The sequence below is a fragment of the Cyprinus carpio genome, chromosome B7 (genome assembly GCF_018340385.1).
Source record: "Cyprinus carpio isolate SPL01 chromosome B7, ASM1834038v1, whole genome shotgun sequence".
NCBI lineage: Eukaryota > Metazoa > Chordata > Actinopteri > Cypriniformes > Cyprinidae > Cyprinus > Cyprinus carpio.
The window spans coordinates 18,054,299-18,158,117 of NC_056603.1; the positions used below are offsets into that span (position 1 = coordinate 18,054,299).

General features: G+C 37.7%; 5 protein-coding genes across 10 annotated transcripts; 4 read left to right on the top strand and 1 right to left on the bottom strand.

Annotated features, from left to right (window-relative positions):
- Positions 1-309: 309 nt before the first annotated feature.
- Positions 310-14,170, top strand: LOC109093112 (protein GOLM2-like). Of its 2 annotated transcripts, XM_042727660.1 has the most exons (10): positions 310-1,708; positions 8,013-8,067; positions 8,336-8,438; positions 8,583-8,673; positions 8,769-8,910; positions 9,004-9,087; positions 9,225-9,539; positions 10,121-10,249; positions 11,531-11,698; positions 13,545-14,170. In XM_042727660.1, the coding sequence occupies exons 1-10, from the start codon at positions 1,382-1,384 to the stop codon at positions 13,619-13,621; spliced, it is 1,491 nt and encodes a 496-aa protein (XP_042583594.1). In that variant the 5' UTR covers positions 310-1,381; the 3' UTR covers positions 13,622-14,170. The 2 variants fall into 2 exon arrangements, with proteins under 2 accessions (XP_042583594.1, XP_018962394.1); XM_019106849.2 differs by lacking the exon at positions 11,531-11,698 and having other exon boundaries at positions 316-1,708.
- Positions 14,171-16,238: 2,068 nt separating this feature from the next.
- LOC109093113 (CTD small phosphatase-like protein 2-B) lies at positions 16,239-41,733 on the top strand. The gene is made up of 13 exons (XM_042727661.1): positions 16,239-16,424; positions 23,709-23,863; positions 26,978-27,107; positions 27,528-27,668; positions 29,417-29,641; positions 30,069-30,162; positions 30,842-30,953; positions 31,040-31,126; positions 31,317-31,379; positions 36,070-36,149; positions 36,522-36,648; positions 37,061-37,156; positions 38,627-41,733. The coding sequence occupies exons 2-13, from the start codon at positions 23,732-23,734 to the stop codon at positions 38,690-38,692; spliced, it is 1,353 nt and encodes a 450-aa protein (XP_042583595.1). The 5' UTR covers positions 16,239-16,424; positions 23,709-23,731; the 3' UTR covers positions 38,693-41,733.
- Positions 41,734-41,872: 139 nt separating this feature from the next.
- Positions 41,873-59,961, top strand: strc1 (stereocilin 1). Of its 4 annotated transcripts, XM_042727656.1 has the most exons (28): positions 41,873-43,004; positions 43,317-44,045; positions 44,164-44,188; positions 44,398-46,477; positions 46,900-46,962; positions 47,140-47,250; positions 47,365-47,519; positions 47,996-48,182; positions 48,808-48,923; positions 49,058-49,187; positions 49,591-49,773; positions 50,965-51,003; positions 52,686-52,862; positions 53,245-53,385; positions 55,225-55,286; positions 55,412-55,547; positions 55,794-55,882; positions 55,970-56,105; positions 56,283-56,479; positions 56,584-56,674; positions 56,756-56,918; positions 57,083-57,258; positions 57,475-57,630; positions 58,145-58,287; positions 58,390-58,538; positions 58,782-58,879; positions 59,174-59,324; positions 59,479-59,961. In XM_042727656.1, the coding sequence occupies exons 1-28, from the start codon at positions 42,956-42,958 to the stop codon at positions 59,562-59,564; spliced, it is 6,018 nt and encodes a 2,005-aa protein (XP_042583590.1). In that variant the 5' UTR covers positions 41,873-42,955; the 3' UTR covers positions 59,565-59,961. The 4 variants fall into 4 exon arrangements, with proteins under 4 accessions (XP_042583590.1, XP_042583592.1, XP_042583591.1 ...); XM_042727658.1 differs by lacking the exon at positions 41,873-43,004 and having other exon boundaries at positions 43,930-44,045; positions 44,493-46,477; XM_042727657.1 differs by lacking the exon at positions 41,873-43,004 and having other exon boundaries at positions 43,946-44,058.
- A 1,789-nt stretch (positions 59,962-61,750) lies between these two features.
- LOC109093116 (eukaryotic translation initiation factor 3 subunit J-B-like) lies at positions 61,751-70,982 on the top strand. The gene is made up of 8 exons (XM_019106852.2): positions 61,751-61,911; positions 62,000-62,091; positions 68,370-68,424; positions 68,593-68,684; positions 68,797-68,911; positions 69,004-69,204; positions 69,378-69,451; positions 69,652-70,982. Exons 1-8 carry the CDS (start codon positions 61,890-61,892, stop codon positions 69,784-69,786), a joined length of 786 nt encoding a protein of 261 aa, XP_018962397.2. The 5' UTR covers positions 61,751-61,889; the 3' UTR covers positions 69,787-70,982.
- On the bottom strand, positions 70,218-78,097 carry LOC109092645 (cartilage intermediate layer protein, nucleotide pyrophosphohydrolase). 2 transcript variants are annotated; one of them, XM_042727663.1, is made up of 9 exons: positions 77,870-78,097; positions 76,791-76,951; positions 76,219-76,281; positions 75,840-76,109; positions 75,413-75,577; positions 74,932-75,246; positions 74,267-74,375; positions 73,798-73,955; positions 70,218-73,674 (listed from the first exon to the last, which is right to left on the bottom strand). In XM_042727663.1, exons 2-9 carry the CDS (start codon positions 76,855-76,857, stop codon positions 71,315-71,317), a joined length of 3,507 nt encoding a protein of 1,168 aa, XP_042583597.1. In that variant the 5' UTR covers positions 76,858-76,951; positions 77,870-78,097; the 3' UTR covers positions 70,218-71,314. The 2 variants fall into 2 exon arrangements, with proteins under 2 accessions (XP_042583597.1, XP_042583596.1); XM_042727662.1 differs by having other exon boundaries at positions 75,413-75,589.
- Positions 78,098-103,819: the final 25,722 nt, after the last annotated feature.

Here is a 103,819-nt window from a genome sequence, read left to right on the forward strand (position 1 = left end):
CTGTGGCTCTTACACTTTATAGCCTCAACTAGCTGATATATTATCAACCTCAGGCATTAAATTAATATATATATATATATATATATATATATATATATATATATATATATATATATATATATATATATATATATATATATAAGAAAAAAGACATAATGAGCAACATCCCGGAATAGGTAGGGCAAATGCAACGTTCTTGGCAAATGAGAACGTTAATTCTTGTGCCGTATACCCCACCTTATCTTATTATTTGAGCGTCCAATTAAAATTGAGCGACAGAAGCAGTTACGCCCACAGCCAAGCAAATACGTCTGAAGTGTCCGGTTGTATTCACGGATTGGTTGTTGTAGCTGTCAATCACGTTCCTCTGTACACCTTACACGCTGGACGACATTTTTCTGGCTTTTATCGAGACGTCCAACCTGGCAGTTAGATATATGACAAGATAAGGGCACGATTTCGAAATATGATCTTTTGCTGACGCGTTTACTTAAGCGCGTACCTACAAATACACTGTGTCTGCGCACGCATCCTTCAGGACCGAGAACAGAAGAGGAAGGCTGGAGCTGAGTTACAGTATAAGCGAACTCTAAAGCTAGCGGTGTTTGAATAGTCTAACTTAGCCTGCATGGAACTGCGTTCAGAGAAGCGTTAAACGCATTGTTTCGGTTCGTCTATACTGTGCTGTTTTATATCAGGTGCAGGATACTGTAAAGCTGGCCTTGCTGGCGGTGTCAGATGTAACGCTAACGGTCTAATAGCCTATTAGTGCATTGTTGCTAATAGTAATATATTTGTTTACATGCTCAATTTCGAGTTGGCTTTGTGTGTTAAGAAGAAATCGGTGTCGCGTTGTTGAACTGAAGATTACCCGCGGCTGTTGCTCCACGCATGCTACTTTAGCGAGGTTATAGCTAACATAGCCTACAGCCGAGCCGTGCATTCAGAAGTGTATTTATCACACGAACATGACGGCAGAGATGACCGTAACCGAATAAAAATGCGTTATTAAGTGCTGTAGGATCAGGCGGAGGACGGAAAGCTCATGGCTGTGCGTCGTTAGCTCGCTTCAGCTCTCACAGGCCACGTCGCCCGTGTGTGTTGATGTGTTTGATCTACTGACAGTGGCGTTGCATGAATGCAAACAAGGAAAAGCTTGAAGTTGCCAACTGTGCGGAAGGGATCCGGAGGAACCGTCGAAGTAGTTGTGTCACCAACTTCAGGACACTTCAAGGTTGCTGTAAGCCGATTTGGGGAGAACAGAAATCTTTCAAGATAGATAACTTAGCAGAGCAGTGGCATCATCAGTAGTTTCTTGTTGTTACGTGCGGCGCTCACACAAAGCCAGAGCTCGTAATCTGTGCGCCTCTTCGATTACGCGATGATCGGCTTCGGCGCGAATCGACGTGGGGGTCGCCTCCCGTCCTTCATCCTGATTTTTTTATTGGTGATTATCGTCATTCTGTCGTTTAACTACTGGAGCGTGTCCACTAAGCACGGGCGGCTGCTGGACGATCTGGCCGAGATGCAGACGCAGGTGAAGCGCACGGACGCGGCGCGCTCGCGCCTGGAGAAGAGAAACTCCGAGCTGATGATGCAGGTGGACACTCACCGGAAACAGATCGACCAGAAGGACGGAGACTACAGCGTGCTGGAGAGCAAACTGCAGGCCAGGGATGCGCTGGTCAAAGCCTGCACCGATGAGAAGGTGGGTGAGGGAGAAGGAACACGAGGGTTTCCTTTATAAACACATACACATCACTACTGTGCTGAAGTGAAGTGAACACGCATAATAGATTTACCTTCTGTCTGTGTTTCCAGCCACTGTCATGCCTTACATCCTTGCAAGTGGTTGTTTTCCTTGGGTTCTTCTGACAGAACTGATCAGGGGTTTTCAAAACGTTACAGGCCTCTCAGCCAACATGGTACCTTCAGTATGAAAGGCTAGATTTTCTTAGTAACACTTAAATTACTTAAATTGACAACTTTCATTATCATCACATTTTATCATAGTGAAAGACCCATTTGTCATCCAGACCAATAAACTGGCTGGTATTTGGCCATTTTAAAGGTTTTTGGCATCTTTTTCAAGTCCAGTTAACCAATGGATAATGCCCTTTTTTCACATATTTTTGTGAATTGAATAAATATTGCATAAACATATTTGTTCAGGAAATGCACAGAGTGTTGACCATTAGTTGAGAATGTCATTATGCTGAGCTGACCATTGGCCACTGTTATATAATTCTTCGCAGAGTTGCAGATCTTATGCAAATATGTGAGAATTTTATATGTTTATCTTCAATATGGAAAGATGGTTAGAATAATGACTCCAGGTGGCATTATATAAAACAATGACTAACCATGGCTGCAGTTTCCAATATTATTCTAAGCCTATGTTGATCGTAGAACCAATTGTCTTCAATGGAGCTACGATCAATTTAGGATTACGGTGCTTTTGGGAAACACAGCCCAAGGCAGTCTCTCTATTATGATCAGTGCACATCCTGTATATCTGTTTGTTTAGCCCTTTGGTCATTTGGAGAAGGTTTAATTATTATTGGTGTTGCTAAGTTAATGCAAACAAAGTTGTGTAGGCGATTGTCTCGTCTAATAATGCCTTGTTTCAGGAAACATTCAGTTTTTACAGAAATATAGTATATATGTTTCATTGACCAGTTTTTTTTTTTCTTTTTTTTTTCTTTCATACAGAGTGCATTCAAAAGCGGATTACATACTTTCTCTAAAGAAGCAGGCAGTTTGCTGTTATTAACTGTTCCCTTTGTGCCTGTTCCACTAGTTGTGCCTGCAGATAAGGCAGTTTTCCTTTTGTGTGACATGTTCAGTCAGCAGGTTGCGTGACAGACGGCAGCACTGACTTTTGCTGTGCTGCTTTACTTTCAGTGAAACCGGAATATATACAGGCTTCCCATGAAAATTCTGTCCACAAAATATATATAACATGTGAAAATATGTGTTCACCTTTAAGTTGTTTGTGTTAAGATGCTCTTTTTAAGTAAAGAATGAGTGTCTTGATATACTGTATATCCCCGCACCAGTACCACATCAGTACACTAAAAATGTGAACTGACAGGACAGAGATCATCCTGCCATGCTGCTCTTTATGGATTCAAGCCGTGGGCTTCCCTGTGATTGTGTGACACAGCAGAGATCTCATGGTCAGGGCCCATCTGTGTGCCCAGGGCTGTGAAAGCCCCCCCCATGCTCCTTCATGTCTCCAGGTCTTCCTACACTGCCCTCTGTCTCTCACTTTATTCTTGATATTATATCAACATAATTGTTGGGAGTGTGTTGTTACTAAGGCTAGAAAGCAGTCATTATTGCTTATTTTGTTAATAACAGTTAGGAGGAATATGTATTTGAAAGTAATTTAAATGGCATTCATTCTATTTATTGTTCTATAGCACTCCTGTTTCTTCTCCATTGTCATTTTCAACCTGTGGTTTACAGTAATTGGATCAATTGCCTTGGTTATTGTGAGAAGAGGGTGATGTGGAAGATGTCACTTTTGCAGAAGCTCGATTTAGAGACTCATTTCTGTCTAGGTTTTGTCTACCTGGAAAGGGGACTGGGGTATATGAGCATTGATATTCCATGTGCATTTGGATGCCCTGTACTTTTATAGATTGATGCTGTGCTGCAGCAAATGTTTGGTCAAATTGCTCGCTCAGGCCCCTTTACAGATTATTACCCTTTCACATTCATTGCCTATAGCAGTACTTGTAAAATGTGTTCTTGTTTTAGGAGGCACCCTGAAGCTTTGCAACCCTGTATAGTCTGAATTAACTGAAAATGTTGATTTATAGCATGCGTCCCGATGTATTTTGCTATATGTTAGCTATTTTTCTTTAGGTTTTTTTTTTTAAAGTTCCCAGTCACACTTTAGTTTAGGGAACAATTCTCACTAATAACCTCAAACTAATTATATATATTTCATATGCGCGCTGTTCTGATGCGGTTTTCCAGTGTGTACACCTGAAGCGCACGCACACTAAAAGCCTGTCAAATTGCGCCTAATTACTGAACTAAGTTATGTATCGGATCTGATTGTGCTAATACTGTCAAAAACACAAGGTTTACCTATTGCTAAACACAGTTGCTTATGTCTAAAGTGAAAGTAAACAGTTGAGAGAAAAACAGATGCATGCCTGTATATTAGATGTGTGCTGCTCTTAAAGGGACCGTACTAAACATGCAGCCGACTGTCATTAAAGGGATAGTTCACCCAACAGTAATAATTCTTTAATTATTTACTCGCATGTTGTCCTTAACCTGTATTAATTTCTTTCTTGTGCTAAACACAAAATAAGATATTTTGAGGAACCAAACAGTAGCTGGTCCCCATTGAATTTAATATAATATTCAACAGAAAAAGAAACTCATTCAGGTTTAAAACAACCTGAGAGTGAGTAAATTATGGTATAAAAAGAAAACAGTGACGGAATTGACAGACAGATGACAGAATTTTCATTTATGGGTGAACTATTCTTTTAATGTTAATAAAACAACAAAACTCAAATAGAAAAATCACTCACTGCTCTTGACTGAAGAACTTTAATACAGTTGCTTTCATTAGAACCAATGTGCAATTGATGTATATAGCGTTTCACTTTTTATATTTGTTAATTCAATACTGCTAAATAAACCTACTGTACCTGAAAAATAAAGCACTGTTTGTGTTCGTATAGTTTTAACAGTAATATGTATATTTGTTCTGATTTTTTTAATAACAAAGATAAAAATCTTTGTCATTATTTTATCTTTGCTCATTTTGGACTAAATATCTGCCATTCTTTTTTTTATTTTATACTTTGTTACCTTTAAACGCTTTGTTTTTAAAAAAGGGAAATTAGTTTGGCTGTACTACTCAGACAACTTGCAAAATAGTAAAATCAACATGACAAAGAATCAAGATAAAACTGTGAATTGTGATATTTCTAAAAAAAACTTGATATGATATTTTTGCCATATCGCCCACCAGGGCTGCATGATAAAACGAAATTAAATCAAAATTAGACAGCAGCTGCGATTGTCATGCATATTGTTCAGTGAAGCACAGTTTTGTGATCAGTAGTAAATCTTCAGAGGGAGAGAGAAAGATTCAAAATTTATGTTCATTAGAAACATACACAATTTACAAGTAAGTGAATTGTCTTGATAAAGCTTCTAGATCTTCAGTACCTGTCAGTAGCAGTACTACACATTTTGATGGACTGAAGTTACATTGCTCCTTAACTGATCAGGGCAACACTTATGCTTACATCACAAATTTTATGCCTTTTCATGGTGTCATTTTCTATCTTGTCCATGTGTCATGGGTTTAGGAACAGGATCTGGTCCCTATTGGGAATGCCATCCTGTTTCCTGTCCTGTAAACCAAAGGTGGAGACCATATGCACACATAGACACACCTATTCACTCATCCTTTCCTGTTCACTTTTGCTTTGTGGTCTGTCCAAGGAGAAAGTTAACTATTTGCATTGCCATTATTCTCAATGGCAGTTGCTCAGATGATGTGTGCAAACTTAAGAGCACGCAGCCTGTATAGCTGGGCCATTGAAGCAGAAGGCAGCATGTCAAGGGCTCTCCAGATAAACTGAGCACTGGTGAAATATAATATAGTAATTCATATGTAGTTTGGGAATAAAACTGGTCTGAAATATTGACTGTAGTGAATGGTTGTCAATGAAGAAACATGGGTTTCTTTCTGGACAGTACCAACCCTATTATGAAAGATTATCGCCTTTGGATCTTCAGGTTGTTTATGGTGGGAAAAAAAGATCAGCCATATTCTTTTTGAATTATTAATCATTCTAATAAATGTTTTATGATATAGGAAATAGAATGCAGCGGTGAAGCATAGGTCCCTTTGCATATAATTGATATCTCAGTAATGAATTTGTTTCTGAAGCTTGTGGGCTACTGGAGCTGACTTGCAAATCTTAGCAGAACTGAACCAACCCAGTTTTGAGGTTACAGATATTTCTGTTCTCATACATTTTGTTGTCAGCTTGCAACTGTGTAATTAACTATTGTGGCACCATTTATTTATAAAATATTGTTAAATTATTGATTTATACTCTTTATTAAAATATCGTAATACAATATTACCATAGTATGATATTTTTTTACCTATGGATAAAAATAGATGTAAAAATAAGATGGTTATAGAAAATGTACAACCTGATGGGTCAAAGTGATGGAATGATGAATATTTGTATTGCAACCAGCAACCAATGGTAATTGGATGGTATGCTGATCAATTTGTCAGTGTGGTTAAGTGTTGACTTTAAAAAGGAGAGTAAATGCGAAGTAAACATGAAATCAAAAAATTGGCCCTGTCTCTCCCTTCCAAGTACTTGGCTCCATCTTGGTATGTAACAGCCACTTCATATTGACTTTAGTTTTATTTAAGGTCCTAATTGTTATGGATGAAGATCAGTTCTTCAAGTCTATGGATTTGTAAGTGGTTGTTGCCCTGAGCCAAATGTTGTAAAAGAGTGGAAGTGGTTTGAGTGATGCAGTGAGCTTCTGTTACTCCCTCACCTGCTGATGAGAAGGGTGCTGAGCTCGGCTGTTTTCTCCACAGAGTGACATTAATGTTTTGATTACTGACCCTTCTCCTGTGTGTGATTCCTCCGTTAATTCCTCCATCTTTAAATCTGTTGGAATCAGCAGTAGAAGTGTGGTACTAGTGTATGGGTCAGTGTAAGGTCGGGCTTTTAGCTTCCAGTTGGTAGATGGCAGTCCAGCAGCTGTCACTGAGATGAACGGGAATGCAAACAGTTTTCTCCAGGTATTATATACCTCTTTGGCTCCATTGTGCCTGAGAGTAACTGCAAGCCTCTGCTTCCTCTTAGTGACGTGACATACAGCCAGGTATGGTGACCCATACTCAGAATTTGTGCTCTGCATTTAACCCATCCAAAGTGCACACACACAGCAGTGAACACACACACACACACACACCATGAACACACACCCGGAGCAGTGGGCAGCCATTTATGCTGCGGCGCCCGGGGAGCAGTTGGGGGTTCGGTGCCTTGCTCAAGGGCACTTCAGTCGTGGTATTGCTGGCCCGAGACTCAAAAAGGTGTCAAAAGAGTAATAGATGGAGGCTTGGGTTTGGAAAACAAACACACTGGAGGATCTATTTAAGCTGGCTCACTCACTTTCTTTTTTTTTTTTTTACAAATTGATATTGATTAGATGAAGCATCAGTACAAATCTACAGGATGAGCATGCTTAGACACTGAGCTGACCCAGTGTTAGCAGTGTTAGTGGGTTCTGCATACACACTGTGCAGTAGACTGCTACTTTGCTGTATTTCCTTCTGCTGTTCTGCCGGTAGCAGTAGCTCAAGGCTTATTGGGCCCCTGTAATCACACATTGCTCAGTCCTTATGTTCGCTGCCCTTGCAGCTTAATTTGCCTTTCTGACTTTCATCTTGTCTAGTGCTTTGAGCCAGGGCTCTGCTCTCAGCAAACTCAAGCTCTGACTGTGTCCACGTCCCCCTCAGTGAATTTGTCATCTTGATCACACTTCCCTCTGAGCTTCCCCCTCTCAATCCTATCGCAAAATCACAGCCGCCTCTCTTACAGCAGTAAAGCTCTGGAGATTGAATTCTCTTACTGCGGATCATTGAAAAGGAATTGGACAACAATACTTTTTTTTACTTACAAAAGAGCCGATGCTGAAGGGTGTGTGGTACTGTAGGCAGCTTCACACAGTTTGTCATGGGTCCAAAATGTCCAGGGGATGGTTTGATTTATAAATACAGGAACTAATAATAAAAAAAATGTATAAAAAAGTAATTAGTAAAGAAGGAAGAAAAAGAAAGTTTGGTGTTCTCTCTCTCTGTTTTCAACATTGATATTATAATAACATTATAGAAGACTGGAGTATTATATACAAATATAATATAATACAAATATAATGTTTTTATAATATTGCATTCCTGTTTTCACTTTTTTTTTCTTCATGCTTTCCAGAATAAGCTGCAAAATGATGTCAGCGCCCAGATGTCAGAGATTCACAGACTGAAAGGTAAGAAGTGCTCACTAGAGGGTGCTACTTCCCAGTTTTGCCTCTGTGTTAGTGCAATAGGGTTGTGGTGGGGTATGCAAGTGATGTACACCACTATTTTTGTACATTTTCTCATACAGTCTTGCTTATTTCTATTCCACACTGATGTAAACAAATCATGGTATCCAGTTGGCTGATATTTTTCATATTGTGGTGTTTTAGACTGCTGATATAATTGAGCATGTAGTGATGTTTGTTTAAATGTGTGTATGTGTGTACACATTTACAGAGCAGGTAAAGGAGTTGAGACAGGAGGTCATTCGACAGGAAGACCAACTGAGGGAAGTGCGGAAAAACAGCACCAATTTGGAAAAGAAGCTAGAATATGAAAGGTGAGTACAAACACTGGTGGACCCCCACCCAGAAAAAGGGGTCTTGTTTTTTATGCCCTTCCATTCCTACATATGGGATTTGTTAAAATGTTAGACTAGTTGATCATGAAAATATAAATCTATAATATAATATGTGCATTGCAGCTTGCAGTGTGGCCGACAAATAGCTGAGCTGAAGGCAGAATATGAAGAAAGCAAGAAAAGAGTAGAAGAAGAGGCAGCAAAACTCAGACTGGTGGGATATGAATGACTTGTATACAGTCAGTTTAAACTACAACTTTGCTCCACTAACCCTCTGTATTTTACATAAAACAAAAAACTAAATTGCAGAGTTTATTAGAGAATCGAAAAGTGGACACAGGAGGTCGGCAGGTGGAGGTGGATCTTGATCATTCCATCAAAAGAAAAGAGGAGGACACTGCAGAGCGCCACACAGTGCCTGCACGGCGAAATGATGGCCCACTTCTTAAAGGTAGAAGGAAAAGCCTCAATGAGCAGATGCATAAACATTTTGTTTGAAAATAAATCTCATTATTTTGCTTTTTTTCCTATCTCATACACTTAGATGATATGGGTAAACCTGGTAGCGATGCTGGAATGCCTGGCATTGAGGACAGTGAAGTAGGCAAGATAGAAGATGCACAGTTTGGTGAGTATCACAAAGTAAAAGATTTAAATGAACTACAGAATAGTCATCTCGCTGATGAGTGACAGAGAAAAAACTCTGAAGCCTGCTGAAAAGAAAAAAAGTTACTTCATTCAGATTCACATTTCATGTTTCTCCAGCCCTAAAGAAGCCAGCCATCACGCCGCAGAAGCACATGGAGCCCGCAGAAGCTGCGGCATTGCTGAAGGAGGAGAGGGGAGGGTTCGGAGCTGGAGCTGGAGCTGGCGCCAGACCAGGGGATGATTTGGCCCGCGGGGAACCGCTGGACCGACCAGACATGCCCCATGATGAAAACCTGCATTTTGGGAACAACGACATACCTTTACAGCAACAGCTTCCAAAGCCGGTGGTGGACAAACCCATGCTGTTAGACAAAGATAATAAGGCAGCCATAAAGGCAGATGAGTTTGGGGAGCAGCACAGACAGCTGGGAGGTGAGAGGTCATGTTTTATCTGTGCTTATATTGCTTATACTAACACCTTTCAATTGTTGGTTGTCTTCAAAATGTAATGCAGGACTCGGACATATACTCACACACATAGCTACTATGAAGGCAGAAAGAACTCCATTATTGCATGACACAACAAGGCAGAGCTGTATGAAAATGACCCATATTTATTTATTTTTTTTGCATTAATTTTCTCCATTTCTGGATGGTATTACCAAAAGCTTTTTCTAAAACTGTTTACTCACCTTCAGACAATGGAAATATAGTTATGTTCATGTCATTTGTTTACTCAGAAAGCCATGTAGTAGCGCTTCTGTTCTTTCATTATAACGTAATTCTTTCATTATTGTCTCTTTTTCTCTTTGCTGGTGAGAAACTGTCTTGTTTTCATTTTTCTTGTTTTCTACGTGACCCTGTCATTAATAGAAGTTTACATTTTTAGTTTTACCGTTTTTTTGTTTTTTTCCAAATGGGAATAATGGAGATTTAGAATCACACCATTAAGTGACATCCCTCTACATATAATATTTTAATATCCAGTGCTGTGTCTGTCCTTGTTTCACTAGCTGAGGGTTTAAAGGCAGAGGGAGTTGGACTTCCTCCTCCTCCTAAACCAGCTCAGGTCCTTCCCAAACACATTGACCAGCACAATGGCAGAGATCCTGCGCCTGCTGACCTTCCACGTCACCGTCAGAGTGAGTATTACATTGTACAAAGGTGGGAATAGGTGCAGTTTCTAAGGATAGCAAGACAAAGCTTCAGCTATCCACTTGTTAAGTCGTGACATCAAATACTGTTTCTGGGTCCAAGCCTCTACTCCGTTTCAAATGAGAATACTATCTCAATCCAATTTATGAGCACCATTCATTTATGGTGCACCTTTAAGCAAAATTTTCTCCTTTTTTAAATTTTTTTTATTACAGTGGTACACTACAGTCTCCAGACTCGCAGTGTACCAGACACCAGTATTTTAACGACTCAGAAAAGATGAATCACTGTCTGGCCAGTTGAGATTTTGATATGGAGATAAAGGGTAAAATCAGGATTTTTGGTTGTACTACAGCACAGCATTAGTGGACCCAGAAGCTGTGACGTGACTTTACACTTAACCGAATACTGATATTCAAATATTCTCTTATATGGGGATTTCCATAAAGGTTCCGTAAAGTTCATGTCTATAGGCTTGCTCATCTTAAAAGAATAGCTCACACATAAATTGTCATTCAAAACCTTATTTTATGCTCTATGTGGAACACAAAATGAGATGTTTAGCAGAATGTTCAAGCTGCTTTTGAATTACCAATCACACAAGTGGATGGTTATTCTCACTCTCAAGTTTTTGTTTCCACTTAAAGAAAAATAAATATGGTTTAAAAGTGACATGAGGCAGAGCAAATGATTTTCATTTTTGGGTGAACCATTCTTTTAAGACTCTCTCTGGGATTTGATGCAACAGAAGCTGGCTCCATTCAAGGCAGTCTTAAATCAGTTCCTCTGAGGTGGCAGATGAATGTGTGTGTGTATATGAAGCACAGGCAGAGCATATGTGTGTGAAATACAGATTGTAAAGCTGAATTCTAGATTGGGTTCTCTGCTGATTACTGCACTGCCTGACTTTAATCCGTCTGCTAAACTCCTCCACGCCACAATGTACCCCATCCCACCCAGCCCCCCTTTCTTTTGTGTGAACTCCTCTACCACCAGCTCCATTCCTCAGTTGTCCTCAGGTGATTTTATTTCCTTTGGGCCTAAATTATGGCATAAGCAATTACTTTCCATGTAGTCTCACTGTCCTTTCTTAGCTCTTTATTCTAGTGAATGTGCTTCTGATCTGTTTGCCTTTCTGTGCTTTCTTTTACTATACCCATAATGTCCTTCCCATAATTCCCCATCTTTTACTACTTTGAAATTTTGCTCCGTCTTTTTTTTTTCTCTCTCTCTCTCTTTCCTGATGGGGCCCTTCTCTGCCTCTGCAGGCCGTTTCTTTGATGAAAATGAGTCCCCTGTAGATCCGCAACACGGCAATAAGCTGGCGGACTATAACGGGGATGATGGCAACGTGGGTGAGTATGAGGCGGACAAGCAGGCCGAGCTGGCCTACAATGAGGAAGAGGATGGTGATGGTGGGGAGGAAGATGTCCAAGGTGAGCCAGGGGGATTGTGACTGCTTTGCTATTCCGTCTCCTCTCCCCGTCCCTTGTGCTGTTGCTGTGCTGTTAAATGAAACTGCTGGTTCAGTCATCATGGGCTCGCAGCATACTGAAGTACTGTCAGCCCGTTAGGCCTAATGCTTGAAAGGCTTGTTGAAGGTTCAATCAAGGAGGAAGCCCTCACCTCAGTGTGCTGAGAGCGTGTGTGAATGAGTGAGAAAATTATGAATGTGAGCTCTTTAACCTTATTGGGCCATGTGGTTATGAGACTGAACCTTCTCTCCCAGCATGCCTTATTCCAGTCATTCTCTTTACTAATCAGCGTGCTTGTGTGTAGGGCTGGGCGATATATCTAACGATATGATCATGCGCATCTAGTCAGTAAATCTGGTTCCTTGATTACCGCTAAATCGCCATCACCTGCTTTCAAATGGAGCGGCATTTAATAGACAGAGCCGTAGTTCACTGACAAGCTACGCAATATCGCGTTGATTATCGAAGGCGATTCATCTGGGATAATTAACGCGATATTGCGTAGCTTGTCAGTGATCTACGGCTCTGTCTATTAAATGCCGCTCCATTTGAAAGCAGGTGATGGCGATTTAGCGGTAATCAAGGAACCAGATTTACTGACTAGATGCGCATAATCATATTGTTAGATATATCGCCCAGCCCTACTTGTGTGTAGAGTTACTGTGTTTTCGGTGCATGTGACACCTGTGCCATCAACGCCACAACACCTGTGTTAGATCTTTTTCACTAGGGTTTTGATATTTTAAACGAGTTGTTTTGAAGTCACTGCTGTTTAGCCTTGTAGCCATTTTTTGCATCTGTATCACTTAACACTTGTGACAGTTGTAAACTCTATGTCTCTTAGGCCATGTTCACAATGCAAAGTCTAAAGAGTGACAACTGCATGTAAGTGCAAGAATGAATCCTGTACTTTGCTGTTCCGTGTGTGCACACCATGGGTAATATTAGGGCTGCATGATATTTCCAAATAACTACAGTAGTATATTTGCAATAACTCAAACAATTTGGTAATTTTAAGTTTTCTGGTTGATTATAATTATATATCACCATGTTGAGAGTTGGTAGTATTTACATTTGGATTGTTTTAATATTAAATTACATTCTAAGATTTGACATTACTTTTTATTCAGTGTTGCAGTAAAACACTGCTGCTCACTTTCAGAAGTTGTTGTGAAACGTGTGTTGGTTATATTATTTTTATTTTTATTTTTTTATATAAGTTAAATTGATTTTACACATCTTAAGACCATTAACGTGTACTGCACATCGCATTAAGTTAGCACATATATTGCATGTTTTCAATATTGTGCAGCCCTAGATGATATAGTAATAACCATAGAAACATTTTGGCAGCTGTAAACAAAAAAACATAGATAGTGACAGTTTTACTTGCCATTTTTGACAAATTACCATCTGAAAATTGTTAGTAAACAAAAAGGACAGGCTGTGACAACGACATTTATATAAAATATGCATACTGTGTATGGAATCAACTCTTTTTAGAAACTACAAACACTGCCTCTTCTAGCTGAGTAATTCCTGAATTCTGTATACATACAGAATTATAATTTATGTTAGGCTGTAAAATCGATTAATTTAAACCCAATGATTTTACAGCCCTAACTTGCGTGATTCAGACAATGTGGTTGTCACTCCCAAAACTTTGCAGTGTGTATGTGGCCTTAGTAGCTTACTTGTGTATAGGCATATTTTTCTTCAACCATGAAAGTTACGCTAGTTAGTTTGTCAGCCATTGTTGTCATTATTATCACTGAATTGTAATTATCCCTGTTGTTGTATCTTTCAGACGATGAAGATCGGGAGGCTCCAGGTGAAAGGGCTGTGGATTATGGAAAGCGACATCAAGCCATTGACGTCCTGTAGTTCAACCTCTCAAAAATCCTGTACATTGAGCTTTGGATGCTTCTGACAGTAAAGTAGCCAAGTCAGGACAAGAAACTTTGGATTTCACCTGCAATTTTGGTATCATGATTGGAGACATTCAAACTATTTGATTGTCTTCAGAGAGGAAGGAGTTTCAGCGGTTACGGCTGTGAAATCAGTGACTGCGGATGAATTTAAATAAACTTAAATACGACAGTGATTTCATGATCTGCCGCAAATGTTTGCTTGCACATGACCTAATTGGAGAGTATTGTTTTCATGTTTTTTTTATTTTTTTTTGCCCCCATCTATAACAGATCTATCAGAATTGGGATTTGGAACTAATATATTGTACAAATGTTTTTTTTTTTTTTTTTTTTTTTTTTGCATAATAAAATATCTTCTCCAGGGACTGGAGGACACTACTGTGAATAGATAATACGGAAGTAATATTTCTCTGTTAGATTAACATAGTGGAACATATTGATACTACTGGTGAAAAGGACCTACATCACCAGGTTTCCTTTTTTTTTTTTTTTTTTAGAATTGCTGAAAAGCATAATCTCCCTTTATCTTTTTGGACAACTGTTGATAAATTAAAGTGTAAACTATGGGAAGATGCAATTAAGTTGCTGTTCAACTTTTTAACCTCTCTCTGGCACATGATGACACCAATTGGCCAGAGGGTTTTTTTGTTTGTTTGTTTTTTAACTACTATTTCTAATTTTGAAGGAGCACTCAGAAGTGCACATGGAGTCTTGTAGTGACATTGTTGCATGCAAAAGGCAGCATTTGTAATTCAGCCAGTAGATCATCAAGAAAATGGAAAAAAGCAATACTCTGTGCCACAGACTAAACTCATCACAGCTGTTGGCCTGCTTCCTTTCTTACTGGTAGCTGTGCAGTACATATAAGGAGGAATCTGTGTGTCAATTAATGCTGTAAAATTGCTAAACTCTCAAAAGGACATAATGATCATAGACCTAACTGTTGGTAGGGTTGGCATACTGAATGTACTCTTATAGCTTGTGATTGTTTTTGAGATCTGTCACATGGATGTTTGGGCTCTCATACACAGCTGTGCAGTGCAATCCAAATATAACAATTAACAAAATACTCTATTTCAAATAAACCGGGCTTGTTTTGGAAAAAGTAAAAATCCTATCACTGTGACTGAAAGGCACAATATGTAAGATTTTTTTTTTAGTATTAGTAAAATATCCAAAAACCACTAGAACAGTGTTCTATTTTGCTGACTTGTGTACTTACCTTGTCCCAAATGTTTCGAAGAATGTTTAAATCCAGAGAAATAGCTATTTTAAATAGTGACTCGTCCCTGGTCATTGCGTGGCCTGCCAATGAGGTCTAACACCCTCGATTTCCGGTTTTGTTTTGTAGAAAAAAAAATGGAAACACCAAAGACGCTTTAATACGTTTTGCGTTTTATCATGCAGGTGACGACCACACAGAGTAGCATTATAACATGTATCTAGTATGATAAGACAGTGCTGCTATACCCCACATACGCACGGCCGGAAAGACCGGCATAATAAAAGCTCCTCTGCTGAGCTGTGTGTCACGCTCATCTCTCGGCGTCTTCGTTTTACTTTGACGGCTTTCAGCCTCACCCTGCTTCATGCTACGACGTTAATAAATCTTTATTACATTAGCTCATCTATGAACATGATTTCTGTCCCATCGGATTGCATCGGCTGTGGGGATGAAAACTACAACTCCCATGATTTCACACTCAGTCACGACGTCATCAAACTACACCTTTGTTTCTTTGTTTGTTTTGAATATGCGCCCTCTAGCGGCGAAATCTTACATATTGTGCCTTGAAGTATAGAAAGTAGTAGCATCAAGAAGAGCACCCAGAAATATTCATTCATTTGTCCCAGGCTGCTTTACAAACATTAATGATTACATTACGGTAACAATAAAATATTTTTTTTTTCTGTATAAAGTATTACTGTCTGTTTGCATCAAGTACGTTTACGTGATTTGTACCTATTCACCTTAGATTGACCATATTTCAAAATATTTTGTTCTGAGACATATGTATAAGGAATGCCTTTGTATCATGTGATGGCATGTTATGTGGAATGGAATTGAAATTCGCTTCATTCAGGAATATACAGGCATCCCACCGAAGTGCTTAGTAACGGTATTGCCATGACAACCAGAACGTGCCTTTCCTTCTCATCTCATCCCCAGTGCGCTCGTTCTATTTTTACTGGCTGCTTGTTGTCGATGTGCTATGCATAAATAAATCCGATGCTTATGCTAGCACACAGTACTTAGTAGTTAGTCTGCTACTTTTGTTCTACTATCAAACGCTAACATATCGGAGCCACATTCCTGATTGATACTGACATCTCTGTTAGTTTACCTGACAGGCTTCCTGGTAAATGCCGACACTAACTCCGTTTTGAAAAGGAATTACTCTCCGCTCTGCGTTTTTGCTAAAGCACGTTTTATGTGATTCTCGCTATTGTAAAGTGTTTTTATTTTTTAATGGGTACTGTAAGCTAAACCTGTCGCACTGCGAAGCCTCAGTATTGTTTTGATACTCGGAACAACAGAAAGGGGGTGTGGTATGCGCACCGCAGTACGCATGCGCGCTCTTCTTCATCCGGGTACTTGCCGTTGACTGTGTGGGTACGGAGGCGGGAAATGGCGTCCAGAGGTGCGGGGAGGACAGAGGTGAACCTCGTCTGAAGAGGCACGCAAAAAAACAGCAAGTGTCAGCAGCCCTGAAAACGACCGTGATTCTGCGACTCGATCCCCGGTGATTCGTCCAGTAAGTTATTACCCCGTCTCTACTGCTTGTGGGGCTGGGGTCCCCCCAAAACCCCCGTCTGTTCGCTCCGGTCGGTAATGTTTCGCTGTGGTTCGCTCCCGTAGCACCTATACCCGCGGCTAGGCAGCTGCCGTTTTCGCGAGTCGTTCCCGCGCTTTCTCTGTCAGTAGAACGCTGCCGGTTGTTTTGAGTTGAATACGAGGCTGCCTTCTTCTAGTAACAGCGGGTCACGAGAGACAGGTTTCCTACGAAGAGAAGGCTCGCATGCGTCCTACACTGAAGATAGACATGCACAGATGTGTTCAGAGCGTTTGCTGCATGTAAAAATACATCTCCCACCTCACAGGCTTTGGAGTCGTGTAATCAATGTGTGAACAGTTATTCTTAATGTCTGGCTAAACAGGGAAATCGTGAGAAAGTTGCTCGTCTTCCGTACAGAATCTCTTTAGTCTGTGTTTCCCGCCCACCACCACCACACTGTGTTCAGGTTTCAGTGGTTGAACTTCATAATTTCTGAAGTGTCTGATGAGGTTAATCAGTTATGCTGTGGCAACACTTAATGTGTTTTCTTTCCTTTCTTCTTTTTCTAAGGTCTGACTGTAGTTATTTGACTGTAGGGCAGCGGTCCTCAACCATTGCTATTCCATTGTCAAGGCAATATTTCAAGGGCCCTCACAGAGGCTGTTTTTTTTTTTTTTTTTTTTTTTTTTTTTTTTTGTCTGATAAAATTTCAACAAAGACACTTGTTTTCAAACTTCTTAATTATGCGAAACTACCACTGTCAAGATAATAAATAACTACACATTAGAAATCTTTTGATCTGTTGTTCCTTTTTTTTTGTGTGGTTAAAAACTAAATACACTTTTTTTTATATTCTGTTGAATTAAGATGTAGATTTTGTTACCGCAAATATTTTTCATAACTCAAATTTTCTACACAACTAGCCTATAACTTTCTAAAGATACTAGAAAATACAACAATTTAGGATCTGCTGATAGTGTTTGAGAAAATTAATGCTAAATTTAGTTACACCCTGCCAACAATTGCGAGAGCTCGGTATGTTACATTTCTTATAGTTCTTCGTAATAAAGTCCTAGTTAAAAATGCTAAATTTCTGGCAAACCACGCAGAAGTTCAACTAAGATGTTTAGACACCATTGGTCAAACGTTTTATTATTCAGATTTGCAGGTCAGAGAGAGTTCACGATTTATAACAGTGGTTCTCAACTCCAGTCCTTCGGGACCCACTGCTCTGCACATTTTGTTTGTCTCCCTTATTTATCGCACCTGATTCAGATCATCAGCTCATTAGGAGAGAGATCCATGAACTGAACTGAGTGTGTCAGATTCAGAAACATTCAAAATGTGCAGAGCAGTGGGTCCCGAGGCCTGGAGTTGAGAACCACTGATTTATAAGTTACACAGCGCAGCGTTTTTGTCAACTAAAACTACTTGAAATTGTTTTCATTAATTGGAATAGGGCTTGCAAAATATGAATATTACACGAAAGACTAAAATTAAAACTGAGTGCAATAAATGTTTCAGATATATTTAAAAAAAAAAATAAATTACAAAAATACATGAAATGATTAAAACTAAAATAAAATATTTTAAAATAACTTATTTTTATAAGTACTATAACGGTGCATAAATAATACTAAAATAACTGCATTGCAAAACAAAACAACTTCAAACATGCTTTTAATATAACATTTTAAAAAATAAATAAATAAATAAACATTTTGTTGACCCATTGGAAGTTTTCTGATGCCCGCTAATGAACCACTGATCATTTGTCCCATTTGTCTGGCTATTATGGGACAGGTTACCAACAAAGTGTAATGGTGTTTTCTGTGAAGCCTTTTTGTGGTGTTCTTTGACATGTTATGCTAAATAACGAATCCATGTTCATCAGTTATACTTTCAGGTTTACAGTGTACTTAAAGTGTAAAGTTCTAGATTCCTCCGAGAGATAATAGTCATTTTAATATATGTCATAGTCAAACTGAGCAGACACACACACACAAAAAATAAAGCCTTAGGGAGATCAGTTCTTGGAAATATGTCAGCAATCTTGGATTTGCTGTCGGTCTGTCAGGGCATGTTTTTGTTTCAAACCAGCTTTGTGTATATTTTATTAATTTATGAATTTATGTATTTTTTGCTGTCAACGTATTGACTTTCAGAAACCTGCTGTGATAGAAGAGGTCAGAGGGGTCACAGTAGCAATGGTTGCAAATTAATCTTAATTTAATTTTGATGGATTAAATGTATGTTTTATTTCCTGCTGTTTAGGGTGCTTAATGTCTGCTGATGTTATTTAAACCAGAAATTTGGCTTCATTGATTCTTACTGTGCTGTTGAAAACTTGAATATCACTGTGCCTCTGTTTTTCTAGAAGAAAGGCTTCAGCTCAGTGTTGTGAGGTAGCTGTCTTGGCATGATGTCTGTTTGAGGCAGTGGATGAGTCACCATTTGTGGTGTTTAAGGAAAAAGCTAAGATGTATTATCATCTGTACCCTTACCCCCTTACTTTTCGCCATTCCTCTCCTATCCTGTCTCTTCAACGTGATCTCATGATAATTCATATGTATTTTATGTAAAATGTGGTTCTATAAAACGTACATTTACTTAACGTTTTTACAGGCACTAAAACGTACAATACTGACATATTTTCATCATCTAAACATACAAATACTTATGTATTTTTAGCATTTAAACGTACAAAACTGACGTATTGATGAGTCCTAGGGCTGGACCAGAATATTCGATTATTCGAATATTCGTTCGGAGGGTTGGCATTCGATTTTCAATTTTGAGCCTCAAATATTCTTCTTCTTTTTTTCGAACACCTGGCATCCCCTGCGAAGCCGTTCTCATTTGCGCTTGCATATGAATTGCCCATGAGTGAACTTTATGATTCAGTTCATCTGGAAGAGAAGACAAAAATGCCAAAGACCTCTGGGAGCAGATTAAATGGTGTGAGGACAAGACAAAGGCAGTGTGCCAAATATGCGATTTGAAACTGGCCTACCACAAAAGCACATCAAGTTAAAAAAATTAACTGAGTTTTGTAAGTAGTACGCCTATGGTATATTGTTGGTGTAAAAAAAATATATTTGCCATGTTAATCAGTAATTCTACACATGATAAAAACATGCACGTAAATTGCTTGGAAAATACTTGCAAATACGGAAGTCATTAAAAAAAAGTACAGTAGCCCAGCCTAATAATAATTTGCCTATATTAAAAGTATTGCTCTTAACAGACCTGTGTGTTTTGTATCACTAGTGCAGTGTCTGTTCTCGGAGCATATAAGCCCTGTCCACGTGAGGCGTGCCGCTTCTGGCTCGCGCTGTTCTGTAGTTTATTAAGAGTTTATTAATTCTGAACGTGTCACCTGTCCATATTGCACCAAAATGCGACACTGCACTCCCTTGGGTCCGCAGCAACACACCCGCCACGCGTGAAGTCGATTGGATGAACGGTTATCAACATAATAAAAATGCAGACAGACCGACACACAGAGATTCCTGCCTTTTTCACACAGTGTCTACACCGTACGCGACAGTTGTCGTGTCGCGATGTGCCGCAACAGCTAAAGCTTGTTTACACTGGACAACACAAAGCAACCATTGAAAATAATTTGAAATTTGTGTCAATACGTAATAGAACACAGCAGCAGTTTACTGTCGGGAATTTGTCGCATCCAGTGTAGACAGCATAATAGGTTCTATTGTATTTTGTCGCGGTGAGGGTTCCGGTGTAGACACGGTGTTGAGAGAAGAATATGTTAATCCTCTTCCTTCGAAGCTTCGAATATTCGGTGTTGATTGCTACCAAAGCTTTGAAGCTCAAAAAATGGTATTCAGACCAGCCCTATTGAAGACACCTAAAAATTAATCCTTTTGAATACTGAAATCGAAGCATTAATTTTATTGTTGTTGTTTTTAGTTGTCATATCAATAACCTTGTTTTCAATTGCATTAATAAATTGTTACTCTTTAAATTGTTACTCCTTTTTCTGCTGCAAGCTTGTTTCCTAGAATAGGCCTACATAATGTTAAACAAGACTTCACTTTAAACCTTTAAAATAAATAACATTTCTGCAATCGTTTAACCTTTAATTGTTATTTAATATTTACTTTGTTTCCCATGGACCACAAAAGATGTTTTCTCTGACATGGGCTGCGTTCCACTCCACTTTTAGACACGTACTCGCGAACCTCCCTAAGCACTTCCCTCCGGGGGAATCCCTGCTGCCATTTTGAAGTGTGTTCCGCTTCGCGAAGTGGACAAGGGAAGTTTATATGGACAGAACCTCGACCCCTCGATTTTGACCCAGGGAGTGAGTCTGCTTTAGGGCTGGGCGATATATCTAACGATATGATCATGCGCATCTAGTCAGTAAATCTGGTTCCTTGATTACCGCTAAATCGCCATCACCTGCTTTCAAATGGAGCGGCATTTAATAGACAGAGCCGTAGTTCACTGACAAGCTACGCAATATCGCGTTCATTATCCCAGATGAATCGCCTCGATAATCAACGCGATATTGCGTACCTTGTCAGTGAACTACGGCTCTGTCTATTAAATGCCGCTCCATTTGAAAGCAGGTGATGGCGATTTAGCGGTAATCAAGGAAACAGATTTACTGATTAGATGCGCATGATCATATCGTTAGATATATCGCCCAGCCCTAGTCTGCTTCATATGCACACTTCAGGCTGCTCCATAGACCGCAATGCAACACGATCGTGACGTCATCGCGTTTCATTTATCCCCACCCAAACAAGTCTATAATATAATAATAAAAGTTTGTTTATTTTTTTTTTTTTTTTTTACTTTTATAGCAGCCGAGGCATACCTATATACATATAGAATGCTGCACCAAACAAATTCGTAAGGGGAAAAATGTAAACAATAAACCAACTGAATAGCTCATTCTAAGTGATAAAGGGCTTAGGACATTCCAGTTCAGCCCATTTGCGAGGGTTCCGCCAGTAGTGGGCACTCATGCAACGTAATCAATGACGTACATCCAAGTAAACGAGACGGAGGGAAGTTTGCGAGTGAAGGGCATAAAAAAAACGCAGCAATGCTGTGACTGACAGTAGAACTATAAAATACACCAAAAACTTCAGAATCCACACGACTGCGAGGAACAGACCCAAATCCAAGCCTTTACTTGGCGATCTTCATCTCCATCCCAAGCAGCGAGTCCAGTGACCGTAAACAGCAAAGCGCAAGCTGACTGACGCACTCTTTACAAATGCAAATGTTGCCACTTCAAATGACAGATTTTACGGCAGGACAATCGAATGCTCATTTGCTGTCGCCTGTATTCGTCACTGATTGTGACATGCCGTGTTTCTTGTGAGGTGTGTATGAATGATTCGCGCGTGCCTTCAAGAGTTCACGGAGTGGATCGGGAAAATAATCTGGATAAAATTCTGATTAAATTAAATACTTAAATTCTGCTCTGCACCTCACACAAACCTACTGTATTCCGCCAGAGAGGACAGCAACGCATCGTCATTTGTATTACTTGCTTTTGACATTTTCGCTATAAATAAATGATTGTAATTGCATTTATCTATCTGTCATGTTTTTCTTTATACTGTACAGAAATAGTTATGTTTAGGTTTAGAGGTAGGAGTGGGATTAGCGACTGTAAAAATATTTTTAATGCTATATATATTTGCTATAAAATGGATAGGTTTGGAGGTAGGTTAAGGGGTATAAAAATCTAAATCGCTTATTGATAAAATCATAAAAAAAAAGATATAAAAGATACGTAAATATTAAAAAAAAAAATTTAGCTAAAAATACGTAGCGATTTGTACGTTTTAAACGTTGAAATGCGTCTAAATTGTATGTTTTAGCCTCAATAAAAACGTACAAAAATGTACGATTTGTGCTTGTAAATGTTACGTATTTATACCTTCGTATAAACAATGAGACCAGGCTGGTCTCTTGCATGCTTCATGCTTGCAGTATGATTTGTCGTTGTCCTCGCTGCTTCTCCCTGTCTCCTGCACACTGCAGCCGTCACAGGAGGAGCTTCGTTTCTCTCCTAAAATGTAAAACTCATTTTCTGTAGACAGTTACTTCTTATGTTCAGTGCAGTTTGGGTTCTCTGTGTATTTGTGTATCAGTGGATCCTGTGTGTAATTACAAAGGCATCTGGGAGAACATAGGAAATCTACTCCAGTGTTAGATCTACAAAGATTTTTCCAGCTCCCTAGAAATCCCTTGATACCCTGGAAAAGTGTTTCTTCCTTTTATTGTGAATTCTTTCTAAATCATTGTAGTTAGATTTCTTCATGGCTAGTGTTGAGAAGGTACAGTCAGAGCTGGCGTAACTCATGACGGGTCACCATTTGTGGTCTATCGTTACATAAGTATGCTTTGAGGAGGGGTGACACACGACAAAGTGCTGTAGTTAATTTCAGGAGATACCCCCCCCCCCCAATTTAAAGGGTTGCTTTTAAAGAAGAGAAGGACACTTCCTCGACATCAGGAAAACATTAGCTGTTTTTCCCCCTGTCCTTCAGTTCCCTCTTTTTTCCCCCTTTTTCTTTTTTTTTTTCTTCTTTTTTTGTGTTTAGCAAGAAACTGCTTCTTGCTGTTGATCTGTGATCACCTTTCTTTCTCTTTGCTTGAGTTACAGATAAATAAGACTGAAAAAGACAAGTTTTGCCAAAAATGAACTGACCTTGTGTCAGTACACGACTGTTTCTGTGACTTTTTTTATTTACTAATGTCCATGAAAGTCCCTGAATGTCAACAGGTTTCAGTGTAGTTTTGGACACCACTGACTTTCATTAAAAGGACAAAAATAGTTACACTTCAAAGTATGTTCTTTTGTGTACAGCAGATAAAAGAAAGTCCATCAAAAAGTGTGTCCATTTAGGGTTCTTCTATATGTGTGAAATAACGCACTTGTAGTTGAGAATGCTTTGCTGTGGAGGTGCTTCAACTGAATGATGAACCATGTTGGAGGATATGTTGCCTGAATACATCCAGATGTCTGTGGCTAGAGCTCTTTGCTGAAGTGCTGCACTTTTAAAAACTGAGTTAAGCACCATAATTCATTTAAAATCATTAAAAAGTGTGATTCATTTACCTGTGTGTGAGAACCAGCGAGTGGAGTTGGATTTCTCAAGGTCGTTGCTAAATGGAGTGTTTTCCTCCTGTGTTACTCTTTTTCTCTGTGCAGTTTTGTTGTCTTTCTATACCTTATGTATGAGCTTCTCTGTATTGTTTTCTTTCTCTCCTCAGTCTTACATGTGACTCTTAACAAAATGAAGCTGAGAATGCGCAAGGCTTCTCAGCAGCCATACCTCGCCCGCAGGCCCAGCACGGCCCGGACCAAGCGGAAGCACTCTGGCCTTCTGTCCAGCATCAAGAAGTTCATCCATGGAAGTTCCATAAAGGTGAGCCTCTCACAGCCTCTCTCTTTATTTTACTATGAGTTCATTGAGCATGGCAGATCCAGACCATTACAGCTGTTTTTTTTTTTTTTGGTTTTGATTATCAGAGCCCAGAATGTTCTAGAATAGAATGCAAGCAAGACCTGGTATCACATTCCCCCAGAAATGCATGGTGAAATGCCGTTGCTTGTCTGAGGAGCTCAGTTCTGTTCTAATTTTAGCTGTGGTTCCACAGCACTTGCATAATGACAGTAGGTAGGGTTGGCTTTAACAGGCATGCTGACTGCTGCAGGAGAATCAGGACTTCACATATTATGTCCATTAAAGGTATTAAGTTCTCTTGTTTGGGTTCTAGATCACATCGATTTGACTCAGGGCAGTGATTCTCAACATTTTTGACTCTAAAGGCCGAAATACACTACACAACTTTTGCCCAGATTTTTGCCCAAAATTGACAGTTTCGACAGGTTGACGCTAGTTGCTATAAGGCAGAGCCAGTCTGCAAATTTAAGTTTATAGATTTCCTAGAAAATCGCATGGTATATGATGGCACGTTTTTTTTTTTTTGTTAGTTTGTTTTTATCTTTAGACTAAGGTTGGGTATTGAATTCTATAAATTCTGAATCTGCTTATCGATTATCGTGTTTGTGGTCCTTAACAATCTGTTAAATTAAAGTGTTGTCATGTTGGTGGTGACACCTCTCTTGCAACATCATGTTTATCTTACACCAAATATTATACTTAGCTTTTTCGGCTCCTGATCTATGCTACTGATCACAAGTGTAGCCAAACTTTGGAGTGCTTAGATAAGCGAGCAAGGTCCGAATGGATTTTCAATTCCCAACCCTACTTTAGACCATGATTCCATACAGTCAGGGGACATCAAACATTATTGATATTATGATATTATTGATATTATCTCCTAGCAACAAGGCACGTTTCCACATAAGTTTGTTGTGTTCAAACGACTTGAAAGTCTGGTAGCCTAGTGTGTGATCATCAGTCATTTAGTGTATTATGATCATTTTTTTTCCTCGTTTTTTAATTTTTTTTTTTTTTATAATTGTTTTGCAGTATTTCCCACAGACTTAGACTGTCTCCCAATGTGCATACTATTCATCATAAATTCTATGTGATATTAGTCATTTTCAATACTATTTAGGGCAGATAGGCTGGATAGTATGCACATTGGGACACAGGGTTACACTCTATTTGTGGCGGCATATATATGCAAATTCATTCTCTGCCAGCAGGAGGCCCTTAGAGCGGGAGCAATAGAGGTTTCCCCAGTAACGGCTGTACACAAAGCAGGGCCTCGCTCACAAATGCTGCTTTATCAGACATTACATGCAAGATTAAATGAAAATGACATCCAAAATTTTCTGAAGACAGTCGGATTCCTTCAGAAATACAGTGATATAAAAATAACCGCACCGGGTTTCAATTTTGAAACGTGCAGTGCTCATGTTTATTTAACTTAAGTCAAAGCCTTTTGAAAAATCTATTTGTGGTGGTCAGTTTTGATATTGTGGTGGGCCGCCACAAATAAATCAATGTATGGGAAACACTGTTATGGATTATTTTAATTGCTCTTTTTATTTTGAATTATATTATGTCAGTGGTTCTCAGCCCTTTTTATTCAAAGGCCCCCCACTGTCCAACACAATATTTGAAATTCCCTTTTATTTTTCTCGTATTTCTGCTGTAATTATGAAAATGTTGCTATGTTGAATAGGCTGGCAGCAGATCAGTTTACCGGTGTTCATTCAGCTCTTCAGCTTCAGCACACGCAGCTTGAACAGAAATTCACAACATTAATAACTATAATTGGGAATGTCATAAACATAATATTTATAAAGAGAATATTACCATAATAAAAAAGTTGTGAATTATTTGGGTTTATTTGCCGTGTTTCAGCACGTTGTTACAGGAAGAGCCAAGAGCGTGTCCACGACACATCTGACTATTTGGGTTGAAGCGTGGATGCATTGCAGTATGGCATACATTAATTGTAAATGCTAAATACTCTTAATAATGACAATATTTAATAATTTTGACAATATCTCAGGCTATAGTCCTTACATGATTGTCCTATTTAAACACACTCCATCGTATTATCCTCAGGCCCCCCGATCCGCTACGCCACTGTCCATGGAACGATTTTATTGTATTTTTATTTATTTTTTTACACATAAGTAATGTTGTCCAGTCACTTGTTTCCATTATTTAAGCATTGTTTTATTTATTTGTAAGGCTTATGTTTGATTTATGTTGAAGTGTTTAATGCCTTTTAATGCTGATACTTTTTTGGTAATCAGGCTCTCAAAAATTATGTAAAAATGTGGATTTAGATTTATCGGCCAACATATCGGTTATCGGCTTATTTTCATATCGGTGCATCCCTACTTTTTATGTAGCCTATATAGTTTTATTCTGTTTTCTCCGTTCACAGAAATGCTGCAGGTGCGTGGTGTGTCCTTGTGTTAATCCGTGTTCTACACTGGTTTCAAACAAAAAGCTGCATGTTACCTGCCATTCATTTTCACTTAAATGTAGGCCTAATGCTTGGCGGTTCATGACAATGCTTTGCCATTGCGACTTACCTTTGATGAATTTACAGCTGAGAGCGGGCATTTTACTCGTTGGATGCGTCAGCATCACGTTTGCATATGGCCGTACTATGCCGTCTGCCAAACTATATTTTGTACAGATTTTATTTTGTTTTGGCAAGTATTTAATTATTTTGCCCAGAAAAAAAACATTTGGAATATGTAACAGACATGGAACTCGTTTTCTCCATGCAGTTAATTAATAAACCATTGGTATCAGCCCTTTTCATGCTATTTCCGATATGCTGATGGCTTTAAAATAATCAAAAACTGGCCGATCCATCGGTGCATCCCTAGGTATTATATTACATTAATTAACAAATCATGACTCCAGAAGTTTTAAGAACTGTACGTTCTTCAATATAATTTCATGTTGATTTGTTTGTTGTTGTTGTTGTTGTTGTTTTTTAATATATTGAGTTATATATATTAATTATAGGTTTTCATCTATCTCTAAACTTAAACATGTTAAAACAGGTGTGTATAAAACTCACTGTTTGTGTTTCAGGTGGAGCCAGACAACCCAGCAAAGAGGAATTGTCTGAGCTGCGAGCTAATCACCTCCACCCCACAGAGGAAAAATGACTTGCCGAGTAAAAGCATCTACAGGGCCCGCAGAAGAAGCTTTGTCAATGGAGGTCAGTCCCTTGTGTGCTCTAGTTAAACAATGAAAACTGATACTATAGTCTGCACTGGAACTGTCGCTGTAAGGAAATGTCATTGGTACTAATACCAGTGAAATGTCATGATTTGACGTTGCCATTACAACAGCAAGAACTAATATGCTAGTGAACACACTTTCATAGGTTCTCTATTAATAGAAATACTAACAAATTAAATCAAAACAATGGCATGTAGCCTTCATGAGAAACAAATTGCTACTGTAATCAAAAGTACAAATAAAGTCTCTGGTATCAGTATCAAGGGGTCAACTGAATTAAGGCAACATCTATAGAGTAATAAACCTACATGGAGTTGGGGATTTAAATGGTCTCTTCTAAATTTATAATTTGATGATTATGCTAAATTTGTTTTTCATTTCATACTTTGTCCTATAGAAACCACAAACCATGACACGAGTAAGCCTAACGGGAAGTTGGAGGACTCTGAGGAGGTTGTGAGCAGTCCACCCCGCACCACCCTGCTTGGAACTATCTTCTCTCCTGTCTTCAATTTCTTCTCACCAACAAATAAAAATGGTGAGATGAAAAACACTCAACTGATCACTAAAGATGTGAATGATCATTTTAAATTATTTCAGTTGACACATTACACAGCATTAACACTTATACTCCAACATTATTTTAGAATATTGTTCTGGTGTACCTGTGGTGTTCAGTAAAAAAATAAACTTTTTTTTAAATAAACTTTAATGATGAAGCATTCTTCATTCATCATTCTTGATAATGATTTCCTTTTTACTTTAAGAAGAATAGTCTTTGTAAAATAAACATCCAGCATTAGAGACTATGTAGTTTCATATACACTGCTGTTCAAAAGTTTGGGGTCAGTAATGTTCTTGAAAGTAGTCTCTTATGCTCACCAATGCTGCATTTACTTGATCAAAAATTATTTTTATTTATTAACCCCTAACATTTGAATGGTAGTGTAGCCAGATTTGTGGAATGTGGGTAGCTTCGGTCTTGTACTCGTATTTTATATTTTTTGTATATTATATTGTCTTTCTAACATATTTGTTTATATTTCACATATTACCTCTAAAGATGACACGTGACAAGTCATAAGAACATTAAAAGTGCAGTTCATGAGAGGAAGTTTTATATAAAATGTAAATATTGAAATTTGAAGGAAAGAAAAGAGGGAGAGAGAGAAGGATTCCAGCTGAAACGGGATAGCAGGGTTGCCATTTTGAATATTGTGCGAACTTAACCACTAGTTACTAGGCAACTATACATCCTATCAGTGCCAAAATTAGCCATTTTTCAAATATCGGCATCGGCCGATAAGTCTTTCTGCTTGGCCGATGTGTTTGAGGCTGGACTTTTATTTTGGCGGCACTGAGAGCGGCAGAGACTGAGCATACAGTGCTCACATTCTCCCTCTTTGTTTACTGTCATTGTTAACAGTTCTGTCTAATACGGATAGAAGTCTGTCTAATAATCAGATAGAGTGGTTAAACAAAAGAATTAATGTATACAAAATGTATTATAACGATTGCTTTTATATTATTAGTGATAAGAAGGCAAACATTATAATACTTTCTCGTTTGCCGTCAGCATTAAGCAAATACGCATTTACATCATTTAAACAAATCTTTGAATGACTAATGAACATTTAATTTCAAAAACCTTGCAAACTTAGTTGAATCCAGCTGTGAGATCTTGTGAAGTGTGCATTTTTATCCAGCATGATCGTGTGTTCTCTGTGTGACGGTCGGTCCGTGTGAATTGAATGCTTTAAACTTTAAACCTGGGATTTCAAATTATGCTGCACTTTATGCATTTGTCCACTGTCATATTCATGTCATTTTCTCTGTGTGCTGTATGTAAAATGAGTGTTACCCTGGCTTTATTTGAAAAATATGATTCCCAATGCACACAAACTTCCTAGAATACTGAGTGCTTTGTTGGTTACAGTGTTTACTTCCCTTTTAATTATATTGTTATTAAATATTTATTTATTTGTGAAAAAATACTTCTAAAGTATAAGTATGTTTATTTTACACAATTATTTTTTAATCCATTGTCAAATGATTTTAAAATTCCCTAAATATTAATTAAAAAAACTATATATATATATATATATATATATATATATATATGCTATTGGCCCAGAATCGGCTGTCAAAAAAACAATATCGGTTGACCACTAATCATAAGAAAAAAAAATACTGTTGCACCTTTATTCAAATGAATGCATCACCTAACATGGCATGTTTTTTCTTTCCTCCTTTCTCCTTCACTATTATCCTGTCTTGTCCTGTCAGCCTCGGATTCCCCAGGCCAGGTGGTGGAGGCAGAAGAGATTGTGAAGCAGCTAGAAATGGAGCAAGTAGAAGAGATGCCCACCTGTACTGCCACATCTAAAGAGCCCCTAAGTGTCCCTCTCTACACCAGTGCCATGCCCTCGGCCTTCAGACCTCCACCCTCCATTCATACACCTGCAGAGGAGAGTGTAAACACCCCCCACGCTGACCTGCCTCCTCTTACAGGTGTGAAAGACATGACATTTCTTCACTTAAGCCTAAACATAGGTGCAGTCTCCTTTAAATTGAAACAAACATAACTGTTTTCAACATTTTTATTTATATGCAATGTTTCTTGAGCATCGAATCAGCATATCAGAATGATTTCTGAAGAATCATGTAACACTGAAGACTGGAGTAATTGTAATCACGTGAATACATTACATTTAAATTGTATCCAAATAGAAAAGAGAAATATTGTGAAATAGTATCATAATTTAAAATATTAAAACTGGTTCTATTGTATTTGATCAAATAAATGCAGCCTTGGTGAACATAATTACTTCAAAAACATTAATAACAATCGTACTGAGCACAAACTTTTGAACGGTAAGGTGTATTTACAGGGGCTAGAATATATTGACACAGTGATTTGTTTCATATTTTATTTCAGCTCCTGGCTCTCCTGCAACAGGGGGTTATATGGACGCCTCTCTCACTGTCCCAGCTGAAGGATCGTATGAAGAGGAGTGGGAAGTGTTTGACCCGTGAGTTCACCTTTAGTGAATGTCTATGCTCAGGACTTAACAATAAGATTTTTTTTTTCTACTGGCCCCTGTCAAGCCAGTAGTTCAGATTATTGCCTGCCTGGTTGTTTAGCCCTGTATAGTTACCTTTTTGACACATGTAAATCAGCACAATTTGCCACAACAATCTCCAGTTTATTACCCCCCACCCAAAAAAAGTAAAGTAAGTAAAACAGCAAGTACAAGATCAACTAAAGATAATTTGGAAACCCTCTCAGAAAGAAAAAAAACTGCTGTCATGCACACATACTTTTTAAGCAATGAGAGGAAGTTGAGCAGGTGGGATCAATATGGTACACAAATTGCACTCTTTCTGCTAAACGCAAAACAGACTTTGAGGGATTATATATCAGGTGGGCAAAATTATTGGTAGGCTACACTAAACACTTTCTGACCTCTCTTTTTACTGTGACAGTAAAAAGGAAAGTCTCAGGTATTGTGACAGATACTTCCAACCGTCTTTGACTTTAAACCATCTCCGCCATTAGCATTTTAAATGTAGAACTTTTAGGTGAATTTTAAGAGTTGTGTAGGTTCTACGTAGTATTTTTATTTATATTTTTTTTGTAGTGTTGTTTTGTATTGTTTGATTGAGCCTTTTGTCAAAAAAAAAAAAGCATTTATATACATTTTTTTGCAGGTATTTTTTCATCAAACATGTACCTCCACTAACAGAAGAGCAGCTAACTCGCAAACCTGCACTCCCTCTGAAGACACGCAGCACTCCTGAGTTCTCCCTGGTGCTTGACTTGGTCAGTCTTAAACACCACAGGAGGCTTACTCCTACTACAAGGGTTTCATTTTGGCATAGATTCTCATTATTTTTCCCCTTGTACAGGATGAAACCCTTGTCCATTGTAGCTTGAATGAGCTGGATGATGCAGCACTAACCTTTCCTGTACTCTTCCAAGATGTCATATACCAGGTAGAAATCCAAGCTGTCTTTGTGTGAATACATTGTTTATCAGTAGCATAACACTAGAGGGTGCTATAGAGCCGTTTTAAGAAATCTAAGAAATTTAGAGAAAGTATCCAGAAGTTTCAAGCAAGTCTCTTATGTTGAGTGATTTGAAATGTGTGAAACTTTTTTTTTTCCCCCTAATTGTTCCCCTTAGGTTTATGTCCGATTGAGGCCATTTTTCAAAGAGTTCCTTGAACGCATGTCACAGATTTATGAGGTGAGCCTTCATCCATTTTACTCCACATAAACTTTCATTAGGGGTGCACGATATTGGATTTTGCTGATATGCTGTTATTTTTCAAATCATTTTGACCGAGACTGATACCAATACCCAGGGATGTGATTTTTCCATTGGTTATTGCATGATGATTGAAATCGCGCAAAAATCCTTAAGCTATTAGTCTACGTATAAACTGCGAAAAGAAACATCATGGACTGAATGGTCATCTGCAGGACATTTCAAAGCGTTCAAATTATTCAAAGTGGAAAACGCGAGCAGAATCGGCGCTGAAACGTGTTACTCGACCCGGTGACTTTTTATGAATGGCGGTGAGAATTTGAGATTGGTAGTGCTGTCATAAAATTCACAACGGTTGTGCTGTAATTATATAATAGGCTGTAGTGTGATGCGCTACATGTCTGTAACAGTACTGTTTTTGGTTTGATTCACTGTTAGTGCTGCATGCTGTTACAGTACTGTTTTTGATTTTGATTCATTTGAACATTCGTCATTAGAAACGTTTATAAATCTGTTTTTGTTTACAAAGAAGTTCCAGTGTCACATAATCCTTCAGAAATCATTCATACACACATGCTGATTTGCTGCTCAAGAAACAGTTCTCATTATTATCAATGTTATAAACAGTTTTGCTGCTTAATATTTTTGTGGAAACAATGATACCACTCAAACATTTGTATAAGATTTAAAAAAGTGAGAGAAATTAATTTTATTCATTACGCATGAAAGTGACAAAAAGTGAGTCAAGACATTTAAAATGATTACTATTTAATAAATGCATTAACAAATTTAATTAATATATTTGATAAATGCAAATAAATGCTTTTCTTTAAACTTTATATTTATTTAAAAAAAACTGAAAAATAAAGTACATCATCATTTCCACACAAAATATGAAGCAGCAAAATTGTTTTCAACATTGATGATAATCAGAAATGTTTCTTGAGTCAAATAAATTGTAATGGTTTCTTAAAGATCATGTGACACTGAAAACTGGAGTAGTGATGAATAAAATTCTGCTTTGCATCTTACATTTTATAATGTATTAAAATTTAAAACTTTTTTGTATTTGTAATAATATTTCACAATATCTTTTTTTTTTATACTTTGTTTTGATCAAATAAATTCAGCCTTGATGAGCAGAAGATAGTTATTTCAAAATCATTAATAATTGTAATGTCTCCAAACTTTTGGCAGGTACTTTAATAATAATAATAATAATAATTCTATATAGTTTACTATAATATATTGTAGTACTTTATTATGGTATATTATTATATTGTCATGATTATTAAAGGCTGATTTTGATTTTTTACAGGACAGTATGTATTTTTACAATATAAGATATATCTGTTAATGTGCTAAAATACATATTTTTAATAATGAGTGCTGGGGGCGTAGCTTGGGGCGTGGTCAGATTTTCCTTCTTTTTTTTTTTGTCTCTAGCTGATCACATGCCTGAATACCGTAGGGATGTGCGATTTGGGGAAAATATTTAATTGCGTTTTTTTTTTTTTAAGATATTGCGATTGTGATTTGATTTGCGATTTTTAATTTTGCAAAGTCAAGCTTCAGCTTAATATTGTCAATAGTGTGCAGCACAGTATGGGTATCGTTACCCTGCTGAAAAAAACAATGGAAACCACCACAGAATTTCTTATGCTTTCCATTAAAACGATTACAAAATTCCTTTTTGTAGTGTGTTTTGGGCATTATTCCAAAAGGAATTACTGTTGTTGTTTTTGTTTCCCATCTGCCAGATTACATCCAATTACATTACATCCACCAATAGAATCAATCAAATACCAGTAGACACCATTATAGTTTACATTAAAGCCAATATAATTTCCATTATTACCCTTAAATCTTTACTTTATTAGAATTTACTTAATTACTGAATTTCACAGGAAAGATTAGTTTATTTTGTGTAAACAAAGAACTGTATTACTTTAGTCAATTATTAAAAGGATCCTATTATGCTCTTTTACAAAGTCTTGATTTTGTTTTGGGGTGTACTAGAACAGGTTCTCATATTAGGTTGTTCAAAAAAACACATTATTTTTCACATATTTTACATTATTACAACACCTCTCTCCCCAGTCTGTCATGAATGGCTGGAATAGTTCCCGTATCAAATGAAGGCCCGCCTTCTGAAATACGAAATGCGCTGTGATTGGTAAGCTGCGCCAGTCTGTGTTGTGATTGGTTAGCTGGGCCAGTGTGTGTTGTGATTGGCAGCACTCTGTGCCTGCTCAGGAAATGTCATGCTCCTTACCATAGCCGCCTGCTGTGAGCTTCAGTGTAAATATTGTGTCAAAATCAAATCAATTTGAGTGCGATTTAAACCCGGATGATTGTAATCACTCTAAGCTCTGCCTTGGGAAAGTTAGCGTGTCTCCGACATTGTGATAACACTCGTTGCCTTCTCTAGTGCAGCTCAACCAGGTCTCGTCCCATTCGTTGATCTTTGTGATATCACAAATCCCGGAAAATATTTGTTCTAGTCCAAACGAGTCGTTGGTTGTAGTTTTTGAAAAGTGATTTCTGTTAAAAAAAAAAATCCTTTTGAATTGGACTTTGAGCTTTGTAACTTTGCAGATCTTTTTTATTGTGAAAGATAGTGATTACAGACTTACTAAAGTTTGAAAAGTGAAAAAGCATAATAGCACCCCTTTAAAGTATTACATAGGTTACATAGGCTTATTTATTTATTTTTAAGTATTTGGGATTTTAAGAACAAGTGGAAAATGTGCTGAATGTTTAATTTCATCCAAGTGAAATCAACAAAGCAGTTAGACTGAATTTACACTTGTTTTAAAGTGCACCAATCAGAGCAGAGCAGAGCAGACTCACGGAAAGGAGGGTTTTAGAGGGACTGAATCTTTGAACTACTTCGAATGAATCGTTTATGAATTGCTGGAAAATGAGGTGATATAAAGTGCATATTTTGAGAAAACAAAAGCGTTTTTTGACCTTGTATGCATGTAGTGCTATTGTAGGAGACTTCCAAAACAATATTAGGAACCTTAAAAATGGCATAATAGGGGCACTTTAAATGGGGGCATGTGTGCATCAAGCCTCGTCCATATTGGCAGATGCGCGTGGAGACTTGCAGTGCAGAGCTGCCCGCGAGTATAGCTGAGCATTACGCGACAGGCTGCATGTGTGCGGCGAGTGTAAACTGCTCCTCCGTGAGACACGGCAGAGAAGAGCGAGTATGAGAAGCATTCAGAGACACAGGCTGTGTGTGTGGTCTCCTGAATTGCGAACATGCATTATAAACTTCTTTCAAATTAGAATCTGTTTGGGAGATAAAATGTGCAAGATAACATTCGGTAACGTTCATGTACTAATGTACTAATATAATCATCTAAGAATATAGCTTTTATTCTCCAACACTGAAAGAAGAACCGGTAAGGGAGCTCTTGATATGTGTTGTGACACAGCTCTTGCAAATTAATGTTAACTTTTTTTATTTGGTGTCTGTCATTTCGAAGCCGAAGTAATCTCATATTCTCATATTACATAAGTTTTTCTTTAGTATTAATTTGCCTAACTATCGATCTAACCCTGTAGATGCCATAATCTCACACACACACACACACACACTCTCTCTCTCTCTCTCTCTCTCTCTCTCTCTCTCTCTCTCTCTCTCTCTCTCTCTCTCTCTCTCTCTCTCTCTCGGTTTGTTTTTTTTTTAACAGAGGTGCGCTCACTCTATTGGTTAGTAAAGCTGCCACTCAAGGCTGGCAGTCATGCATATGCTCTGGAACAGAGTAATATCGCATCCACATTGCAGGCTTTGCGATTCGCGATTGCCATTCGATTTCGATTAATCGCACAGCCCTACTATACCGATATATTTAATTTTGTTTGGAAACAACACCAAGTCTATCCTGTGCAGAAATTGTAAGCAATATATCTTTAATTTTGGTTAGTTTTTAACAAGAACTCATTTGTTAGAATTAATTAATCCATCGTCTGTCTGAATACTGGATTCTGATTGGCTGGCAGGTGTGCAGTAAAACCGTTTAATGCACAGGTAGTTCCAAGTCAGTTTAAACACTGTTCTATATTAATGGGCTGTTTTAATTGATGCACACTAACCAACACGCATCACTTGCTCGCACACACACACACGGAGAGAGAGAGAAAGAGGTCGAAGATGTTCGGAAGATGAGCGAAGGTTATACGGGGTTGAAACAACGTGAGTGTGAGTAATTAATGACAGAATTTTCATTTTTGGGTGAACTAACACTTTAACCGTCAAAGTTCAGTTCCAATTCTCAAGAATTTCAAGTACAGAGGATGCCTGAAAGTTCCCGGATGTGTTCTTGATAACGAGTATGCATCAAATGCTTTCACAGATTAAATGCAGCGATCCAAAACAGTGAATCTAATCATCGTTCAGACAGAACTTTGCTTCAAGAATGAGCCACACTGCTGACATGATCTAATCACTAGCACACCCTGAGCACATGTGAGTTAGCACATTCCTCTTATAGGCAAGAGTCAAATCGGCAAATCATATCGCGCCGATGCTGATATTTACATTAAAAGCCATTATCGGCCGATTCCAATATCAGTCCAATAATATCATGCATCCCTACCTTTCATCCTTAATATAGTGGACTGAAGTGTTCCACTGTTGACTTTTTTTCCCTTCTAGATCATTCTCTTCACTGCCTCTAAGAAAGTTTATGCAGACAAGTTGCTGAACATTCTCGATCCGAGGAAACAGCTGGTGCGGTCTGTGGACTTTTTATTTTTCCTTTATTTTAATCATTTCCAAGACTCTATATTATGACACTGCTGTTTTTTTTTGTTTGTTTATGTTCTTCTTTTTTTTCTTTTCAGTTTTTCTTATAAGAGTAAATGTAAAATTAGGCTGGGTGTCACTTGTTGGGCAACCCAGCCTCAGTTTTGTCATTGCTGTGCAGAGTTTCTTTGTAGCATTTGGTTACAATGAGAGATTGGAGTAGATGAGGAGCTTTGGCCTCTGGCACATGTAAACTCCACACCACCCTCGGGTGTCAAACCTTTGCTTTGAATGCATTATTGATTCTAGTCCTGGAGATTTATTTCGCTCTTCTCTTTGTATGTGTTTCCGATATGTTCTAGGCACCGATTATTTCGTGAGCACTGTGTATGTGTGCAAGGAAACTACATTAAGGATCTGAATATCCTTGGACGGGATCTGTCCAAGACTATAATTATTGATAACTCACCACAGGCCTTTGCTTATCAGGTGAGCTGATCAAGGTTGTCTTGTATCCAAATAATTACAGTTTAAGATTATTTAAAAGTAACCTTTTTTGTTATTTTTAGATTGTATTCACACTTTTAATAGAAGATATCTATGAATCACCCTTTTTTTCGGTATAACTATGTAAGGCTCTAAATCCCTTATTGTTAAATTTTTATATTCAGTAACATTCCCCCCAGGCCACCCAGAATATATTAGTAATTATTGAGTAATAATTTAGAAAGTGATGAAGTATTTTCATAAATGCTTCTGTACAGTGTATAAATAAGTACAGAGTTCAGGTGTGTGACTGGGCTCTTAGGGTAGATGACCCAATACAGAAATACCTTAGAGAGATAAAGGGAAAAAAAATCTGTGTAACTAAAATTACCAACCCATTTTGTTTCACTCACAGCTTTCCAATGGGATCCCAATTGAAAGCTGGTTTATGGACAAGAATGACAGCGAACTTCTGAAGCTGGTACCTTTCTTGGAGAAACTGGTGGAATTGGTATGTTGTAATGTTTTTCACCTCTTAGTTTTCTTGACTTTCCTTTCAAGGTGTCTCTGTGAACATTATTCAAGTGTAATAGTTATTTATTTTCATTTAATATATATATATTCCTTTCAAGGTGTCTCTGTGAACATTATTCAAGTGTAATATATATATATATATATATAACTATATATACACACACATACATACACACACACACACACACACACACACACACACACATACACACATATACACACACACACACACACACTGGCCACTGTGTTAGGTACACGTACCAAGGCAAAAGGTTGCCTTCAGAACTGCCTTAATTCTTCGTGACATAGATTCAACAAGGTGTTAGAAACATTCCTCAGAGATTTTGGTCCATATAGACATGATAGCATCAAACAGTTGCTGCAGATTTGTCGGCTGCACATCCATGATGCGAATCTCCCATTCCACCACATCCCAAAGCTGCTCTGTTGGATTGAGATCTGATGACTGTGGAGGCCATCTGAGTAAAGTGAACTCATTGTCATGTTCAAGAAACCAGTCTGAGATTATTTGAGCTTTGTGACATGGTGTATTATCCTGCTGGAAGTAGCCATCCGAAGATACTCAACAATACTCAGGTAGGCTGTGGTGTTTAAACGATGCTCAGTTGGTACTAAGGGGCCCAAAGTGTGCCAAGAAAATATCCCCCACACCATTACACCACCACCAGCAGCCTGACCCTTTGATACCAGGCAGGATGGATCCATGCGTTCATGTTCTTTACGCCAAACTCTGACCCTACCATCTGAATGTTGCAGCAGGAATCAAGACTCCTCAAACCAGGCAACAATTTTGGTGAGCCTGTGCAAATTGTAGCCTCCATTTCCTGTTCTTAGCTGACAGAAGTGTCACCCGGTGTGGTCTTCTGCTGCTGTAGCCCATCTCCTTCAGTGTTCAACGTGTTGTGCATTCAGAGATGGTATTCTGCATACCTTGGTTGTAACGAGTGGATATTTGAGTTACTGTTGCCTTCCTATCATTTCTAACCAGTCTGCCCATTCTCCTCTGACCTCTGACATCAATAAGGCATTTTCATCCACACAACTGCCGCTCACCGGATATTTTCTCTTTTTCGGACCATTCTCTGTAAACCCTAGACATGGTTGTGTGTGAAAATCCCAGTAGATCAGCAGTTTTTGAAATACTCAGACCAGCCCGTCTGGCACCAGCAAGCATTCCACGTTCAAAGTTACTTAAATCCCCTTTTGTCCCCATTCTGATGCTCGGTTTGAACTTCAGCAAGTCGTCTTCACCACATCTAGATGCCTAAATGCATTGAGTTGTCGCCATGTGATTGGCTGATTAGCAATTTGTGTTACCAAGCAATTAAATAGGTGTACCTAATAAAGTGGCCGGTGAATGTATATAAAATAAAAAATCATGAATGAGTCTAAATACAAATTGTACTTTTCCATTGTCTGTCCACAGAATGAGGATGTGCGGCCACATGTTCGAGAACAGTTTCGGCTTCATGACCTGCTTCCCCCTGACTGAGCGCACATAGCGGGACAGGACAGTAACAAAGACAACAAATGCAGATATAGATTTTGCATAATAACATCATTGCCATTTAATCTTGAAATTAACTTTTTTAATTCCCCGCAAATTTTTATTGCTTTGAAAACATCAAAACAAAAATGACTCCCTTTTCGGCACTTTTTGCCATTTGTTCAGTCAAAGGGGTTTGAAATTTCTTGTGTGGTCTCTTCAGTTGTTTCATCCAGTACAAAGTGAATGTGTAGCAGTCAGAAGAGAAGAGGATCATGTTGTCTTTTGGTGCTCCAGTGGGATTGACACTGTTGGGCTTTTGACCAATTTCATAAGGAATGGCCAGTAAGAAAATAATACTGTCTGACAGAGGTTAGATGCATGTGAGTGAATGTTTTTTTTTCTATGGTAAGTTTAATTTTTCATTCATGTTTTCAGTATGCATTCCTCCCCATCTGAACAGGTTGCTTAGTGTTTACTTCAAAGCTTGTTCTCTCAACTCCTGGCTTGTTTTGTTTGCCAAAATGTGTTCTTTTCTCAAAGAGCATCTTCTGGGTAGATTATAGTTCTGATTTTCACAGCACAGTGGAATCACTCTTTATATATATATGGTGTGATTGAGAATGGTTTAAACCAGAGTGATGTCTGTTTTATAAAGATTTGCAGCGACTAAATTCTTAAATTGTTTAAATAAGACGTTTCCTACCAGTGAATCAAAGTCTGCAACTTCCATCTGTTCTCTCTCCACAGATATTTATTCACCTTCCAGATCCAACAAAATATTAATTAGTAGCATGTCAAAATGGTATTTTGTCAGCCACTGTTTTATTACATATTTTTTAAATACAGTTTTGCTTCATATTTAGCCTGTGTATTTTTGATATTTTAGTTTTTTAAGTAGGTGTTCTTTAAAGAGATGTCACCTTTATGTATTAGTGTTAATTATATGAAAGTATTTTCGTGTTAACTTTTGGACTTAATGTAGCATTTGCCCAGAGCTAATCTATTCTAACTCCGCTGCAAAGGAGAGGATGAAGGGCTAAAGCCTGGTAGAGCCCTGTGTATAGCACCAGCATAACAACAGTCTCATCGCTGTGGTTTAAACCTGCCTGTGTGACGTTCTGGTTTTTCTTTTATTCTGGGCGAGGGTGGAGGTGTAGCTGTTTCAAGAGGTATATTGTGACGTAAGCTAGATGAATGAAATGATCGCACTGCAAAAGCAATTTTTGTCATTTCCATTCGTCTGATATTGCCTTTTCAGTTCTAAAGATGATACTTCAAATTGAGTAAGAGTTGAAACTTCAATAGTGCCATTCAGTGTGAGTGAAGCAGGGCCAGGCTAGTTGTATCCCCTTCTCTCTTTTTCTGCTCTGTCCTGTTTGTTTTGGAAATGAACTTGTTCACTTTCTACATGTCGTTGGTGCCATTTATGCTGTTTGTGTTTACAGTGTGCAGTTTTCTGATAAATGGGTCATTCTTAGTAATAGACAATCACGGATTACATCATTTGTCTACATTGGATTGTGACCCTGTCATAGTGTTTTTTTTTTTGTTTTTTGTTTTTTAGAAATATTATTTTCATAACACTTTTTTTTTTAATGAGACTTAAAAAAAAAAAAGAAAGCATCTTGTATGCAGTAAAGGTAAATTTAGTGTTTTTTTTAAATGTTTTTTTTATTATTATTATTGTAATTATAAAAATGAATTGCAAGGTGTTAATAGTGTAATTCTAAATATTCTGTGGTACTTCCCAATTGAAAGAGAAGAGGGAGGACAAAAAGGAAATCATGATCCCAAGGATCCTGCTCTACTGACAGTTTGTTTTTTCTGTTTGACAGTCCACAAGCACAGTATTTCTCTCATATAATAGGCTGATTCAGCAATGGTTTCATATACATTTTGAACATGGTTAAACGTAGTGTTATAGTAAGTAGGATTTTATTAGTGAAGTATTCCTTTTCCTTACATTGAACAGTTGAATGATGCTAAACTGAATGGCATCCCTTAGTCCAGAATGATACAGGTGTAGCTCCGATGTTGGGAGATGGAATGCAACTACCGTTAGGCCCTGGCACTTTCTTACAAAGAAAATATTTTGTATGATTGTCAAAGAGCAGTAGTGTATTAAGTGTAAAGCATGATGCAGAGGTTTGTTTCATACGTACAACCAGTTCATTGTAATGTGCATTACCTCTGTACAAAGCATACTGTACTAAAAACATGCAGCTTCATAAAAAAAAAAAAGTTAAAGGAAATCTTTTTGTATTTTTGATTACTTGTATTCCAAAAGGCATGTCATATCTATTTTTAAAATTTATTAATTTTCAAATGTATTAATGCAGAACTTGTCATCAGTTTTTTTTTTTTTCTTTTCATCTTTGTATTTTGTATGTAGTTGGCACAATCACTGAACATTCTCCGCATGTAAAAAGCCTGTTATGTGAGAGTTGGGATTTTAATCAAGGCACTTTTTTTTTTTGCAGATGAATGTTTCAGGTTTGTTTTCTTTTATACTCCATCTTCAAAAGCCATATGGCTTGCGATTGTCCTTGAGCTGCATTGGGGAAACATTCTAGGTCTAAATGTCATTACCTGAAACCTGTAATTTAAGATTGTTCATATAATGGAAATTAAGTCTTTGGAAAACTGCATGCTCTTTTATTTTAATGTTAGCTTATGTCAGAACTACATGTTAGATACTTATGAAAGGATGGTTGTATTTCATGTCTTTTTTTTAACCATCAAATGGTGTGTAATATCAAGGAGATTTTATGAATATGATTATGACTTGTATCAATTTTGTGTGATGCTGTCAGCATAAATGGCATCTTGTTGATGCAACCTCACAAAAGTGAACGGAAAGCCTTAATGTCACTAGAGTTAGAGCAAGTTAAGGTAGATGCACATAAAAGGAGTTAAGATCAAATTTTACCTATACGTTTTGTATATACAAGGAGTTTCAGGGTTCCCATAATCATGGAACCAGAAAATTGGTTTCCAGGCCCTTAACAGTCATGGAAATGAATAAAATTTTCAAGTCATGGAAATGTCTTTTATTTACTTTTTCTTTTCTTTTTTTTTTTTGGTCTGTTCCACTTTCCGGTAGGTCACCAGCTTGAAGTTTTCTGTGTGTACAAGAAGGTCAAAAGGTTTGGGAACCCTGAAGTTTAAAGGCTTAATGTTATTTTACAAAAGAATGCTTAATTGATCTTTTATTATTACAGTACATGCTTTCCTGTAGCTTAAACAGTAGAGAATGGCCCTGGCTTAATTCCTGGATTCCCAGGGAATTAAGAACTGACAAAATGGAAATGTGAATTTGAATGCCAGTCACTTTGGATAAAAGCCTCTGCCAAATGCCTACATGTAAATTTATTATGGTAACAATTCTTACCATAGATTGTAATTAATGGTTTTAGCAAAAGTGAGGCACATGTGTTTTATGATGGGTCGCATTTTAAATATCAAGAACCAATCAAATAAACATTAATAACTGTTAACATTAATATAATATATAACATTAACTAATTACATTAATTTTTTAAGATAACAAAAGGGAATCATTTGTACTAAATCAGTTGTGAGGATCTGTTTTAAAGTTAGACTTTATACGTTTTATTTGTTTATTTATATGAACTGCTTTGAGTTATGAGCATACTTTTGCGGTTCGAGATGAAACGGCTGTCATTAATGTAACATTTTGAAAGGGTTGCTCAAAAAATATTTCAGAATTTTCAATCACTGTATTAGCTATCACTAATGCACACACAACAGTTAACCTATCTTCGCTGTTATAGCAGTGTTGTAATATGCTCGCGCTGTTCTGCCGCGTGCTTAAGGGACACGGAGGGCCAATTACCTTACACCCACCCACCTGTGCTTACGTTTGTTTTTACCTGTGTCACTGCTCGGGTGCACATTACTGCGACCGAGATGCTGACAGTCAACACGACCTGTTAATATTTCATCACTCTCGGCGGTGTCTCCACTCCCAAATCCGTTCCGTGTGTTTCTTGGCCTCGGTTTCGCACCTATTTTCTGCTGCTGTTTAATTAGGCGACTGATGTCGGATTGAGTTGCAGCGACGCGGCAGCCGTGATAGAACAGAGACGAAATCCACGAATCACTTCACAGAGAGGCTACAATACAGGACAAGTATTGCACAGTATTGGTAATCTTACGAAATCAAAAGAAATGAAGTCCCTCCCGGCAAGGCTAATGTTAAATTAACAAACCGCCTTAACAACATCAAGATTTTTCTCTATTAAAATGCACCACGGAGGTAGTTTGAAGTTGCTCATGCTCAGCATCATTTTAGGTAAGAGTTTCTTTCTTTCTTGTTATATTCTTGTCTGCACTTTGGCCATTTTAATCACCTGCCAGCTAGGGAATGTTTAAGAACTTATGTTTTATAAATTATGCCAGAGTAAAGATAAAATATTAAAACCAACATTTGTTTTTCTTGCATTACACTTGACGTTACCCATATTAAATATAGTTTTAAATGTACAGTTTCAGCATGCACCTTAAAATAATCATTTATGAATACCTTGTGTCCGTTTATCACCTAGTATTTAAAATGAATTAACTCTAAGACAGTAAGACCGGTTTTTTAACCTTTTCTTAAAAGGGATTGCATGTGGTGACTCTAGAAAGGTGACCTCATCATCTAGGACCATCATCAGACCGAGTGAAAAGAGCTCCAGGGGTGAGGATGAATTTGAGAGGAACATCAAAGTGTTGATAGAGAACATCAGATCCTTGTCAAAAGAACAGGGAGAAGAGGCCTCACCAAATCTTCATCAGAGCATGAGCAGGATGTCAGCACCCACTGAGAGAATCGCAGTTGACAGCACTAACCTAGATACTTACTTGACAGTATTCAACAGTTTATTCTCCGTATACCGGCCTGCATTGATTGACAGTTTCATTGAAACTCTCCCTCAAACTTTAATTTGCGTTTTGGTGGACAGACAGCACTGTGGGTGGCAAGGAGATTTAACCAGTATCGTTTCATCTGCATTGAATGAACAAGTACTTTCTGTGATCTCCTCTGTTAAAGCTGAAGCTTGCATGTCAACATCTAATCTGCAAATGGGAGACTCCACTATGGCTCAATTAAGCTCTCTTCAGAAGATGTTGACGAATGTTTTGTCCTCAGACCTCCCATTTTATCTGCAGTCAGACAACTTTGTTGCCTTATGGAATAGTTTTATGGACATGGCATTTCTACCAGCGATGTCATTCATGTCCGATTTCATGTTGAGGGCTCTTCAAACGCCAGTGGATTTTCTAAACCTGGGATTACAGTTTGGCATTGAGATCCCTACCCTAGACCAGAGTGAGAAGTGTCAACAAGGTGTGTCATAGCTGTAGGTTAAGTTCAGTTCTTCAGTATTGCTTGTTTTGCATGTATTAGAATACTTTTTCAGTGCAGTAAGTGATTGTTCTCGTTTTCTTATGTCTTGTGTGTACAGGTGATCTCAAACAGCTTATCATGTGGTATGTCAGTGGAAGCCCATATTCCTGTTATACATTTGGAGAATTATATTATATTCTTTTTTTATTATTATTATTCATTTTTAAGTAAAAAGCAATATAAACTAAAATAATAGCCAATTACTCTTTGCTGATGATAAAAATGTTAATTTCCATTTGTGTTTTACTTTAAAATGACTCAATTCATTCTATGCCTTGTGTTCTGTATTTAGGGGCATGAATCATAATGTAAGCTGGTCTTTTGGACAGTCACTTCTGGATATGTTTTTGGCCCCTGAAACTCCTCCTTGCGTTTTCCCAAATCCAGAATGCCAGGCCACAGGCAGCATCCAGTTCGGTCGTAGTGCCACCACCTCAGTGAACACTCCCACGTATAGTCTCACCTGCGAACAGCAAAACCTGAACCAACTCAACGAAACCCTTTGTGCAGCAATTTTAGGAGCAACATCTCAGGAATCCTATGTCCTTTACCAGATGTGTCAAGCACTCAGCACACTCTCTCAAACTGAAGTGATAAAGGTCTGGAGGAACATGTGTCACATGATCAAGAACGTCAGCTTACCTCTCATTGAGCCCTGCGGTGATCCTGGCACCACACAATCAAGTCGTATTGCGCGGTCCACTCTCAGCCTCAGCAAACTACTCTGCGACTATCAGAACTGGACTGTTGCTGATGCTGTGGACCCAGCTCTGGTCACAATGTGCAGTGAAAATGATCATGCTGCATTCATTCTTGCGGTGTGTAACAATGTTGAAGCTGTGCAAGTGCTGGTCAAAAATCCTAGTAATGCCTGGGTGTGGGAATTCTGTGCAAACGTGTCAGACACGTACATAGTGAACCTGTATTGTTCATATAACATGTGGACTGCTGAAACCATCGACCCATCAATAGTGACGTTCTGCTGGTATAATGACATGGAGAGATTTCAGTTTTTTCTGTGTGACAGTATACCCTTCTTTATGGTTGTGTTCTCCAGTGAAGAAAACAACTGGCTGAGGCCCAATTGCTCTGAACCTCCTCCACAAATCGCCATCAACACCCTTGTGGCTGAGTCCTGCAAATACTCAGAATGGAAGAACATACGAGCCATCACCTCTGAACAGATCTCTGTATGTATCCAAAATGATGAGGTTCGATTCATTAATGAGGTGTGTGTCAATCACACGTTTGTCACTGAACTTTTGCTGAACCACGCAAATGCTTGGGTAGAGCAGTATTGCACATATTCTATCAGGAATCCCCCTACAAGCCCACCACCGCTGAGCATGGAAGTTTGGTGTAACTATAGCAAATGGACTAACGTGTCTGTGGATCCATCTGTGGTCGCTCTATGCTGGCAGTACGACCAGATCGGCTTCCATCAGAACGTCTGCTGCAACATACCCTTGTATGACAAGTTGTCTCTTCATGTTGACAACCAGTGGCTGATTAGAGAGTGCTCTGATAATGACACCACTAATGTGTTAGAGCAAGTTTGCATCTATTCAGATTGGAGCCATCCTACTATTGTAGACATGACTGAACTTGCTCTCTGTGCAGATCTTGACACTGAGAACTTCACTCGGAATGTATGTGCCAATGCTACGGTTCTCCAGAATCTGCTGGCAAATTTAGACAACACCTGGTTATTGGAGCAATGCTCAAACCTGACTGCGGCTGGCCCAGGTGGTGGGGCTGGGAACGGTGGGGGCCTGATGGGTTTCCGACCGGCTGAGCAGTGTCAGTACTCCAGTTGGGCTTTGGTGCTCCCGGACGCTGCTCTCCTCGCTCTTTGCTGGGACTATGACCAGGCCAACTTTATCTCCTTCATCTGTGCTGACTCTTCCATGCTCACCCACATCATTCGGGAGGCCTCCAGCCTCTGGGTCGGCACTCTCTGTGCTACATACACAGCTCCCCAAACCACCAGTGTCGGTGGGAGCAATGAAACAACTCCCCAGCCATGTCTAACTAGGGATTTAGCTAAGAAGCTAAACTGGACATGTAGCACAGACTTCAGCACTTTCTGCCAACCAGGTGCCAGTCAACTCCAGGGTTTGCGGGTGCTGTTGCGCTGTGGGATAAAGATCATCCAGCCTCGCTTGGAGAATCTCATGAATACACAGGTGACATTGATGGTCAAGCGGGCCACCAGCCTGTGGGTTGTCCTGCTGTTGGCTCTAGAAGAAAGCCATTTGACCTCTCTGAGGGTGACCGAGAATATTCAGCTTAGTGTGTTTGACTCAATTGTCATCTACATGGACAGTGAGACCAACTTTGACAACAAGCATGTGCTTCTGCAGTGCTTTGGGGTTAGTATCATTATTAAATTGCTACTAGCCAAAGTAATTCATATTAAGTACAGGGCGTATCATTGTTTTCATTAGACCACTGTTTCCCAAAAAAGATACTGTGAACTAGATCTGGAAGTTTTTCTGATTATTAATTAAGCATGTCCCTTACCAGGTTCACCACTATTTTGTAATTGACCCATGATCTAGCTCACCAGCATGAGGTGTAAGGTGTTAGACCTGACACTGGATAATCTAAATCTCTTCCTTAGCATGTAATATTAACTCTGGAGTCATTTGATTTCTCTCTACATTAGTATTGTGAAACAAATACCTAATGTATGTTGGTGTTGTTCCTATCAATGTATTTATTAATGTAATTTATCAACAATATTGTTATTATACTGCATTTCCAGCTGAAACTTTGCATGTGTGTATTTCAGAAAGTTCTGACCAGCCTGATGCAAACAGGGAGAGATGTGCCCACTAACTTTTTCCTGATCAAGGTTGGATTAACAACTTTATTTGCATGTTTTCATTTTTTTGCTTTGTTGCTAAAAATAAGTGTTGGAGCCAAATTCATATTTTGCTTTGTGAATCTGCATTATCATTCATACACAATATCCGCTTTTGTTTTTCTGAAATCAGTGTGTGAGTAGCACTTCTCATTATTGCTGTTACAGGAGTATTTCCGTATTCCTCTATCTCACTTGAGATCAGTGCTCAGTGCAGCAGACAGCATAATCGTGAGGGAGATCCTGCTGTACTATAACAGGAACTATGCCACTTTGCAGGTATACCATCTCGTCATTGCATCATTATATATAAAAAAAAAAAAAAAAAAAGAAGGAACAAACAATTAAGATAAATGCATTCAAAGATATAATTTACAGTCTTTTCTTTTTTGACTAACAGATGATTACCTGCATACCATGGTGTCTGTGCTCTTCCAAATTCACTTGCCCAGGGATATTAGCCTGTTTCCTGACATGGGTCTTTTGTTGGCTCTAGCTACACCTTCAGACATCTTGTCTATTCCTCCGCTACAAAATAATATCAATGCGTGAGTGTCACACATATATACTTGTTTAAAAAGCTTAAACAGAGCCATCTATTAATCGCACCATTCACTTCTTGTTTATTATTTATATTATTATAATATTATAATTATTATATATAATATGATAATATAAATAGTATTACTATTTATATGCTACCATAGTATTTATTTTTACAATTTTGAATTAACTTTTATATTTAAATTTTTAGTTTAGTCATTTTTCCTAGATATTTCTATTTAGCTTTAATTTTTTTTTTTTGAATCTAAAATTCAACTTTTTTATTTCACTTAGCTCCCAAGGCAACAGTTCTCATTTGGCGAGTTTTTTATCCAATATTTATATATTTTTTTCAGCTTTATTATTAAAATTGTTATACTTAATAAATTTGTAATACTTTTAGTTAACAATAATAACATATAAGGTTTTTACACATAATTCAAATTGTTTAAAACATCTCCGCTCCTCTACTTTTTTCCAGGTTAAGCATCATTAACTTCAGCATCAAAAACCTTTCCCGGGAGCAGCAGCAAGCGTTTGGTCGATGGTTCAGTCAGTCCATGAGCTTGCCTAACATGACAGCTGGCAGCTTATCCTTTATCAGAGACACTGGTAACCTAATCGCCTATCTGCCCTTCAAGAGCTTCCAGTACCTCTCACCTGCTCAGGTAACAGCCCCAGCACCTCACAAAGGTACCTGAACCCATCTGGCTCCGGTTAACCCTCAGGCAGCTCAGCTGGAGAAAATGCCAATGCTTGCCACTGGTTCATTGTAACAGACATGACCTCGTAGTCTGTTTTCAATGAATAAACACAGAAACACATGAATTAAGAATGGCTTTGTAGTGGACTGTGGTGCTAACACCATAATGAAAGGCTCTTCACTGCTGTCCATATGAACAGGACATTTCAGAATACACAAATAAATGTAAAATGAAATATACAATTTGGTAAACAAATTAGGATGTGTAGGATTTACCTCGAAACAATCAGAAATTCCAAGTCAATTTCACAAATAATTACAAAGCAATAAAAACAGCAATTAACGTTGAATTAAACATGAAATTTTCAAAGTAGAATGGCCATACAAGTGTTTTCTTGTCAAATTTACTCTAATAAACTATGTTTTATTTAAAACTTAGAAAAATCTGATTTTATAGTGTAGTCATTCCATTTTAAAAATGACACTTTAAATTCATATTTAAAATGGCCATTTGATAGTTTGAAATGACTAATAAATAGTCTTAAATTATCAGTTGACATATCATGACTAATTTTGTTTTGTTTTCTTAGCTGCTGGATGGTTTGGATGTCCTGATGAGTAACCCGTTGGGTCTCCTTAAGCAGCAGTTCATCGCTCAGAGTCTCATTGGAACCTTCGGGAATCTCACTGTCGACCAGATCAGGAGGTTAGCTAAATACAGTGTTTTTTCTACTCCATTAAAATGAAATTAATACAATTCCTTTTTTCAGATTTTTCAGATGTGTAAAATGTAAATGTAAAAAGCAAAAAAAAAAAAAGTATCCTCTCACACCCCTCCAGGTTAGGTAATCTGTCCTGTCTGGCTCACCCCAGCCAGCTGATGGCATATGCAGGAACAGAAGCCTTCTCAGTGATCCAGGACAACATCAGGACGTGTGCGGTCCAGGGTTTTAGTGTTCCTAGCAATATGGTCAGTAAACATGGTCCAGATCAACTCATCTCATTTATCGTTGTCACTTATATTCACCCTCTTCATTAAAAAACAACCCCTACTTGAAAAATATCCCTTACGAAAATGAACCATGGTTTTACAATAGTAAAAGTGAATTAACCATGTTTTTTAATAGATTTTTTTGATTGATTGACATATTGATAAACATTTGTATAACCACAGTTTTACTACTATTACCATCGTTAAACTATGGTTAGTGTAGCAAAACTTGATTAATTTGTGGTTACCACAGTTTAACTGTACTAACCATGTTTTTTTGTTTTTTTTTTTTAGTTGTGGCAAAACCATGGTTAAATTTCGTACCAGTCTGCTACATATAAAAAAGCCTCAAGTTTGTGATTACTTTTCGTTTTGTGTCCAGATTTCCAGCTTGGTCTTGAAATCGTCTGACCTGCAGTTTCCCTCCAGTCTCACTCCTCAGAGAGTCTCTGAGCTTGGCCCTTTTCTGCCCCTGCTGGGATCCAGTGTCCTGCAGCAGCTGACCTCAGCCCAGCTCATGCCTGCCCTCAGCACCCTCGCCTCTGTGCCTTTCACCCCTGCACAGGTACTGTGCGCACCATTTTTGCCACACATGCATACTTTTGCAACACAAGGCAAATAATTTAACAAAATCTGCAGGCCACAAATATTTCTTACCAGTCACGATTCTATTTTGCATTATTTATTTTTTAAAAATGTATATATGTTCTTATGACAGTGAGTTTTTCCCCCTACGTATTTATGACACAGCACAGACAGTCATTGTGTCATGGCAAGTCATAGGCAAGGCAATTTATTTAAATAGCACTTTATTTCATACACAGTGGTAATACAAAGTGTTTCCCAAAAAAAAGAATATTTGAAAAAGATATAGTTACATAAAGGTTAAAAGAAATAACAATTAAAATACAATAAAAATCTGAAAAGTTGAAGAAAGAAGTAAAAAGAAAACAAAGGTAAACGTTAAAAGGAATGTGAGAAACATTTATAGTATCATACACAAAATTGTCAACAACTGCCAACAAAACCATACATTTTGTTTTCATGTTTTAATTTTGGTAGCATAGTGTTAGAAATATTCAACATTGTTTTATTTGAGTCTCTCATGTTACATCAACAAGGTTCAGATGGTAAGATGTCTTACAGTTTAAAATATTTCATGCAATGTTACAGTTAGAATACTGCTACCAGATAGCTAGTATGTAGCATGGTTTTATTCACTTGCCTAAGACCATTTTTACTTGCATTTTGCATTTGGCATGTTAATTTTGGACACTGAGTATACCCAAGTTGGTGGAAAACTGAATAGAGGTCAGTGGTTACAAGCAGGGAGTGTGGGTTTAGTCTTGAGGGCTCTGCAACAGATGGAAGACTGCTGTCAGAGGAGCCATGGTATCTGATATAGCTAGAGGATTGTGTCACTGCTCAACCTTTTAATCATTTCTGCATGAGCAAACATGAATTCTGCTTGTCCATCTCAATGTGCACCCAAAACATAAGGAAGGCAGTGGATGGGAGCACAATGGAAAAACAGAAAGCTTCAGATGTCAATAGAATGTCTTTATTATAGGTTGAAAGGGGGAATGTCCTTGTAAAAGTTAGAAAATGTCTTTTACCTAATACCCATATAATTAAACATAAGAGACTTAATCTATCAGAATATTTATTCATCATCTTGTTTCATTGCTTTATAATGCACTGCCTTATTCACTGCCTATTAATCAGCATAATTTTTTTTTCTTTTTTTTTCATAAAGGCATGTGTTATCTTCGACAAGATCTCAGCTAATTTTAGTGTAAGTATATCTGGAGAAAAGCTGTGCTTGCTCTGATATTTTCCTTCTTAAATGTTTGAAAAGTCAGCCAGTGTCTCTGTGAACCTACGTGTGTGTGTGTGTGTTTGTGTCTGTGTTTGAGATGTCAGCACTTTTGCACAGCCAGCTGGCCCACAACTCAGCGTGATTAACTCCGGGGTATTTCAAGGACAATTGCATTGGCCTTACACACACTCACCCATCATTTTCTCTTTATAAATTTACTTTGCGTGTTTGAAAGTGCATGTAACATTTACTCATATGTTCCGTGGGATTTGGCAGTTCCTCAAGGTATAGGATTGCACCAGGCACAAGGAAGTTGTCAAGCGGCCCTTTGTATTTTGTTTCTAAGGTTTAAGGGAACATTGTAATGTAGGTCAGATAGGGTGTCACTAGTGAGCTAGCGCATGCCTCACACATCCTCTTTCATATGTGTGGCATCATTGAGACTCCTAAAGGAAAAAATGTTTTGGAATGTAGTCTGTTTATGGCACATGTTAATTAAATTAAGACTAGTTACATTGTTTATGAAAGGGGTTTTCAAACATTTTTGATCCAGAGGACTCCCTAATGGTGATAATTTCTTTATGATGGACCCATTTCCTAAAATATTAGGGCAGTCATACTGTATATTCACATTACCTACCAAAAGTTTGGGCTTGTTATGTTTTGTTTTTTGAAAGAAGTCTCTTATGCTCACAAAGTCTGCATTTATTTGTTCAAACATTTAGTAAAAACATTTATACTGTAAAATGTGTGTCATTTATTCCTGTGATTGTAAAGCTGTATGTTCAGGAGCCATTTCTCCAGTCTTCAGTGTCGCATGATCCTGCAGAAATCATTTTAATATGCTGATTTTCTGCTTTATTTTCTTTATTTATTTTTAGTATTACACTGATTTTATATGCTGCTAACACTAAATTTAAAATGAACACTAAATTTTATATGCTGCAAAACATTTTTGTGGGAACTGTGATATATTTTTTTTCTTTGATGAATGTTCAAAAGAACATTTGGAAACACTTTAGTATAGGGACCATTAACTAGTTGCTTATTAGCATGCCTATTATTAACATATTGGCTGTTTATAAGTGCTTCTAAAGCCCATATTCTGCATGACCATATTCTAAATCCCTAATCCTACCCAATACCTAAACTTAACAACTACCTTACCAACTATTAATAAGCAGCAAACTAGGAGATTACTGAGGTGAAAGCCGTAGTTATTGGTTTGATAATAGCGAGAATTGGATTTTAAAATAAAGTACTTTTAAAATAAATTACTTATTTTTTTTAACAATGTATTATAATAGTCTTTACCATCACTTTTTCAGTTTTACTGAAAAAAAGTATTAATTGCTAATTATGTATTGTAAAAATAATATTGACCACAAATCTTTTCAATAATTATTGAAGTATAATATTATCATATATTTTTTTTTGCAAATTGTTAAAACATTATTTAAAGTTGGCAGCATTAACTTATATTTCTTTTTTATGTGGATTTAAGAAAAAAAGGCAATTGTTATATATTTTTTCTCTCTGAATGGTGGTCCCAGACCCCAGTTTGCTATGGTAAATTCTCAAATATACTGAATGTCATTTGAATGATACTGAATATAATATTTTGGAAATATAAGTGTGATATTTGTGCTCCCTCTCAGCTGGCTCTACCAGGCTCTGGGCATTTGTCTAGGCTGGGATCTCTTGTGAGTGGAGTAAAGGTGGAGACTCTATGGGCTTTACCAACTGATGTTCTGCTAGAAGCTTTACCTGCTCTGAGCCTTCAGACACCTGGGCTCACCCCCCCACAGGTCAACACTATCATCTCCAAACTCTGGGTAAGAAACTCACTCTAACAGATTTTCTCTATAGGCTTCAGAACATGAACATCTCATGTTGGAGTATTAATTAAGAGAAACAGCTGTAAATCCACAGTTAAAAGAGCTTCAAGTATGAACACCAGACTGGATATTCATAACCATACAGTATGATAATTAAATGTGCTCCATTGTTGTACCAGATGAGAAGCAAAAGCAAAAAAGCTTGCACCCCTTCAATGGAATAGAATAATTTCTGGTTTTGAATATCTCTTTGAGTGTCACATAAGATTACAAAAAATGCATAGTGTCTTTTCACCAGATATGTTTTGCATGCTGATCTTGAATATGTAACAGCTCAGGCAACAGAAATGAATGTGAATTTCTTCTTCCATGCTTTCAGGCTTCTAGTTCTGTGTCCCAGTGGATGGATAAAGTCAAACCTTTGCTCTCTAGCACTCCACTCCTGAGTGTGATTGCCCAAGTCCCTCTGCTGCTGATCAAAGACACTGCTGTACACACTCGCCTCTGGAACACACAGCAGGTATGTTCTAGTCCAGTCATACACACTTCATTTATCAACCACATTTACAGTACAATTATAGTTTTTTTGGTCATTTTATACTTATTTGCATACTGAATTTTGATTGGTCTTTTCTCCCTTTAACATTTATTATATTTATTTATTAAGACTTAAATTCATAAGTTTGGGGTCAATATGATCTTTTAATATTTTTGAAAAAATCCTTTAATGCTCACCAAGGCTGCGAAATACAGTAAAACTATTTTACAATTTTAGCTCAAATGTTTTTGTTAATATTGTTACAGTTTTAAACAACTGTTTTCTATTGTAATATATTTTAAAATATGATTTATTCCTGTGATGGCAAAGCAGCATTTTCAGGTTTTACTCCAGTTTTCAGTGTCAGATGATCCTTGATTTGCTGCTCAATAAACATTTCTCTTTATTAGCAATGTTGAAAACAGTTTGCTGCTTGATTTGATTTTTGTCCAAATCGTGACAAATTGTTTCAGGATTTTGAGGAACAGAAAGTTCCAAAGTATTTTTTTTATTTTTTATAGAAATATTTAATTTTAATTGTTAGTTGTATAGTTTTTTTTTTTTTTTTTTTTTTTTTTTAACAATTTACTTTGTCCTGTTAAAAAAAAAATCTTAATGACCCCAAACATTTGAACTAGTTTATGTCTGTTCTTACACTGTAAAGACCATGCTGTATTTCATTAGCGCATAACCAAAACCTAAAATTTTATTTTATGTAAAACTTTTACACTATTCATATGCTGCCTTTCAAGTATTGGTATTTCTTTTAGGAACTGCAAATCTGCAAAAGATCTTTTTTTTTATGATTTTTCAGAGTACAACAGAAAAAACAAACAACATTGTCTCAGACTTCGCACGCACTTACAAAGAAATAAAAAATAAATAGAAATAAAAACATAAACAAATAAAAAGTAATAAAAATACACCTATATTTAATACCTTAGCCATCAGTAATAAATACAGGTTCAGTAACTAAAGGTAACCATAGAAAAAAGCTGCAAAACCGTCAATCATTAGAAATTCCCGAAGGTAAACATGTACAACTCAACCCACATAGGAAACATTAGACATTAGTTTGGCTGCTAGTTTATCTAAATATCCGAGAAATGATCCCAAATCTGGTGAAGATCTGATGGGCAAAATATATACTTTCTCACATAGTCTGATTAAATGTGTGTGTTTGAGCAAGAGGTCATAAGAAGTGTGTCTTCCATCATGACACTCCCTGTTACCACAGAGATCTGTATAATACTACAGTGTCTAATTACTAGTTTAATTATTGATAAAGGAGCACAACAAAGCTTCTCTGATTTAGCACACTAGACACAGTATCTCATGTTAACTAGCAGAAAATAAGATGAAAACCAACCTGAGTTGCTCTAGTACTGTCAGTCCCTTTTTCCGGGACATTAAGCATGAAAGTGTTTTGTAATCCCCCTTTCCTGTTATAGATAAGCTTACAGAGCCAAGAAGTCACTGATTTCACTGTTAATGTATGCATAAATATTTAACGGGTTACAGTAATTGTGCCCACCTGACTTATAGGTAAATTCCTTAAAGGGATAGTACACCCACAGATGTTTTTTTGTTTTGTTTACTCTCTTTTTACGCACCCTCACGTTGCTTCAAACCTGTATGAATTTCTTTCTTAGTTTGAACAAAAGAAGCTATTTTGAGGAATGTTGGTAACCATTTGCCGGTAACCATTTAGCTCCATAGTATTTTTTTTCTATAATCTGAATTGTCCAAGTTAAAGCTATGCTAAAATCTAAATCCTTGATTGTTCCAATAGCATCTTTACATTGTTTTTTCATTCAACAGGCGAAAGCTCTCTTTAAAGAGGCTGTCGTCTCTCATCCAAGTCTCTCGCTACAAGAATTTCTGTAAGTCTGACCTTTAGAGATTTGTGAGTTCATTTTGTGATTATAAACCAGGTCTACAAAATGAATCATGACACTGCTCAGTGAAGTACTTAAGCTTAATGTTTTTTCTTTCTCTGACATGACAGATCTCTGGGGACACTGGCTACAGGAGTGAATTGCTTGGACCTTAGACAATTGTTCCAGAACCTGGCATCTCTATCGCCTCTACGTGACATTATGACATTTCTGAGAGAGCAGCCTGTGTCACTCCACCCCTCACTGGTATCTAGTAAACCTACATTCAAATTCAGGACCTAAATTTGACAGATTACCAGTTTAGTTTAGTTTCATCTTTATTCATAGTGCTTATTCATAATCTTATTCATAGTTCACTGAATTAATCAATAAACTTTTGTGCAGACCTACCTGTAAATTGAGTGCAGATGTTTTGAATCCTGAATAATGGTTGGAGTATTGCACAAACACTCTCTTGACTGAAGTTTATTTTTCTTTTTTTCTGTACTACAGAAAAAATGTGTAATTGAGGAACTGTATGAGTTTGACTTCTTCTCTGATTTACTTGGAGATTTGGGTTCTCAGATTGCCTTGTCACTTCCGTGAGTCAAAATTCAACTATTCAAAATGCATTTACATGTGTATATAATTTTGTCTTCACACATTAAATTTCATGTTATTGTCTAAAGGCTGAGCACCATTAAGAAATTTCCACAAGATAAGATGGATTCCCTGAGGAAAGTTATAATACAGGACCCATATTACTTCCTACTGCTTCCCAGCACCAAACAAGCTGTCCTGGTGGACAAGATGGTTCAAAGACTGGTAAAGAATATAATTTTACTGTCTACAGGTCATGCACATATTTTCGGTGTGGATCTTTCCAGTTACTGATTTTGACAGGGTTAACAAACCCTGATTCTATGTCCATTTTCTAAAAACCTTTTAAAAGGACTTTAATTTCAAAGTCTCCAACCCTTATATCTTTGATTTACTCATCAGAATATGCACACTGGCCTGTACACTGAAGAGGAGTTTCGTTCACTAGGTGTCATGGCTACATTTGTGACAGATAAAATGTTTCAGAAATTGGATAGGAGCTTTTTTGTTGATGGTCTGGAGTTCCTACAAAGATTCTGCTACAATGCCAGTAAACGGGACCTGGTGGCAGACATGCTACAAGAACAGGGGACATTTGGGTAAGGACAGTTAAAACTTTATTTTCTAGTTTCTATTAAATTACTTTAAGTGAATGCTCACATCAAATCCAACTAGTTGGCAATAAACTGTTTTCTCTGCATAGCCCTGTAAAAAACTGGACATCAGAGACACTGAACCAAGTGGACCGCTTCTTGTTTTTTCTCCCGAAGGACACTATTCAGCTCATCCCCTTAGTGAGTGACCAGAAGTTTCTTTGTGTCATCTGAACTCAAGCCTGTGTTTTGACCTGTCTGCGTGTGTGCATATGTCTTCAGGGTTTGATGAGCTTAGAGCGCATTGAGAGGCTGTTCCTGAGTCAGCAGAAGTGGGAGAGGGAAGAGTTTGGCTCTCTGTGTCAGAAACCCTCAGAGCTGTTTGAGAAGAAACAGTTTGTGCTTCAGTTCTTCCTCGGCTTCCTCAGAATAGGACGTGCCCCTTGTAAGCACAACTCTCTGCCTTGACAGAATGTCATCTGTTAAAGTCATTCTGTTTCCTTTAAATAAATAACAGATTGTGAAGGGATATAATACAGCAGTATGGCTGTCACTTCTCACTTTTGACCATTCAACCCTTTTCATTTCATCTCTCCATCTCTGTCTTAGACACTGGACTGATCCCCTCTTGTGAGAGCCTGCATGTGACACAGCCTGCTGCCTGGACTATTGACAGCCTTAGAAACATGCCACAAGCTGCATTTCGGAGGTGCTTGGAGCTCATTGGCCAGGATCCATTTTTCAGCTCATCTGAGCTGTTAATGCTTCTTACAAAGACCAAAGAGGTGCCTGAATTTGTCCATCAGCTCATATGCTCCTAAATAACATTCTCACAAGTGTTTTGCAATCTTGAGATATGACATTTTGTTGGTGCACGTAAGACACATTGTAAAATTGTCAATTGTACGTTTCCACTTGGTGGAAATCCCATTAATATGTTGGTGATATTCGGTGAATATCTGTGGCATAATAATAGTGGTGACTTTTTTGTCTGCATGTAGGTGTATGGGATTCCTTCCTCTTTTAACTCTTCAGTGATCTCTCAGTTGGGTTGCATTGCCACTCAGCTTTCACTTGAAGAATTAGGCTCTCTTAGACTCTCTGAAATTCAGTCAGTTTCAGCTATGGGGGCTCTCAACACATGGACCAGCAGACAGGTGAAATGTTGATGAGCACATTTGTAAAAGTGTGCTGGAATGGCTGGTAAAACACAATATACCACTAATCAATGATAATACACTGATTGATTTTGATTGATTTGAACAAAAATACAGTAAAAACAACAATAATATTGTAAAATATAATTGCAATTTAAAATTATTATTTTCTATAATTTAAAATGTAATATAGGCCTATTCATATGATGGCAAAGCTGAACTTACTCCATCCATTACTCAAGTCATTACTCATGTCACATTTCATTCTAATTTGCTGACTTTGGTTCTTAAAAAATATTTCATATTATTATCATCAGTGTTGAAAACAGTTGCTGCTTAATATTTTTGTGGAAACCGTGATACATTTTTTCAGGATTTATTTAGGAAAATAAAGTTCAAAAGAACAGAATTGATTTGGAAAAAAATAAATAAAAAATCTGTAACAATGTTATTTTTTTTTTTTTTTTTACTATTTTATATACATATTGTAAATGACCTCTGTTTGCAATTGCAGCTGAAATCACTATTCTCCACGGTTCTGAACTCAACCAGAAAGACTCCTAGCCAGTTAGACTCCAGCACTTTTGTGGCACTGGGGCACATTGTGTGTGGGATCGATGCACCAATCATGCGCATCCTGGATCCAGTAGAGTTCAGGTTGAATTATCTAAATAATCAAAAAATTCATCGCATATGTGTTTCCTCCAATTAAATGTACTCTTGTGCTGAATGTGAAATGTGCTGTTTTTCTTATTCCAGTAAAGCAGTTTTGTGGCTTGGCCGTTTGAATTTGTCTTGCTCTGAGCAGCAGCTGCAGGCATTGATAGGGCTGCTCAGTCATAACCTGGCATTTGGACCGGTCAGCTCCTGGGAATCAGAGGTCTTCATTGAGATAGGAGCGATTGCAGGTACAGCTCAGAGCTTGTAATCAAAAAGCTGATGGCTTGATTCCCACAGATATCACCATTGGGGCCTTGAGCAAGGCACTTTACCCAAAAGTTACCAAAGTAGGAATGGTCCCTGTAAGAAGTGTACTCTGTAAACAGATATAGTTTATCACAGAGAATTAGTATTAGTAGCTAAATTAACTTGTATCTGATTTGATAATTGAGGTTTTTGCCTATACTTGGTGTTTTTGTGCATTTCTGTAGCGGGCCTGCCTGACATAGCCATGTCTGCTTTGGTGAGAAAACAGATAGAAGGAATCACCCCACTTGCCATCTCTCTCATCCCAGCGGGCAAATTTGCAGTTAGTATCCATTTTCTCTAACCTCTTTAGTGCCTTGCACTGAAACATATGATATATGCATGTGGTTATTTGACTGTGTTCATAACTATTAATGGCACGTCAAGTAGGAATATCCTTTGTCTTTTCTAGTTCCTGTCACTGATTTGACAACAAATGATAGAAATCAAACAAACAGTTAATCTCATACCTAAATTGCCTAAACACTCTTATGATGTCCTTTTTTTAAGATTAAAAGTATTTTGAAGTCATTCTAGGATCTTTATTACCTGGTGTTTCTACGTTCTCTCTTCACAGGTAGTGTTTAACCAGGCACAGATTCGTATGTTCACCTATGATCAGGCCATTGCTGTGACTGAGGCCCAGCGCTCCGCTCTGTCTCCAGTACAGCAGACAGCCCTGTCCATGGTGCTCAACCCCTGGGAGGACAAACCTGTTGATTTCAGAGGTAAAACTCTTTTCTTATACTTTAATTTAAAAAATATTGGTTATAGTTAAAGGTGTGAGCAATCTCAAACCTGAATGAATGATTGATATTTGGACATTTTGGATTGTTAAATGTTCTTTATTTTGTCTCACAGTTGTATTCGTGTATCTTTCAGACAGGTCACTGGGAGTTGCGATGCATCCCTGTCTTTTCTTCTACCTCTCCAGCATCCTGATCATGCTGCTGTTTTCTCTGGGATGAGTTAGATCTGTCACTGCTGAATTGCTGCTGAACTTTTCTTTTCAAATATGTGCAATATGATGTAACTTTAATACTGTATATATAAGACTTACGAGAAATACAAGAACAATAACTCTTGGAAATATTTCTTTTGGCACTTTATAATAATCGGTCAGTGAAAATGTGATTTTGTGTGACTGTTTTTGAATAATTGCTTGCTTGGAGAATAATGTATCAGCCTAGGTCTGTAATTGCCTAAACTGATTCGGTTTGACTTGTGATTAATATTCAGCTTATTGATCTGTTTTTATTAGTATTATTTATTTACTTTTTTAACTGCTTTAACAGCCTTCATACACTACCAGTCAAAAGTAATTGAACAGTCAAATTTTTAATATTTTTTTTAAAGAAGTCTCTCACCAAGCAAATCAGAATATTAGAATGATTTCTGAAGGATCATGTGACTGGAGTAATGATGCTGAAAATTTAGCTTTGATCATAGGAATAAATTACATTTTAAAATATATTCAAATTGAAGCAGTTATTTTAAATAGAAAAAAATATTTCACAATATTACTGCTTTTGCTGTATTTTGGATCAAATAAATGCATCTTGGTGAGCAGAAGAGAATTCTTTAAAAAAACATAAATAATCTTACCATTCAAAAACTTTTGACTAGTAGTGTAAATTAAAATTCTTGAAAAATATCAGAAGGGGTTGTATTAACTTAAAGTAAGAACTTGATTGTGAAGTTTTCTTGTTCTTTCATTTGTAAACTCACTCATGTATTTATTCTGGCTTCTTATGTAACTATCTATTTGCCGTAATACTTCATGTGGCCTGATGTCAGACTGTATTTAAATTTTGTATTGTTGTGCATAAACCAGTGCATATATCCTTGGAAATAAAATATTACAAGAAACATTACAAGGAGACTTATAAAACTACAACAACAATTATCGCTAAGTATAATAATAATTGTAAAAATGTATTATTATTATTATAAATAGTATTTAATAGTATATAAATATTAAATAATATAAATACAGACTTGTGCAACAGTAATGGCTCGTAACTATACCTCCTTGGTTTTTACCACAGCCAGAAATAGATTTTAGCCTCCTTGAATTGATGAGAGATGAATATGGGAGAAATTATATGATCTTAAATTCATACATCAGAGGAAATTATTACGGTTATTTACAGATTTATACTGATGGTTCTAAAGATCCTAAAACAAGTAGAGCAGCAGTAGTAATCCCTGAGTTTAATGTTGAGTGTGGAAAGATGATATCTGTATATGCATGTAAAATGATGGTCATGATTAATGCTATGCAATGGGTAGAGGAGGTCAGGCCTAAGGCCAGTTTAAAATTTTGCAACTCCAGGAGTAGAGAGAACTTATTGTATGAAATACTACAATCATTATTCAGAATTCATCAAATACATTTGTCTGTTAGGTTTGTGTGGGTCCCTGCACATGTTGGAATTGATGGGAATGAAAATGCAAATAAAGCAGCAAAATGTGCTTTGAAGAGTGGAAATAAGCACATACATATAAATATTAGCAAGTCAGAAGCTAAGGTGTTGATAATGGGACAGATCAAAAAGATGTGGCAAAATCAATGGAACAAAGAAAGCAAAGGGAGATATCTGTTTAAACATATTCAGTTATTTGGAAAGATAGGAACTGGAGGACGAAACAGAAAAGGGGGGAAGGTTATTACAAGAATAAGGAATGGTCACACGGGTCTAAACAGTTTTCGATACATGATTGGGAAGCATAATAATGGAAAGTGTGAATATTGTGGAGAGGAAGATCAGTAGACCATGTTTTATTGAATTGCCAGAAGTATGATTCAGAGAGATACATTTTAAAGAATGCACTAAGAGAGAATGGAGAGCAAAATATCAATAATATTTTTTAAAAAGCTGCAAATTATAAGGGTTGGAGTCTACTTTCAAGGGGATTTAGGATCAACAAGATTAATAAATAGAATTTGAGAAATATAAGGTTATTGGTTTTATTTGTTTAAAGGGGGAAACATTTATGATTTTGGTGTGTTGGTGTTTTTTTTTTGTTATTTTTTTTTTGGTGTTGTGTATAGTGACTTAGAGCCTTAGTCCACACTCCAAATCAGTGGGTGGCGTTAATGCAACCGAAAGATATTTGCCAACCGCCAATAAAAACAAAAGAAGAAGAAGAAGTAATGGCTCGTGCTCTTGTGCGCCACACGGGGGCGTTGAGTCTCCGGTATCCCGTCAGCATGAAGACAGACAGATCCAGCAGCGCTGTGCACATGCTTTCTATCAGCCACTACTTTAACTGACTCACACTTAGCCAAGATGGCCGATTCCGACGACTGGGGTAAGGATCACTTCCATATTTCAGATTCAGGTGTGTGACAGGGTGTCGGTCTCTGTCTTAACCACGGCGTTGTTTTGTTTTTCGAAAGACGCTGACAACTTCGAGCCGAGTGAGCCGATCATAAATGCCGCCGGGAAGCTGGATAAATGGGAAGGCGAGGACGAGGAGGAAGACGTGAAGGTAGCGTGCTAATGGCCATGTTATCAAAACTAAAGAGCGTCTCAGTCCTTTTAATTCAGCATTATCGCGTGATATGTGGCTAAAGGTAGCAACGCAAATATGGACGCTTGTGGTGTATTTTTAGCGGTTTAGCGAGCCTAGAATAGGCCCGTTTTATTGAGTTTTACCAGCTGTGTCCAGTTGCGTGTTTGTGATTTTCAAGTACTACAGTACTGACAGTTTCTGTGTTTACAACAGCAAATGTGCCATCTTCCAGCTTGACGGATCTGTTATCTGACAGTTTCTCTTTTAGCGATAATGAGCTGCTAACACTTTACAGATTAATCAAACTATAGGAGATGTGCGCTCACATCGGTTACATCATGTGAGTGTCAGTGGTTTACATTTATTGACTGATATGAAATCAGTTTCGACAGCGAGCAAGTGTGGAGCTTCTTTAGTAGGTTTTTCATTTGATTTATTGGTTAATTGTACTAACTCCGTTTAAAAATATGCTGCTCGTCCTAGTTATTACAACTGTTGTTGCTACTTTAGCTTGTAATGTACTGTGCTAGCGTAGTTAGCAAAGAATGTGGTATGCCGCACTTGACAATTTGTAAACAAGGTTTAGTGAATGTCATAAGTTTTAAAACTCATTTCTTTTTTGACCGAGTTTGTATTCCACATCTTAACAGTCGCTGTCACGTGGATGCTGTAATTTTTGCCAGGCAGCAGCAGCTGGTTGAGTTCCTGCTGACGTCATGACGCGTGTGCAGTTGACGCGCAGATCTAGAATTCTCTCATGCGCCCTCCTATTTTCAACTGAGAGAGGTCATGCACAGCATGAGCTCCTGAACTTTCTAGAGTTTCTTGCTTGCTTACTTGAACACACTAAAAAAAAAAACATCACACCAGGCAGAGGAGCAACACTAGGAAGGGCCCATCACCAGCAGCAGCAACCAGCCTTCCACCCGCTCATGCACCCTCAGCTGATAACACGGCGAACTCAGCACCACTCCCACACTCCAGGAGCTACGCTCAGGCCCTGAGAGGACAAGCAAAAACACTGGAGATGAGTGAACTACATCAGTGCCCAGCTGACAGCATGAGAGTCCACACAGCATACAAACATCTGCCTAACAATGGGGGGAAAAAAACACAACATATTTTATTTTTTCAAAGTATTATATTACATTAGAAAAGGATTGCCTCTAGATTTGAAAACAAGAACTCTATACCTTGAACTATACCTTATACACTATACCTTGAACTCTTAAAATGGCACTGTCAGTATCAGCGTGGAATATTCAAGGCTTGAATTCAACAGCCTTTGGGCTAAAGAGTTCAAACACAGAATTCCAGAAGAGCATCAAGGAGATGGATATTATAATTCTACAGGAGACATGGAGCAGGGCAGACACCATCACCCACTGCCCACCCAACTACAGAGAAATCATCCTACCATCACAAGAACTCAACACAGTCCGACAAGGAAGAGACTCAGGAAGACAAATAATCTGTTACATATCAAAATTCCACAACCACATCAACACAATAAAGGCAATTACTACACCTGGCTTAAAATCCCCAAGCAACTGCTCTCATCCAGAAAATATATATTCCTCTGTGCCATGTACGTCCCACCATCAGAGTCCCCGTACTACAGCGAGATTGTTCTCCACATTGAAGGAAGAGACAAGCCACTTCCAGGCCAAGAGAAACGTGCTCATCTGCAGGGATCTGAACGCAAGAACAGGACTACAGCCGGACTTCACCGACACACAAAGGGAGCAAATATATCAACAACAAACTGACTGTTATTAATAACACATTCTCTCATTTCCACAGAAATAACCATGATCATATAGTAAATAAGAATGGGAAAGACCTCCTTCAGCTCGAAGCCTGGGTCTGAATATCATCAACGGTAGGTTACGAGGAGACACTTTAGGGAGATTCACATTTAGCTCACCTCTGGGGAATAGCACAGTTGATTATATGATAACAGATTTGATCCTTCATCTCTCAGATCACTCACTGTTAGAGAACTATCCCCTCTGTCTGATCACAGTCAAATCACTGTGTATCTCAAGAAAAGACAGAAAATAACATTAACACAAAGCCCAGTAAGCTGTACAACATCAGAAAACCATACCGATGGGCTAAAAAACAGCGCTGAAGAATATCAGAAAGCCCTTATCAGCCAAAAAATACAAGCTCTGGTAGATAACTTTCTAAATAACACCTATGCTCACACTAATGAGGGTGTCAATCTTGCTGTCAAAGATATAAATGACATATTTGAAAAATCAGTAAAACGATCCAAATTGAAAACAAAAAAATGGAAAAAAAATCAAATACCCAAAAAGGACAAAAATTGGTTTGATCAGGGCTGCCAAACTATTCGCAAAAAACTGAGAACATTGTCAAATCAGAAACGAAAAGATCTAAATAATACAGAGCTCCACCTTCTTTACAGTGAAACACTAAAACAAAACAAACATGCACTCAGAAGAAAAAAAGCAGACTACATCCAAAAACAACTGACAAAAATTGAGAAGTTACAAAGCCATTTTGGGATAGTTGGAACAATCTGGAAAAAAAAACTGATCATGAAGAATTGGCAATCCAAAATGGAGAAATACGGGAAAGTCATTTCCAAACATTGTTTAATAAAGTACAAACAGACACAAACTGAAAGCAAAATCAAACAGTCAACCAACTGGAAAAACTAGAATTAACAATCAAAGATAACCAAAACCCATTAGATTTCCCAAGAACTGATAACGAACTTAAAGAAAATATCAAAAACCTCCAACTCAAAAAAGCATCTTGACCTGATGGGATATTAAACAAAATGATGAAACACACAAGCAGTAAATTCCAATTGGCCATTCTAAAACTATTCAATGTGGTTCTGAGTGTAGGTTACTTCCCTGAAACCTGGAATCAAAGCTTGAGAACACCAAGCTTTAAAAATGGAGAAATTTGATCCCAACAACTACAGAGGCATCTGTGTGAGCAGCAACCTGAGAAAGTTATTCTGTAGCATAATAAATGCTCAACTATTAGACTCCATCACTACACACAATGTATTGAGCAGAAGTCAAATTTGGTAATTTTTACCAAATTACTGTACATCTGACCACATCTATACATTACATACTCTAACTGAAAAACATGTTAACCACGATAAAGATAAAATATATGCATGCTTTATTGACTTTAAAAAAAGCTTTTGACTCAATTTGGCACCAATGACTATTTTACAAACTTACTGAAAGTGGCACAGGAGGTTAAACCTATGACCTTATCAAATCAATGTAAACTGAAAGTAAATGTGGCTTAAAAATCAGCCCCCAACGTACAAGGTATCTTTCTCAGGAGCGTGGAATAAGATAGGGCTGCTGCTTAAGCTCAACGTTATTTAACATTTACATCAGTGAACTGGCAAGCAGTCTGGAACGATCTGCAGCCCCCGGCCTCACCCTACACAACTCACAGATCAAATGCTTGCTGTATGCAGATGATCTGGTTCTGCTGTCTCCCACTCAACATGGTTTACAGCAGATCCTGGACCTGCTAGAGCAATACTGCCAGCTCTGGCCCCTAACAGTCAGCTTGAATAAAACCAAAATTGATCTTTCAGAAAAGGTCCCAGGGAACACAACACACATTTACATTAGGTGCTAACCAGATAACACACATCACACTACAACTACCTGGGTTTGAAAATCACATCCACAGGAAACTTTAATCATGCTGTGAAAAAACTGAGAGATAAAGCATGCAGGGCCTTCTAAGCCATAAAATGGCCTATAGAAATAATAATAATAATAATAATAACATGTCCTATAGAAATCCCTATTAGAATTTGACTGAAAATATTAGAATCAGTAATTGATTTTCTATGGCAGTGAGGTGTGGGCTTCACTGACAAATCCAAATCAAGATTTCACCAAATGGGAAAAAAACATCCAATTGAGACCCTGCATTCAGAACTCTGTAAAAATATTTTACATGTGCACTGGCACACAACAAATAATGCATGCAGGGCAGAATAAGGGAAAAATCCTCTAATCAGAAAGATACAAAAAAGTGCAATTAAATTCTGGAAACATCTGAAGCTCAGTGACCTCCAATCATGCTTCAACAATGCTTTACTAACATCTACTGATGCTCTGAATCTCAACATCAGAATCAATCAGATTACTGCACAAATAAAACAGAATTACATCACTCATTGTCAAAACCAAACAACAATAGAGTTAAATGCGATGCTATCTGGCCCTGAAGAGAGAGTACAGTATGGCAGAGAATCTGTACACAGTGTCAGATAAGAAACTGAGAAGCACATTGACCAGATAAAGACACACAAGCTGATGATAGAGATGGGCAGACACAGAAAAACATGGCTGCCACCGGAGCAGAGATTGTGTTCACACTGTGATCTGAATCAGATGGAAACAGAACTGCACTTCCTAACAGAACGCTCCAAATACACAGATATACGGACAGTGTTCTGTGCTAAAATACAGCAGATCCATCAGACATTTAAAACTCTTTCAAACCAGGAGAAACTGCTGTATCTGTTAGGAGAACACAAGAACTGCTGTGTATTTGCTGCCTGTAACGATAAAAGAGAAAACACTTAATCTGCCCTGAACTGATGTTTCCAGTACATGTAAATTATATTATTCGATATTACTCCATTATATATTATTTAGATGTATATTTTTCTGTCTAATCCCTTATATTATTTCTAGTTTGCATAATTCATTTTGCACTACATTCTTAATACTCTTTATATATCATTATTGTTATTCTTTTTCTTTCTGTTAATACATATGTGCACTATTTGTAAGCAGCCCAGCTGCAGTTGCTTTGGCAATACAAATTTATAGTTTTTGTCATGTCAATAAAAGCACACTTAAATTAAAATTGAAATTGTGTGTGTGTACTGGTATATATGTGACCCTGGACCACAAAACCAGTCTTAAGTCACTGGGGTATATTTTTTGCAATAGCCAAAAAAAACATTGTATGGGTCAAAATTATCAATTTTTCTTTTATGCTAAAAATCATCCTGCCGGCCCGGGAATATAATTTTCATTGATTAGGTTTAGTAAATTTCCTACTGTAAATATATCAAAACTTAATTTTTATTTAGTAATATGCATTGCTAAGAATTCATTTGGACAACTTCAAAGGTGATTTTCTCAGTATTTTGATTTTTTTGCACCCTCAGATTCCAGATTTTCAAAAAGTTGTATCTCGGCCAAATAGTGTCCGATCCTAATAAACCATACACCAATGGAAAGGTTATTTATTCAACTTTCAGATGACGTATAAATCTCAATTTCGAAAAATTGACACTTAAGACTGGTTTTGTGGTCCAGGGTCACAAATTTGACATGGGTACTACTACTTCCTGTGTCCCCATAAAACAAAACGCTTAACAAAAAAAATGGTGTTTTATGAAATTCAAAAAATGCCAGTAGTTTTCTGTAAGGGGTCGATTTAGGTGTAGGGAGATAGACAGTTTGAAAACCATTACGCCTATGGAGAGTCTCCGTGAACAACAAATGCAAGTGTGTATGTGTGTGTTATTTTCATATACTGCAAGTTATTTTGTTTGAAAGGCAGCTCTGGAAAAGACTCCCTGAATGAACCCAGCTAACCGGGGCTTCAAGAGTTCAAATAAACTTTTCTGGAATGACAGAAGAAAACCAGAAAATGTCAGACTCTGGAAATTTCAAAATGATTGTTTTTGTGTTTTAAAATCTTTTAAAATTAGCTACCATCAGTTTTATTTTAAATTGCTTCATAACCATTTCTGCCAGTTCGGTATTCACTGTTTATTAACAAAGGAATTTACACTTTTGTGCATGTGTAAAAAAACTGTTGTTTTATAATCTTTGGCCCTGTGTAAATACAATGGCCAAACTAAAGAAAAACACTTGTGCTGTTATTAATTTAATGGTGAAGAAATTAGTAATTATTTTATTGAATCATTACATTACATTACATTACACATGTTCTGTACTAGACTAACTGAGACTTGTCATAGCACTTGTATACCATTGTTCTCTCGTTGATCTGATTGTTTCTACTGTTCTCATTTGTAAGTCGCTTTGGATAAAAGCATCTGCTAAATGTAAATCTACATTATTCTGCTTAATACACGACAGCTTAACAAAAAAGTAAACAGGACATGAAAACCTTAACTGAGTTCATATCGTTTTATTTGATTATTTTTTATTATTTCCATATGATTACCCTACATTTTCTTTCTGCAGGATAACTGGGATGATGAGGAGGAAGAAGAGAAGAAAGTTGAACAGAAAAAAGCAGGTATTGGTCTCTGTTGAGCGGTCAGATTTTACAATGTAAACTTGTAGGCAGAGCCATTGCATATTTGTAAAACATTAAGTATGTCTTTGGGGTGTGTGTTGTTTTATTACTGTTTTTCTTTAACCTAAGTGTAAAGTACTCTTATGGTTTGATTTACATTTCTTATAGAGGTGAAACCCCCTGAGAAGAAAAAATTACCTGATAAAATAAAAGAGAAAGAAATTCTGCATAAGAAAAAACAAGATGAGTTGAAAAAGAAAGTAAGAAAAATATTATTACTTGTATAATTACTCATTAATGGATTACTCACGTTTTTTCTAGTTACTTATTTCTTTTAACCGTTTAACCTTTGTTTTTGAAACCTGTGAATAGATGGACAAAACAGCAAAAATTGAGAATCTATCACCAGAAGAGCAGCATGCAGAGAAGCTTCGACTGATAAAACTGCAGGAGGAGGCAGACATGGAATTGGCCCGTGAGTCATTTGGTAAGAAATAAGTTGTGTGCACTGCACTATATGTGAAGTCTTCCAAGTCCAAATTTGAACAGTTAATCATTGAACAATCACTCTGATTTCAGGTGTTGATCCTGCTGCTGCAAACGCCTCTACTACTGTTACCACAACAAACAGTGCCTCTGGAATTGAAGCCATGTGCCCTTCATCCAAAGATGACTTTGTTGCATTTGAAAAATTACTGAAAGATAAGATAACACAGTTTGAAAAATCAGTGCATTATTCCAGCTTTTTGGAGTCACTGTTTCGAGAGCTTTGTATTTCATGTAAGTTCATGTAAATATTTTTTTTTTGTATGTTGATATGTCAACTGTTTATTTTTATTTTAGTAATGCAAATTACTGCTATTTCCACAGCTTTTTAAATTATATGGTGGATCACTCAAACATAAAACCATTTCTTTAGACTAATGTTTTATTTTTTTTCCCCCTCTGTGTAGTGGAAGTAGATGACCTGAAAAAAATAAGTAATTCTTTATCTGTTCTGCTCAGTGAAAAACAAAGGCAAGAAAAGGTGAGTTGAATGATTTTGCTCCGTTTTCAAGGAACTTCTCAAAACCTCTTTTGAGTGCAAATAACTTGATTCTTGCTTAGTTGAGGATCTCATTTACAGGCACCAGCACGCTCGTTATTTATAGTAATTCTGTATTGTACATTATAATCAAAATATCAACAGCAAAATACTTGATATTAATTTGTTGCTGTTATGCGCAGGAAAAGAAGGCAAATAAGAAAAAGAAGAAAGGTGTACTCCCTGGAGGTGGATTGAAAGCAAACATTAAAGATGACTTTGCTGATTACGGTGGTTTTGACGATGGCTATGGCAATGACTATGATGACTTCATGTGACGAAGGTTCATCGTCCCCCTTCCCATTCCCTCTCTGCCCAAATGCCCTTGCAGACATGCAACATTACTCTTTTATGCTTCTCAGTGCCATCTTAGACACTGAACAATGTGTCAACCCTTTACTTGGTTCCAGTGGTGACAGACTCCTCATAAAGCTGCTATCAGCCCATTGCACCTCAGCGGCAAATGGGGGAAAAGTACATTTATTCAGATGGCCTTGAAATCTCATTTTTATTTCAAAAACACACTGTATGTGATATGGGACATTTTTGATGGAGGTGTTTCCTCTGATTGGCTTAAATAAGCATTTCAATGCCTTATAGAAAACTTTACAGACAATATCTTTTTTGTTTTCCTTGAAAGTGACTTATGTTTTTAAAGCTGTGCAATTTCAGTTACACAGAAGTAAATGTGATGCTCTATGCAAATTAATTTCTTCTAAGAATGTCTTTATTGAAAGTATGGTTGTACTTTTCTTGCATATTTATGCACAATTGGAAACAGTTTTCCAAATGTGAACCATTCAACATTTGAAATAATAGGACTTTGTCAGTGCTTTGAGTCAACACTACATAATGAACAGAGGAGGCACACTGACTACATGAAAGAATGGAAACAATGAAAGTAAAACAAAACTGAATCCAAGCATCATCTTGAATCTGTTGACATTGCCTTCATATTAATGGAGAACAGACTACCTATGATGCAGTTATTTCTCTGCCAAAGTATATTTTAAATTAACTCAGTATTGCTGCACATCTGATCAATTAATGATATTCAACAGTGTTGCTCATATGCCAGTACATGATTGGGTTTAATCATCACTAGTTGAAGCAACAGATCCATGGGGTTTTGTGCTTTTGTTTGACCCATTGTCACTATACAGTAAGCAATGAACTGCAAACTTATTGGCAAAAAATAATTATAAAAAACAGCTTGGAGGATTTTCTCATACGTTGTTAAAATTGGGCAATGATAACACAAAGACACAAAGGCATTGTTTTTTTTTTAAAGCTCTAATTTAATAAAATCATTGGACTAAATGTATCACTTGGTGTTTTTGTAAAGGGTTTGGCCAACTTCAGAGTTTTTTAATTAATGAGTGATAAATGGCATACATGTTTGAGTGGAAATGTGATGTTCTACTGCCTTGTTTTTGATAATCTGAAGTATGCAATAAATATTTGAGTATTTACAGTTTCTAGTAAAATATTTACCACAGTAAGTCAATAGAAAATATAAAAATATGGTGATTTTTAGTTAGGTTTTGATAAGTTTTTAATAAAGTATAAAAGTGTTTTCTTCACTCTAATATTGAGTTGCAATTCATGAAAATCTGTAATATTGTTTGCCAGTTGATGTGATCAGCAATACTAAATAGCTGTGGGACTTTGCCCCAGCCATGTTCAAATACAACCTTAATTTTCTTATTCTGTCAAGTTTTAAAATGGCTTAAATCCAGTAACTCTGAGTTAAACATGAGAGCAGCCCCCATAGGGAATGGTCTTGTCTTTTAAGTTCTAGGAATATCAACCAATGGTCTGGGCACGTGTGTAGGAATTACGAGTACTCCTCCTCCTACTACTACTGCGAGGTCCTGTTGAGCCACCTCTCTGCCTCCGGTTTACTCTTAGCGGCCGTGCACTTCCAGATGTGGCCTGACCCAGTGAGATCTGTATCTGTTGGAACATACTCTGCCTAGTGACCTCTTTTTCACCACAGGTGAATGTTAATGCCACGCCTTCGTTGCTCTTCATGACTCGAGAGGTGCCATCTGAAGTACCATCAAAACAACGTCCAAGCGCAATTTCTTTGGCTGTCCGAGGATCTTGGTCAGTCACTGTATATATACCGTAGTTGTGGCCCAGTGGGTCTAGAGGTGCAAGCATGGTGAACTCATTTGTGTCATTGTTGACAGCCAGTGGAAGGTGGTTCACCAAGTATTCCTGTAGCATGCTGTTTACACTGTCTCGCTTACAGCTGCCCTGAGGCATTACTTTCACAAGGGTCCGATCCACTCGGTCTTGATCATACAGCATCCCACTGCACTTGAACTCCAGACACACTGCTGAAACAGTTGATTGGTCCATGTCTCGGATGCTTCTTGTGTCACGAATGCCATACAGTTGGCCAACAGTTTTTGGATGGGTACCTCCCATATTGCGAGACCGAATGTTGAGCTCATGGGCGCTGTTAAGTTTTACTTTAATGTAGCAGGCCCTGTATTCCATGGGTTTTGGCCACCAACTCAAATAGTCTTCAGTCCAGCTCATAGGGTCATCCTCATTAAAAGGCACTGTGTTGTAATCGTACCGATCTCCTTCAACTCTTGAGAAACGGAAGTGAGCTGCACTGAATGGAGCTTCCTCACACTCTTTAAGTTTGTCAAATGGATAAACTGGACCATTGGCTTCCTCAGCCACATTTGACCGGGGTTTGGCTACATTGATGCTGAATGCTGTCTTTTTTATTCTGGGATCATCGTGGTCTGTGCGTCTGTAGTTTAGTTTATTCAAATAGGGTTGCGGTACACCAATGGTGTTAGGATTCAACTTTGGAGAGGATGCTACTGCCTCTAGCTCTTCTCCCCCAAGGTTGGCCATGATGTAGGCTGAATATGCATCTGATTTCTGTTCATCACAGAAGGCTGGAAGACATGCACCATTTGGGCCAGTGATGACGCTATCAAATCTACCCCAAGCCCGAGGGTTGGTTGAAAACCCTGGTGTGGGCTCCATATTTATTAAAGTCATCACAACTCCTTCACTTTGCTCGCTAGGCATGTACCGTTCACTACGGAAAGCCCGCACTTTCACATAACATCTCCTGTTCTCAGGTACATCTAAGTTAAACAGCCGTCTCTCACGGATTTCCATGTTACCTATGAGGAAGGTCCTCTCCTCTCTTTTCCCCCGTTGCTTCTTCTCCGCATGGAACTGGCCCTCCTCCTCCCACAAACCTGTTTCAGGATTAAGGGACCATAATTTCATGGTCTTCAAGTGCTCGGGCATCTTCACTTGTGCTGCATCGAGACGCACTTTCACCTCTCCGGCATTGAGTGACTCACCTCCTTCTTCATCCCTGAAGTCCACAGAGAACATTCCATAGGTCCTCAAGGGCAGAGTGTCACCTTCATCACCAATGAAGTTGAGATCACTTTGGGCAGCCGCTGCTGTTGATACATCCCTGGGGTCGAGGAAAGTCACGCTGGCCTTGACATTTCCCATGAACACCTCTCCATTTTCTTTATAGAATGCATTTGGTGGGATCTCGATCTCAGCAATGGGATCCTGGCCTTCTACCTCACCTAGATCTAGCTTATTAGTCTCTCTTGAGCTAATAATCACAGCTGGCTTTTTCCTCAACAGCTTGATCTCGTAGAACACAGCTCCACCTCTCGGATTGAATGGTAGCACTTTTGTGGTATTTACAAACTTCTGCATGTTGTCCACAAAGGTGAGGACCAGACGCTCTGTGTTTGTTGGTACCTGGATAGAGAATGTGCCTTTGTATCCAGTTCGACTTATTCTTGTGCCATCCATGTAGATGTGTCCAAACCTCATGGGCTCACCAGTGTCTGCTGCGATAGCACGTCCACGAACAATAGCCTTTGTGTCCACACATGTTTTACAACCACACTGAGTCACTACCATGATGGGCAGCTGATATCCCTGACATGTAATCTCTTTCTCCTCCATATTTGAAATTCCACAGCAGTACGAAACTGAGTCTTTGCATCTGATGCCATTATCCAGCTTCCCTGTGCACGTAGATGTTGGGCATCTCCCCACATCATAGTAGAAAGAGCTGGTCTCATTTTGAATGCAGTCATGTGGTAGTCGAATCAGATGGGAATAAGGCTTAGGGTTGCATGATGGTGCTTTTTGACCTACATAGAAATGGATGGAAAACAGATAAATACCAAACTGAGACCAGACTATTTGTAAAGTATTTTGATCAATTTTAGGTTTATATGAAATATGTGTAGTTAAAATAGTATGACAGGGCACACCAATAACTGTGAGGGTGGCTGGCTTAGATTTGATGGCTCCGTTCTCATTACTGGCTCTGCAGTAGTATTCTCCTATATGGTCCAAACTGACATTCCTCAAAACCAGTGTCTCATCATATTGATATTGACTCCTGTCCAGCAGAGTACCGTTGTGGAACCTGGAGATTGATAACAGCGATTATCATCATTTTTCTCACATTTAGGCTAATTGTTGCCATGTTGTGGGGATGAAGAAATAACTTCATGATAACCTGGTTTGTCCTCATATAACTGTCCTCATGTATGCATTTATTTATTTTAACACTTTAATGAAGGATCATAACACATGAGGGGTTTCTCTTTCGAGTGTCTTTTTCATATTCTTTTTTTTTTCCTCATGTAATACCATCAGATAAGGAAACATGGTTTCCTTGTAATCGGCTAAAGTTTCATAGTGAACATCAATTTATATCTGAAAGCTTAAGCTTACCATTCATACTGGTTTGGTTCAGGTGTCCCATCAGCTTTACAACAGAAGGCAGCTGTCTGACCTTCCCTTCTGGCCTTGTTCTCAGGGTTTTTCAACACATACAGTTTTTCTGAGGAACACATTGATATTGCATTAGATTCACTCTCTTTGTACATCCATTTTTATGCTTTTCAAACTTAAATGTTTTAGTTTACTGTGACATATTCCACATTGTATTGCTAATTTTTCACCATCATTATAAAGCTAGCTAACATGAAAGAGGTTTCATTGAAACTGTCAAAATGACTTGTGATAGCCTTGGATGCATCAATACAAATGTGTTAAACTACAAACCAATCAGCAATATTTTACATTATAAGCCACTGTTTTCCAGCAAAATTTCTGGGTTTACATCATAGCTATATACTTGTTAATTAAGTTCTTTTTGTAAAGAGAAATTATTTTAGTAAAAAATAAAATAATAAAATTCTAATGCATAAAATTTATAATTCTTTAGTAGTCGAGCCATCAAAAACTAAAGGCCCGACCTATCTATTAGAGAACCCTGAAATTACTTTAACATTTAATCTGATCTTCAGAAAGTCTTCTTGAGATAGTATTCTAATGCTAATACAGATTCATATAGTTCAGGTCAAATGGATTCAAGGTCTTTAAAGAAGCATTACTTGCTCTCTCTAGCGTCAAAAGGAGAACGGAGGTGCGTTCAGTGCTCAAGGGAACAGTGACTTGGTGTGGAGCGTGGTTTTTCAGCTTGATCATTAGCGTTGTGTTGCCATCAGGGCAGATTCCAGGGACTTGAAAATGGCCATTGTGATCCGTTACAGTGAAGAGTTTGGGCCTAGGACCAGCATGGAGGATGGCAGCTCCAGGTGCAGGGAGACCCCCGGCACTACGGACTGATCCTAAAACTGTGTGATCCTGGCACATGCAGCCATTGCACTCATCATTTACCTTGCCCATCTGACAGTGCAGTTCACAGCCTAAGAAAAAGAGGAAACAGAGATTTTTCAACAAATGTAAGGTAAACTGAATAAATTATTTTGGTTTGGTTTTGACTGTAAATATGGATGACAATAAAGAATATCTGAAATTTTAACTGACAAGACATTATCATTTTAAAACTGTAGGAAACAGTAGATGCATTACGTGGGCAAGGTGGCCCTTGGCATGACCTGGCTTCGACAGTTTGGCCATTGCATTGTTTGGAACTGGATTTGCAGCTTCTAGAGCGATGCAGTATTGCAACCCGATCACACTGAGCTGGACACAGACTCCAGTCTGACCATGGACCCCATATTACTTCTTCAACATCTGAAACAATTTCTGAATGGTGAGAGATAGAGAGATTCTGCTAAATATCTAAGGTGTCATCAGAAATCAAAAAATGTGATGTTAACTCATGGTTAAAATTTTAAATAATACATTTGTGAAAAAGTATTTCTGCAGTAACATCAACAAAACCTTTTCTGTATTTAATTTGCATATTTAATCAGAAATCAGAGAAAATGTGCACAATAACGCTTGAGCTTTGAACATAGAAACATCATTTGTCTTTTACAGCTCATTTACTTACCTTTAGGACACAGGAAACGTACAGCATAGTTTGAGCAGTTTCTCCCAACAGGCTGTTCATCATTGACACACCAGAAGCCCTCAGCTGGGTCAGCATGTACTCTTTCCCCAGTTTTGCGAGCTGGGATCCACTCTGTAGTACGTGCATCTAGAGCTCGAGGAACCTCACAGACACGGGCTCGATAATAAAAACGAATGACATTCAGCTTCTCATAGTCTCCTTTCCCTCCAGGGTGATCTACATTGAACCATGTGGTCCACTCGTGATTATCTGAGGAAAGTTTTGAGAGAAGTTTTGATGGTTTTACAGTAAGTACCAGTTTGGCTCACTTTTTGAAATATTTTATTGGTTATGTATTTTCAGAATCATACCAACCTACCTTCATTATGGTACACAGCTGGGTTTGGTCTGCTTGATGTCCCCATGATGCTTCTCCATGACCCTAATAAGGAAACTGCATTAGTTTCTTTGTATGGTTTAACAATGATGCAAGCCACTGATAGCTTTTGGATGTGGTTAGAAAAAAAAGTATATTGTAGGTTATTTAGGGCTTATTGTCTTGGGTCTTGTTAATAAAATATTACTTATTTTGTTTTCCTGTGATTTTTCACCCTTCAGATTACTTCAGAAAGAGATTTCCGCTAGTGGTTCACACATAGAGAAGAACCAGTTGCTAGCAGGTGGCTTTCTGCTGCTGGCTCGCAAAATACCTCAGCTTCTGGATATACTGGGGACACTAGAACAATGTTGCCTTCAGTAATGGGTTTTCTGAAGAGAGGTTTGGGGGTTGGGGTATTGGAAGAGTCATGTTTCTAAGAGCCAGCTGTCAATGTCCTGTTGAAATCTTTCAGCTTCTCCCATAAGCAATGACATGCAAGAACTCTTTTAACAATAACTTGCATTAACAGTTCAGTGTGAAATGTGCAGATTAAAATTCATAGGCAAACAAACCTTGAGAAAAGGTGCCTGTAATTCCCAACAGAAGCAGAAGAAAGGTCCAGGTTGAGAGGCAGCCCATCCTGGCTCCCGTTAATGACCACCTACCTCCGGTAAAAGGGTTCTGACCTCTCACACACAGCTCTCTCCACACTAAGAATAGTCCAGCCACAGATCTTGTGCCGATCAGATAAATATGAAGATGATTAGTAATTTGCACACAGGGAAATGGGCCATATTGTTTACATTTTGGTAAATCATACAGGAAACTCCCATGTCCCTGTTCAACTAGAATTATGAACTCATTTTAACCTTTCAAAATTCAAACTGACCTGAGAAGAATTCTAAAATTAGTTTACCTAATAAATTTCTTTTTTAAAGAAAGGCAGAAAATGAACAGAATCCTTCAAAAAAACGCATACTGAAACAAAGACAAGCTGCTGAGAAAGAGCTTAAGTACTTAGAATTTTAGCTGCTCTCAAGTATCACATCTGTGAGAGCCATCACTGCGTGTCAAGGGAATGCACAAATGTTTTTACATCCAGACAAAAAGACCTAAGTACACATTCCATATGCACATTCAATCTGTGTATGGCATAACAAAATATTTTCCATGCAGTCAGTTTTAACAGTTGCTGTCTGTATTCGTATTTATTACAACTTTAAAAGACCAGGCACAACATTAATAATAATAAATTTATTTTGTATAGCGCCTTTAAAAATTACTTTCTCAAGGCACTGTCCAAGAAAACTACATAAAAGAAAAAACACAACAATAAAATACAAGATATTATACAAAGCATTACTTCAATAAAAAAAAAAATGACTACAAAATGCAGCAGCTCCTCAAATTTCACAATCAAACTATGAAGTACTTTATTACAAACTGTACATAAAATCATTTGTACATATAAAGCAGTTAGCAAAAAAACATGAACAGGTAATTTTGCTCAAAAATCTATATGATAAATACAAAATCTACAATAATGAGAAAAATTTCTTTCTACAGAAAACAATTTAGAAAGCATTAGTGTCTGAATCAAAATCCACAGAATGTGGTTACAGTAAAAAAGAGGAAAAGCTTGAGACCTTACCAAAGGTTTCTTGGTGAAATAGAAAGCTTTTGTGCTCCTGCTTGTTTCTGTGGTATATTTACAGAGCAGTTGCTAAATAGTTGGAATGAGGAGGAGAGAGAGTGAATGTGAAGTCCACGTCTGTCCGGTACTTATATAGCTCAGCCCTGAGCCATAGAGTCGGCTCTCTGCCATGAAACAACAACATGGGTTCAGCACCATCTACTGCTCCTGTACAGTGGACTGCATTGCTGGCTTTCAGTCACAACAATAATCTCAAAGAAAGAAAAGAGTCTCTATTGATAGACGCTTGGGGGGCTTGGGGTTGTGTCCTATACTAGCAAAAAAAAAATGGATCCTATGACAAGGTATTCAAATAAGGTTGTACAATAGTAGACGGAGACAAAAACACACTCAAAGTAGATTTTTTTTTCTTTCTTTTTTTTTTCTTTTTCCGTAATGATTCACAGTTGTGTCAGCTCTGTGGTGAGATATTCGTTGCTGGGAGTATGTTTAGTTATGCAACATTCACAAGAAAGCCATTCAAGAATGACATCCATGAATTTCAAACACATGAAAGCCATTACGTGACTCTTTCTCAAACACATTAGCATGCTCTTTCCCATCTATCCTTCTTTATGTGTTGATAAACAATATGAATGATTTGTAACACTCGAGAGCCAACAGCAATACACTGTGGCTTTTCAGTCATGATGTCAGAATCTGCAGAACAAATCTACTGTATCAGCAGAACATAAACCTGTGTGATTGAAATCTGTAAAGAATAACAGATCCTAGGGTCAATGGGAAGTCAGAGCAAAACAGGTCTTAAAATATTGAAATATGGAAGATCAGGTCTTGTATTAGATACAAGAAAGTGTTACTTGGATTGAGGCCCTGTATGGTCTAGCTTTCATATAACTGACCTACTCAAATGAAATCAGTAAAGCAGCTGCAAACTTTGAACAGAGCAAATGGACCAGTTTCTGTGGTTCAAAACAGCTGCGATTAGTTTCAGTCCAGTGGTCCTGTTGAAATTCAGTATTTAATAAGTGCTTCCTGTGAAGGAGCTTTACATGCTTTAATGCATTTGTCTAGAGCTACAGTATAAAATATTAAAGATATATAACAGAATGGTGTTGGATAACAGTCATTTTAAGTCCAACGGTCTGCCAAAAAATCATATTATTGGCATCATTTTTGTGGAACTTTACTCTCATAACAAAAAAGACATTTTAACTTACTGTCCTAGAATCTAGGGGTCATTGTTTAAAAAATGTTCTTTATTGCCTATGTGGAGCATAATGGGATATCGTTGACATGCTGACTTAGTTGTTGGAAGCTGGAGAACAAGAAACACCAGATGTTCTGGGACTTAGAGCATATTCTAAAAATATGTTCATCTGCATCCCTGGAATTCAAATGACCTTCATTAACTTGTCTCTTAATATTAATAAGAAAAAGCAAAATGTATGGAAGAGCAACAGTATATGGAAGCATGCTCTAACTCTGAAAAAGACACCTCAATTCTATGGTTAGGGCTCTTGTATTTTTCTGTCTGTAGAATTATTCCAATATCTGTATGTTAAGCCATTTCAACAGTGCTGGTGTTGTTTGGCTAAATATCAGAATGGCTATGATTGGGCTACAGATAATCACAAGCATTCTGGCATGCAGTTCTACAGCACAACTGTGAGATTGACAGAAAATAAAAATGGCTACTTACTGTTACATAATGGCCAAACGCAAACAGAGTCATGCGGTGGGCAATTCCTTTTTATGGGCACCGTTTAAGCCCAGCATGCATGAATGAAAAAGTAGACAGCACCAATAAAATATTTCCTCAGGTTTTCTGGACACTCAGTGTCGCATGAGCATCCTGTTTTAGGGCAATTTGGTGGAGTGTGAGGTCATTAGAACAGTATAAAAACAGGAAGTAGATGAGATGCCAGCATTTACAAAGGTAAATTCAGTAAGAATGGAGACAGTATTATTATTTTCCAAGAGAGAGAAGAAACTTTGTTGGTAGGAGGTTATTCTGGTACACTACTCATACATTTTACACAGACACACTCTTTTCCTTTAATTGCGTACTAAATTAACTGTCATACTATAGTGGTGTTGTGATGCCAGATGTTAATACCATGGCTCTGAATGATTACCATGTACTACAATGCTCCAAGATGCTTAAAAAAATACCATGGTACCACCATGTTCAATCCCCCCCCAAAAAAAAAAAATCATGCAATTTGACACTACACATACTGTACAGTATAGCTCGTCTCATCAGAAGCTGTTAAATAACCGTACTGCACAATCTTCTGTGAGGTTTCTTTAAGAGGCCTTTTAAAAAGGACTGCTGTTCTTCAAAGCAACTTATTTCTCTCTAATTGAGCAGGACAGGACCTGTAGGGTGGGCTCTCAGAGACAAACTGGAAATACAAACAAAAACAGACAAACACAGAAGGTTTGCCAGTTGCCTAGCAAGAGGCAAAGACTCAAGACAAGTGATGGCACACATCAAGACCTCAGTAAGGAACACGTGGTTTGCAGGTGTCTAGTGCTTTGACGCTGGAGGAAAATAAAGATCCAAACCAAAGTCTGGGTAAAGTTTGCTTTGCCATTTCAGTTATGGTAAAGTCCCTTCTCTTTAGCCTGCACTCTTTTCGTAGCAATCTGGTTAAACAGTTTTTTGAATTAGTGTTGTGTAAGGTCTCTGTGGCAATCCAGGCATGACTAATCTTGACCGGCAGATACAAGTAATGGCTAAACTCAGTGGGTCTGGATCTAAACTGAATCCTACAGGGATAGTGTGCTGGGATTCTTGAGGAAGCTTGACTTAATGACTACACCAGTGAAAGTATGCAGAGCAGCTTCTGGTAGGGTCATTAAGGGGCCTGGACCCCAGGAAGAGAATGTTAACCTCTTTCCTCTTGCCATTCTGAATGATGCACACATTCCCTGAAGTGGCTAAAAGCATTACACATGATTCACTCTGAGACGTAAATCAGAAGTGGTTGAGTCTGTGGATCAAGAACATATGAAACAGATTTGGTGGACATTGTCTTGTGTCTTTTTTGTGTTTAAGATGAGTATCACTGATATTCAAGTTAGAGTTTTGTTCCTGACTTGTTTGGGAGTGTTTGAAATATTCCCTAGCTCAGACACATACAGTAGCCATATAAACATTTAAAAGACATGTTCAACATTTACACACAAGCATATTACCTGAGGCTTTCAGCATGAAGCTGCCCTGCAGCTATAAAACACAAAGACATGCAGAATGCTCCATGAGATTGAAAACATGTGGCAGACCTGCAAAATGGATGAGATGTGCTTAGACCATGCTGAGGAGATTAAATCTTCCAACTTGCTAACATCCATTTGTTTATTCTGACTCAGTCTCTCTTTCCCTCAAAAGTCAAAAAAGGATACTTCAAGGAAAATATGCTTTAAATCTTCCTGTCTTCACATAAGGGAATAAAATTATACAATTTAATTGGTATGAAGAGTCAAAGGGTGCCTTTTGAACTACCTTTTGATTTGTGTTCCAAGAATATGTCATTTTGTGAACATCAGTATGCATCAGTGTTCCCCGTTTATGGCAAGTGAATGAATTTCCATGACTTTTCAATAACCTTTCCATCATGTTATTGCTGGACAAAAAATTTTAAAATCATGTTTATTCAGGCCAGTTCACTGATGAATCATTAAGAATATTTTGCAAAACGATTCCCTGAAAAAAAAAATCTATAACACATACATTTCCAAACTTTGCAAGTAGATTGTACTCTATACAAAAGCAATGCAATTTTCAAATTCCATGATTTTCCATGAGCGTGGAAACCCTGAAGAATGAGGTTTGGGGAAATTTTAATACACCCTGTCAAGTTTAATACACTCACACAAGTTCACTCTGCAGTTAGAACAAGTGAAGAAAAGAATTCAAAACTAAATGAGCAATTAAATTTTGCTTTTTGTAACACTTCTTCTCATGTTTAATACTATAAGAATGAAGGCAGTGTCCCAAGTAAGAACAATAGCGATAAATGTTTTGAGAAGAAATACCAATGTAAGAAATGTAAAACCCCTGTTGATAAACAGTCTTCATGAAAAATGTCAAGATGTGTGAACGAAAAAATGTAGAGCTGTTGATAGCTGTCTGGTCCTTTTTCAGGACTATGAAAATATTTTTTTTTTCTTTGTTAATTTATTTCATTGGTTTACGAAATGCTCTTTGTGATGTGATTTAAAAGATCTGTTGAAAGATGTGATTTGAATTTCTCTTTTTGCACATTATTGATGTGTCCAAAGTGAAATTCCAGCACTGTTGATGGTGGCTGTTTTCGGGCCATGAAAGGCCTTAGATGACGTGTTTATGCTGCTGGTCTGTTTAGTCACAGCACCATTCTCACACATTGCTAAAAGTGGCCACAAATCTGCTCACATCCTGTGGATTTCTGCATGAGGATATGGACATTATGCACTTTCACATTTATCATGGGAAAAAAAGTAAGAAAAGCCAAACTTTCTGGGGTCCAAGATTTTTGGTTAATAAAGCAATGTGTGCGTGTTTGCGCGCGTGCGCGTGTGTGTGTGTGTTTGTGTGTGTGTGTGTGTGTAAGTGAAAGTGAGAAAGATAGGAGCACAGAGAGGGGGAGATGGGAGGAACACCAAACAGTGTGAAGGGTGAGTCAATCTGTCTCCTGCCAAACTTAAAGTGACCCTCTCTTAAGATGTGGCTGTTACAATCACATTTTGAGAGTGTTTTTCACAAACAGATTACATCACTGTCTGGGAGCTCCAGGCCATCCTGCTTCCTTCTTTCCCTTTGTTCACCTTATCAAAAAAACAAAAACCTGGAAAAAGAATACTGAGTGTGAGACGCATGAAAGAAAGAAAAAAAGAAAAAAAAGAAAGCCTCTAGGCCTCTAGGAGGTAAACATCTGTTTCTCATTCTCCATTAATGTTTGGGCTTCTGAAGTAAAACAACTTCAGGCTGCTTTAAAAAAACAATTTCACCAGCCTCCCTACAACACTGACATTCTCTCTAAACCTTATTAGTAAAATTCATTGACTTGATGAAAAATTCTCAGTATCGACTGACAAATCTTGAAATAGGTCAATTATTAGCATCCAGCACATTAATCCTGGTTAATTTCTCTAACAACTTTCTAGAAGTTTTGAAAGCAGCAACATTGTGTACCCCATAGCCCTCAAGCAATTTTTGATTAAACAACTCTAAACAGAGTTACCCCTGAAACCTTATTTGTTTAAGATTTAGCCTCTTGACTAACTCCATGCTCATCTCTCACATTAAAGACCAGAGGTACACATGAAGCCTACTGCATGCTCCATGGATCTTGTTCTCCACAGCCTCTTAAAAAGATACTGGAAAATATTCTTCCTTGTGCTCGGTCCATAAAATCTATCAGCCTATAAACACCATTGTTTCTACATTGTTCATCATTCTGGTGATGTTATTATCTCAGTTCTGAGGACACTGTACACTGGAAAAAGTTGAATGACTCAATGTCATCATTTATTGAAAAGTGCTTTTGATTAATGCTTTGCTTGGAGCTTAATAGGGACAGACAGTAAAAATGCTAAAATTAAGTATTATTTGTGTGCGCGCGCACAAGTGTGTGTAGCTGGTATTCACAATGTTATGGGGAGTAAATGTCCCCACAAGGATAGTAATGCCAATAAAAATCTAAAAATGCAGAAAGTTTCCTGTGAGGGGTAGATTTTAGGTTTGGTGTAAGGTGATAGAAAATACAGTTTGTACAGTATAAAAACCCTTACGACTATCAAAAATCCCCATAAAACATTCAAACACAACGTGTGTGTGTGTGTGTGTGTTTGAGCAAGATTGAGAATAGAGGAGACTTGATTGTTTAATGTTCAATGTTGGGAATTAGAACTGTTTCAATTACACTGAAAAATTTTACTGTGACAAATTAGTGTAAATGAAAATCTTCCCCTGATTCCCTCTGTCAAAACAAGTCACGTCTCAAACAAAAAGATACAAACAAACTCTGGCATATCGAAAATTGGTCAAAAGACATGTGAGAGCTGATTTCTTCATTGCTTGACTGCCTGCCCATTGAGGTCTGCACACTCACTATCATTCATCCCTGTCTTGCCTGTAGTCTGTCCAATTTCCACAACACATGGCTGTGGCAAAAACCTCCTTGAACCAGGTCACAGCAAGCAGTGCTAGAAAATCATGAGGACAATACACACATAAAGACACCAGAAAACATCACATAGGTACAAATAATTGAGATGGAAGACAATAAACATCAATGACGAAGAGAAAGGAGACTTTCCATATTAAATTTGTGTCAGAGCTGCATGTTTTTATGTATAAAGTCGGTATTGTTTTTAGAACAGGGATTTTAATCTGACCTTGCTCTGCAGAAACACTGGTCAACTTTTCCTGCATTGAAATAAAATTCACAAAAAATTGTCCAGAGCAGGTGCTGAATGGATTCGTTCTAAGGCAGGGGATTTTAATACCACACAATTTACGCTCATAATGGTCTGTGTAATTGGGGTGAAAGGTGGGATTAGATTGTTTTGGACACATATATGCAAACAGACATGTATTCTCAGACAAAGCCCTGTAAAATCCATCAGAGACAGTGAAATCCCCAAGATTTCCTCCTCCACAGAACAGACACACACACACGCATTAACACATACCTCCTTCCTCTGAAGAGGATATCCAAGAACAAAGAAAACCACAAGCCTCAGCACAGAGCCAACCGTGTAACATGTCTGGTCCAAACATTTCTCATGTTTGCATGACTGTTTTGCTCTTGCATTGACGTATTGCATTTTATGTGTGAACAGAGGATATCTGGAAAGTATTTGTTCCTGTATCATGTGGCACTAGGAGGTAGAGAGAGTGCTGTCCAGCTGCATACTGTTTGGTATCGGAACTGTGGTTTCTGACCGCAAGTTGTTGCAGATGATAGTCAAAACAGCTGAGAACATCACTGGGGCTTTTCTACCTTCCATCTAAAGCATCTAAAAGACTGCCATCAAAGTCCAACACTTCTCTCACCATGTTTGCCCATTTGCCATCTGGAAAAGGATACTGAGACATTCGGGCTACATGTGCCAGACAGCTGTACGACAGGCCGAAAGACTCATGAACACCCAATATTCAAAAAGGAAAAACAATATGGTGTCACAATTCCTTTGTATGAATAATTGTATCATTGTGTCAGCTAGCATAAGCAAATTATGCAAATTATAAATAGTTAATATTAACCATTTCTGATGGAAGTTCTTTCAGCCAAAAATTTACTTTGAGGTCTTAAATGGGACAGGAATGTAAAGGGGATTAAAATCTTACAGGATACTTCGCACTTCTTAAGAAGCACCATTAGATGACACTATAATGAGGGATCAAGCAGGTACTGTTTACGATTGAAAAAATTCAAATAAGTTCCTAAATGTAAAACAAAAGAACAAAAAGATTCCATAGCGCAAAAATACTGTTTCAAGAAGCTGAATTCACTTCATCAGGTGTGGGTCTCCTTTGAATCAGAACGATTTCTTCTTATCATCGGCATTAAAACACACAGGCTACTTCTGCCAAAGGTTATTATGAAAATGTCAGTGTAAAGTGAGCTCACTGTTGTGTAATATTATTTTGTGAAATACGAATGTTCCCTGTTATTTTTCTCTTACTGATCCTGATCTGTCATCAATCTTAAATTAAGTCATCTCTTTATTACAGCATGGGTTCGATGGGAATTTGTTATTGTGATACAGACGTAATGTCAGCCATCTGGAGCTTCACATGGAGGACTGTATAAACAAAAACACATCATCATATGGAGATTGTCTGAAATTCCCCAGGAGGACGTCTATTACGAACAGATGCTAACAGTTTTCAGATGAATGTAATTTCAGCAGCCTCTCTGTACACTCACTAGCTCGTTTCTCATTCTCATCAGATCACTATCTGTTGACAAGGCTCAGCTCAAATGTGTACATCTTATCACTCACCACTGGGGGGCAGACTGAGGTGGCGTATGGACGATGTCCAGAGTGCCAGAGGCATCATGTGCATCATGTGCACCTGTGGAAAATGACAAATGCCTTATTAGATGAGAGCCATCAATCAAACAAAAATCATTTTTTACCCATAGCTCTCTATATAGGGAGCTCTAAGAAAAAACAATGAACAGATACACTGGCAAAACCTCATACTGCTTGAAATTGAAGCCCATCAGCGGAAATAGCATTGCGTTAAAATGTAATAGGTTTTAAGGAAAAGGCTATTTGGGATTTAAAGGTCAAGATGAAAGCTGAGGAAGAAAAAGCAGCCATGCGTTTCAATTCACGAGATCATTAAACATTTGGATGAAATGTAACAGCTAACTATCAGGGCCAGGACATAATTAAAAAGCGATGATTAATATTCCTCCCCTAAACAAGCACGTAGCGTGTGGCCATAAAAGGAACATTAATTCCAAACCACTATATTCCAGTGATTTGTGTCATTTGTTGTCTATGGTTGTTTCTACAGGTGCGGACTCCCATGTTTACAAGGAATAATGGGGCTAATTTATGGATCTGAACTCCAGTATGATGGTGTCGTGGTAAAATCTGAATCCCAGCGCTAAGCAGTAAGATAGAAAAGGACAATCACTGGATAATGGGCAATTTGCCTTCCATTTAAGCCTCTAAATGCTTCATTCTCACTTTGTGTAATTACCCAATTAAAGCTTATTCTGTAGATTTGTCTCTCTGGCATGCTCTCCTTCCTTCTCTGGACCATCATATTGATACTCCTGCAGCAGCCCTTCAATATGAATTTTTCTCACTGAGAAACATTTAAACAGACACTTGGTTTTGGTACCTGATTAGCATGTCATTAGCATGAACATGCCTATAATTGCATCCGGAATTTGAATGTGAACGCTCTGGCCCACACGGCTTTTGTGGTTTGAGCATAATTAAGCAGGCCTGATTGACCTATACTACATGTCAAGAGAAGAACAGGAGACCAAAGGCTTGAAAGAAATGAAATAATGCATTTTTAATCTGTCATGCTACAAACGTAAGCACATCTAATATTTTACATTATGCATGCTATTATATATAATTTATTGTATGCTATTGTATATTCATTTACTGTATATAATTTAATAATAGTGGTTAGGTAAAAACAGTAGATTTTACATTCTCTGTCAGTACCGCTCAGCATTCACAACTGACAAAGTCTCAATGTATATGAATTTCATATTATTTGGAATACAAGACGAGGATGGCCAAATAAAAAAACAGGCTGCATGTCTATATGCATGACATTCATGAATAATATAACTAAGGCTCATTTAGTCAAATGTGTCATTTTCTTTTCTTTATGACTGTGAGCTTGTGTGGGAGGGAGAAGCGGTAAGTGAGATATTGTAGAAGTATAAGTGGGAGAGCATGATTGTGTGTGTGCTTGAGCGTTATTAAAAAAAAAAATCAACAGTTATTTTTTTGCAGTGTTGGTTTGCTAAGTGAGTAGCAGGTGTTATAACACCTGCTTAGCGAACAGCACTGTAAAAAATATCTTGGTAAATTTATGGTAAAAAAAAAAAAATCTGGCATCCGTGGTTTACAGAAATTTGCTGGGATTTTTTTAAGTAATGATGCCTTTATTAACATATGTTAAAATACCACTATAAAAATCTTAAAATGCACACATAACCTACAGGTTGTAAAACAGAAAGACACGCTGATTTGATCACACACAGAGTTCATCATATAAATTGTATTTTGCCAATTCATAAAGAATGGTCAATACTTGTATATACATTAAAATAATCCAATGCACAATAGCTGAATGGGATAAAATGTAACACAAAATTCCCTAAAGTACAGAATGAGAAAGATAAGAAAAAAACTAAATAACTAAATAAATAAAAAAAAACTATGTAATGTGTTTTGCCTTATTTAGCACGTATGCAGCTCACAAATTAATGATATTAACTGGCACAGTCATTATAACTTTCTATTTCTAACCCAAAATATTGCTCCAGAATGAACGTCCTTTTGAAAGCCACCTGATATCAGAGCTTGGCATCCATTCTGTGTGGAGCTTGGTGGCTTACGCACGACTGAATGAGGCTCGCCTTGTGCAGTGAGCTGATTGCTTTTAAGGTGGGTGGCTGATGCAGGGGGTTTGCTCTGCCGTGCAGGATTTTTTAATGACGATCTAGAGAGGTGTGCAGCCTGTATGTGATAATGGAGGAAGCACAGAGCAGCTGGAAGTGGATTATCAGAAGCGAGTGGGAGATTGTATGTGTGTGTGTCTGAAAGAAATGAGAGCTAGCCTGTGTGTGTGATTACACAGTGAAGGAGGGGCAACACCCTGGACCTTGAGACCTGCCTCACAGCTGCAGTGCCCTGGAGAGATGGATGCACAGCAGGCAGGCAGGCAGAGATCTGGATGCCTGCTAGGGTTCCTAGCCACTCAGTGAGCTTCAGAAGCGCTGTACAGACTGCAGGGAGAGCGGGCCATCTGTAGACTTGAGCAGAGCCTGCCGCAGGGGCCTGATTTTACTCCCATGATCAAACGTAAAACAACAGCAAGGATGAAAAATAAGAAAGAGATGCAAAATTGATTGGGTTTGTAGGAGATAGGGTTCTCTCTTCACTTTTATTCTCTGTTTACTCTGTGTAATATTCTTTTTCTGTTGTGTTGAGTACAGCTTAATTTTTCCTTAAATTTGCTTTTTCCATGCTGACGGCCTTGCTTGTTTTAAAAGAAGAAGTGGGTGTTTAGAGCGAAATCAGGGTCTTTTGAAATTAACTAGAATAAAAACAAATACTCAGATAGACACAAAACTGAAAATGTGGTTAAAGCAGAGATAGTGATTCTGTTCAATACAAAAGAAGATATTTCAAAAAATTGGGTTATGCGGCCCAAATAACACTGAACCACATTGACTTTCATTGTATGGACAAAAAACACTTAATAACTTCCATAGAAGTTAGAGTTGAGAGTAACTAAATGAGTTTATTCCTTTAAACGGCGACACTCTGATACAGGTTTACTTCTATTTTGAAACTGAAATGAACCTACACACCTTCCAACACAACACAAGAAGATGCAGAAATCATCAACATCCCTGATAGGACAGTCTGGCAAGCCCAGCTTCTCTCTTTAGCTATTTCCATTACAGTGAAACAGTTGCCAGCACAATACTCCTCTCTCGACATTCCAGTCCCTATTCCTCCCCATTCTTTGCAAAAGTAAATGAAAGTATTCTGTTAGCACAAGTTGCTGGTGTATAGTGTATCCGATGCTCTTGACCTGTGTAGTTCCCTGCACTTTTGTCCTGTTACCCCTCTCTACTACAATGAAGGCTCAATTCTCTTTCCACAGACTCCCATCTGGCCCCTGTCTCTCTATAGCCTCTATAGAGAACATGATTCCCTGGTTCTCCTCAATCTATTGTTTATGGAAGAGACTCTGGGAATGGAGAGGACATTTTAAACAGCAAGTGAAACCATCGTTTCTCAATTGAGTCCCATTTGTACATTCTCATTGGCCTCATTGATCCTGTCTTTGAGTCTGCTTTATATACTAATATTGTGAAGGTACACCATTGTGGCTTGTATTCTTTACAGTATCAGATGTTTTTGGTGACCTGTTGAATGGGTATTGTGTTGTTTTTTTTTTTTTATCAGACAGGTGGAAGCAAGAGCTTCTCTCAGGCTGCAGGTGTGTGAAAAAAGACTGGGACAGTGTGTCCTCCTAAACACAGAATGGCATTATGAAGAGAAATCAGAGTGGATTAACACGTATAACTTATATGTGTATACTGTATATAATTATCCTTCTGTTTTATTAATATCTATATATCTGTCGATATGGAATCCAAATGGGAATTCAGTATTATGCTATAGAGTTCCTCTGTAATTTACAGTGATGTGTGGCAAAATGTAAATACTTGAACTGCAGTTAGGTTTTACTAAACTGTGAACACAGTTGCTGTTGAACCTCAGTGTACAGTTCGTGAAAAAGATGTGACTCTCAGTTTATCATTTCCTCTGCCATGATCTCTAACATAATGTCTAGTTACTGAGCTTCTCTCTTATCAGCAGATTGGCTGATAAGGTAATAATGTTTAACATTTATCCATATGTATGTGTGGTTTCATGTTCTCCATGTCAACAATAATGTGTGCATGTAACCATACATTTACATGGGTAAGAAAACTCAAAACATGCTTAGATCATATGTGTGAGTATGTGCAGACATATGATTATGAATAACACAGTCTTTGCCCTAAGGTTTGACCAAGGCTGATGAAGCAAGGAGAAATGACTCTTTTTCATTTAGCCAGACCTGACCCCAGCATTGATTCCAGCCCAGTTCCAACAGGAGTCCATTATCTATGATATTACTTCTTCAGGTCTTTTATTTTGTCCTTCAGCTCCTAAAAGACCCAACACATAGAGTTGATTGAGTAACTCCTCTGACCTGCTCTGACTGTATTCTTTGACCTCTAAGAAGATCACAGCATCATTCTAATAACACCTCAGCGTTTACTCGCTTCTCTCACAGCTCATTTACGGTCTTTGCTTTGTTTCTCTCCCTCTCTCTCATCATTTTACCTATCCATATCTATCTATCTATCTATCTATCTATCTATCTATCTATCTATCTATCTATCTATCTATCTATCTTTTTCTTTTTCTTTCTACGTGTTAGTGCAGTGAGATGTAATGAGATGTAAGGATATTCAATAACTCCAGTGACCATCCCATCATTACACCATCACTAAAATGAGGACATAATTAATACATGCCACTTTCCTCCATTTAGTCTGCTGTCTTTTCTATTTTTCTAATTGATCTCAATGCCATTTCAATAACTACAGGCTCAGAGGCCAGAACTAAGATTGTCAATTCGTAGCCTTGGTCCTGCATGCTAATTGATCTCACAAGGTTATATTCCCTGAACAACTTGCGACTGCGCAGTAATGATCTATTAATTATGATGGATTTTCTATGAGTACGGAGGCATGTTTTTACAGCCCCTCTGTCTGCTGTCATGGACACTAATGATATGACCTTTGGATACTGACAAGGTCTACCGCCATAGTACAGAGCACAGCAGATTACTGTGGAAAGAAACATATACAATAACACAGTACTACTGATATCTTTACTAAATAAAGTACTTATGTATAATGTTTCTAAATAGTAGCAGTTTCTAATCTAATGGGATAATATTAAAAATATGTTTGTTATTTTTATTGAATTGCATTTCATTCTCTTTTGACAAGTCTGTGTGCACAATATAAACTTGTCAGAAGAATGAAAACCAGAGTGGTTGTGTCTCAAAGGGTGTGTATGTCAAAATCGTTCAGATAGAGGGCAGAAGGTGAATTGATTGGAGGAGTGTCTTATTCCTCTGTCGGTTATTTGATGAAAAGCACAGGGGATGTCAGATGACACAGAGCATGCTGGGAAAAATGACATTTATTCTTCCTCTAGAGAGCAGGAAGTAGAGGAAGATGGGACAGTCTGGAGCTGATCTGCCCTTGAGAAAAAATAATGACATTTTTGTCACACCTCCCTCTGCTACTGTAACAACTACCCTCATCTTCCTCACTCTGTGTAAGTATTTTCCAATTAACATGGCACGTGCCTGTGAATCATACCAGTGACATTTTGTTAAGTCTACATGTCCTTTGCAGGAGCGTTCAGTTGAGTCTGGGACTAATGGAAACAAAATGAGCTATTGACATCCCTCATATAATTTTACTGCAAATACAGGTAAGTTACTTTGGGATGTTTAATTCATTGTCACAGATTTTAAAGGACAAAAATCATTATCCTAATCAGTACTTTTATGTCATTTTCCAGTAATAATATCTGCATCCCGAACAAAAAGATACATTTACTTTAGAAGCAGGTGTGCATAAAAATATTAGGACTGTTTAATTCAAATTTAAATCCCTAGCCCCAGTGGCAAATGGTATGTTTCTAGTTTTACGCCTAAATATAACTTTGGGAGGTTTATGCTCAAAATACCAAAAAAAAAAAAAAAAAAAAAAAAAACATTATCCTAAAAATAATTTTTCTTTTTAACGTTTTACACATACATTTAACATAATTTAGGGAGGTTAATACTATAAAAAAAAATCCAAACAGGTACGAAAAATACAATTTAAAAATAAACTTAAGACAAGCCTTGTTATTATGTGAAATGTGCTAACACACAGTTCTCAAAATATTTTTGTCTAAATTAATGCTTGCAAATGTTACCTTAGGATTGATTCCACATGGAGTGTCATTTGTGTGTCACGGGTGCTCATTTATTCTACAGAAACATCAATGAAAATCGAACCTGGTTTTCAGCCCATCAAACTTGTTTACTGCTTTATGCTTCAAGTCTGCAATAAAAAGAGTGATGGGACATGTCAGAGCATCAGGACTAAACAGGATAGAAATGACAGTTTGTTGATTAGAGTTGAGGAACAGGCAAATTCCTCCTCCAGTAATGTTATCACACTGATACTTTAATGCATTCATAAGCAAAAACATGTTTACATACATATTAACATGCATATCTATACATATGTCTGTCCACAAACAATTACATCTGTATACTATTTCAAACATGACCATAAAACAGGTTAGAAGTGTTTTGCCAATTTAAGGGGGTCATATTTATTCAGACCCACACACCGCAGATAATCCAGTGTTCTTAATGATGACATTTCAGTTCAATAGTGATTATCATCCATCGAAGGGAATTAGATTCTGAAATGTATAGATACTTTCTTCGCTTCACTTTATGGTTGACTTTTTAAAGATTTTGACAGACATTATTCTCCCAGCAACATGTGGCACCATGCTTATTGAAATGCAATTAGAAAAATAATTAAGAGGTGGCAGATATCAGCAGTTTATCAGAGGTAAAGATGTTTTAGGATTGAGAAGTTATTTGCAGAGCGATATGTTACACATTCACTGTTTCTCTAAGAGCTGAGAATGAGATGTGAAGAAAAGTGATCCACAGTATACATCACACATATGATGTTCATATTTTGAAACTATTCAGTACAAATGCTTGGCTGCTGAGTGGGTTGCGATTGCAGCAACGTGTAGCTTTTTTTTCTTTCTTTCTTTTGGAATCTCTATTTAACAATCACTCTCTGCTGTTTAAACTGATAAAAATATAACTTAATTATTTTCACCATATTTCTAATATTATCTATCAAACTAAACTGTTAATCTAAACCACTAACGCAGCACGTTAGCATTCTGTTAGCCTGTTAGCTTGTCATTCAAACTATATATAAACACATATAAAGCTTGGCTTAATGAATATTAGATTGGGTATTAGAAGGGTAAGAGGGGGAGCTGTTGCTACAGTGTAATATTTTCTGATTTCAAGTATATTTTAATTAATGGTGCTTTATATAACATCATCTAGTGTAGGTGTCCATGATAAATCCCTTTTGACATTTGTACTGGCTACTGTAGACATGACACCAGGGCATTATACAGACTTTATCAAAGAATTTGCTGAACATCTATCAGTTAGTGCTGGCTGCAGATAAAGTCTTTGGCATTTGTTGGCAATTTTAATATCCATGTACATAATGAAAAAGATGCATTGGGATTAGCATTTATAGACATTTTAAACTTTATTGAAGTTAGATAACATGTGACAGGACTCACTCATTTTCATAATCATATACTTTAGATTTAATATTATCACTCGGAATTCATGTCAATGGCATTTAAATTCTGCAGCCAAGCAATGAAATCTCAGATCATTATCTAGTTTAGTGTATACTCCATTTAGCTAAAGCTGCCAACTCCTTGTTACATATATGAAATGAAAAAAAAAAAATCACTTCTACCACAACTGCTTTGTAAACAGTGTTGGAATGGTTACTCAAGAAATTCAGTTTATTACTCCTTCCAAAAGTAATATTATTAAGTTGGCTTGAAAAAGCCAACTTACTGAAATCCTATTTAAACTTCTTCTTCTTCTATTGCTATAGCAAAACTTAACAACTCCCTACTGAAAAAAACAGCTAAAACCAGCCTAAGCTGATTGACTGCTTTAAAGTGGATTTGCCCAATTTTTTAGCAGGCCAGGCTGATCTTAGCTGGTTTTTAGTGTTTTAGTTTTCTTTACTGAATCAACTGGTTTTAGCTGGATAAGCATATAAACATACTAACATCATGCTTGTAACTCGCTAATCATACGAGATACATGTTAACAAAATGCTAGTAATATACTAATCATGCTAAAATCATGCTACTAACATACTAATCATGCTAACAGCATGCTAGTAACTTATTAATAATGATAACAACATGCTAGTAACTTGCTAATCATACTAACAACATGCTAAAAAAAGTTAGTAACTTGCTAATCATGTAATTGTATTATTACTTTTGACTATTTCAATTTGTAATATTATTACTTATTAATTTCTGCCAACAGTAATTAGTTACACTACTAGTTGAATTAATTTTCTTTCAAAAAATCCACATTACACTACTAGTTACTGCAAAAAGTAATATTACTGTTACTAGTTATTAGTAACTGCCAAGCACTGTTTTTAAATAATCTTCCTGACTTGTCTCAATTCCTCAGCATATCTAATAGTTCAGAAAAACTTGTTGTTGTAACAGAAATAATGAATTCTCTCTTTTTGAGTTAGACACGGTTGCTTCTTATGCTTAAAGAAGATTAAGGAAAACAGTCAGACACCAGGGTATAACTAGCATACTCGTACCCTAAAGAGATAAGTCTGGAAAATGGAGCGCAGCTGGAATAAACCAAACTAGAGATATTTTGTATTGCATGGAGGGGAAGTGCTTCTACCTACAGAAAAACTGCTAGATCTGCTTACTTTTTGTCTCTTTCAGAAGAAAACAAACACAACCCCTCTGTATTTATACAATACAATGGCTAAATTAATGAAAAATTAAGCATCAACAGGTGCAGACATTCCCACAGTAGTAATGACTTATGACTTATGAAATACATTAAAGGATTGTTAGGCTGCATTAATTAGGTCAACTGGATCTGTGAACACTTCCAATATCACCCAATGTACTTTACAAGATGAATGACATCTACTAATACTGGTCAGTTTCATTCTTATTCAGAGGTCACCGTAGCCACCAGGATCCAGTCCGTATTCAGATCAGATGGTGACTGTAGTCACCCAGATCCAGATGTTGGATCAGCACCTAGAGACATTCACAACAGCCATGAATATCAGTGAAGACCATGACAACTAGATGAGCCCTGGAGACAGATCCCCTGCAAAGATCTTGTTGGCCACTGGCACAAATACTCTCCAAAGACTAGAAGAACCAGACAAGTATTTTGCACAGTCTGACTTGTGTTACTGCCTGGAATTAAACCACACCATGTGGTTTCATCTGGTCAGAGAATAACTGGCTCCCCGACTGAGTCGTTTTTTTTTTGCTCTCTTTTTTCCATTCTGTCACTGATGGGTTTGGGTTCTTCGCCACTGAAGCCTTTGGCTCGCTTAGTTGGAGATACTTAAGTTTTGGCAGTATTATCAACTTGATTCCACAGACACTATTGGAAAAGATCTGAACTGAGCTGGACAATGACATCACTCAATGAACAATTATTTGGGTTTAAATGGAAGATTTGTTTTTTGATATTGTTGTATTTTTGTTGCTGCTCTACAGCAGAATTTAATTTTGTTTGCATTATTGACAATATTTTCTTGTTTAACACTGTAAAGATGCTTTGACACAATCTGTATTGTATAAAGCACTATATAAATAAAGGTGACTTGATTTGACTTGAATTACACTTCTTTAACTAAATAATGTTTTTGTTTTTGACTGCATGTGCATGACTGCCAAGAGTGAGTACATAGTTGTTTTGTTAGATGTTCTTTGAATATGATCTCAGAAAGCCCAGTGAAAGCTAAGGGGGTGCTCTGTGATGCTTTTTGATGTGCTTTGTGACAGCACTGAGACACTAAACACAGAGCTTTTTTGCATCCTTTCCAGAAATTCATATCTGCTTTTCATCCAATTTATGCCAGAGACAATCAGTGAGTAGAGTAATGATCACGTGTGTTTTGATTTTGAACAGTCTCGTCAAATGAGTTCCTGTTTTTTTATTCCCGTTCCATGCATGACCTCAAACACATATGCATACAACCCTCCACATGTATGTACAAATTACACCATCCTAATGCACAAGGACAAAGCAAAGACTTTTTCATTACATGTAAACACTGTGACACAGACACAAATCAAGGCGTGCATACAACCACAAAAACACGATAGAAAAGTCTCCCTTGACCTTTCATTAAAGCTCATGGGGAGACACAGTGCAAATCAGACTAAGATGAGCTGCAACAGTGTGCAATCCAGCACAAGGACATACAACTACATCCTCACACACATAAACAAACAAACATATTTCTCCCCAGGGTTGTGACAGATTAGTGGCTTATTGATCTACAGGGAGTGCTGGGTATGAAGCAAAAACATGCCTGAAATATTTTACACCAATATAACCTTACACATGGGATGCTGATATGAACACAGCAGAATTTAGTGGCATAATGCTTTATGTGTGTGTAAGTGAGAGACATAATATACACAATGTCAACATTTATAGCAACCAGTAACATAACTCGAAATTCAAAATGACTGTGACTGTGTCTGTGACATTGCTTTTATACAATTGTCAAATAAATAATAAGTTAATAATGATGAACACACACTGATGATTAGACATAATATTTCCAGTTACTTTATATATTTTTCTCTGGACCAAAGAAAATAGTCCCACAGGAAGCCACAGCATAAGTAAATCCTAACAGTCTTCTTGCAACGCACATTAGTGTTTGTTTACTTCTGGAATGAATCAGTTTTAAATTAATCAGTAGAATAAATGACATACCCACTCATAAAGACAGTAATTGTATTACTGAATGAATCAGTGTTTCGAACAAATCGGTTGACTGAATTGCTCAATCACTCACCTTTTTTTGGTCACCAGAAAATAAAAATGAGTCCATGTTTTTCTGTTCAACAGTCCAAATGAAGTGCAATAAAGCACATCCATCCATAATAAAACTTGCCTCACATGGCTCTGGTGGGGGGTGGGGGTGGGGGGGTAAAGGCCTACTGTAGTGAATTAATACATTTTTGTAAGAAAAATATCCAAAATATCCATATTTAAAATGTTATAAACATTTTTATCTCACTTCCACTAACATAAGTCATATGTGCAAGCCGTTCGGGCGGATGACGTAGGACGTATGCGTAGCGCATGCGCCAGTAGGAGTATTCTAGTCTCATGAGTTTGTTTAAAGAAGCAAAGGAAGCAAAGTTTCCTTACTTTAGCAAAGCAAAACCAGTCTCCTCTTAGCTCATATCGAAATCCTCTGACATTATTCTTTAAAAATCCTTATTTTGTTTATCTAATTCATGACATTTCGTTCGGCATTTAGTTTTGCTCTCTCTCCCTTCCCCACGCTCGTCACTTTTCACTGGAGCTTACGCTACTCATACATCCTATGTCATCCACCCAGAATGGCTCCCATGTATGACAGTTATCGGAAGTGAGAGAAAAGTGTTTATAACATTTTAAATATGGATATTTTTTCTTACAAAAATGCATTGATTCGCTACAGGAGGCCTTTATTCACCCCCTGGAGCCATGTGAGGCACTGGATGGATGGGTTTTATTTAACTTCTTTTGGACTGTTGAACAGAAACACCCACCCACTGCTATTATAAAGCTTGGAAGAGCCAGGACAATTTTTAATATAACTCCGATTGATTTTGTCTGAAAGAATAAAGTCATATACACCTAGGATACCTTGAGGATGAGTAAATCTATTGGGTGAACTATCCCTTTAAAGACTGTCAACTGTCACCACTGCTTTTCTATAAATGTGCAGTGATCTGACTATTTTTGCAGCATCTTTCACATGGCACTGTGTTCTAAAAATGCAGCACACAAATTAAAAGAACTTTTTAAAACGCGTCTTTGAAGGTATTTTTTTTTTCAGTTCCACTGACCTCCTTTTGAAAATGTATGGTCGCTTGTCTACAAATACCAATAGTTGCTCACATAAAATTTCAAGGCATTGATGTTTGCCTATATTTCCACTGGCTTTGCACCCCTTTACCTAAATTCACTACTTCAGACTTATGTGCCCTCTAGAAGCTTGCATTTTGCCATCCCATGGAGGCACAAAATCACTTTCCATCTTTTTTGATCCTCTAACTCTAGCACTCTCTATTTAAATTATTATATAAAATTATTATATAAAACAACACATTGCTAAGTGTACATATTATTGCTCTTTTGTTGGTTTTGATTGCTTCTATTGTCCTCATTTGTAAGTCACTTTGGATAAAAATGTCTGCTAAATGACTAAAGTAAATGCAATAATAATAGCAATAATTTAAGGTTCAACATTACCTCTGACTGGTAAGTTATCTCAATGCTTAATATACAATGAACTCATATTAAATTCTTTTCTACATTAGAAAACAACAACAACACATAATTCATACATTCATGCCCTTCCTTAAATTTGCATTGAAGAGAAGAGAAGAGAAGAGAAGAGAAGAGGATACTGAGGTGTTGTGTTGTGCAGAAGAGCACCAGGCTGTGGCTCCCTGGATAGTGAGTGACTGCTGGCTTGAATGATGTTGACAGGTTTCCAGTGCAGCCTGGAGCTCCTCTGCATGTCTAAATAAACCCAGTGCCCACTCCATCTCAGACACACCTTGGGCACAATGGCCTGAATTTGAGATTAAACAGGAAGGAGAGGAGGTGAAACGAATGAGACAGTGGCAGACCCATGTTAGCATGACCTGAATATGACTCATATTATTATGCACGACCTTTACTTGACCTGAAAATGACTTTTATTGAAAAAATAAATGCAAAGACATAGAGTTAATGTCTTACTGTTCTTCTATGTTGGAACAAGTTTTTACTATTAATTCTATACACACATCTACCTCTGGCCAGCACACATTCAAAATAAGTAAAGGCCTGATATAATCTGGTCAGTTACTAAATAATATTATATTGATTTTGTTTGAGAAAATGTAATGATGAACTATGCAAGAAGTAGTCCATCCCGGGGCAATAGAGGGATGGTGTACTGTATAACAGGCATTGGTTGTGACAGACATGGGTGAGATCTGTGATGTGTGGTTAATGACAGGTCAGTTTCATCTGCATGTGAACTAGTGAACTTCTAGTGAACCTCGGTATGGATGTTCCACAATATCGATAGAGAAAACTATTTAAAATAATTAATGTTTCTAACAAAGAAAAAAGTAAATCTTGAAACAATAACAACAGCTAATTACTATTTGCCCAGATAAAAACATCAACCTTTGGTTGATGGAAGCCTAAGTCTGGGGATTTTGCTCAAGCACTGAGACCTTAATTGGCATGAGGTATAGTCAGGAAGCTGAAGATGCACACAGTAAGTGTTCACATTTTGCTGTTTTTGTATGTGTTTGGCTACTGTGGTGAATAGAGCCCTGACCTCATACTGACAGCACTAAGAGCTTTTATATCTCTTTGTTATTCAGCAGGTTTGTGCATTCACTAATGACAGCAGCTCAGTTCAGCGCAACCACAAAGAGAAGAGGAAAGGGATCACATTTAATATTTGACTGCTGTATTGTTAGTGTACTTTCTTGATCTTGATCTTATGAATAGATGTAAAATGAGGGAGTTATTATTATCTGTAACAATTAGACCAAAAGGGACAAAATAGACAATTCTCGTATTGCGGATAAAAATAAACACCATATGAGTACCAAAAAGAATCTGTTTAATATATGCTGATTTCTAAGGATATAACATGATAGAATTAAAATTTCTGAATAAATAAAATATTTCTTCATGACTGAGAAAATATGTTAGCCTCATAATGTCATCATGTAAATTGTGGAAAATAGCTGTTTTGTAGGCTACAGGTTTTTGGTTTTCGCCAGCAGGTGGCAGTACGATTTAGCTAACTGTTTTGTTTTGAATAATTTGATATCTTTCTTTAAGAACAAGATTGATGTAACTTTCTGTTCAGCAAAAAATAAATAAAAAAAAAATAAAAAAAATTATTGACCTGACAAGTAAGTACAACTACAATAAATAAATAAATAAATAAACAACAGCTTGACATGAACACGTTGGGCTGAACATGCACCAACTAGGAATTCAGAACATTGAATGTTATAATGCTAAAAACAAAGCATTCACTGCTAAAACATCATATTACCACGACAAGATTAACAACTGTTGTGACGCTCGGACACTCTTCAAAACCTTCTCTTCTCTTCTTAATCCGCCTCCACCTCCTCCTCAATCGACTCTTACAGCTGATGACTTTGCAGTTTTTCTTCACAAATAAGACAAGAACCATCAGTGACCAATTCTCCACGCCGCAGACTGAGGATAACTTCACAACGACTAATGCTCACTCGTTCTCCTCCTTCTCTCCACTCTCAGAGACGGACGTTTCCAAACTTATCCTGTCCAGTCATCCTACTACTTGCCCTCTGGATCCGATCCCCACTCACCTCCTTCAAGCGATTTTCTTCTTCAGTCATACCTTCACTTACTCACATTATCAACTCCTCTCTTCACTCTGGAACATTTCCCTCAGCATTTAAGCAGGCTCGGGTAAGCCCACTGCTGAAGAAACCATCTCTAAATCCAGCACTTCTAGAAAACTACAGACCGGTATCCCTTCTTCCATTCATTGCAAAGACACTCGAACGAGCTGTGTTCAACCAGCTCTCTATGTTTCTTGTACAGAACAACCTCCTGGACAGCAATCAATCTGGCTTCAAAAGTGGCCACTCAACTGAGACTGCCCTGCTCTCGGTTACTGAAGCCCTGCGACTGGCAAGAGCAGCTTCAAAATCCTCAGTACTCATTTTGCTGGACCTGTCTGCTGCTTTTGACACTGTTAATCACCAGATTCTCCTGTCCACCCTCAGAAAGATGGGCATCTCTGGAAACCGCACTCCAGTGGCTTAACTCCTACCTGTCTGATAGATCCTTCATGGTGTCTTGGAGGGGTGAAGTTTCTAAGTCACAACAACTTGCTACTGGGGTTCCTCAAGGCTCAGTACTTGGACCGCTTCTCTTCTCCATCTACATGACGTCATTAGGATCTGTCATTCAGAAGCATGGCTTTTCCTATCACTGCTACGCTGATGACACTCAACTCTACTTCTCATTCCAACCAGATGACCCGACGGTAGTTGCTCGCATTTCAGCCTGTCTGAGTGACATTTCTAGCTGGATGAATGACCATCACCTTCAGCTCAACCTTACTAAGACTGAACTGCTGGTGGTTCCAGCTAACCCATCGTTTCATCACAACTTCTCTATACAGCTGGGTTCGTCAACCATAACTCCTTCCAGGACAGCCAGAAACCTAGGAGTTGTGATGGATCATCAGTTAAGCTTCACAGACCATATTGCTACAACGACCCGCTCCTGTAGATTTGCCTTATTCAACATTAGGAAGATTAGACCCTTCCTGTCAGAGCAATCCACCCAACTTCTTGTCCAAGCTCTTGTTCTCTCCAGACTGGACTATTGCAATGCTCTCCTGGCGGGCCTTCCTGCATGTACTATCAAGCCTCTACAACTGATCCAGAATGCAGCAGCGAGGGTTGTCTTCAATGAGCCAAAAACAGCCCATGTTACTACTCCTCTCCTCATCAGGTTACACTGGCTACCAGTAGACGCTCGCATCAAATTCAAGGTACTGATGCTTGCCTACAAAACGACCACTGGCACGGCGCCAACTTACCTAAACTCACTAGTTCAATCTTATGCACCCTCCAGAAGTTTGCGCTCTGCAAGTGAACGACGCCTTGTGTTGCCATCCCAAAGAGGTTCAAAATCACTCTCACGGACTTTTTCCTGGACTGCTCCCAGCTGGTGGAATGACCTCCCGATCTCAATTCGAACAGCTGAGTCTTTACTCATTTTCAAAAAACATCTAAAGACTCATCTTTTTCGCCTGCACTTAACCAACTAATACTAGTACTTACCTTTTTTTCTTTTCTATCATATTCCGAAAAAAAAAAAAAAAAAAAAAAAAAAAAACCTGGCTACGTGTTCTGTACTACACTAACTGAGACTTGTCATAGCACTTGTATACCGTTGTTGTTCTCGTTGATCTGATTGTTTTTCTACTGTTCTCATTTGTAAGTCGCTTTGGATAAAAGCGTCTGCTAAATGATTAAATGTAAATGTAAATGTAAATTTTACATGCTCTGTTGAGGAGCCATATTATATAACATGATTCACTGATCAAAGCAAAAAAGCAATAAACCTTTATTTTCCTCTGTCAAGATCTAGTTATTTAAAGACTTGATATTGATTCAGTGATTAACAGCCAAACCTGATCTTTTTCCTCCAGCATTTTACAGCCATGGCGAGTCCTGTAAGAGTTAATCACCATTGACCTGCATGTAAATGTAAAGTCAGAATCATTGACAGGTGGAACCAGGACACACATTTACTCATACTGGCCTTATGATCACATCTTGAACCTCGGCAGAGAATAGATACTCATACAAGAGAGATCATTGTTAAGAAATGTTACAGTATTTCTGCATAAAAGCAGCAGCCATAAAACCACTACCACAGAGGATGATGCAATATGGTGCAATAAATCCTTCCTAGATTCATACAGAAATCCAGGGATTGACTGACCACATGTCTCTTTGTGCGGAACTTATATACTTTGTCAAAAGCCACCTCTCGCTCTCTGTCTCTCTATCCTTGCGCCTTTTTATCTTTCTTTCTCACGGTCATGTTTTTGCAGCATCAGTCTATATCTACTGTAAGATATTGAATTTTGCTTCAAATACCCATGAATCAAAACAAAAGGACTCTATTTAGAAATGTCTTGATGAATAAAGGACAAATTGGATTTTTTTTGTTCCTTATTTTTTGTTCCCAGATTCATATTTCCAGTGGACTGGATACGTTTATTTATAGATACATATGAGTCACATCCTTTTAACATCAGCATTAAGTAAATTCATAACATATAAGTGCTGGTGAGTTTGCTAACACACTTTTGAGTGAGTGACAAAGTGAGGTGCTTCTGTAGCACATGTTAGAAGACCTAAAGTGCACATTTGTTTATTCTAGAGATGTGGCTTAAAATGCAAATACAAAAGACAGGAGGGATTTGCAGGCAAAGAAGGACAAGGAGGAATGCCATTCCTGTGGGACGGCAAGGCTTTGAGAGGATTAGTTTGTCTATGGATGAGAATGGCATTAGAGGAGAGGAGACAAGGACTGAGGACATGGACGAGTAGAGGATGAGAAGAGAGATGGAGACCTGCTGCTTGTGAAAACAATACCACACCGCCTCATCTCATCCTGTATGAGGGAGGCTGACAGTGTCCCCCTCTCTTTTTCTCTCACACATAAACCCCCTCTGGTATATGATGTAAGAGGAATCCTTTGTTCAGTCTTTGTTTTGCTTCACGAAGAAGGTCATAGCTACTCCCACCAAATCCAGCACTTATCACATGTCTTTCTCAAATTCATCAGACAGCTGGGCAAACAATCATATCCCTCTCTTCTTCACCATGACCTCTGGAGTCTGTACCCAGGCCTAAGCTCTTAAACTAGTGATGGGGCCCCTTAGAGTGATGCCCACCCAGTTTTAGCACTCAGTCTGCTTAAATATGACACAGGGTCAATGTGCCGATAACAGACTCTGTTAGTCTTGCAGACATTTGAGTATCAACAAAAAGTCTGATCCACATTTCATGGTTTTTCCACATTATAGCTATAGTGTTTCCAGCTTGTTGGAAATGTTCTTTTTGTAAAAAAAAAAAAAATAAAAAAAAAAAAAAAAACCAACTAAAATCTTTTGTAAAGAAGGCTTAACACTT

What these genes read in the sequence shown, in the direction of transcription:
- LOC109092645 (XM_042727662.1), bottom strand. Translation starts at nt 76,857, where the DNA reads ATGGGCTGCCTCTCAACCTGGACCTTTCTTCTGCTTCTGTTGGGAATT. An exon ending in TTTGACGCTAGAGAGAGCAA is followed by an intron (nt 74,376 to 74,931) that starts GTAATGCTTCTT and finishes TGTGTTCCTCAG; the next exon opens with AAAAACTGTATGTGTTGAAA. An exon ending in AGCCACCCTCACAGTTATTG is followed by an intron (nt 73,675 to 73,797) that starts GTGTGCCCTGTC and finishes ATTTCTATGTAG; the next exon opens with GTCAAAAAGCACCATCATGC.
- LOC109093112 (XM_042727660.1), top strand. Translation starts at nt 1,382, where the DNA reads ATGATCGGCTTCGGCGCGAATCGACGTGGGGGTCGCCTCCCGTCCTTC. An exon ending in AGAGATTCACAGACTGAAAG is followed by an intron (nt 8,068 to 8,335) that starts GTAAGAAGTGCT and finishes ACACATTTACAG; the next exon opens with AGCAGGTAAAGGAGTTGAGA. An exon ending in TGGGGAGGAAGATGTCCAAG is followed by an intron (nt 11,699 to 13,544) that starts GTGAGCCAGGGG and finishes TGTATCTTTCAG; the next exon opens with ACGATGAAGATCGGGAGGCT.
- strc1 (XM_042727656.1), top strand. Translation starts at nt 42,956, where the DNA reads ATGCACCACGGAGGTAGTTTGAAGTTGCTCATGCTCAGCATCATTTTA. An exon ending in CTACAAAATAATATCAATGC is followed by an intron (nt 47,520 to 47,995) that starts GTGAGTGTCACA and finishes ACTTTTTTCCAG; the next exon opens with GTTAAGCATCATTAACTTCA. An exon ending in ACACATGGACCAGCAGACAG is followed by an intron (nt 57,631 to 58,144) that starts GTGAAATGTTGA and finishes TTGCAATTGCAG; the next exon opens with CTGAAATCACTATTCTCCAC.
- LOC109093113 (XM_042727661.1), top strand. Translation starts at nt 23,732, where the DNA reads ATGAAGCTGAGAATGCGCAAGGCTTCTCAGCAGCCATACCTCGCCCGC. An exon ending in CTCACCAACAAATAAAAATG is followed by an intron (nt 27,669 to 29,416) that starts GTGAGATGAAAA and finishes TTGTCCTGTCAG; the next exon opens with CCTCGGATTCCCCAGGCCAG. An exon ending in GCATGTCACAGATTTATGAG is followed by an intron (nt 31,380 to 36,069) that starts GTGAGCCTTCAT and finishes TTTCCCTTCTAG; the next exon opens with ATCATTCTCTTCACTGCCTC.
- LOC109093116 (XM_019106852.2), top strand. Translation starts at nt 61,890, where the DNA reads ATGGCCGATTCCGACGACTGGG. An exon ending in ATTGGCCCGTGAGTCATTTG is followed by an intron (nt 68,912 to 69,003) that starts GTAAGAAATAAG and finishes CTCTGATTTCAG; the next exon opens with GTGTTGATCCTGCTGCTGCA. An exon ending in TCGAGAGCTTTGTATTTCAT is followed by an intron (nt 69,205 to 69,377) that starts GTAAGTTCATGT and finishes CCCTCTGTGTAG; the next exon opens with TGGAAGTAGATGACCTGAAA.